The sequence below is a fragment of the Mesocricetus auratus genome, unplaced genomic scaffold, assembly GCF_017639785.1.
Source record: "Mesocricetus auratus isolate SY011 unplaced genomic scaffold, BCM_Maur_2.0 Super-Scaffold_100010, whole genome shotgun sequence".
Lineage (NCBI taxonomy): Eukaryota > Metazoa > Chordata > Mammalia > Rodentia > Cricetidae > Mesocricetus > Mesocricetus auratus.
This window is the reverse complement of record NW_024429194.1, coordinates 21016202-21159654: the sequence shown is the minus strand read 5'-3', so window position 1 is coordinate 21159654 and position 143453 is coordinate 21016202. Positions and strand designations below refer to the sequence as shown.

Sequence of the window (143453 nt, the reverse complement as noted above, 5' to 3'; positions counted from 1 at the left end):
ATTAAAGGTGTGCAACACCGCCACCCCCTCACCAAAGGGGCTTTTGATTGTCAGATTTTAATACTTCGATAGCTGAACCTTGGTAGTCAGCCTCAGGAGGAGGAAGTGGCCAGATAAGGGAATAGACCCTGGGGGCAGCTTTAGGAATTGACGGTTTTAGCAAGAGAGAGGAAAACAGAAGGACAAGGCCTGCCAGAGCTCTGCTCACATGCTCCAGCTGGCCAGAATCCCTTCCCACACAATAATAATAATATTAGCAATAAAAGTTAAAGACTCAAATGGATGAGAAGGGAATTAGCCTCCCAAGTCTCAAAACACAGTGTAATGGTATAGTTAAAATCCTAAGATAGTAGCATGAGGAAGCCTTTGTTAATAAAGCAAAGGTACAAATTTGGGATAAAGAAAGCATTTTCAGTCTTTTTGCTGCATGATTTGGAATAAATTCCATTTTTAATTTGGAAAAAACTACATATTAGGGAGTAATTAGTTTTATATTATACTAGTTGCTTTTCTTTCTACTATTACCAAATGTCTGGTAAGGAAATGTTAAAGGAGAAAGGATTTATTTAGGCTCATGGCTTGAGGGTACAGCCCACCATGGTGGGTAAATCGAGGCAGCAGGCTAAATCATGGCAGTGCTGGCAGAAGCCTTAGGCTGCTTGCTCACCTCTACATGGATAAGAAAACAGAGATGGGACAGGAAACAGGGCTGTGCTCTAAACCTTAATGCCCACCCCCTAGAAATCCACTTCCTCCAACTAAGCCCTCCCTGTAGGCATTTCAGGTGGATTGGATGGGACAGGTATTTTGGCACTCTGGAGTCACAGAATACTAAGTGTTACACAGCTCAGATGGAAAGGTATCCTGGAGCTAGGAGCCAAGGACTACCACAGGCTGCAGCCCTGCCTCAGGGAAAGGCTTCCCAGTGTATGGGTTCTGCTTTGGCAGGAGAGGGTCTTCCAGCTGGGGATGTTTGCCCAGTGTAGCAGTTTTGCTCCTCCAGCATGAGAAGGTTTCCCCGGGGCGAAGTTGCTATAGTTCAGCTCTGCTCCCTAGAGAGTGGAGAGCGGAGTGTAACAACTCCCTGGCCCTAAAACTGGAGCCAAAAGGCTAAAAAGGACCAGGGAAAGAAACACACTTTGGCCCTGAAACCAGAGCCAAATCTGACCCTAACCCTGTGCAGAAAACTAACCAATCCTCGAGCAGAGCTCTAGCCAATCTGAGCTCAGCACTAAAATCTGACCAATCCCCACCCTGGAAGCCCTATACAAACCCTGTGTCTGTTCAGCTTGTGTCTGTTTGTGCTACCAGGCTGTCCTCTGCCACTCTGGCAAGGGCAGCCACTCTCTTGGATTCTTCCTTTCCAATAAACCCCTTCGATGAGCTTTGGATGAAGACCTTCTTTTGCAGAGGCGACAACAGAGCAGAGGCCATCCTGGGCAGAGCAGAGCAAGCAGACAGAGAGCATGCAGGGCTGTAACACTTTTGCTGGGGAAACCTTTCCCTTGGCAGAGCGGAATTGTTACACTCTCAGCTCTCTGCTCTCTGCTCTCCACTCTCAGGGAGCAGAGCTAAACTGTAGCAACTTTGCCCTAGAAACCTCCTGCCGAGCAAAACTGCTACACCGGGTGAACATCCCCAGCTGGAAGACCCTGTCCTGCCGGAGTGGAGCTGAAACACTGGGAAGCCTTTCCCTGAGGCAGGGCTGTAAGCTGCTAAACTTACTGCAACCTGAGCTCCAGGATACCTCTCCACCTGAGCAGTGTAACACTCAGTGTTCTGTGACTCCCGAATGCCAGAATACCTGTCCCATCCTGGTCCGCCCTAAATGCCTACATATATAACCTATAAGGACTGCTGAGAAACCCCCTTGGGCTAGATAAACCATCTAGAAGAAACCACCTGAGCCACCAGAAAAGAACACCCCTGCCCTGCCACAAACCAACATGTTACGCTACCTGTAGGTTGTAGTGTAGTCAGGAACCCAACTTTAGAGAATTGTCACCCATAAAGCTTTTAGTGATGCAGCTGTCTTCCAGTCATTTCTGCTCCTTGAAGTAACCTCTCACCCATATTCTGTAGATATCCCCAATAAAACTCAATGGTTCACCAACTTGGATTTTGATGGTATCTGTACGTTAGTCTGTTGTCGGTTCCCTATCTGGGGTGGGCAGGCATCCCAAGGAGAGCTGCTGTGTCCCCCACACATCTGTGTGCTAAGTCAGATAGCAAGAACCGTCCCAAGAGACTCTGCCAGAGCCACAGCCTTGCACAGCAGTTCTGTGAAGTTGTCTCTCTGGGAACTGCCTGTTCAGGCTTGGACCAAAGCCACCCTTGCTACTGATCCCTAAAGCTGACTATTATTGTTTCAAAACAATTTATGTAATCCTCCTCATTTCTCCCTCAGACACCACTTGTCTTTCTGAATACATCCATAATTTACCATGGTGCTCATATTCTGACAGCAGTGTGCATGCACAGTTATGTGTATTATCTTCATAGACACACTTGTGCATATATGTTCGGCTATATGAGGTTTCTTTGGAGACCACAAGAGGTGATGGGGAGGGTGAGGAACAGCCCCGAAGCAAGCCCTCACACTGTTGCTTCCCAGGGTGAGGACGATGGCTCAACCCAGGCAGAGCTACTGGGTCATCACTAAGGCCTCCAGGTGACTGTGGCTAAGAGGTGATGACCACAGAACGTGGTGGGAGGACAAGATCCTCAGTGGGAACAGGCTACCAGGAAATGGAACAAGAGGTGGCAGAGAGAAGCCACAAAGGCCAGACATGTAGAATGCATCCTTACAGGGGAGTCCACCAAGCTTGTTGAAGGGGACAGAAAGACATAGTCAAATAGGTATAAGAAGGACTCCTTTGTGGGCAGCTTGAAGAGACAAGCACCAGAGACAAGCAGACACATGGGGTGGGCAGCGCTGTGAACCTGGAAGTTCAGGTGACAGGCCCACCCTGCCAGCTGGAAGAGGAAGGAGGGGGAGCGTGCGTGTTGGGCAGGGCTCACATCCCTGCTTGCCCATGAATCACAGCCCCGTGCAAGTAAGCAAAGTGCCTGAGAGTTCGCACACTCTCCTCATTCTCCCATACAGCCAGAGGTGAGGACCCTGAGGTTTGGGCCACAGTGGCAGGGGGGTTCTGAATGGAGGCAAACACCCAGAAGGAAGTCCTCATCTGAAAAACCCTATTGGCTGGATATTTAATACCTGAAGCCTGAAGTCTCCCTCTGGAGCCTTATCAGGCAGGACAAGGTGACGCCACAGCATGTTACAAACCAGACAGCTTAGAGAGCCAAACAGTTGTTACCTTAAATTCCTGCAGGCTGGAAATCTGAAAGTAAAACTGGGCACTGGGCTGGTTCTTCTGCAAGCTGTGCCTGTGGCTTGAGGAGGCCAGCTTCCCATAACTCCTGTATGTTCCAATCTCTCCTCATCAGGGTATGCACCCCGTAAGTGCCCACCTTGATAACCCTCACTTGAACTTAAGCACTTGTCGTGTTTCTGCATGTGTGTATGCATGTTCACAGATGTGTACATGCATGTCTGTGTGGATACATGTGTAGGCCAGAGGATGAGCTTGGGTGCCTTTCCCCAGGTGTCATTCATCATTGATTGATTGACAAACATAGGATCTTTCACAGGCCCAGAGCTCATCACGTAGCCTAGGTTGGCCCCTGACTCCCAGGCATCCTCCCTTCACCCGCCCAGTTCTGTGGTTTCAAGCATGTACCACCCTACCCAATCTACTTAGTGTGAGTTCTGGGGATCACCACTGAGCACCATGCCTCTGTGTGCAATCAGATCCTGAGTAACTGGGGTTCAGTGCACAGATTTACAAAGACTCAGCTCACCCTGTGACATCTTCATGGATGTGGGCATATCACCCGGAAGTCGCTTCACCCTCCTGTCCTGAGTGAGCTGAGGAGCCACTGGCTCCTAGTCCTCTCAGATCTGGAGGCTTGTTGCGGGGGATCTGACACTCTCTTACAGGAGAGAGGAGAAGAGGCTTGCCTGCTGCCTCTCACTCTTCTCTCTGCTGTCCGCCTCTACAAGATCACCGGTGAGCAGGAGAAGACCCGCTGATGGCACATGCTTCCCTGATGCTGTATAACTGCACCTTCTCACTGGGAGCTCCACTGCATGGGGCGGGGCATAGGAGCCTGGCAAGGTGTCTCACGGCACCCTCTCATCGGCCAGAAGGCCGCAGGACGGTTAGGATTCTCTTTGTTCCTGAATGCAAAACCAGGCTAGGCAATGAGTGTGGCAGCCAGCAGCTATTCACCCTGTGTCTTAAGTTTCTGACGCTGTGGTAAAGACCATGACATAAACAGCTTGGGGGAAGAAAGGCTTTATCTCAGCTTACAACTCCCAGGTCACTCTCCCACTGAAGAGAATACAGGACAGGAACTGCAGCAGGAAGCTGGAGGCAGGAACTGAAGCAGAGATCATGAAGGAATGCGTCCTACCTTGCTTTCCATGGCTTCCTCGCCTGCTTTCTTAGACCATCCCAGGACCACCTGCCCGAGGCATGGTACCACCCACAGTGAGCTGAGCCTGCCCGTATCAATCATCAAATTCCCCACAAGCCAATCTTGTGGGGACATCTTCTCAGTCGAGGTTCCCTCTCCCCAAATGATGATTGCTTGTATCAAACTGATATAAAACTTGCCAGCACGCCCTGGCGGTGGTAGTGCCAGGCTTTGACCCCCACCCTGTTTATCTCCTGTCTAGTTTTATCTGTGTCAGTCCTGAGAAGACATGCTGAAAGGTGTCTATTCTCAACATGATGGGATTTGGAGTCACCAAGGAGACGTAGCTCTAGGCACGTCGGTGAAGATATTTCCTAAGACAACTTTTACTCTGAAAGTGGGCAGCACCATCTTATAAGCTTGGGTCCCAGACTGAATAAAAAGGCCAAGAGGAGAAAATGAACTCAATAGCAACATTCACCCCTCTGCTTCCTGAGTACACAGTATGACCAGTGCCTCGAACTCCTGCTGCCATACCTTCCCTGCCGTGATAGCTGTACCCTCAAATTGTGATCCCAAATAGTCCTTCCTTCCTCAAGCTGCCTTTGTAACTAATCCAGCCTACATGTCAACCTCAGGAGAATGTAATGACTATTTCTCATGTGAAGGCAACCTCCATACCCCTGAGCTTTTGGATCAGAAAGTTGCCCTATCCGGGACACATCAGGGACTGAAGGTGTCATGCTGGAGACATCAGGAGAGTCTGGTGCAGAAAAACCACTCCATACCCTGCCTGTGCAGCCCTTCAGTTGGTCATTCTTGACTTGGCTCGTTTAATCTTTGAGAACAGCACTAGTGCCCTGCTATCTCAGTCAGTAGGAAAATGAGATTCTTGAACTCAGGGTCATGGGTTTGTGTCCTATGTTGGGTACAGGACATCTGAGCGGGACAGTTCATTTTCTCCTCTTGGCCTTTTTATTCAGTCTGGGACCCAAGCTTATAAGATGGTGCTGCCCACTTTCAGAGTAAAAGTTTCCTCCTCAAGTAAGCGTCTTTTAGTTCCAGCACTCAGGACCTTTGCTTCTGTGTCTCAGACATGCTTCAGGAGAGCCATCAAGATGACTGAACTGGTCAAAGTACAAGCCTGCCTACCTGAATTCCATCCTCAGAACCCACAGTAGGAGGAAGGAACTCACTCTGGGAAGCTGTGCTCTGGACTACACACACACACACACACACACACACACACACACACTAGTAATATTACTGTTGTTATTAAAATAATTTTTAGAGAGGAAATATCATAGGAAGCAGAGGGACACTGAGAAGCAATGCTTCTTTAACAATTTCTTTCCCTCACTTCTCACCCTTCATGTCTCTGCTTCCTCAAATATTGTTCCCTCCTCCATGAGCCTCTGGAAGAGCTTCCTCTGACCCCAACCAGAAGGACCCTTGGTCTCCTCTTTTCCTCCAGGACACTCTACTAGAACTTGTAAATTCTCCTCTGGAGTTAGAAGCCTGACTACTCTTGCAGAGGACCAGGTTCAGTTCCTGCACTAACACAGTGGCTCACAACTGTCGGTAACTCCAGTTCCAAAGAGTATGAAGCCCTCTTCTTACCTCCATGGACACTGCACATATATGATACACATATATACACAGGCATACATTTTGTACATATAAAATAAAGATAAATAAACTTAAATTCCCCTCTAGTGAGTTAGACATCTCAGGGTAAATATTAACTGCTATATCAGTGCACCAGGCTATGAACACACACACACACACACACACCACACCACACAGAGTTAGCAGGTTGGATAGAGGAAGCTGATAGTGTTGGTGAGTTTTCCCAGATAGAACACAGGGAGACAGATTTGTACCTTGTATAATCGCGGACATGGTTATATGATTTTATTTCCAGCATATGATCTAAGAAAGAACAAGGACCAGACTCTGGGACCTGTCTGGGTAGGACTGTTAGGTGACTGGTAAGGAACTCTCCTTCTGTCTCCTGAGAAACCAGCTTGTGCCCTGGAGACCGGTGACTGCTACCAGAGGCCCTGGCCTGACCCTCTGGTTCACTCCCTGAGTGCTAGCCTGGAGCTCTGCTATTATACATGATACCAGTTATTTTGTTCTTGTCTTGGTTTCCAGAAACTTGATTTTTTTGTTCTGTTTTGTTTTCTTCTTGTAAAAGATTCCTGTTTAAAATTCTAATGTTGGGCAGACAAGATGGTTCTATGGGTAGAGGTACTTGCCACCAAAGATGATCTCATTTGGTATCCAGAGGTATGGAAAGAAAGAGAACCTTCTTCTACAAGTTGTCCTCAGACCACCACATGTGAGTTACACATACCACATTCACATACATCACAAGTATGCACACACACACACACACACATACACACACACCACTAGTGCTAAAAGGCATCTATATTTTTGAAATATGAATATACTTTGTACTTTACCTGGATGCTGTTTATTGCTGTAGGTTGAATTGTGTTCCCTCCAACCCAAAAGTTCTAAGCTCTGGTGCTTCAGAGTGGGAGCTGGTTTGGAGATAGTTGGTACCCACATAATTCACTAAGAGAAGTCGAGTGCTGGAGCAGGGTGGGCTCCCTAATCGGTATGACTAGCATCTGTATGAAAAGTGGGAACTTTTGACACAGAGAGGTTTGGGCTGCGGAACATTCCTCTACACCGTGTGAAGACACATCACTATGATTGGTGCGATAAAGAGCTGACTGGTCAGTGGCTGGGCAGGAAGAGGTTAGGCAGGACTGCTGCAGACAGAGAAGACTTAGAGAAGAAAGGAGGGTGGTCGGCTAGACTCAGGGAACACAGCATGAGCAGTGTGGAGAGAGGAGGTAACAAGCCACACGACAGACGTAGACTGAAATAAATGGGTTAATTTAAGTTATAAGAGCTAGTGGGACAAGCCTAAGCTAAGGCCAAGCTTTCATAATTAATAATAAGTCTTCACACCATTATCTGGGAGCTGGTGTTACAGAAAAATACTCACTATAGGCATGAGGGGAGAAGTTATATGGATGGGAAGACAAAGATGGAGGTGATGAGTCTGTGAGCTAAGGACTCCCAAGCCAACAAAGCTTGAGTGAGGCCTGGAACAGGGGCCCTCATAGACCTAACCACACCTCAATCCCAGTCTTCAGGCTCCAGAACTGGAAGCACTTCTGCTTCTTCAGTCTCTGCCAAGTGGTGTTTATTTCATGGAGTCCTGGAAAATTAAAACGTTTTACAGTGCTATCCTTCCTCTCTTTACTTTATTTGACCCAAATACACAGCCTGCCATACCCTCTCACTTACATTTTGGTTACTTGTCATCAGTTTTGTTCCTTTGAGACAGGGTCTCTCACATGTATACCAGGCTGACCTTGAACTCACTATGTTGCCCATGCCTGGTTCAATGCTGCAGATGGAACCCCAGGGCTTCGTGTATATGTAACCACTCTACCAACTGAGCTGCGTCCGGCCCTCACTTCTGCTACTTAAAGTGTGATGTCATCTACTTGGTTCTCTGAATCTTTCCTTCTCTATCTCAACTCCACCTCTCCTGCTGCCTTTCTTCAGCTGATCTTGCCTTTCTGTCATTTGCCATCAACTTTGGCCTCAAGTATTCTGTCTCAGTTAGGTCTTCTGCTGCTGTGAAGAGTCACCATGACCATGGCAGTTCTTATATATAAAGGAAAAGCATTTAATTGCCGTGGCTTGTATCTTCAGAGGTTCGGTCCATTATCATCATGGTGGGACATAGCAGCATGCAGGCAGATATGGTGCTGGCTACATCTTGATCAAAAGGCAACAGTAAGTGGACTGTGACACTAGAAGTAGCTTGAGCATAGGAGACCTCAAAGTCAACCCCCACAGTGATAGGCTTCCTCCAACAAGGCCATACCTACCCCAACAAAGCCACACCTCCTAATAACTACCACTTGCTTTGGAGGTCATTTTCTTTTAAACCACCACATTCCACCCTTTGACCCCCAAAGGCTATAGCATAATGCAAAAATGCATTCAGTTCAACTTCAAAAGTCCCCATAGTCTATCACAGTCTCAAACTTGTTTCAAAGTCTCCTCAGAGACTCATGGCAATCACTTAATTGCAATCCCCTGTAAAATTACAATAAAAAGGCAGATCACATATTTCCAACATATAATGTCACACGATATATATTACCATTCCAAAAGGTAGGAAAGACAGCACAGTGCAGAAATACTGGACCAAAGCAAGATGGAAAACCAGCTGGGCAAAATCCTGCATCTTCATGTCTATGTCTGATGTAATAACACTCTGCAGATCTCCAACTCCTTTCAGCTTTGTTGACTGCAACATACTTCCTTCTCTTGGGCTGGTCCTGTTCTCTATTAGAAGCTTTCCTGGGCAGGTATCCCATGACTCTGGCATCTCTAACATGTTGAGGTTCCCAAGGCAATACAGGCTTTAACTTCACAACTTCAGGCAATGGCCTCTCTAGGCCTCTCCATTCAGGAACACACTGACACATACCAGGCCTCAACAATCCTTAGTTTCAGGGGAAAATTCCATAACCCATTTCTTCTATCCTTAACTCTAAAGCCAGAATCACATGGCCAAAACTGCCAAGTTCTGCTGTTTGCTGGAACTGGAACATGGCCTCCTTGTTCAATTACATCTTCACCAGCTTTCTGTTTTCAATGATTTCCTTCACTGCCAAGGCTTGACTGTTGTGAAATTTGCTCTGTAGTCCAGGTTGGCCTCAAACTCAGAGATCTGCTGGTTTCTGCCTTCTGAGTGCTGGGATTAAAGGCATGCACCACCACACCTGGCTCCAAGCTTTTCTTTAATTCCTTTTTGCAAGTTGGAAACTTAGCTGGGTGGAATCCTGCCCTGAAGTCACCATTGCCTTTATTCCATTTCTTAATCCGTTTATCTCCTTGAACACAGGACTTAGTTCCATTCCACTTCCTGGTGCTCCTTTTCTCCTTAAGTTTTACATTCTGTAATTTACCCTGCTTGGCTTGCTCCTTTTCATCATAAATCTTCATTAGACTTACCACTAATAGCCACTCGACAGAGTCTATGCTAGGCTGTTTTGAGAGTTCCCTCTGCCAACAGAATTAATCCAAAACTCTTCACTTTAACCTCAGATAGACTCTTTGGACAGGGGCAGAAAGCAGCCACATTCTTCACCAAAATATCTCAAGCAGAGTCTCTAAGCCACACACTAACATTCTTCTCCTGTGAACCTTCTTGATCCTCACAGTTAAAAATCATTCTCAGCACCGTTTTTTCCATGCTCCTACTAGTACGGCCCATTATGCGGTGCTTAAAGCATCCCACTGCTTTCCTACCCCAAAGTACCAAAGTTCAAACTCCTCCAAACAAAAACATGGTCAGACCTATCACAGCAATACCCCAGTCCCTTGTGCCAACTTCTGTCTTAGTTAGGGTTTCTATTGCTGTGAAGAGACACCATGACCACAGCAACTCTTAGAAAGAAAAACATTTTTTCCATCCCCTGATTGGGGTGGCTTACATTTTCAGAAGTTCAGTTCATTATCATGGTGGGATATGTTGGCATGCAGACAGACATGGCACTGGCTACATCTTGATCAAAAGGCTACAAGAAGTGGACTGTGACACTGGGAGTAGCTTGAGCAGAGGAGACCTCAAAGCCCACCCCCACAGTGGCACACTTCCTCCAACAAGACCATACCTATTCCAACAAAGAAGCCATGGGCCTGATAGTGCCACTCCCTTTGGTGACCATTTTCTCTCAAACCACCACATCTTCTTAACAATGTAGCAGTTCTTGTTGGCATTAGCCACATTGTGTCTTGTTTTGTTACACTTTTGTTAAAGGCACATGGGCAGCATCATGATGAGCACCCCACTGTTGGGGGATATTCAGTCACACTGTGAAACCCAAGTCTGCATTTGTGTTAATTAAATAGAATTAACCTGTGGCAGGAGGCTGTGTTAACAACTAGTTGACAGGAAGTTATCACAGAACATCAGAGAACATCAGGGAGAGATAGAGAGACACCGGGAATAGTAGGGTGGGGGTTGGAGCATCATAGAAGTTTTTGGTTTGGTGGAGTGGAAGCACAGGTGAAAGGTTCAGGCATCACGCTGGCCTGCCCTGTTACCTGGCAGGATGCACTCAGGCAACACTCTGGCCAGCCCAGAGTTCTGTGAGAACCACGCAGGTGCAAAGGACCCCTTTAAAGGACTGACCCCTGCCTGCTTCCGCTCTCTTTCCCTCTTACACTCTTACTCTCATCTTACTCTGTCTCTCTCTGTCTCTCTCATATCTTATCTCTCTCTCTCTGCTCTGCACGGGTTGGTTACCTCTCACCCCCTTTCCCTCCCTGTCCACCAATAAAACTCCACGTGTCTCCTTACTGGGTAAACCTAAACATTTTAACAACAACAGGTCTTTCTCAGATACCAGGGAGGAGGGAAAGTTAGCTGATGTTGACCCAGCCTCTCTGAACTAGCAGGTTTTTACCCCAACCTTTGAATTTTGAGTCTTATTTATAAATAAAACTATATTAGTTTAAAGCTAGCCTTATCGATAATGACAGGGCTGGAGCCTGTGGGAACAGAATTCTCACCAGGCTGCAGTCTGAGCAGCCAGACCACTGCTAGAGAAACAGGCCAGTCACTGAGGCCTTGCAACTGTTGGCTGAAATAACAACAGATTAAGGCACAGCCACTGTGCTGAAGTTAATGGGAGGCACCTCCCCCTTTCTCTTCACCCTCACCTCCTGCCACGCTTACATCTGGGTTTTCTACTTAGTTTTCCTTGTACAGACAAAGCATTGACTTATTGTCAGGGGTCACTTTGATGTGTCATACACTATGCAGTCCCTTTCAAAGACAGAGTCACCTCATGAATTTGGGCTGGGCCAGTGCTCTATAGTCACCATCTTACCATTCCTCGGAGCTTCTGTGCTGGGCACTGCCAGTAACATGGGCTCCATCGGGAGAGTGGAACTTTCAAAGACCCACGCTTTCATGTCCTCACCCACCAAACATCAGGGACATTGCACACACTCTGCACTGTGTAACAGGTTTTCCATCCCCTGATAGTATGTTTCTCTGTCGATGCAGTAAGCCAGATCAAGTCAAACTGAAAGAGTAGGACAACAGGTTTATTTGAGCAAAGCAACTCCTCCCAGGCAGGTTCTCCAGTCCTAGAAACTGAGGCCGGAGAAGCCACACACCTGAACTAATGCAAGGAGATTACATAGGCTGTAGGTGAGGGGTGATGATGTGTCCATCAGGAGCTGGGGTTGAGCCCAAGTGTTGTCAAAAGCTGAGTGCTTTAGGAGGGGACTTTGGCAGCTGGCAACTTCAGGGGAGGAAGCTGCAGTAGCAGCCAAGAACACAGAACGGGCTTTTTGGTGCCTTCCCTTGGGTCACAGATTCTCTGAGTGGGTGGGGTTTGAAGAGAGAGGCAGGAATGGATCACGAAGGGGTGAGCTAGAGGTTCCAACCAAACACTGTGCACTACCATTTCTGCCCAGAAAAGACCAAGGACTCCGCCCGCACGACTCGGGTAGAAGCTTCGCTTTCTTCTTGGTGTCTGTTGGAGGAAGCCCTGCCAAGGCTCTGTGGAAGTGTTTCCGGGCAGTTTGCCTCAAACATGGTGCTGGCAGCGGGGCTGGGACTCATCAGTATGCAAAAAGATGTCTTCAACATCTCAGGTGCCTGATAAAGAAGCCTAGGGGGTGGGGGTAGGGGACTCTGCGATTAAGCAGTGGCGGCTGGCTAACACTTCTGCTCTTTCTGGTAGCTTCCTCTTTTGATTGTTAGAGACTTTATAGCTATTGTTGTTTTGCTTTGATTTATAATAATCCTTAGTGTATACACCAACTCACTGTCTCCCTTTTCAAACATTTATTACATAGCCACAGGAATCTTAGGACTCTCTCCCAGAGGTACTTTTAATTGTCAAGGTAAACACAGATGGTTCAAAACCAAAGTTTTCTTTCTTATGAAATTTGGGGCCAGGGGAGTGATTTGCTGCTCATCATTTTATTTTTCAAAAATCTTCCTTTCGGGCTTTGAAGACCATTAAAATGAAATGTGTGTGCTTATGAGTTCTGTTCTGCTCGCTTTTCTAGGAGAAACAGCTCAGGCAGGCTGGAATCCAGTGAGTCCATGGTAAAGAGAGATGCAGGGAAAAGCCCCATCTATGGAGGATAAGGCAGATGGCAGGGGAGGAAGGAGGACACTGGATGCCCTCCTTGGACTTCAGTGTGCATGCACAATGCACACAAATGTGTATACGTAGTATATCACGCATGTATGTGTGTGCACGCACACGTAACTTACGAAGGGAGAGCACACTATAGTGAACAATCAGATTTTGAGTAGATTGTAGGGCCTGAGTTGGCTGAGACCTGGGACACAGAGGCAAGTCTTTGCTTTTCTTCATGACTGGGAATAAGTTCCAGATGGGTCCAAAACCCCAATACATAGAACAAAGCCATAAAAATGATAGAAAAAAATATGAGTGAGAAGTAACATGACAGCAGGGAACAGGGCCTTCTACAGAGACACTATGTCAGTATGGTTTTGACTGGGACACTGTTAAGTCCAAGCACAAAGACCAAATGACCACTCACATGTACATAAATCTCTAACAGCCCCAAATAAAGCTAGAGGAATGTTAAATGATTCACCCTTCTGTATGTTATTATAAAGATAAAAACATGTAATGCTACTGATAGAAAAATATGACTGAATAGCAGCAAAATATCAAAGGCTCACTGGGCGGTGGTGGTGCACGCCTTTAATCCCAGCACTCGGGAGGCAGAGGCAGGTGGATCTCTGTGAGTTTGAGACCAGCCTGGTCTACAGAATGAATTCCAGGACAGCCTCCAAAGCCACAGAGAAACCTTGTCTAGGAAAAAAAAAATCAAAGTCTCAAGTTGAAAGCTTCAAGTACCACATCCCTGAGATACTGCGAGTCAACAATATTTGGGAAGGGCATACAACAAATATACACAGAAGAATTAAAATGTTTCACCCACAAGCCTTGTTTTCTTGCCTGCACTTCAGCACAAAATCAGATTACTTTAATTTTTCCATGTAAGTTTATTTCATGAACACATTGGATTTGTTTGTTTGTTTTTCAAGACAGGGTTTCTCTATGTAACAGAGCCCTAGCAGTCCTAGAACTCACTTTGTAGACCAGGCTGGCCTTGAACTCTGAATTCTACCTGCCTCTGACTCCCAAGTGCTGGGATTAAAGGCTTGTGCCACCATTCCCAGCACACTCATTGGATTTTTTCTTACATTTATTTATTTATTGAGAGAGAGAGTATGTGTTAGTGTGTGTGTGTATGTGTGTGTGCCCGTGTGTGTATGTGTGCGTGTGCACGTATGTGTGTGTATGTGTACACCAGACAAAAACTTACAAAAACCACTTCCTCTTCTTTCACCCTGTAGAATTCTACGTGTATAAATTTTGATTGTTTTAAAGAAATACAAATAGAATTAAACTTAAAAATATATGACCATTCATGTGTTTTCCAAACATATCTTTCTTCTGAGATAGCCAACATGACCCATCAAAATTAAAGACACAGCTTTAATGAGTGGCTATCAGAGTTTCAAATCACAGCATCCAGGAAGTTGGGGACAGATGGATTGCAAGGCTCAGTGCAGAGTGAGAGCTTGTCTCAGAAAATGAGGGGGGGAGGGAGGGAGGAGAGAAGGAAGGGGAGGAGTAAAGGAACTTAAAATTAAAACTTACTTATACTAAAGTGAAATTTTAAAGCTGTGTTCATTAAGAATTTTAATAAAAACAATAGTATTCCAAATCTAGCTTCCACTATCCCTGTTGCTGACATAAGGCAATGGAATTGTGTGTGTGTGTGTGTGCGCGCGCACGCGCGCGCGCGCGCGCATGCGCACTCATATGCACACACGTATTCAGAATGCTATATACAATATTCTAAAATGGTAGCATTCCTATAGAAAGTAATGTATATAAAATTCTATACATGTACAGAATCATTTTAATCTTACAAAGAGAATAGCATCTACACACATAAAATATTCTATATACAGAAGTTACTCTAATGCTTCTAGAGAGGGAGGCGTACACCTACATATGGAAAGAGAAAAACCATGCATTATCCATGGTGCAACACGTTTTTTTTGACTGTCAAGTGCAATCACGAATGTCACCAATCTGGAAAACTCTCCAGATTCAAGAATTTGAACACTAAAAGAAGCCAAAAAAAGTGGGGGAGGCACTTCACCCAACCAAGAAATCGTGCTTCCCCTGCCAAAACATACTGAATTCCTACTCTGAACTCTGAGGGCAGGCTTCCCATCAAAGCCCTTTCACTCATCAGACTCTGCAGCCAGCAGACAAGTCCTCCTCATCTTAAGTCCTCCTCAGCTTCAGCAGCAACAAGACACCACCCTGGTATTGGGACAAGGTCGCCTTTGGTTTCAAGGACTGGAGCCTAGAGGTGAGAGATGTTTGCCAGAATCCTTGTGGTGCCCCACGTATTTCTACTGGGCACCCCTAGTCTTGAAGAAGGCATTGAGTTTGACAGCATTTCAAGTCTAGTTATTTATTTCTTTTCCTTTTTTTTTTTTTTTTTGAAACAGGGTCTCACTGTGTAGCCCAGGCTAGCCTAAAACATACTACATAGCCAGAGTAGCCTCAAATTCATCACCCTTCTGCCTCAGACAGCAAAGTGCTGGCTGTATTATAGATATGTGTCACCATACCCAGCTCAAAATCCACTGGTTAATAAAAATAAATAACAAAAAATTCATAAATAAAATAAGAGCAGATGAAAAAATATATTTGCAACATGTATGACAAGAGGAGATACAAACCACAAAACCATTGCCATATTTATTATTTCTTCTTATTTTTGAAGACTTTAAAAAGTAGCTCCAGGGCTGGAGAGATGGCTCAGAGGTTAAGAGCACTGACTGCTCTGTCAGAGGTCCTGAGTTCAATTCCCAGCAACCACATGGTGGCTGACAACCATCTACAATTCAATCTGGTGTATATGTAATAAATAAATAAATCTTTAAAAAAAGTAGCTCCAATAGTTGCTGATGTTTGGGCTAAAATCAATTGTAAAAGTATCCCCAGAGGAATATGCCAAATGATCACACCAAATAGTAAACACACACACACACACACACACACACACACACACACAATTCAAACATATTCACATCCTGGCCTCGTGGCAGACATTCTGCATGCACTAATGGCCCAGCATTGTCCAGCTCAGAACACCTGACTTAAAGAGACAAGAAGGAAGTCCTCAGGGACAGTGCTCTGCGAAGAAAAGCTGAGAGAAGCAGGACCCCGAATCTGAGGATGAAGGGTTGGGGAGTCACTGTCTCTGTCCCCCACTAAGGGAGGGGACGTTCTCATACTCCTCTGAAGTCAGGAGAGGAGTCAACCACGATAACCGGGCGAGCCAACCGCGATCATCACGACTGCTCTGAGGAGGTGTGCAGGACATGCTGGCTCCTGGGCCCGGAGCCTGCGCCTGGTGCCTAGGAGGTTTCTGCACATTCTCAGGGGAAAAGCCAGCTCCTTGAAATAGCACCTTGACCAAACATGGCTCTTTTCATTGACCACACCCTTCCCCCAGCAAATAAAACCAAAGCCAATTAAGTTCACATCTAAGACATCATTTCTTCTTTTATGTAATATGCCGCTTAAAAGTTTTCTTTTACCATTATTAACTTAAAGCAGTGATAAATACAGAACTAACATTTCAGGACAAATAGCCAATGAGCCCTAAAATAATTTATTTTTATTCCCTATTAACTGTGCTAAGCACCTTTCTATTTAATGAAAGACTTTATAAATCACCATAATAAAGAAATATTTCTGGAGCCAACCTCAGAAAAGACCTCATCTGTCACCATACTGAAGATTTCCAGTCACTCCTCAGAATCCTCAAAGGACCGGATCCAGGGCTGTGGTGATGGTTCATCTTCACTGTCAGCCTAATTGAATTTAGAATCACCTAGGAGACAGTAGCACACAGCTCTGGGTATGTCTGTGAGGATGTTTCTAGAGAGGGAACAGTTCACTCTGAATGGGGGTGACACCTTGCCACAGGCTGAAGGCCTTGATGGAATAAAAGGGAACAAAAGGATAAAGGTCTCACTTCTACCTCCTGCCCAGCCAGAAAGTAGACAGCTTTCTTCCACCACACGCTGCTGTTGAAATGTCCTGCCCAAACACATGGGAGCAAAGGACCATAAATGGAGCCGTCTGAACTGTGAGCCAAAACAGATCACCCTTCAGCTGTATCAAGCATTTTACTCATAGCAATGAGATAGAAACAACTCTCTCTACCACACCAAAGTACGGAGTATCTCTTCCACCTTCAAGGTATGCTTTCCCCAAGTTCTGCAAGAGGAAAATTGATACTGATGTGGGTGAGTTCTGGAGGAAGAATGCAAATAGTCCTGTCTGGATGAATGCAGTTGGTTGCTGGTCCCTTTAAAAATTTGTCCCTCCATCCCAGGTCTGACTTTATGGACCACGGGACACCCTACTGATGTCCTTGTCAGTCGAGGGTTAATGTTCAGTTTTTGTCACCACGAGAATCATGATTCAGCTTTCTTCAAAGATTCCTTTAGCATCACAGGAGAACTATGAATGCTCAGCCAATCGGAAACTACAGAGCCGAGGTTCCATGTCCTAGAGCCTCATTAAACTTGCAAGAGGTGGCGTTCGTGACAGGGCTGTGAACTGCGCTACTGTCTGAGAGTTACCACTGGTTGTGAAGCTCCATGTCCTGCTCTCAGACTCACTTTACCCTCTCTGAAGCAACGACAGTGGTCCCTAACATCTCTGCTTTCTATGCTTCTACACCGTCAAACTCTTCTGGCTTCATCTTTGAACAAAAGGCTTATGATGAAGCACTGATGTAACTCTGTTCTATTATAAAGCATGAGGCAGATCCAAAGCATCCAAACTTGAGTTAAGACACATCTAACAAAAGGAAAAAAAACCCTCAGGGCTGGACAGACAGCTCAGAGGTTAAGAGCACTGGCTGCAGAGTTCAATTCCCAGCAACCACATAGAGACTCACAACCATCTATAATGAGCTCTGGCGGCCCCTTCTGGTGTGCAAGCACACGTGCAGGCAGAACACTATATACATAATAAATAAATAAATCTTAAAAAGAAAATCTCTGCTGACCCATCCCACCTGTGAATGCAGGATAGCAGGACATACCCAACAGCCAGATTCCAGACTCTGAGGAAGACCTACCATGCAGTTCAAGATTGGAGGGCATACCAAGACTTGAGCCTCTTTCAAGGACGATGGGGCAGTGAGGCAGATAGATTGTGTGAGCAATGCCTACACACCCAGGCTGGTTGCAGCTACTGTCAGATGCACTGGGGATCCCAAGGGGATTTGCAGGAAATTACCCTGCAGTGGAAACTACCATCCCAACCCCAAATTATCACTAATTAATCAAACACCGTAGCAAACAAATATGGCAGATCTTGTCTATTTGAATTTTTCAAAGGAAGAAGAAATAACTGAATTGACACACCGAAGTCCATGAGTTCTGCATAAATACATCCATATATATCCGGAATATACATACTCTTTCTTTTAACTGCCAAAAGCGAAAATCTCATGAACAGCAAGAAACTTGAGGATGCCGTTCGTTTGCAAGCTTCGCTGGCCTAGATTTGCCTGGCAGGGAGGGCAGTGGGTGGAAAGGCCCCCTCTGTGGCCACAGCTTAGGAAAAAGTTCACTCCTCATGTCCTGGGGTATCTTTAAGGAGGGTCTGCAAAGACGAGAAGAACTGATGCTCTAGGTTCCACCTTGAGACGGTTCATCTCAGCTGCCAACTTGGCTGGATTTCGAATCAGCCCGCAACGCCATGTCTGTGAGGATCTTTCCAGAGAGACGTGCCCAAAACGTGGGCAGCACCTTCCAATTGGCGCTTGAACCGTTAATCTTGACTGTCAACTTGATGGGATCTAGAATCACCAACGAAACAAGTCTCTGGGCACATCTGTGAGGGATTTTCTAGATTAGGCTCAGTGAGGTGGGTGACGCCATCCCTTGGTCTGGAGTCCTGGACAGAATAAAATGAAGAAAGGGAGCTGTGCACCTGTATTCATCTCTGCTTCCAGGCCGCAGGTACAATGTGACCAGCCGCCTCACACACCATGCCTTCCTTGCAATGGCAGATGAACTGTCAAACTATGGGGCAATTATCCAATTAGCTTAAGTTGCTCTTTACAAGTGTTTTCCACAGCAATGAGAAAGGCGACTGTTTTGGTCCAAAGAAAGCAGGGACCGCCTGCCTGCCTTAGTGAGTACAGCTGTCAGGGCTGCCACCGTTCTCCTCTGATGTCCACCTCGGGCTTCTTCAGCTTCCCCATGGGGATTAGATGACAGCAGTTCTCCAGCTTCTGGGCTTGCAGCACCGGATCGGGACTTCTGAGGCATCTCCAGCATGTTGGACTACCCAGCCCACATCAGGTAAACCAACCTGATAAGCCTCCTTTCATTAAATGCACACATTACATACATTCTGCCGGTTCTGCAGTGTGGGTGTGCCATGGGGTGCTGTTGAATCCTACTTTCAGGTGAGTCCCTCAGGTGACAAAGGAGGTGTCACTTGGGTCCTCCCATTGCAGGGGCCACACTGCCCTGAAAGCCAGCTAAGTACTCAGAAGTGGCTGCATGCAGGTGAGTCCCTAGCACACAACAGTCCCAGCGACCTTCATACACACTTTCATCCTGGCTTCACTCTGTCTTCCATTCCTGTTCCCCTAGAAGACAATGTCTAGTCATTTGCATAATCGTTATCCAAACTCTGTGTTTCTTTTTCTTCCACTTCATGCTATCAATCACCATGAACTGTGTTTTGAAACAACTCCTTTCCGGAAGCCACATTTTCTGCATCGCCCCTAACCAAAGAAAGATCACATTTTATCTAGGAAAGTTCAGACATCATTTAAGTTGTCCCTGGAGCCGTTAAACCCCTGGTCCTAGAAGCTGGATATATTTTATGACCCACTTCCTGCTAACAGGCCCTAAATCCTCTGTGAAGGAGTGGTCATTAACCAGAGGAATACTTTCCAGCTGCTGAGCTCAAGTCTCTCCTGGGATTGACACATTCAGCTCCCTGTTCCAGCTGAGGCCAGGAGTTTCCAGCTGAGGCCAGGAGAACGTGTCCTCAACTTCATTTCTTCCCTACTTCTTCAACGTGGGTTCATTCTGTAATTCAGATGCCACCTACAATAGCCCTTGTCTCCCACTCAAAACACATGTTGAAAGCCAAAGGACAGTGTGTTTATTTCTACCTGCATGAGATATGAACAGAGTTTTGTACACAGAAATCCTTCTGCTGGGAGAAGGTAGATAGATAGGTAATGATGGTGATGAGGATGATAGATAGATAGATAACGGTGATGATAGATGATAAATAATATGTAGATGGTAGGTACGTAGTAGACAGGTGATAGATAAGACAGATAACAGATAGATGATTAAATAATAGGTGATTGATAAAATGATAGAAAAATAGATGATAGAGTGCCTTCGTATCTGTGTAACGGAATATCATTCAATCTTTACAGAAGAGACCTTGCATCCAACATAGATGGAAACAAACAGCAGACAGTATGTTAAGCAAAATAAGCCAGAAAAAAGAAAAATAGCACATACTCTCACTTATGTGTAGAAGTAAGCAAAATCTAATACTTAAAGAGTAAGGCTATGGTTGTCAGGGCTCAGTGAAAAGGCATTTGTCACCAAGCCTGACAACTGAGTTTGATCCCTGGAAGGAGGGAGCCAACTCCTACAACGTAGCTTCTGGACTCCACCCACAAAAAATAAATAAATAAACAAACAATAAATTGTTTAAAATGTGACTACTAGGAGCAAGGAAAGGAAAGAATGAAAGAGGGAGATATGGTTTCCGGCAGAACTGCCTGTAGTAGCGGGAATTAGTGTGGACATCACAGGTTCAGTTCAAGGACCATCTTACAATCTTGTATGGATACTGGAAATCCACTGAGAGACCTGAACCTAAATGCTCTTACAACTTATGTGAGCAAGGTCCTTAAACATGGAGAAAGCATGTTAACCTGACTGGCAACAGTAACCATTTCTCTGAATATATCCAACACCGTGTTATTTGTTTTGTAGATATCTGACCCAAAACACCAATAACGAAGAGGAAAGCACTTTGCTTTTAAGAGCTATATGTGGCGAAGCTTGTAACATTTAAGATCTGTAGAGGGAATGGTTGGGATAGTGTTGCTCTGGAAATGAAACTATGAGCACAGCAGGCTTCACCTACCCCTTTGTTTTACAGCAACCACCATCTGCAAGAGAGCAACCTTCCTCCCACACTGCTTGTCCCCAGCCACAGCTGGGAATTCCCCTGGGAAGCCAGTGAGATCATGTACAGTTTCCAGTTTCCTGTGGTGATTTGGGACTCAGTGTCCAGACAGGATGGACAAAGCTCAGATCCCAGCTGAGACTCCATGCTTGTCCCCTTCCAAGTAAAACTGTGACATTTCCTGTACATCTTTCTGCTCTAGATCTCAGCTGTAGAAGCAAAGACCCTCCTCAATCTTGGAACGGGCTGTGTCAAACCCCGTGGCCAGTAGGTCTAAGACTCCCTGGAAGGGGACTAAGCCTCAGGAGGATTGGGAGCATTGGACCTCCATCCGCGTCTGCACACAGTGTGAGCCGCTCTTCCTGATTTGTCTATGGAGTGTTTGAGAACTAGCATACCGGTTACATTCCTGAATTGGGCACCCTGTCCGTGTGCTCCATGTCCTTTGTTCTCTGCCCCAGAGAACTTGAGTTGAGGGTGAGAGACGCCACTACCTCTTCTCCCAAAGACATCTGAGCATTCCAGGGAGGGAACATTTCCTTCCTAACACAGCCCCACTCCTCCATTCAGAAATCTGTGTGGAGCTGGTGTCATAGCTCAGTGACAGAGCATGCACACAGCATGCACAACCCTGAGTTCGACTCCCATCAACAAAACATGAAGGAAAATTTAAATCTGCATGGACATGACTACCACCACACTTCTTCGGACAGTGTTTTGGGAGTCTGCAGTAACCAAGCCATGCTACCCTTTGGTGGGCGAACTCGTCAAGTTGAGTATAGTCAATGGTCTATGCCCCCAAAGCCCACCTCCAAATCCAAGCCAATGGAACAAAGCAACATCTGTCCAAACACTATAAGTAAAATCAGATTTACTTCCTCATTCCTCCACCTGACTAGGCAATACCTCCCAACACACCCCTGTCCCCTGCAGCAGCTGTGCTCTGTCTGAAGTGGTTTCTCCCCCTTCAGGTGCTTACATTGTCCATGGCTACTGTACTTCATTCTTGTATTTCTGCACAGAAGGGGGGGCTCCCTAAAGAGAGCATCCTCCTCAATGGACGTGTTGAAAGGACACTTCTCCATTGCTCCCCATCCCCATTCTGCCTCACTTGGTGCAGCAGTTTTAGCCTTATTAATATGATCTCTACTTCATACGATGGGGAGGGAGGTGTCCTTTTAACCTGTTAGTAGGTGCTCCACAAAAGAGGGGACAGGAACAAAACGAATGTATAATATGTTGCTCACAGTCATGAGTCACCACTCTATATCTATTACAAAGACTGGAGATAGCAATGTTGGGGAGGAAATGGAACCTTGCCAGAATTGTGAGGCCACCTTACTTCCTTGGCAAGTTGTTCAGGAGTTTCTTTCTTAGTAGCTTAGGTCTACTCCTAGCTAAGTCTACCCACAGTAAACAGAAGTATCATATTCACAAAAGGACACATAGAAAAGTGTCCATTACACCTTCATCATAACAGCCCAAACAGGAAAATAGAAAACAACTCAGCTATCCATTATTGGGAGAATTGAGAGAAGAAAAAAGAGAATCAGCAGTGTCGCCATGCAGTGACTGAAGTGTTGAGGCAATTCCTACGGCGACCGCCTAAACCTCAGAGCTTGGGGCTGGAGAGGTGGCTCAAAGACTAAGAGCAATTGCGTTTGCAGAAGACCTAGGCCCCATTCCCAGCAGCCACGTAGCAGTTCCCAACTATCCCTAACTTCAGTTTCAGAGGATCCCAGGCCCTCTTCTGACCTCTGTGGGCCCCAGACACACATGTGGTGCTCAGACCACACCCATATGCACATAAACATAAAAATAGAACAAATACATTGAAAAATTTTTTTAAATCTCTGGGCATATCATAAGCCAAGCCAATTAGGGGTTCTACACTACATACTTTCTTCTGACCCAAGCAGGAAGATGATCATGTAATGCTGACATGCTGCTCTCCCACTTAGGGCATGGCTGCCCATCTCTAACTTCTGCTTCAGTAGCTGCTGGCATTAACTATCTGCTGGCCATTAACCCTGACCAGAATCTGATCTACAACCTTGCAAGTAAGTGTTGCTGGCTCAAACTCGCTCTAGTGGGTGTCTTCCTGGCGAGGCTCTCGGTGTGACCAGTCTGTAATCTCTATTGTGGGTCTGCCCCATTGCCACTTACAGGAAGATAACTCCTACTCAGCATCAGTCTGTAGTTGCCCTGTCTCCTCAGGTATCAGAAGAGTCTTTGCAAGATTAACCCACTGCAGTTAGACAATGGCAGACAATTCCATAGTTATGGAAGTCAGAGCCGTGCTAATGTCCATCTGGTGGAGACTGACCAAAGGAGGGCAAGAAGGAACATTCTGGATTGATTAAGATATTTCACATAGTCAAGGAGTGATAGATTTCCATTTGTCAAAACCCACCAAACTGAATGCTAATTATTTGAGCTTTATATACGCGAAAATGTTTCTAGGGCCAGTGAGATGCCTCAGCATGACCACCTGAGTTTCATAGTCAGGACAGTGTGCAAGGAGAGAAATGACTCCTGCGAGTACGCTGACCTGCACAAGTGCACTGTGGTTCACACTCCCACGTCGTAAATAAATAACATAATAAGGACCTGAGAGCGAGCTATGTGGTTAAGAGCACTTGCTGCTCTTACAGAGGACCTGGGCGTGGTTCCCAACACGCACATCAAATGGCTCACAGCACTGAAACTCCAGGTCTAAGGGGTCCAGCACCTTGTTCTGGCCCCCAGAGGTTCCAGCACACACATAGTGCCCACAGTCAAACTCACACAGACACACATAAAAGAAGATAAGAAATCTTTTTTAATTAAGTAATAAATTATTTAAAGAAAAAAAGAACCTTTCATTTAACAACTTTCTACAAGATTCTACACTATGGTTTTGATAAGCAAAAGTCAAAACAACCAGATTAACTTCTATAAAATAAGGACAATCCCATGTTACAAAGGGGGCAGATTTGTGACTGGAAAATGACACACGTGTGCTTCAGAGCCCAGAACACTCTCATGCTCAGCCTTAGCAAGACTATTGGTTCATAATTACTTCTTAAAACATGCATGAACTTCTATGTATGTTAGTTTCAACATGTAAAAATACATTTTAAGAGCCAGGTGATGGCAACACACACTTTTAATCTCAGCACTCAGGAGGCAGAGGCAGGTGGATCTCTGTGAGTTTGAGATCAACCTTGTCTAAAAAGCAAGTTTCAGGGCAGCCAGGGCTACACAGAGAAACCCTGTCTTGGAAGACCAAAAAAGTAATAATAATAGTAGTAACAATAAGTATTGTTATTATAAAATACAATAACAGCATTCCCACGCTGAGAAGTGCTTCTGCTTGGCTCCAGAACAGGGCTCCACGCCCCATCTCCCTCATCCTTTACACCTGTTTCCCCACGAATCTATTTGCAATGAAGCAGATAATCTAACTTTTGGGGTTTCTTTTTTGTATTGCCTTCCAATAGCCTTAAGGTTTCAGGTTTTATTCAATGACTTACTACAGTATTTTCAAATGTATACTTTCTTATTTATGTAGAAGATAAGCTGAGAGTAGATAATAGGTAGAAAGACAGATAGATGATTAGTAGACAGATGAGATGGGTGGGTGATTGACAGATGACTGATGGAGAGATGTGTCAGTTAGAGATGACAGATGATAGATAGACAGACAGACAGACAGGCAGGCAGGCAGGCAGACAGACAGACAGACAGACAGACAGACAGACAGACAGATAGATAGGCAGACTGTATTTTCAGGATTCTGGGATATGGGATAATAGGATCCTAATTATTTTACTTTCTGTGGTTCAGAAGTTTCCAGTTTCTATGGTAATGTACCACCTCCAGCCATACCTAATGTTCTGAGATCCCTCATAATTGGGCTGTGACATTTGATTTCAAATCCCCAGTATGAAGTCGAGCGAACGTCTCATCATTTTGACAGTGTGTTTCACGGTGAAGCGCAAACAGCTACGCACTCGGACTGCACATCAAGCATGTTTGGAGTATGCCAAGAATTCTGAAAGGAGTGGCAGTGCTATCATCTGGCAGAACTACTCACAGTGGAGCTGGATGTGAGTGGGTACAGGCAGCATCTATCTCCAAGTCCACACAGAGGGCAGAAACCTTGGGGTACCAGAGGGACTCGCATTTAAAACCTGCTTTTATGCATGATCTCTGATCACCATACAGAACAGCGAGACTCCAGTGAGCGTAGCTGTACACTCAGCCTGTTTGAGAATCAGGGAATGAGGAATCACAAGTGCTTCGTAATTTGCTCTTGATTTGCCTTCTGTGTCTCCAGGGAATGTGCTTATCTGTGGGATTTTTTTTTTTGTCACCAGAAGACTGAAAAGAAGAAAAAGAAATACAGATTGCCCCACCCATCTCAAGCACCACCAAGAAGCCTCTCCAGGTCTCAGGCTAGTCCTCCAGGGCCGAGCCAAAGACACAGAAGAATGCGATCAGGAGCTCCAGCGAGGCCAGGCAAGCCAATGGCACAGAAGACCTGCCCAGCATTCCCTGCTATTCTCTGCAGAATTACTCTCTGGCTGATTCCCATAGAAGCAGCCCCTCCTGAAGACTCACGGACTCACCATATGCACAAGAAACTTACAAGACCCACCAGACCCCCACCTGAGGTCTGTAGAGTGAACAATTACCAGGGGAGTGGGGGAAGGGCCTCTTCCTCAGTGGTATGCAAGGGCCTCCACCATGTGTGGTCTGCATGAGTTCTCACTCACACTGGGGTGAGCTTTCAGAGCTGCCTCAGTGAGCCAGGCTTCTGGAAGCAATCCCCCCACCCCCAAAGACTCTTTGCATCACCAAGCTAGCCTTGCGGGCGATCTCTCCTTAGCCCGGGTGAAGAGGAATTAACACGCAGTTTCCCAGGATAGGTAACACAGCAAGAATAAGAACCAGCTTTGGAGATGCCAGCCTTTCCATTGGCATCTGCCCTGTGTGCCTGGCTAGTCCGTTTCAAGTCCTAGATACACAGTGTATTAGTGTATTAGCTGCTTTTCTGTTGCCATAAAACACTATGACCAAGGCAACATATGGAAGGAGGAGTTTTACTCTGGCTTCTAGTCCCTGAGGGATAAGAGTCCATTGTAGCAGGCGTGACAGCAGGATCAGGGGATTAAAAGTTCCCGTCATCAAACACAAATACAAACAAGAGGAGAAAGCAAACATACAAACTGGAAGTAGACCCAGGGTTTAAGCTCTCAAGGCCTGATTCCAGGAACACACGCCCTCCTAAGCATCCCCCAAACAGTGCTCCCAACTGGAAGCTGAATGCTGGAATGCAGAAGCCTACAGAGAAACACTTCTCGTTCAAACAGCACACACAGCTATCATTTAGGTAACACAATTGACAGTGAAGACTCTACGTCTCCACATGTTCAGTGACGGCTCCACAGAGGAGACTATGCTACCTCACCTCACTCTTTGTGACAAGCCAATGAGGAGCCAAGCTTGAGGACAAAGCAAAGGAGGGCAAGCATGCTAGCGTCCAACCTTCCCCTATGGGTGAGACTCGGCCCACTAACACTAACGCGCTTCGCTTCTGTAACGGCACCAAGGACAATTACATCAACACATTCTCACCACCCAGGCACAGCCCTGCAGACATGATAAGGCCCACATAAGAGGTTTACCACAACCTTTTCCCCACGACCAAGTCTGACCTACATCAAGAGCAGTGACAACATTTAACGCTGACTGGAGGCCTCAGTGTGTCATGATACTGCATCGTGCTCTCCATTTGTTGTGACGACATTTGCAATGGATAAAATTTCTGTCCCCTGAAAATGCCTAACTTCCGGTTACTTAGAATAATATAATTGCATTTGGAGACGGGGCCTTTAAAATTGTCAATGAGTCAAATGAAGTCCTCTGACTCTAAACCAATAGAATCAAAGACCTTGCAAGATGAGATTAGAGGAAGAACACTGGGAAGGGAATGGGGAAGACCACGGCAGGGAAAAACACCTGAAAAGCCTTGCAGAAACACCTAAACATAAACCGGGCCTGCCAACATCTTGATTTCAGATTCCCAGCCCCAAAAATTGTGACAATACAAATCTCCGCTGTATAATCCACCTGCACTCTGGTCATTTATTAAGACATTCCAAACAAATACAAGATATAATTGTTGAACAAATTGACTTAGGTAATGGAAATGTCTGTGGAGCCAGGACTACCCTGTGATGCCATTTTCCAGAAAGGCAGCTGATAGCTGAGGTCACATAGGTGAAGAGCCAGGAGATGAGACATCTCAAAATTTGAGGAACTCCCAAATCCATCTTAAAGCAGAATGCCCACGCATGCACTATGCTGGGTATCATCAGGCAAATTCTTGGCCACCGCCAACAGAAGCTGTCTTCACCTGCTTTAAGCAGGACAGTCATTTGAGCTGTGGTGTCCACTGGGAGAGAGGCAGAAGCAAGGCTGGTGGCCACCCACCTGGCATGGATGGGAAGGCTGCCACCACCCCTTGTCCTACGTCCCTCCTACCTGCAACGATTTCTACTTCCACAGCTGGGAGAAGCACCCTGCTGGTCCTCAGGGAGATCTCAGCTCAGCACCCAGACTGGTTCGGCTGGAGAAGGAGCTGGCATCATGTGCCCAGGCACTGTTATAGGGTGGAGAGAAGGTGGAATAGAGAGTGAGCATCTGCTTAGATGGTTGGAAGCTGCCCCCACTGGCCTGGATACAACTTCTGGAGTGGGATATGGGCTTATTCTCCCAACACACTCAGAAGATGCAATAGTCCCTGAATACTAGGAAGTGATTCTAGTGCCAATTTTTTCATTTCCAGTTAATGGAAATAAAGAACTTTCCAGTTAATGGAAATAAAGAACTTTCCATTAACTAAGTCAATTGGCTAAATAATTGTACCTTGTATTTGTTTCTTTGCTTGGAATGTCCTAACAAAGAGGAAACCATCTTTGGAAATTCTCCTGTATGGTGCAGCCATAGAGCACATGGGCCTGGGATTGATGCAGGACTTTTGGGTGCTGTGGCATCTTTCACAGCCCAGTTATGCATGATCTGAGGACCCAGGGTGCCAGACACTCGCAGGCACTGTCCTAGTTCGATATCTATTTCTGTAATAAAGACCATGCCTGAAAGCAACTTAGGGAGAAAAGGTTTCTTTCATCTTATAACTTGTAGTCCTTCATAAGGAAAACTCGGGGCAGGAACTCAAGCTAGGAATGTGTAGGCAGAAATTGACGCAGAGGCCATGAAGAAGTGCTGCTTACTGGCTTGCTCTCCTATAGCTCACTTACCCCATTTTCTTTCTTTCTTTCTTTCTTTCTTTCTTTCTTTCTTTCTTTCTTTCTTTCTTTCTTCTTTTCTGGTTTTTCGAGACAGGGTTTCTCTGTATTGTTTTGGAGCCTGTCCTGGAACTCACTTGGTAGACCAGGCTTGGTCTCGAACTCACAGAGATCCACCTGCCTCTGCCTCCCGAGTGCTGGGATTAAAGGCTTGCGCCACCACTGCCCGGCTCCCCGTTTTCTTATAGAACCCAGAACTGATTACCTAGGGGTGGCAATGCCCACTGTGAACTGTTGTTAATCAAGAAAAAGTCCCACAGTCTTGCCTACAGGGAAATCGGATGGAGGCATTGTCTCAATTGAAGTTCTTTGTTCCCGGATGATGATACTAGCTTATGTTAAGTCGACAAACAAACAAACAGTCACCAAAGGTCGTGCCAGGACAGTGACCTGGAGTTTACACCTCATGCCAGTAGACTAAGAACACGAACTCTCAAGGGAGTGAGCAAAGCATAATCAGGCTTTCTTGGGGATAATTACAGAAAATGAGAAATCAGTAGAAAGCATGAGAAACTCTGGAGTGTGGGAGGGGTTTCCAAGCCATCACCACCCTTGCCTAGAGTTTGGTATGGCAGGACCTGGACAAAGGATGAGGTCATTGCTATGGTACTGGTTGGCTCTCTAGAGCTACCAAAGGAGAGAGAGTCACCAGCTAACAGAGGGACCACATAGTCTATATCCCCTCCCAACCCCTCCCAACTAAGGAAATGATCACAGACTGCTCGATGCTCCCCACCCAGTTAGGGGTGGTTGAAGCCCCACCCTGTCCACCTCCGACCTATGTTCTGCTAACTGCTGAAGTTGACTGTCTGCTACTGTTAAGGGATGGCAGGTGGTACCACATCCACCTTACAGGCGTCTTGGCATCTGTTAATTAGGCCGCATCCTCTTTATTCTCACATTTACATGATCAGCTTATAGTTTTATCATGGCAGAGGGTTAACTCTATCCCAGTCACCAAGACGTAACTGTAGTCTTTCTTGGTTATCTCACTTAGCTCTTTGTCTGGGAGGTGATGTGGGAGGTCTCCGAGGTTGAAGCTTCTTATGATTTGGTCCATTCCAATTAGTTGCATTAGAAGCAAGAATATAGGAAAGACAGTAGCACCTTGCATATGCCCCTCAAGAGCCTGGGGGTGCAGTGCACCTGGCAGGCCTTCACTGTCCAGAGCCCTGCCCCTCCTCTTCCTTATCCAGCTTGGTTGTCTCATGTCCAATTATAAGCTTCCATAGTCATATTCCTTAGTGCTCTAGATCTTGCCTGGTTAATCCTTCATGGTAGTTAGAATGAGAAAAGTTCCCCATAGGCTTGGCTATTTGAATACTTGGTACCAAGTTGATGGCACTGTTTGGGGAGGTTTAGGTGGTACAGCTATGGAGGAAGTACATCACCCAAGGCAAACTTGGGGCGCTTATAACCTCACCCCACTTTCAGTTCCCCCTCTCTCTGCTTTGTGCTGTGGTTGAGGGTGTGAGCCCTCAGCTTCCCGTTCCCGTTACCATGCTTCCCCACCATGACAGACTCTTATCCCTTCCTCCAGAACCCCAAGCCCAAATCAGTGCTTTCATCAGTAAGTTGCCCTGGTTGGGGTGTTTTGTCACAGCAACAGGAGAGTAACTCATACACCCAAGTCTACCTTTTTAACCCCAGCTTCTGTTCTCACTGCCATAAGTGAGCAACCTGTAGTTTTTGCCATGGCCCCCTTCTCTTGCTACCTACAGAGTGCTTGTATCAGGGCGATCTTAAACAGGGTGGGAAAGAAGACATGGTCTCTGGTGAGCCCAGTACACAGATGACTTGGAGGAGGAATGAGTGCTCCCTTTGAACCTAAAAAGTCCTCCCTTCAAGGCCACAGAGAACCAAAGCCTCCTCCACTCTGCCAAGGCCTTCCAAGGAGCCCATGCACCTTCAGGGAGCAAAAACCAGTGGGTCTAGAAGAAAGGAAAAGGGACTTTGTGCCAGGTGACATTGATCCTAGGATGACCTTGACATTTCTCTGAACATGTGACCCTAAAATCTATTTTGTGGCTCTTCTGGAAAGAAAAGCAGCGAATCGAACTGGCCTCTGTGTACGCCACTTTTGGCACACCAAAAAAAAAATTATAGTAGTGAAAGGGCCCATCCCTGTAATTGAAAATACATGTGCCAAAAAAAAAACAAAAAACGTGAATAATGAAACTTCTCAATAACCATTGAAAGGTGACAATTGGGTAGGTGGATACCAGATGGCCACTTAAGAATAATTGCTGGGTGAGTTTTAAAGGTGCAAATTGCTATTCAAAGAAGCCTGGATTTTAGACAAACTCCCACAGACATCTTGAGAACATAGCCTCCAGCTGGATGAGTAATGAGGACCAATTCGTCAGAGGTCAGTGTATGTGCTAGGGGAGCATCCCTCGCTATTAGTAGCTTAATGGCTTTTGTGTGCTAAGTGACTGTGTTGGTTCCTTGCTTTTCATTCTTGCCCAGCACTTAACAAAGGGCATGTAGATTATCCAAGTGATAGCTTTCAACAATAAATATCAAGCACCAGGTTTTCCTCTCAGGAATTTGGGAAGATGTTCAAAGATGGGCTGAGGCTTGCTAGCCATACACAAGGCATGTGTGCTAGCTGTAATTGCATATAGTAGCTAATACTGGGCAGGACAGGTGGTTGGGGACAGAGAGATACACTCTAAGCTTAAAGTAAAGGCCATCGGGTTTGGTCCATTAGCACAAATCATTCAGTTTTATGAAATACAATGAGAATATTAGGTATACAGGCATCATGTAAGAAAAGACTTTTCTTCATGTCTGCCAAGCTTGACACATGTTCAGGCCTTGCCCAGAACTGCCTTGCTAGTCTTACAAAGAATAAAAGAGCAGAATGCTTTTCTGGAAAACAAGTGATGTAAGGCAGGCAGAGCTGAGGTGGATTCCCTGGAGTCACTCGTGACCAGAGGGCATCCACAGGTGTGTCAGTCCCTGGGGGTGCACCAGGGCCTGGGAGCAAACTGCCTGCTGGGTGTCACTCCATCCCCAAATTGCTTTCTGTGCTATGTATTGCAACTGAGAATAATTGACCTATAGCATCTAAGAAAATAACCTCATGACTTTTAAATAATAGGCTTACCTAAAGTAATAATAAAATAACAAAAGGCATTTATTTTGCTCACCAACAGTATACCCAAACTTTAAGTCCTAACTCTCCAAAGAGATTTGTGCATAGCTCACTCCAGCAAATCCATTTTCCCCTGGCAAAGGAAGTGCTGGATGATGCCCAGTTATGTTGGATCACAGTTTTTCAGTCGATAACTGGTTCAAGTTAGCTATCTGAAGTCAAAAACTGCCTGCGTGTTTAAATTCTAGACGAACTGCCCGGTGGAAGCAAAAGGGTGTGGCTACACTTGTAGCGCACAGGTTGTATGTTCTTCAGCCAAAATGGGGACCAGAGTAGACAGTAGGAATAGACAAACCTCTCAAACACAGAAAGGCGCCCATGGGGTTGTCTGATGAAGCCTGAACGCGTGGCTGCATATCTGTTTGTGTGCATTGGACGTGTGGCTGTATATCCATTATGTGCGCGCTGGGTGTGCCCATTATCTCTCACTTGCTATGAACCAAGAAATAAGAAATCTCACTTCGCATCCTGGAGTCTCAAACTTCTGTCTTGGGCTCTTCTAGCTGGATCCCCTCTCGCAGATAATCTGTGTGGATCTATTCTTAGATACCTGTTGTACTCATCAGAGCCACACAAGACACGACAAAACCTAATCCATCATTTTGCAGCAAAGCCCAAACCCAAATAACCTTGCACCACTGCTGTTAAAATCGCTCCAGTCCTGTGAGGTCAGAGTAGCTCTCATTTTCTCTGAGCGGCTTTATAAACAAAACTTTATAAGAGGATGTCTATGAAGTAAATGTTTAAAGGCATATCTGGCTATAAAAATAGTCCATTAATAAATATTTAGGGAAAGTAATGAGTGAGGCCTGAAGTAAGGGAGAAAAGGAGGGTTCGGGTTGGGGCTCAGCTGTGGGGTGCTTGTTCGGCATGTGTGAGGACTGAGCCCATCCTCCAAACTCCAAAACAAACAAACAAAATCTCTCTAATTATAAGTGTTGAATAAACATTTATTATCAGGCATAGTAATATGCTATCAATGGCTGAATCTATTTTAATTTGTTGTTTCAACTTGATGACTGCTAATCAAGGTTGTCAACTTGACTACATCTGGAATCAACTTAAACTCAAAACTATTGGGCACCCCTGTGCGGGATTTTCTTGACCAGATTATGTGAAGCAGGAAGACCCACCCTAAATGTGTGTGGCGTCTTCTGGTGACAGACAGTTCACAGAAAGAACCTGGAAGAAGGAACTCTGTTTTCTGCCTGCTTGTCCTCACTCTTGCTCGCAAGTTCATCTACCCTGCTGCTGCCGCATCCCTTCAGACATCAGAATCAACTTCTTCAGGATTCCAGTGCAGACTGAAGATCAGCAGCTCCCCAGGAATCCTTCCAGCCTCCAGGGTCAGACTGGAACTGCTGAGACATCCAGCCTTGTGGACTGACAATTAGATTCCCAGCCTCTCCAGTGTGAGACAGTCATTGATGAACTGTGTAGACCACGTTCTGAGAGCCAATCTAACAAATCCCCTCTAAACATGTATTCATTCTATCAGTTCTGTTCCTTTAGAGAACTTTGCCTAGTATATTCAGGAATCTAAACTTATTCAAAGAAGGTGAGGGAATTCTAAAGTCTTAGCAAACTGAAATGTATTGCAACTAAAACAGATGAAAATAGGCAACTAGCCGGGCGTTGGTGGCACACGCCTTTAATCCCAGCACTTGGGAGGCAGAGGCAGGCGGATCACTGGAGTGAGTTCCAGGACAGGCTCCAAAACAATACAGAGAAACCCTGTCTCAAAAAACCAAAAAAAAAAGAAAAAAAAAAAAAAGAAAAGAAAAGAAAATAGGCAACTGAAAGACAATGGGCAGGGTGAGGAGGTGAAGGCATTTTTGAGTCAGGGTAGAAAGAGAAATTACTGGTACCTAGAGTCTACTTGAAGCCTCTTGCCGGCTGATGAGCAATCCCAACACTCTTAACATTTGTTGTGAAGGTTGCAAGCATAGAGTAATTACTCCTGTCATATAAGATACTTATGCTAAAAAAGCAAATAACAACAAAAAGGGGCCCAGGCTTATGACCTGGATACATATGGCCTTGGATGTTGCCTCATTCCTCCCCCAAGACATCTGGAAATCTCAAACACAAGTGTTACGGTGAAAATAGCCTTCCTTGCTGTGCCTCTGCCAGCTAACCCTGTCTGGTGCCCCTAGGTTCCATCCGGGACTTCATTTGCTCTCTTAGCAACTTCTTGATGACAGTAACTACAAACCCCACACTCGACTATTGCAAAAACAAAACAGCAACATGCTGTGAACTGTGACTTCCTGGAGAGTTTGCACCCACACTTGGGAATGACTCACTTTCTGGGACTCTTCTTTGAGAAGCCCACGGTCGGTCACCCGCTCAGGTGTGCCCTGGGTGCCTCCTCTCTAACCTCATGCTTAAGCCCATATTCAATTATCTTCCTCAGATCCCAACTCCACTTCATTCCACTTGGTCCTGAAAGTCCTTTCTGCATCCAAGTCACAAACAGGGGTTGACCTGAACTGAGGTCCCTAAAACTCTAAGGGCAGTTGAGGGTGACAGGGAGCTGTGCCTGTACCCGGATTAGCTGGCGTCCCATAACTACTGACTGCTATAGAAAGGATGACCTGATTGAAACGCGCCATGGCACCATGCACTTGGGAGCTGTTATTTTAAGTTGCTTTTGAAAAAATACATTTAAACGAATCAAATATTTGGAAGTTGCTTTACAGATACCGGGCCACGGGCAGGGGCGTGGTTATGACCTCATCATGCATTTTCACTCCACTTATTGTGTACCAGACACACCATGGAGGAAATGCAGAGGTTGAGGGTCCCCAAGACCCGGTTTGCTCTCCTTGTGCTCTGAGAGAGAGGTCACTGAAGTGGGGGTGAAATTCCAGTCTGTGCTGTGTGTCATGGATCAAAACAACAGGATGTTCTCTTGTCTCAGACACTGGAGCTCGTGTTAGATTACTGGTTTTCCTGGAACCGTCTCGATTATCCCTGGGATCCCCGGGATCCCCACTTACCTCAAAAGCCCTCAGTCTTGGGCTGATAGGAACAGCTTGATGACTGGGAGGAAGGAGTGGCCAGCCAGGGAGGGGTGACTAACAGATAGTGGTAACTAGGATCTAGTAAAGGCAGACCGCATCTGGCCAGATGTGCAAACAGGAACTCATTAGCATAGCGATGGTAGCTAGAAGCAGGGGGCTCCCCGCTGAGAAGGTGCTGATAGCCTCTGTGTCAATCAGAGTGGGCAGGATCTCCTTTCCAGGTCGCATTTCCCCTTAGTCCCTAAGGCTCAGGTAGCCTCCCTCACTTCAGGTGACCTTTCCCTTGCTGTGTCACCTGGGAGGTCTGACTCGTGGGCCGTCTGATTTTGATCTTGTTAACTCAACCTTTCTCCTTTGTCTTGGAGGATGGCGCCGTTTCCACCCCTTTGCTCATCTGCCGGCTGTTTCTCCCCTGTTCTATTTTCTATCCCAGCAGTATTCTTGCCCCCTTTTTTCTTGCCTTGTCTGGACTTCAGTCTCCTAATGCTAATAGTGGCTACAGGAAAGATTTAAAGGGCCATTCTTAAAGGAGATGCACCATCTTAGTCACAAGAAATACACTTGGTGATAAATCGCCTTCTGTAAAGAAAGGAGCGCATTTGGAGAGTCTTTCCTCTGCCCACACGTGCTCAAGCTAATCTAATCTATAGCCACCAGCATGTGTGTGTTGCCATGGGATTGCTCCTTCCAGCACTACTTTTTTCTTTTTATTTAATCCAGCACCTACAGGTCTTCCTACCTCAGTTAACCCAAGCCTGAAATTCCCTCACAGACATGCCCAGGGGCTTAAACAATCGACAGGCTGTACACTCCAAGCCTGAGACACAGCAAGACGGAGCTGACAGCCTGCAGCAGGGGATGTGAGCCTAAGAAGCCTCCCTCAGTGAGAAGAGGAGATGGTTTTCAGAATGTAGATGCCATAGGTTAGCCAAACCTGTGAGTACTGGGGAGTGAAACACATTCAGTGGGTCCCGAAGCACCAAGCAGGCGACTCTATTCAAGGGGCATTTTCAAGGTGGTGGGAGAGGACACACAGGGCAGGGTGAAAGCCAAGGTGCCCAGGGACAAATGGTGGCTTTCTTCTGTCCTGAATGACCCAAGCCTCCACGACTTTAGCACTGCTGAGTATGTCCTTTGCTTGATCCCATGGCCAAGAGGCTCGTCTTGCTTCTGCGTCATCAAGGAGCACCTCAGGGCAGATGTGTCCCCTGCCACATCTTGGCTCCTTCTGGTCTGTATTCCTTATTCTGGATCAAGGGACATTTGAATGACAGATCTAGCCATGTTTTGTTTTCTTTCTGTGCTTTAAGTCCAGAGAATCAAGGCCACACAGATGGGAACAAAGAGAAATTTCTAAGAACAAGAAGAGAATGGTATTATCTCCACAAGATGGACTCTGTCCTCTGGGTGAAGTGAATAAATTCACATTCCTACACAGGACACTTGTTCATAATTCACCATGTTTCTTTTTGTCTGGAATTGCCAGTGATCTCAGGGTAAAAAAAAAAAAAAAGAGTGGACATTCTTCTCAGTGAGGTTTGTTGGGATACAAATCCCACTTTGTTATTTCAAGGTTTTTAAACCTTTGAGCTTTTTAAAATGGCTTTATGATCTAGTGTTAATAATTGATAGCTAAACATATGCACCTAAAATGAGCTAAAGGGACAATTTTTTTTCTTCTTTTTGAAAAAGGCTTAGTGGCTAATAGAACCTGGTACCTTGTGTGATGACCAAGGTTCTATGTCTAGAAGGAGAGAATGGATTCCTGAAGTTTGTCCTCTGACCTTCACCCCAATGCTATATCTCTCTCTGTCTCTGTCTCTGTCTCTTTCTCACACACACACACACACACACACACACACACACGCACGCACGCACGCACGCACGCGCACACACGCACATAAACTAATGCAATGAAAGAATTTAACGAGCTGAAAGAGGAGTCTCCCTTCATTCTAACCCTCCCCTCCAGCACTGAGCCCTGTGCAGTGAGTGTCAAGGAGCAGGGCAGTCTCTGGAAAACTGAGGATGATTGGTCAATGCTTGTGCACGACCCCGGCTCATTAGAAGCCCCGTGGAGCCGTGAGTGAGACTGGCCATGGGGTTTGCAGAGAACACGCAGTTATGTGTTTACTAGTGGCCTCACGACACTTTCGGTTCCCGAGAGATTTGTTCTTGGTGAGAAAACACTTTTGCCCAAGATCACAATAGCTAGGAAGTGCTATTCTGGAAAGTCCTTAAGACAATGGGGTGGGGGCTGGAGAGTCGGCTCTGGAGTTAAGAGCTCATACTGCTCCTGCAGAGATTTGGAGTTTGATTCCCAGTTCCTCAGCAGGCAGCTCACCACCATCTGTAACTCCCAATTCCAGGGGATCTGAGACCTCCAGCCTCCCCAGGCATCAGCACCCAAGTGCACACACAGATACATTTAACAAAAACAATAAAATAAATCTTTTAAAAAGTAATTTTTAAAAAATGAGGACAGCCTGCACATAATGACTGTAATGACTCTGCCCACAGGGGCCCAAGAAACTAGATCCAGAGTGGACAAACAGCCAGGTAGCTCCAGGCTTAGTGGTCCAGCCTCAAGGTTCTGGGTATAGTGTCAGGAAGAGGTTTCTGTGGGAACCCACAATGAAGACTTGAAGGGTCTAATCAGAGTAACTGCCCATCAATGGGACCATGTAGCTCTCAGCTGAGAGATGCAGGATACCCAGGAGAAGATGCCCAGAAACTAGCTTCCTATGGTTCTACCCACTGCCTCTACCATGGTAGACTGCAAACCCATAGCAGACATTTTAACCTTTTGCTAGACATAGTGATGCATGCTTGTAATCTCATCTCTCAAATGCCAAGACAAGAAAATGGTGAATTTGAGGCTAGCCTGGACTTCGTAGCAAGTTCGATACCAGCTTTGTGCTACATTGAAACTGCCAAAAAGAAGGCAAGAAAGATTAATCTTTAAAAATACACAGTATGTAATTACATGCTTTTAATTCAGTTGTTGTTCATACTTTGGAAATACAGATTTCTATAGGTGTCGAAAGGATCCTCTCATATGTTAGCTGCACCCACCCCTACACTATGAGAATCTAAGTTCTGGAATGTCCCTCCCCTTGCCTAAAGTTGGGTGCTGTTAACCTCTCAGAAGCACACCCACCACAGTGCTTAATGGTATTGGGAGTAATAACATTAAAAAAAAGGCTTCTATCAAGGGTGAGACAGCCCCACACACCAGACCCTAGGAGTGCACAGCATCCTTAACTTTTTAGATGTGAATAAAAACAACATGAGGAGCCGTTTGTGTGATGACTATAATCCTAACACTTGGGAAATGGATGCAGGAGGATCATTAATTCAAGGTCATTTTGGATGTGTAGAGTTGGAGACCTGTCTCAAATACACAGATTTCTAAACATACACAAGCATGCACGCACTCACACACACACACACACACACACACACACACACACACACACACACACACACACACACCAAACCAAAGCAACAATAACAAAATCCACATGTGGTCCAGAATCACCAGCAAGAACCGGTCCATTTAACAATAATCTCAAATCTGTCTCCCTGGGGCTCCACCCAGAACGGGCAATGAAAATATAAATGTGGCTTAGGTGACTGAAAGGTAGAGAGAGCTCTTATCACATGAGAGCAAAAGAGGAAGGGAGGCAGGACTGAGGACAGTGGGGAGGAGAGAGGGAGCCAGGAATTATGAATATGCCCTTTACAGCATCTTGAGCAGCACTCACGCACAGAAGAGCTCCGCCCACCAGTAGGTGGAACAGCAAAACAGAAGAAAAACCTACAGATGGTGTTGTGTAGCTATTTCCTCTGAATTGAAACATTCTCTCCTGGGGGAGGAGGGAGGTTCTTAAGACAGGGAAGTGAAGGAAATGCAAGGCTTGGGAAGCAAGCCTACAAAGCCTCAGCGTTCCCAGGCTCCCCTGGGAAGGTGAGCAATAAACTGTGGCTGAGGGCACACACCTTCAGCACAGCTGTCTGAGGCTGGGCAAGGAGCTCTAGGGATTCAGCTTTTGGGAGTGGTCACTCATGCAGGGGGGGCTTCTCAGTGATGAGCTACCTTTGAGTCTCCCATGCTCTTGGATGTAATTCGTAAATTCGTTGGTTCACCAAGCTAGACTTCATTGAATCATTTCTTTGGCCTGTCATTATGCTCTATCTAGGGTGAACACACATTTGCTTCCCCCCAGGAAAAGTAATTCAACGAGTGAAGGCTAAAGAGATGGCTCAGTGATTATGAGTGCTCCTGCTGAAGACTCAAGTTCAATTCCCAGCACCCACATTGGAAAGTTCACAACCACATGTAACTCCAGCTCCAAGGGATCTAACGCCCTCCACTGGTCTCTGCAAGTACTGCATCCACATTAATATACCCACACACAGATACACACATACATACACCTTTTTTTTTTTTTTGTAATTTGCAGGGGAAAAATGCACCTAGTGAATTTTCTAAAGAAGTTACATCCATAGATAGTACTTAAAAGCACAAATTGGTTGTCTTCCAGTCACAGATAACTACCATTTTAATATAAATTTACAAATTAATTATATATATTGCTAGTGTGATATATGAATACATATGTAATTAAATCAAGCTAGTTATCATTTCCATCCCAAATACTCCTCTTTGTGTGTGTGTGTGTATGCAGAGAATATTTGAAATTTGAATATACTTAGTAATTTTGAAATGTATTATACAATGTCATTTACCATCTCTTAGTTACTTTTCCTGTTGCATTGATGGAATACCTGGAAAGCAACTCAAGGGAGAAAGGGTTTTTATTGGCTCACACTTTGAGGTACAGCCCAACATGGTGGGAAAATCCTGGAGGCAGGAGCTTGAGGAGACAGCCGGTCCACATCAAACGGACCTACACTAAGGAAGCAGAGAGAATCGAACACTTCCTGTTCAGCTAGTTTTCTCCTCTTTTCACAGAACAAGATCCCAGGCCAGGGAATGGAGCTGTCTACTTTTATAGTGAGTCTTTTCACTTCTAACTTAAGATAAATCCAACAAGGAATGGCCAAAGACTAACCTAATTAAGAGGCTAATTAATTAATTAATTAATTAATCATCTCCTGGGTGATCCAGGATCCTTCCAAGTTGACCACCACTGGGCTATATTTGCCACACTGTGTAACAGGGCTTGGAAAGAAAAACAGCTCAATGTATCCCTCCAGTCTGTGGTGAGGTTTTCTATCCTGGGATCCACATCTCCCCACCCCAATCCAATTCCCTAACTACCATTTTCATCTCTACGTCTGTCGTTTGAAATTCCACAGACGAGTGAGCACATGTGGCATTTGTCTTTCTGTGCCTGCTTTCTTTCACTTAGCATAATCGTTCTCCAGTCTCATCCAGATTGCCAGAAATGACAGAATTTCCTTCTCTGCTAGACCTGGGTAGCATTCAAACTGAATATGCCTCTCCTTTGCCTCATTTACCTGCCGATGAGAACTCAGGCTCTCAGCACACTGCTCGGCACAGAGTAAGCGCTCCAGACACAGTCGTTGCATTGGTAAGTGAATAAAGGAGAGATGTAATGAATATTTAAAGTCATTTCCAGAGTCTTCCTTATAGGCTTCATCCTTTCTGAATTCTGCATGAACCTTCTGGATTGTTTGTCAAGAGTCTGGTGTTTCCATGCCTGTGTGTGTGTGTGTGTGTGTGTGTGTGTGGTGTGGTGTGTGCTTGTATGTGTAATCTGTGTGTCATGTATGTGTGTAGTATGTGGGGTGTGTGTGTGTATGTGGTGTGGTGTGTGCTTGTATGTGTGATCTGTGTGTCATGTATATGTGTAGTATGTGGTGTGTGTGTGTGTGGTGTGGGTATGTGTGTATGTGTATGTGTGGGGGGCGTGTGTGTGTGTGTGGGGTGTGGTGTGTGCTTGTATGTGTGATCTGTGTGTCATGTATGTGTGTAGTATGTGGGGTGTGTGTGTGTGTGTGGTGTGGTGTGTGCTTGTATGTGTGATCTGTGTGTCATGTATATGTGTAGTATGTGGTGTGTGTGTGTGTGTGGTGTGGGTATGTGTGTGTATGTGTATGTGTGGGGTGTGTGTGTGGGGGGGTGGTGTGTGCTTGTATGTGTGATCTGTGTGTCATGTATGTGTGTAGTATGTGGGGTGTGTGTGTGTGTGTGGTGTGGTGTGTGCTTGTATGTGTGATCTGTGTGTCATGTATATGTGTAGTATGTGGTGTGTATGTGTGTGTGGTGTGGGTATGTGTGTGTATGTGTATGTGTGGGGGTGTGGTGTGTGCTTGTATGTGTGATCTGTATGTCATGTATGTGTGTAGTATGTGGTGTGTGTGGGTATGTGTGTGTGTATGTGTGTGTTTGTGTATGTGTGTGTGTGTGTTTAAGGACAGCCACCCCAATGGACGAACTCTACATTTTAGAGTTTGAGGAATAAACATTTCCCAGAATGGCAAACAGGTCACCTATTGTCTTCTGACTAAATTAGGTGTTCCTTCCTATAGGAGTGTCCCATTACATTCTTAGTGAAAAACAGTGTTCTCTGAGCTGGTAAGGAAGTGACAAAGAATAAAACAGTGTCTGGAGGCCCCACGACTCGTTTCCCTGCATGGCCCCCTTAGAACCTTTCCAGCTCCACCTCACCCACTCCCCCTGGCTGGTTTCTTGTTAGTTCTATAACCATGCACAGTTCTAGCTCTTTCCAGCTTCGGGGCTCTGCACTTGCTTGCCCGCTACCCCCTCCCCTTCCCCACTGTATCTGACCTCACTTCTCTGGGATCTGCTCCAGCCCCAATGCCCAGAGCAGTCTCCGTTCTTCACAGGTCCTTGGGTTTTCTTTAAGGCACCCCTTGTGGGTGTGTGGCTCTTTCCTTCTCCATCCTAAAACTCCAGTAGCACAAGCAGACCTGCCTGTCTCTCTGGGACTTGTCCTCTCTCAGGGCCATGCCCATGCATAGGAGGGGATGGATATGGTTCTGGATGTAGCTCAATGGTAGAGGGGTCTAGCATATTAGAGGTCCTGGGTTCGATCCCCAACACACACATAAAGTGAGAGCGAGAGATTTAAGAAATAAACATGTAGTCATCGCAGCTTACTGCAAACAGTATGTCTTTCTCTTTCATCACATAACAATAAAATGGGTAGCGTTTTAAGTTGAATTTCATATTAGATTCATGCTTAAACTATTTATAGAATCTGTTTTCAAAGCAAAAAACGCTAAGAAGTGTGGGGTAGTGCAGCCTCAGTTCTGAATTCTGAGACCTCAGCTGTGTCCTTTGGAATCACATGTACAGTTAACCTCTCTGTCAAGGCTATGCTTCTTCAGGGTCACAGCTGACTTTCATTGTTGTCTTTTTGGAAGTGAAGTCGGAGTTTATTAAAAAAAGGTTTAACACAGATTTCAGAGTGGGTGTTCAGAGAGAGAACTGCTTTTTAACAGTTTTGTTTTTGTTGTTGTTTTTTTCCTTTTGGTTCTTTGAGATAGGATTTCTCTGTAGCCCTGTCTATCCTGGATCATGTTCTGTAGACCAGGCTGGCCTCAAACTCAGAGATTCTCGTGCCTCTGCGTCATGAGTGCGGGGATTAAAAGCAGAAGCCACCATGCCCAGCTTAAAATATTAACATTTTAATTTTGTCATTTATTTATCCCTGCCTGAGATTGAAGGCGCCTAGGTTATGTGGTGCTAGGAATTGAACTTATGACTGGGCATGCCAGTACTTTACCAGCTGAGCTATGTCACCTAATGCGTTTACTTGATTATTTTGTTGTTGAATTTTTAACAGTAAGGACTTGCTATGTAGCCCAGGCTGGCCTCAAACTTGAGATTCTCCTGCCTCAGCCCCTGAGTGTTAGGATTACATATGAGCTCCAACACACCTGGGTCACAGCTGGTTCTTTTAACAGTAACTACAAAGGATAAACTATGACATTAGGCTGTTATAAATCTAACTTTCTAATTAAAATTTTAGCCTAAGAATCATGTAGGTGCATTTTCAGTTTAAAACACAGATCTGGCTAAATAGTCTCTTAATGTGAATTTTAGGCAGAGGGACATTTGTTACCGATGGACAGCCAGAGGGGTTTTTTTTTTTTTTTGTTTTTTGTTTTTTTTGGTTTTTCCAGACAGGGTTTCTCTGTGGCTTTGGAGGCTGTCCTGGAACTTGCTCTGTAGACCAGGCTGGCCTCGAACTCACAGAGATCTGCCTGCCTCTGCCTCCCGAGTGCTGGGAATAAAGGCATGTGCCACCAACGCCCGGCCAGCCAGAGTTTTTAAGAAGAAGACCTTTGCCTTCGGTCTTCCTTCCCCATGCTGACTGCAGAACAGATGTAGGGCTGTGCTTGGCATTCTGGGGGTCTGAGGGCAGGCAATCTCTCTTCACACGTGAAGCCAGAGACAACAGCTTTGGAGCTGGAGTTAGACGGGTCTGACCTCTAGTCCTCCGGGAGAGCAGTACATGCTTATAATTGTCGAACCGGCTCTCCAGCCCCAAATTTGCAGTTCTTTTCATTCATCGAGGTGAATCAATTTCTTCTACGTGATGGATAACAACTGTATTATTATTATTCTATGACTCGTATTTTCCACTGGAAAAGTATCAGGTCCTATATGCCTTCAGCCCTTCTTCAGCTAGGTGACACATTTTATTCTTTGAGAACCTAGTACATGCATACAAGGAAATGTGATCATACCATCTTCCACCCCCGTTAACTCCCCAGGTCTCCCTCCTTACTTCATACCCTCTGCTTTAGTGTTTTTCACTAAGTCACTAAACCAGTGAGCATTGCCTGCCTGTTCATGGGTGTGGGGCCATCCAGGGAGGAAGGAGCACCCCACCAGTGGTTAGGTAACACCCCCAAAGAAGATTGACTCTTCCTTCCCTAGCAGTCCCTAACTTACCCTGTTTTGCCCATCATAGCACTGTTTTGGTCCTTATTGATTTCATTCCTCTAAAGAAATATTATCCTTTTTATTTCATGGCTGAGCACATCTCCTAGTAGATGGAGAGATGCTTTATTGATGGGCTGCTTCTGGTTCCTGAGTAGTCATTCCCTTGTGGAGAGTGTGTTTTTCAGGGGGCCGGAGCCTGATGGCATAGCAGAGAGTGTCTGCAGAGCTGAGGACAGTTAACAGCCACTTGGCATTGCTCTTGTCTGAGCTGGCGTTGTTAGGAGTGCATTAGTTAGTGGCTTCGCTGATGGCTGAGCACTCATCATGGAGCACAGGCAGCAGTGTATGGAGCAGATGGGACACTGCTCCGTTAGTAATAGGCATTCTATGTGAGTGTCTTCTCTCCGCAGCTCACTTTCCTGGACCCAGAATTCAGAAGCCAGTTACTTCCGCATTCATGTAACAAAATACCTAATAGGGGAGCTGGAGAGATGGCTCAGTGGTTAAGAGCACTGGCTGTTCTTCCAGAGGTCCTGAGTTCAATTCCCGGCAACCACATGGCAGCTCGGAACCATCTATAGTGGGATCTGATGCCCTCTGGCATAAAGTCATACATGCATGCAGACAGAGCACTCATATACATAAAATAAACACATAAATCTCAGAAAAACAAAAACCAGAATACCTACTAGGGAGAATGAGTGGAAGGGGAGAGGTTAGTTTTGACTCACTGTTTCAGAGGGTTTCAGTTCAGAAAGGGGATGCCGCTTAGCTCCTGGTGCAGGGAATGTGGAAGAGGCTGGTTAACATCGTGGGTGGTCAGGAAGCAGAGCAGAAGCCAAGAACCTGGGATCAATGTTTACATTTACGCCACACTTCTCTCTATTGTCTCTTGTTTTTGTTTGTGGTTTAAGACAAGGTCTCATAGAGTCCAGGCTGGCATGGCACATACTGTTTAAGATAAGCTGACCTTGGTCTCCTGACCCTCCGGCCTCTGTCTCCCAGTTGATGAGACTACAGGTCTTTGACATTGCTCCCAGCTCTTGGAATTCTTTAGTCCATGAGACAAACCAGTGCCACTCTTGTACTGAGAAACCAAAGTTTTGTCTTTCGCTGTTATTTGCACCAGTAACACTCAAAGAATACTTGACCATGGTGACTGCTTGGGTAGTCCATTTTCTCCTTCCTTTTGTCTTAGAGAGAATACTCGAACATGGTGGCTGCTTGGGTAGTCCATTTTCTCCTTCTTTTGTCTTAGAGAGAATACTTGAACATGGTCACTGCTTGGGTAGTTCATTTTTTCCTTCCTTATGTCTTAGAGAGAATACTTGAACATGGTGACTGCTTGGGTAGTCCATTTTCTCTTTCCTTTTGTCTTAGAGATCTTTAAAATAAGGGCAAGTCAGAAAAACTGGCAGAATCACAAAGCATGAGCTCAGCAGCAAGCATATCTAGAGACCTCATTCCTTCCAGAACACTCGATGCTTCACAGATGACTTAACCTAAACACAGCGTTCTCTCTCCCAGGTTTAGTTCTCCCGAATTCAAATCTGACTTAAGGCAGGAAGACGCTGACTTCTCTTTCTCTTCCTTTTGCTTCAAGACCCTGAATTTGGACCATTCCTCACCCAGGAGGCCGGCAGGCTTGAAGTCTGTACCACACACTCTGTTTGGCCAGGTGGATACCGGAGCCCATGTGCTCTGCAGTGTTTAGTTCATTCATGTTGCCGTCTGAGCTTCTGCCCAGCTCCAGCCGCTGATTTGTGGTGTGACTCTGACCTTTGCTTCCTGTGGCCAGGGCATTGTCTAGGTCACACTTGGGCTATCTCACCTCACAGCTCCTTTGTGTCCCCTGAGCCTTTTGTGTGCTGGCCCGTTTGCAGTGTTTCAGGACTCCATCTTTTTATACCTTTGATCATTTACAAGTTGCCTGTGGTTTTCAATGTTTTATATGCATTTCTTCTTTCCAGACAGAGTCAGTCTTGCTATAGATACTAAGCTATCTTTGAATTCACAATCCCCTTGCCTTATCTTTTCAAACACTGAGATTATGGTATGTGACACCTAACTCAAAAGGTCTCTCCCCACCCTCAGGAAAGTATCTTTTTTTAGGTGGTGGTGGTGGTGGTGGTGGTGGTGCACGCCTTTAATCCCAGCACTTGGGAGGCAGAGGCAAGCAGATCTCTGTGAGTTCAAGGCCAGTCTGATCTACAGAGCTAGTTCCAGGACAGCCAGAGCTGTTACACAAAGAAATCCTGTCTCTTAAAAAAAAGTTTTATGCATTTTCATTTTATTTAAATGAGTGTTTTACCTGAATGTATGTCTGTGTACCATTCCTATGCCTGATGCCCATGTAACCCAGAAGAAGGCATCAGATCCCCTGGAACTCCAGTTAGAAATAAGGTTGTAAGCTGTAACAAGGGAGCTGGGAATTGAAGTTCAGTCCTCTGGAGGAACAACACATGCTCTTAACCTCTGATCCATCTTTCCAGTTCCCAAGCCAGGGTCTTAGGCATCCCAGGCTGACCTTGAGTTTAATAAGCTGTGGAGTTTGACCTCCAACTTTTGATCCTCCTGCCTCCACCTTCCTTGAACTTCAACCTTGAGTGCAGGCTTGGTCCATCACATTGTCCCCGTTTGTTTAGTGCTGAGGACGAACGCAGGGCTTTGTGAATGTTGGACAAGCACTGTAACTAAGCTTTTGACCAGTCCGTACTCATTCCTGTTTTCCCTCCCTCCCCTAGACGCTAGTTTTTTGAAGTTGCAATAATACAAATGGCTAATATTTAGTGACGGCTATTTTGTGCTAGGCGCTATGCTGAGACTTATGCTCTGTGTTTAATTTTCATACTCATATAGGTAAGCCAGTCACAGAGAGGCCAAGCCTTCCCAGGACAGCAGGCTGGTTCCTGACATGCCCTCCACAGTCTGGACGCTTTTGTCCCCTTCCCCTCCACTCAGGTTAAGCTAGGCTTTACCTGAACCTTCAGGAGACTCTTCCTTTCAGGTTTATGGCTACATTTTAGGAGTAGTTGTAATCATTTTCATGTTCTAAGAGAATACTAAACTCCCCCCCCCCAGCCCTAGATTGATCCCCTGTCTACCCGAATCCACCAGGATTGTACCTGGAGTGAAAAACATGTAATTCCTCTCAAGGGAGGCTCCCAGACCCGAGTTTGTCAAGAGGAACATACAGAACATGGATAAGACGCCAAACTCCTGGCTAGAATTACGACGCCAATGCACCCCAGTTGATCTTGACAGAACGACAATCTGCATTAACATCTGAAGTCACTTTGAAAATAAAAACGGTATCTGTCTCGATGGTGACAGTGAGGATGGACTCGATGGGTCTCTGGATTTGGATCTGTGATGACGTTAAAGATGTGCTTGCTCTGGCCTCCAAGCTGCAGCTTCCATTCCCTGCCACTCATCTCCGCGGCCAAAGGCTGATTCAATCCTACAAAACCTCTGTCCACTCCCGTGAGATGACTCATGAGAGCAGCCAAGCGTGGGCTTTGGCTCCATTGCCTCGCAGTGCATTCATTCATAGAGCTCGCACCGTGAGTCTACTTCTGTGCTAGTGGAGCCTGGGCCGAGGAAATGTAAATGTGCTGACACATATTGAGTTTGCAGTCTGCCTAGCGGGCAGCTCTGCTTCCTTTGTAGTTGTTCCCTAGCAGAGTTTTTTCTCTTTCTGCTTAACCACTGCCTTCAATAAGCATGATTCTGGGCGGGAGGACTGGAGGCTCCCCCAAAACCTAGCATAGAGGTCTCCATTAGACAGTCGTTTGGGCATCCCTCTGGGTCCAGGGGCAAAGTCCCGTAAAGACCCCAATCCTGCTTCCTCAGCCGGCGTTGTTAAGGAGGAAGACAAGGAAGAGCGTTGGCGGGAATCGCACCCGGGCATGGAGGCGCCAGTCTGCCAAGCCGCTTCTCTCAAAGATCAGCGGCTCGCTTGGCCAGGCCCCTCCAGGACGCCCCGCCCCCTGGAGCCAGGCCCCGCCTTTGCTAAGCACCTCCCTCCCCCAGCTCCAGGCTCAGCCCCCTACTCGCTCCAGCCTCTCATTGACCACGCCCCCGAGCACGCCCCGCCCACGTTCGCCCCAGCCTCACCTAGACCCCCGCCTCTCCGCCTGAGACTCTTCCCCTAGCGTGAAGTTCCGCCCCGGGTCTTCTACGCCCCAGCCTGTCGCTCCCGCTCCGCCCCCAGCCTTGGCCCCAACCCTCCCGCGGTCTCTGCTTGCGCTCCGCCCTCCTCGCGCCCGCTGTCTGCGCCCGGGACCCGCCCGCACTCGCGCCCCGCCCCGGCCCAGACCACCTCTGTGCCCGCGGGTGGGGGCCAAGCGCTCCGAGCTGTCGCGGCGTCTGGGCACCTCACCACCTCCGCCCCTTTAGCTCCGCCGCCGTGGTTCCCGGAGCTGCGCGCGCCCCCGGCCGGACGAGCCCCACACGACGAGGGAGCCGCAGGACCCGCCGGGCGCCATGCGAGCCAGGTAGGCGCGGCGAGAAGCCCGGGGCCGGACGGCGCACCCTACCCCCGCGCGCGGGGTGGCTTCGGGCTGCATCCCGGGCGCAGGGGCGCGGCCAGCTCGGAGCAGCTTCGAACCCCTAGAACTCCGTGTGCCCTGCCCTCTGTGGTCACGGTGCGACCGGCGCTGCCGATCGTGGTCTCTAGGGCCTGGGGCGCAGGGAAGGCTGAGAGGGGTCGCGCGGCGCCACCCGCTCAGTTCTGGGGAGGAGCAAAGGGCGCGCGGCTCGGTTAAACTTGGTGACAATGCACATTTCAACTTCTTCGGAGAGCCCTCCCGGAGGATGAAATTGAAAACTCCGGTTTCTGTCTTGGTGATCGAGTGACCAAGCATGCTCGAGGTGACAGCGCCAGGGTGCGCGGGTGGGAGCGGCTGGATAGAGGAGCGTTGTTCTCCAAGTACTGTTTACCAGGAAGCCGCCCTGCGCCCCCGAGTGTGTCTTGTTAGAGGGTCCCAGTTTTGGGAGCGGGAGGCTCCTAGCTAGGATCTGGAGGTGCAGTGTGCAGGTTTGGGGGGTCTTCGCGGTGCAGACTAGGAGCTGGCTGGCGCTGGTCCTTCCCGGGTATGGGACGCAGCCAGATGCCGCACGGGAGGAACAGTGGAGAGCTGACTGGCCGCTCTGCCTGAGCAGAAGGTTGGGGAGCCTGGTGGATCAATGAGATTTGAAAGGGAATACCGTGCTGGGTTTTATTCATGTTTATTCTTCCCTTGTTAGCTCGGCTAGCTGATTGGTGTTCTGTGATTTAGCAGCAGAAATAAAGTTCGCATAACTTTTGCTCTGATTATAAAAACAATGAGTGCCCAGAGCAGAAATAAACAACACAAGAGACCCACGCTGATCCCGCATGGGGGGGGGGAGGACAGTCACAGCCTTGTAGATTTAATCATTGAATTACACCTGGCTTTCTTGCATAATTCGGGAAAAAAAAAAAACCTTGCATGAGACCATCCGCTCTCCACCCTTCTGGTTGTCTCCAGTGTCCAAAGTTTGGGTTTTTTGGAGTGCCTCACCACAAAGGCTGTTTCTGATACTAACGAGTCCCCCTTTTGACGTGTTGGGGTTTTCCATGAGATGGTGGGTCCAGATGGAGAGGAGAGACCCGGTACCTCAGCCCTGTCCGTGGTTTTGATGCCCAGCCTTGTAAAAATGATAGTAATGATTCTCAATCTGCTTCCTAGGCCACCATAAAAAATAATGGGTGGTTTGCGGAGCGTTTAGGCATCCTTGGATGGACAGCGGCTGTATTTCAGTGTGCTGGGAAGCATTTAGCTGTTCTACGGTGTCATCCAGTAAAACAGGCTACCTGGAGCTCGACTTCCCTGCCCTGGAAGCAAGATCCAGACAGGCCTCAGGGATCCCAGAACACACTTCTATCTCCCTGTTGGTGCAGCCAAATCCCTCAAAGCTTGGGAGTAGCTGGGCTTCTCAAGGCTGCTTCCTTCCAGCACCTTCTGGACTGGGGGCGAGGGGGAGAAGAGGGAGGGGAGGTTGTCCTGCGGTCATGGGGCATTGGCGCCTGGTACATGCAAAGCTGTAGGATGTCCTGTGAAATGCTGCCCAGAGAGAACAGTTGGTTCTGGGGGAACGAATGAAGTGAACAGCCTGGTTTCCCAGAGATTTGTTTTATGTCTCACATGTTTACCAAGTGAACAATGACTGTCTCCGAGGCTGGCCGCAGCAACGCCAGCAAGGTCTCTGTGGACTTTCTTTTCTTTCCTGTTGTCCCCAGGTCCTGGCACCAGGCTTTAATGTTCTTAAAGAACAATTAATAGGGACCCAGACAGAGAGGTGAGGCACACAGGCTGCCTTTTGTCCTCACCCTGTCTCCCCGCCAAGAGCCGCTGGAAGATTCTCTTCATGTCACTGGTGACCCTCTGATGGTTTCGTTTTTAATTGTTGCTCCCACCAGCACTTTGATGTGGCCTGGGTCTGGTTGCACATGTGAGCTCAGGCGCAGGGGCTTGGAAAGGTCCAGAAACCTGGCTGGATAAATCGTTGATAAGGCATCCTTCATTCCTGCCATTGTTAATAGAAGTTGTGCTGTTAATTTTCTGGGTGGAGGTAGAGGTGTGTGTGTGGGGTTGTCTTCCTGGAATTCTTCCTTTGCTGTTTGCTAATCCAGCAGCAGGCTGGAATTATTCCCCTCTGGGCTGTTTGCATAGACTTTCTTTTTATTCTCGTGTTGGTTTCTAGTCTGATAATGAGATAGGAGAATGAATGATGAATGGGGTTTACGCCCTCGAATCCTGGGAGGCCTCCTGGGTTTGAGTCCTCTGTTCCCAGCCAATTAAGAGCCCTTGGCTCTCTGAAACCTTGTAGGAGGGGTGTGTGGGAGCACACACACACACACACACACACACACACACACACACACACACACACACACACACACACCCCTACCTCCTGGGGGAGAAGGCCGTTGGTGTTTCTCTGAGAGCCCTTGACCAGAAGGCGGCCAGGGCCATTGTGTTCCTAACTTGCAGTCCTGGCTCAGGGCACAGCATCGTAACTCACGGTTGGAATCAGCAAGTGGACAGCCTTCCCATTGCTTGGTTATTTTCAGGTTTGACACCTGTATGGGGTTGCATTACCATCTTTCTCCTGAGGTTTGGAATCAGATCCCTGGGACATTTCCCAGGGCCCTAGAGATAAGCACCAGATTTTCTTTGTCCCAAGGTTACAATCTGACAACCAGGGATGGGGATAACCAGCAGATAGCCATGCTCACCACAAGTGTGCTGGCTCCCACAGCCCGGGCTAACCCGTTGCCAACACAGCTTCTAGTGCCTTCAGTTAGGTCCTGGTCCACAGAAACTCGCATAACACAAGCTCTACAGCTGCCCCTCTTTGAGCAGTGGCAGGAAAATTATTGACCAAACCCCAAGACACCCAGGGAACAATGCATGTGCATTCAGTGTCCTCCAAGAAGCCTTGGCCAGCTACTCCGGTAGGCTCCAGGGCATGTGTGTTGCATAACTCACACCATCGTCGAGGCCAGCTCCGGGGAGGAGATGTGAGCCTCTTGAGGGCAGAGATTGTACAGTGTTTCAGAGACGGAGCATTTGGGCTTGAGTCTAAGGAGGGAGAGGTGACATCTATATCCACTGTCTAGTTTCTTGCCCACCTGCCAGGTACTCTGCACTTTCAACTGTCAGCAAGCTGTGGTGCCACTCACGGGAACTAGACATCTGTTGTGTAACAGTTTCACCTCCATTTCATCCTGCAGGGAAGCTTCTTAAACAGGAAGGTAAGAAACTCAAAGTAGCTCCAGGAAGTCCCTGAAACTGACCAGATTCACTAGGCCCCTTTCCAGAGTAAGCAATAAAAGCTGAGAGTCACTCTCAGACAAGCCCAGCTGCAAAGAAGACTCTGAAATCAGAACAGCTGCCTGGAAGAAGCAGAAATCATCCTTGCTGCCTGGGAGGTTTAGGCCAACTGATGTACTTAGAAAGGACTCCCTTCGCTGGGCGCACACCTTTAATCCCAGCACTCAGGAGGCAGGTGGATCTCTGTGAGTTCGAGGCCAGGCTGGTCTACAAAGTGAGTTCCAGGACAGCCTCCAAAAACAATACAGAGAAACCCTGTCTCGAAAAACCAAAAAAAAAAAAAAAAAAAAAAAAAAAAAGGACTCCGTTCAACATGCTGAGCACAGGCTGTGCTGTGTGCTCCAGGTCCCCAGCTTTTGTGAGCTGCCAAAGCTGTCTTTGAGTCATTTCTGTTCACCCACACTCCTGTAAGTAACCCCGGTGAGACTCATTGATTCACCAAGATGGGCTTTGGTGGTGTTTATACTTTGGTCTGTTGTGGGCTCCCTATCTGGGGTGAGAAGACACAGGTAGAGTCTCCCCAGGAAAAGCTTTGCCACACATCAGTGTCACACTGAGATCTCCAGTGATGCTCTCTGTGTCTTTTGGAGTCTTTGGAGAGTCCGCAATATAACTGTTGCTGACAGGAAGGCTGGAGGAATCTTGCTAACTCTAGCATGCCTGAGCTGGGATTTGAACCAGAATCCAGGTATTTCAGAGGCCTCCATCACTTCTCAGAGTGCTGAGATTAAAGAAGCGAAGCAGTCGGGGAGTGTTCGGGAACAGGCACGGAAATAGCTGGATGCTGTCTTTCTTACAGTTATAAACTAGCTCACACTCTGAAGGTGACGAAACCTCAGCCTCGTGAAGACAGCCAGTGCGCACCTTCACTCCTGCGGCGTCCTCATCCTGCCTGTCTGCAGGGCAGAGTGGAAGATCTGAGGTGCCGCCATAGGGAGAAGTCAGGCAGAATCCACCAGAAGCCTGCCCTTGTACCACTGAGAGAGGGGTTCTGGGCTGATGACATCACAAGAGTTAAGATTATAGGAAGGCTGTTAAGTAAACTTAAGATAAGGATTCCACCTTCCTTTTTACAGCCAAGTAAATGACACACTAATGAGATTACTCTTATCTACGCAATGGAGACTTGTCCCAGGAGAACTTTGTGGATGCCCAGCTCTTCTGAGCAGATTGAAAAAAAATTATTATATTCTTTTTTATAGCTCCAAATTCTTTCAGTCTTCTCCTGGCCACCATGAAGTTCTCAGATCTCAGGACCCTCCTGAAATCCGAGGGCCTGTTTACCCAGCCTCCGGTGTAGGAGGCTAGGAGCCAGGTGTGTGCTGGGAACCTGCTCCAGGGGAGAAAAAACAAAGAGGCTGGATGACACCATTTGCCAATTTCTGTGGTGTAAACACTCCCGCTGTGGCTGATTTTAAGCTCCCAGCGTGGGTTGGCAAAACTCCTGCCCGTTTAACCATATGTGGGAGTCAGTGGGGAAAAAAGAAAAGGAAAACTCTGATTCCAGCTTACCTCGCATGTGCTGAGCCCCTCCACCTGCCCTTCAGTGAGATGACATAGTTGCCTAACTTGGGCAGGGTCTGCCTGGAAGCAAACGCTGCAAAGGGTTTTGGGGACACTGTTCAACCGAATTTGACCAGCAAGGGGGCTTCAAACCCCAGACTTCTTTAAAGTCACTAGGGAGCTTAAAATGTGCTCTTCACTCCCACCGCTAAATCCAGTAGTAATCTCTCTGCCTATGTGTGTGTGTGTGTGTGCGCGCGCGCGCGCGCGCATGCATGTTTGTGACGTGCACATGTGAATGTTGCACAGCCAGAGGGCAACTTTGCTGTTACTCTAAGTAGTTATCCACTTAAAAAAATTAGATCTATTTATTTATTTTGCCTGCATGCATGTATGTATGTACACCACATGTGTGCCTGGTACCAAGGATGTCAGAAGAGGGCGTCCGGTCCTCTAAGATTGGAGCTACAGGTGGTAGCTGGGAAGTGAACCCAGGTCCTGTGCAAGAGCAGTGAGTGTTCTTAACCACTGAGCCATCCCTCCAGTTCCCCACCTTACCTTTTAAGACAAGGTCTGTCACTGGCCTCACACTCACCAAGTCGGCTGGGCTGGTTGACACTTAGCCTCCCTGACCCCGGGATTCCAAGTGTGCACCACCATGATGGGCTTTTTTAGTGGGCTGTGGAGATGGAATTCAGGTCCTCCTGTTTTCCCAGGCAAGCACTTTACCCACTGAGCCGTCTCCCCCAGCCCGTTTGGAACTTTCAAAAGTGCCGGGGGAATGCTCACATGAACCCAGGCTGTATACTACTGACATATACAGTAAGGAATTTGCATGAGAAGAGAATTGAGCGGGCAGCTTGGGGTGAGGCAAGACCAAAATCCTGAATTTGCATTGTTTATATGTGAGGGGGTGGCGTGGGGGGGGGAGCATTATTTTTTCCCCCTAATAGTAGATTGATTATTCAGGGAAGTGCTATGTTCTTTGGGGTTTTCCCAGCTGCCTCTTGGTGTCTTGTGTGACCCTGATCCTCCTGCCTCTGCCTCCCCAACACAGGGATTATAGCTAAGTACCACCATACCCGGCTGTAGTTAACCATGTTTCATCACAGGGTAATAGTTTGGTTTTGGTTGCTTCTTGTGGTTTGGAAGAAGCCTGGGTAGGGTGGATTTGGTCCTTGGGTGTGTGTGATGAGGGGATCTTTCATGATAAAGCAGAGGTAGGGAGGCCCAGCAGCCTTCCTGGGACCCATGTTGGTCAGCAAGACATCTTCAGCCCCAGACAGCTACGGTTAGCAGGTCTGGCTGGGAAGAGGCATTGGAGTCCCCTGGGTGTGGTAGTGAAGGAGACACCAGGTCACAGGTTGGGGAGAGAAGAACCACAGGAGAGGGGGCAGGCCTGGGTTCGCTGCTTAGTGAGAGGAAGGGCTCTTACTTACTGTAAGTCACCAGTGACATGGGTCACGGGTAAAGCTAAACAGGCAGACGAAGGGTGTGCCGATTTGAAGCAGGTGGGGGTCAGGTGCTGTGTGGGAAAAGGGGACTGAGTCCTAGAGTGAAGGCCTGGAAGCGTCTGGGTTATGCCTGAAGGAGCTGTGCTAGTGAGATAGAGGGGAAACTTCCAGGACAAAGGAGAACAAATACTGGTGATAAGATAAGCAGGGCTGGGTGTTGGTAGTGCACGTCTTTAATTCCAGTACTTGGGAGGCATGGGGATCTCTGTGAGTTCAAGGCCAACCTGGTCTACAAAGCAAGTTCCAGGACAGCTAAGACTGTTTGTTACACAGAGAAATCCTGTCTCAAAATATTGACAGAGAGAGAGAGAGAGAGAGAGAGAGAGAGAGAGAGAGAGAGAGAGAGAGAGGAGAAAGAGAGAGAGAGGACCATCACTTGAGGGTGGTGAGTGGACAGACAGAAAGGCAGGAGCCAGGTGTGGGCAAAGGGCTCTCAGAAGTTCAGGGGCTGGTATCACAGGGGCGATAGGATTGCGGGTCCCAGGGAAGGAGTGAGAGAGACTCTTCAGGACTAGTGGGCTAAGAACAACCTCCAGGCACCTGCCCAGGTATTACATCTGTAGCTTTTTGTGTAACTTTTGGGAAGGGCTGACGGGGACTCTTGCTCTAAGGACATCATTCATGGAATACCTTTGTCTCCAAGGTCTAATCAAGCCTCCCTGAACAGAGCTCCCCTGGCTTCCCAGGATCAAGAGCTGCCCTGTACCCTTTATCTGCCTCTGTCCAGTGTCCTTTGCCTCTCTCTGTGTGTAGTAACATACCTATGTGTGGTTGCACATATCTGTACAGGTGACCATGCATGTATGTGCATGTATATGTAGAAGCCAGAGGACAGCCTTGGGTATTATTCCTCAGACACCATCTCCTTTGTTTTAGTTTTCTCTCAGCAGTCTGGAACTCAGCAGAGAGCTCCAGGGCTCGCTCTGTCTCTGACTACCCAGTACTTCAATTATAAGTGTGTGTCGACATACTCGCTTTTAGCCTTATTAGGTTCCAGGAATTGAACTTAGGTCGTTTACTGACTGAGCTTCCTCCCTGCAGTCCTTATATCTTATAATCCATGAATTTATGTGTATAGTAGGCTTTCAGCCATAGTATGCCAGGTGTGTGTGTGTGTATGTGTGGTATGTGGGGGGTGTGTGTGTGTGGTATGTGGGGTGTGTGTGTGTGTGTGTGTGTGTGTGTGTGTGTGTGGTGCATACCAGTCAAGTGAAACACAGTGGTGATTTTGTCCCACCATACAGTGCCAAGCCTAATTTTCTCTTCTTAGGCATCTTGGCACTCTAACTAACATTTAGAATATATGACCAGAGTGATTTCTGGCTTATGAATAATAATCAGCTTACTTCTAAATGCTGTCAAGTAGCCATCTCAGAGTAGTATGCAATTTAATTTTTAATCTAGACAGACATACCCTGCCTTTGTTTACCCATGTTATGTTATTGCTCTTTGTAAAGTGGCTTGACTCTTCTGTAACCTTAGGATACCAAGTGGTCCATGGAATACCTTGAAAAAAATTCAGGTGCATTTGAGCATTTGAAATTCACTGAGAATTATGGCCGACAGGCAGCAGTGTGAAGAGTTTACATGTGGCCCACGCATAAATAGAGAGTCAAGGTACGATGTAACTATCTAGCAGAAGACAATTCATGGGTGCCGATGTGGAGCACATGAAAAATTCATGTGTTGTGATGTGTTGTGCTGGCCCACAGCGCCCCGGCGTGCGTGCGTAGAGGGTGAGCAGAGCCCTGTAGTCCTGGCTGCTACAGCTTGCCCTTAGCTTTATTTCTCTCAGGGCGTCTTCTCACAAAACTAGTGTCTTCTTGTTGTTGTGTTTCATTTCAGTGATCTGTCCATAAGGCATTTGCAAGAACAGTTCTATTCCTGGCAGGTACTGGGGAGCCATACCTTTATGGGGTGGTGCCACGAAATGGCATTTGAATTTGGTACCTCTTCTAGTCCATAGTGCAGGCGAGACTGTGGGCCACATCAGGACTCATCCCCGACAGCCACCAGCCACTGCAGATGGTTGATGTGCATACCTGCACACCTCGTTTCTCTCATGTCCTTATCAGAATTGTTCGGATAAAGACAGAGGATATGCCACTGTTTGACGACACCCATGACACCCACTTGAAATAACTGTGTGTATTAACATAAGAGTTTTTATGTGGTTTCAGATTCTTCTGAATTTATTGGGTTTTTCCCTCTAGCGGGCATTGCGACATACCAGTCACCAGCGGTTTCCCTGTGGTCAGTCAAATCTGAAACAGGCCAGTTTGCACAACCCGAAGTCATCCAGGAAGATCCCGACTGGGAGTTAAGTAACTGGCTACCTATCAGGTTCCCTGTGCACACTGCGCTTGCTCCAGGCCATTGTGGCAGACAGTAGCTGAAAGGAGACATTGGTGAGCTAGAATTTGAGAAGTTCCCTTTCCCAAGGGGCCTCTCCGGTGGCCTTTTGCTGGGCCTGTTTCATTTTGAAGAGAGGAGTGTTATGATGCCTAAGAACCTGGGCTTCGCCAGTCACAAACCTGCGGGCTTCCTTTTGGACGTTGGGTCTGTAAGTGGTGACCTCAGTGCTGACCTCCTGCTGTTGGGATTTTCAAATGAGATAATGAGAAATGTCATACCCTGTCAGAGGTGGCTTTGGGGTTCCTTCTGGCTTGGGGGGAGGCAGTCTCTCATGAGTCTTGTGTGCATACTGGAATTTGTTAATAAATATTGAGTGAATAGAGCGTTTTATGGCCAGCGAAGTGACCTGGTCCATGGGTGACTTGGTTGGAGATGGCTCAACATCAGAACAGAGTGCTGGGTTTCGATTCTTTGGACACTCCATCTGACCTTTAAAGAGCAAGCATTGCCCTTTGTTCAGTGCTCTGGGAGGAGGGGGAGGGGGAGGGGGAGCATGGTAGAGGTAGAGGAGGTGGCTGGAAAGAGGAAGAAGAGAGATGAGACATGCAGTTGGCTCTGCAGGCCCCAGACATAGGTTGCTCAGCTCTTATAGAAACACCCTGGGAAGGTGGAAGCATGTCGCTAGAGCCTTCTGTGCCTTGCTTGGTTGGGGGGTTGGAAAGCCTCCCTTGGCCACTGTGAATATCGATGCATGAGTTGTTGACAAAACAGATGCTTTTCTTAAAATTATCACAAAAAACCAAAACCTGTTTCTGCATTGAATTCACATTATTACTCAATCATTACATGCTCCTTTTAGACTAAAGGAAAAGTGTTAAAGGGGAGGAAGTTCAGGCCAGCAGTGGTCCACACCCGATGAGGGAGCCGGTCACATTCTTATGTGAGTGCTGGTGCTCCTGGCACACTGGGATTTTTTTTAAAACTAATACATTTAAAAAAAGAACTAATTGTTTGAAGTTGCTGTTTTCAGGTTGATAAACAGGATTTGTATTTCCCCTTTTGACATCGGGTTTATTTTATTTTATTGAGACAGGGCTAGCCTAAAATTTGCTGAATAGACCAAGTTGGTCTTGAACTTATGGGAGATCCTCTTGCCACTGTCTCCAGAGTGCTGAGTGCTGGTATTAAACGCATGCTTCTCATATGACCACACAGTTCATAGTTGGCCTGATTTGTAAGCTGCATTTCAGGCAACATCTCATAAACTCAAGCATGTGTCTTTCAGTATAAACTTCTCTTAGGATGAGTTTTCCTTTCATGTTGTTCAAAATCTATAAAGCACTTCTCAATCATATTGACTATTTTTTTTTGGTTTTTCGAGGCAGGGTTTCTCTGTATTGTTTTGGAGGCTTTCCTGGAACTCGCTTTGTAGACCAGGATGGCCTTGAACTCACAGAGATCCGCCTGCCTCTGCCTCCCGAGTGCTGGGATTAAAGGCGTGTGCCACCAATGCCCGGCTCATATTGACTATTAATGACTGTCACTCCTATACAGTTAAGCTGCTCAGCAGGCAAGACCACTGGAAGCAGTTTCTTGTTGCTCTAAAAGCAGCCTCCCTTCCTCACCCCTCTTAGGGGCTAATTCCCCAGGGTGCATTGCTCTTGGAAGTTGTGCTTCTGGTGGGACCCTTGAGATGGACTGCACCTAGGAAGGGACAGGTAGTGACACACGTGCTCACCTTCAAGAGCTGAGGCCCTGAGTTCTTCAGGTCATGCCATGGTGAATGGGATTGACATGACTTTGGGAACCTCTGAGTTCATTGAGACAAGTTCCTGGTCCAGGCCGCTCACGGCTAGACCACAGTTCTGCCTCCAGACTGCAGTCTGGTGTCACAGGAATGCTCCGTTCTGGCAAGAGAGGAGAACCAATTTATAGGTGGAATATTTTCTTGGCCTGTCTCCGGAGAGTGGTTTTGGCACTGCCTGTCTGTGTGACTCATCTACCAATTGGTAACATGAAGCAGCATTTTGGGGGGCCTTGTAAAACCCTAAGGAGGGTCACGGACTGACTTGCCTGGCAGTCCGGAATGTTCAGGACTCATTAGCTTTCTTACTTGGTTCTGAGTGCCAGGTGCCCCCACCGCTGCTGGATTTGACCTTCACTCACTCACTCACTCACTCACTCACTCACTGGTGTCGGGATCCCAGAGACAGCTCTTACTGGGTGTCTACCCATCACTGGAGAGATGCTAAAAAGTATACAGGGGAGGAGGATGGGGGTCACAGGTTAAAGTTGGGACAGGAGAAGATTTCCAAAGAACATTTATGACATGAAGGAATAGATAGGCCAGGAGGGTATAGTAGGAGTTGGGAGGCAGTAGATATTCTGTTTCCAGGCTTGGGGAATCCAAAGAACCAAAAAGGATACAGTGGGGACAGAATTTCCAGAATACCTTGATGGGGAATGTCCCCATCTACAGTACCTAGGGAGGATGCCAGAGGAAAGTACCTGGACCTACAGGCCCTTTTGGGCTTCCATCCACTTTGAACTTTGAGGACATTGGGGAAATTTGATTAGATGTGTGAGCGTGATTTGAAAGGCCAGAGAGCAAACTGCCCAGGGGGTGAGCAGTCCAGGGGGTGACATAGCTCGGGAGGTGACCTGGCAGAGGACTGAGCCCTGGGTCCCTTCATCACAGGCTCAGTGTACAGAGGATTTTGGCTCTCTGCCTGGGGTCTCACACGGACGCCACACAAGTGGTACATGTCCCCTCAGTCCTGTTGTTCAGTTTTCATAAAATTACCCTCTGTTGAAGGGCCTTTCCCTACAGTTCTTCTACATTTTATAGCCTGATTGCCTCTGCTGATGGGAATAACTGTGTTGAGTCTGTGTGTGTACTGGCTTATCTGAAGTTGATCAGGTGGGTGCTCCATCCCCTACAAAGCCATCCTTTCTGTACCCAGTATTACTGGTAACTTGTAGTTCACTGACCACCGGAGCATTGTCTGTTTAACATACATACATACACTTAGATGCTCTTGAGTGTTGTTTGGGAACCTTGAATACACTTGCTCCAAGAAGAAAGCCATGGTCCTAAGCATCCCTGGGGTAAGATTGTAATGTCCCTAGGGTTCTGAGGATGTGGTCATCAAACAGAAGAAAGATGTCATAAATGCCTTTTGAAGAACTTATCTGGAAATTGCTTGCTAGGTGTGAGTTTGATTCTTACAAGGGAGAGAAGAAATGATTTCCTCTGAGCCTGAAGATAGAGAATGGCAGCGATTATTTCTACAGTCAATGCTATGCTTGGAGGCTGAATAACAGGTGGCTAACACCGTCAGAGCAAAATACCTATTGACTGCTTAGCAGATGATGGGAAGCTAGGCATCATGGGAGAATCTTGGGTGCCTGAGACTTTGAGATTGTTCATTTGTTTGTGGTTGTCTTTTGCCTTCAGTTGGTGCTGCTGGGAATCATTCCACTGATCTTGCAAACATGGCCTGGAAAGGAACGTGCAAAAAATTGGTTTGGTGTGAGCTTTGATATGGAGACATTGGGCCATTCCTGCTATTTAAGGAAACAAAGCCAAGTGTGCCTTTGAAATGGGAGCAAAGAGGGTCAGAGAAGTGGTCAGAGGAGCGGTGGCTGGTATTTGCAAGGTCTTCCCAGGCAGTTACTACAGCAGGATCTTTTGATTTATTCAGTCTCCAGGGACACTCACAGGGCTAACTGGTCCTGACCCTGGTTTATTGAGGAAGAACTGAAGCCAGATGATGATGCAGGAACCTAGAGCGCTGTGCCTGAAAACACCAGGCAAACATAGCTAACCTAGGCGCCTGCATCTTGTCCCCTACCGGCTGCTACTGTTTGAATTTCTTGTCTTCCTTTGACTTTCAAGGCCAGCAGAAACCTCAGAACTTAAGTCATTCTCATGCATGGCAGGTGTGAACCCCGCTCGTCCAGCAGAGATTATATATAGCTTTGCTTCATTGCTTTATTCTTGAGAGTGGAGCCATTGGAAACTGTGGTCACAATGTGCCGAGAGTCCAAGTTTGTATATTTCCTCCTCCCAAGTCTTGGAAGTCAATGCCCTGCCCATCTCTATTGTGTCAGGACAACTGTAGTGATAGACAGAGCCTCTAACATTTCTGACAGCCTAATGTCTTCAGTGTTTTGCATGGAAACTATTTTTTCTGACCCAGTTGAGGGAGTGGGGACTCAGTGCGTTTGTGTAACAGAGAAAGTAAGTCATGGGGTTGAGGGCTGCAGAAGCCAGCCATGAAGTCCATGCTGTCTTCATCTTGTTGTCCTGCCCAGTCTGGGCACCAGCCCTCCATGTTCCAGGGTGAACAGGCCAACGTTGGAATCAATCTAGGAGCACTGTTTTAGTTAGGGTTAACTATAGCTGTGAAGAGACACCATGGCCACAGAAACTCTTTATAAAGGAAACATTTAATTGTGGTAGCTCACATATAGTTCAGAGGTTCCGTCCATTATCATCATGGAGGAGAGTTTGGCTGCATGCAAGAAGGCATGTTGTTGGAGAAACAGCCAAGTGTCCTTCGTCTTGTAGGCAACAGGAAGTCAACTGACTGTCACACTGAGTGAAGCTTGAGAAAAGAGACCTGAAAGCCAGCCCCCAAAGTGACACACTTCCTCCAACAAGACCACACCTCCTAATAGTGCTTGCTACTCCTTTTGGGGGTCATTTTCTTTCAAGCCACTACAAGCATAGAGGAAGGCAGGAACCTGGGGAGATGTGAGTGGCCAGAAAATGTCCTCCTGGGTGATCTGAGGAGCATAGTCCAAAGGCAGGAGGAAAGGCTTGGCTGGGTGAGAGATCCTGATGCTGAGAGGGTGTGGAGGTACTAGAGGGGCCTCCATCTTCACCGTGGTGCTTGGCTTTGCCATTCCCACCACCCTGCTGTCCCCCAGGCTACCCGTGCTCTTGACCTTTGGGCGGTCTGTGTATAGCAGTTAGCACCCTCCACCCTGCTCTGTGAATATCTCTGCATCGGAAGATTAGGGCAGTGGCATTGACCTTGTATAGATAATCTTCCAGCTCTGTTCAGAGAGGGTACTCTGGTTTGGCAATGTTTATGGTTATTCTTGGGCACATGCAAAGCAGTTGTGTTTTTTCTGTGATGGGGAACTTGGCACAGAGCAGTTGAATTGGTGTCGGGCTTCATGTTGTATGCTGGGCATCCTTGTCAGCCCCCCCTCCCCCCAGCCCTCCAGTATTTACGGAGGGGTGTCTGTGTGGCTGGTGGCTTTATTTCACACCTTGGTGATAGCTTCCTCCCTCTGTTCTTTTGAAAGGTACACCAGCTGCCCTGCATCGAGTCTGTGTAGTCCAGGGATACTGTTCTAGATTCCTTTGTGTTGCTGTGATAAACACTGTGACCAAATGCAATGCTGGGGAAGAAAGAGCTGCTTCTTTTTCTATTTTCAGATCACAGCCCATCTTTGAGGGAAGCTAGGACCGGAGCTGAAAGCAGAGACTGTGGAAGATGATGCTTGTTGGCTTGCTCTCTGGCTTATGCTCAGCCAGTCTTCTTATATACCCCAGACTTCCTCCTCTTCATAGGGATTGTGATGCCCACAGTGGGCAGGGCCCTCCCACATCAATCAATCATCAAGACAGTCTCTCCCAGACAAGGCCGCAGTCCTATCTGATCTGGGTAGTTAATTGAGGTTCCATCTTCCCAGGTGACTCTAGGTAGTATCAGATTGACAATAAAAACTAATCAAGACAGGCCATGAAGATTACTTGCAGGCCAGGGTTACACCCGGGACCCTTTCTCCTCTTCCCAGTGACCCCTGAGGGTAGTTTTCCTTTGATACTGTTGTGTCTGCTATTGTTGTGAGGTGTTTTCTTGTTTCTAATACCTCGTTTGTTGGTGTTTGCGGTGTTTTGTGTGTGGTTTTCATCTTGTGTGTCTCATCTTGATCTGTGAGTGGCTTTGGAGTATGACAAGTCTCTCTACCCTGATGTGCACCTCTGTCTTCACTGAAGCTTGGAGCTGGTGTGTTAGCCCGAATGCTGATGTGTTTTCCTGAGGCCTTGCAGCCCTGCCACAGCCTGTGAGCCACAGTGTGGCCAGTGAGTTAGTGGGGTGTCTTTGAGCCCCACCAGCAGCTGTTCTTCCTGCTTTTACTTTCTGGATTCACCAGCAGACACACTCGGTACCCTGCACATGTAGACACTCCATTGTAGTCTTGACCCTTTCCAAGAACCCAGAATATGGATCTGATACTTCCTCCTCCTGGCCTGCGAGTAGCTGAAGGCTTCTTAGTGGGCCCAGACTTCTAGGATGGCATGCAGAGTCTACAGCTGGCTTTTCAGCATTTCACCTCTGACCTGCCTTTCCTGCAGCCTCCATATGGACACAGCCTTTCTCGGAAGGTTTGAACAAACTTCCTTTCACCGTTGCTGCCTGAAGCCACCTGCAACCCTTGCAGTTTGGGCTTTTGTTGTTTGTTTTCATTTGTTTGTTGATACAGGATCTCATGTAGCCCAACTCACCATGTAGCCGAGGATGTCTTTGAACTCTTGGTCCTTCTGCATCTACTTCACAAGTGCTGGCATTTCAGGCCCGAGTCATTGTTTAGGGCCAACGTGAATGACGTGTTGGTGGACATCATGTAGAACATGTAGACATGAAGACTCAGGCCTGAGATGGGAACATAAGGCTTTCAGTGACGTGAAGTACAGCGAGACTGCTGTGTTTGAGTGATCTACAGAAGATTTAGAAAACATAAGTTGGCAGAAGAAATTGAAAATCTATAACTGTTGCCCGAGATAAATCACACAGGCATTATTTTCAAATGGAGTCCTTTGTAGTCAGTTTTACAACCTGCTACTTTTTCTAGCCAGGGTAGAAGGATAGCATCCACTATGGACACTCAGGTCCCCTGCAGGCCATCCAGCTGTGCAGCTATTCTGGGGGACTCATTTTCTGGGCGTCGCCAAGACTCTTCATTGACTTAGAACACAGGTTGCCTGCCCTGTGTACTCTGTGTAGTGACAGTTTCAGCCCATCCTTCCTCTTCAAGTTTGGAATAGCCACAGAGCTGCACTATCCACTCTGCCTGGCTGCTTTCACAGAGACAGAACCAAGACCTAAGCCACCGCATTTCTAGGGAAGATGGACACCACCTGCCCTTGACTGGAGAGCGAGGCTCTTCACCCCTTCTGGATGCCCTGCCCTCCTTTCTCCAGCCTGGGGGCTGGGGACTGTATTGTAGACAGGGACTGCATCCCTGAGTGGTTTCCCAGGTCAGCTGGGGCTTCAGATTTCAGCGGCTTCTCATCAGCCCCAGAGCATAGCCAGCCATAGGATGTAGAAGAACGTTCAAGGTCCCGGTTGTGTGGGACCCTTGTGGAAGCCCAGGGAACTATGTGGGAGTTTTAGCTTCTTCCTTAGAGATGGGCTAGTGTGGCCACACCGGGACTTACTGTATGATTTGGAGATCTGGGGTGACGGTATTCCTCGCTGTATTTTACAGTGTCGCTTAGCTGCTGCCCACAGCCCAGTCAGGTGGCAAGCTTCATAACACGGGGAAAATGTGGGGTCATTCCTTTCTTAGACTGTTCCCTGGCTGGTACTGAGGAGAGGGAGGAATCTGAACCTGTCTGCATCTCACACTGACGCTGAGTTTTAGGACTACAGGCCCTGCCTGCTCATGACATAGGGCAATTTGTCATGGGGATGGTGATTTGCAATGGGGATCGTAAGAAAACACCCTGATTAGAAGCGGTGTGGGGTGTGCCTGGCACGAGCCTTGGTCCTGCCCCATGGAGCCGGCTGTGCCCAGACTGTAATCAGCTGCCTCTTTTTCAGGGGGCTCAGGAAACTGGCACGAGATGGTGGTGGGCAGTGGGCCTTAGGAGTCATTCGTGTGTGGGAATGGAGTATTCCTGAGGGTGAGTGTGTGCACGCGAGAGCTCCTTGGAAGGCAGGCATTACCGTGGGTTAGATTGTTATCATGAAATGGAATTGGTTCCTAGCCTCTAAAATTGCACTGGCAGCTGCCAGGCGACTCTGGACTCTGCCTCATTGCTGCTGTCCTCCTTCTGCAAGTCCCAGGCCTTTCAGCCCCACCGAGGTCACAGCCGTAGGACATGAGCTCATTGCACCTGAGTGTGGTGTCCTTGACCTCCCCACCTGGAACCCACTGTCACTGGTCTTTCCTTGACTGCCTGGGGACTCTCCTAATTCTAGCAAATGACCTGCAAGTCGCTCAGCATACGGAGAAACTGAGACACTGGGCAGTTTGCCCAAGCCTTGAAAGTCAGCTGCTGGGCACAGGTAGTGTACCCTGGAACTGGGAGATCCTGCTACCTCAGTTTTCCTAGCTTCTGTGTGTGAAGAGTGTGCGATTGTTCTGCTTCCTCATCTCGTCACCGTGATCTCCAGCACAGTCTGTCCCCAGCGAAGCTGGTCTCTGAACCCTGAGCCTTGTTCCTGCAGTCCAGGAGCCTACAGTAGAGTCCAGGACCTGAGATGATCTGTGGTTGGCTGTGTCTTCTAGTGGTTAGGGTCCCAGTTTACCCCTGTAAAGGATACCCACAGACTTAAAGCACCACTAGGGATGCGTGTCCCAGGCTGAGTATACATACATCAGGGAATGACTGGTTTTCATTGTCAGTGCTACACACTCATCAGAGAAGAGAATCTCAGTGAGGACTCATAGATCTGTTGGCCTCTGGGCATGTCTGTGGGTGATGTCTCCATTGCCTTAACTGGTATGGGAAGACCAGCCTGGTTTTGGACTCTAGACCATAATACAGTAGAGGAAGCTAGGTCATCACAAAGCATGCATGCCTTGATTGCCCTCTGCTCTTGGTGGTGGCTATGATGTGACTCGCAGCTTCAGGTTCCTGCTGCTTTGACCTCACTGCTAGGATGGACCGTAACCTGGAACTGAGAGTTAAAATAAACCCCTTCGACCATAGGCTGCTTGTTCTCAGGGCATTGTTATCACAGCAACAGAAGGACATGAGAACACCCCGTGTTACGCACTAGGTTAGGCTGGTGTAAAGGGTCTGTGGAAGGCGGTCTTCCAGGAGTTGTCTTGTGATAAGCGCAGGTCAGATCGCCACCTTTAGCCATTTTTTTCTCCCATTCCCACTGAGGCGGCAGTGAGCTTACAGCGCACTCCGCTACTCCTGAGTAGCTACCGCAAGTGCATCCAGATGTCAGGGCAGGTGCTAGGGAACCGAAGGTCTCACATATGTTACTGCCTGCAGCTAAGCCAGGGAGGCCTTCCATCCCCTGAATCTGTTTCCTGACGCATAATCCATGTGGGCCTGGGTCTCGGACCGCTCTGGCTGGCAGTGACATAGGAACATCTGTGAGTAAAAAAGGAGTAGGAGCCAGAGAGGGGACAGGAGCTTTTGGAGAAGGAAAGGGCTTGAGAGACGCTGGACAGGTGCCCACAGTCCACCTAGCAGTGCTAAATCCTGTCGACAGTCTGCTGTGATGACAATGGATGTGTGTGTCTCCTCTGCCTGTCCCCCGTCCCCTGTGTGATCATCCTGCCAATGACACTTAACTCCATAGGACTAGTGAAGGAAACACGGGTCCCCAGCGGTAAAGCGACTTCTAAAGCACCCACCGGGCTGGTCCTCAGACCTGTCAAGTTCACCTCACAGCAATCTGTGGGGGTTACAGTCAAGAGGAACCTAAAAGGACATGACAGTAAGATGATGGATGTGTGGTGCCCCAGATGAGACCCTGGAGCAGTCAGAGGGACAGTGGGCCTCAGCATCCTGGGCCTCTCCGTGCTGGGCCTCGGTCCTCTTCACATTGGTGGCAGCTTCTTTGTTCTGCCCTGGCCTGGACATTCAGAGGTGAGCACTCCTCTCCGCAGTGATGGAGCTTCTAAAGCAATGCACGGTGTCTCTCTTTGCAGAGTGAACTTGAGAAAGAGAGAGGAGTGGTGAAGACAGTGGGCCATTAATAAACTGCCCAGGGCACCAGACCTTGGAGTGAATTGGCGAGTGTTTTGGGAATCTGTTAAAGGTTCTCACTAATCCGGCTACTGATTTAGGGGTGGGATTAGCTCTCCTGCAAAGTCGGACTGACTAAACTTTACCCAGATACTGAGTCACATCAAAACACCTGTTGAGTTAAATGGGGTTAGTCAGTGTTTAGAGCGAGCCCAGGTCTTGGGAGTATTTGCATGTGTGCGTGCGCTTGAGTGTGTGTGTGTGTGTGTGTGTGTGTGTGTGTGTGTGTGTGTGTGTGTGTGTGTCACAGAGGACCTTGCACTTAGGGTCCTAGGAAAACTGTTTTCTTACCAGGACCCAGCTCATACATGCTGGAATCCTCCAGCCCAGTACTTGTCAAATCTTTCTTGCTTGCCCAGAAATGACCTAGTGATACTGTAAAAATGCAGCTTGTAGCCCAGCAGGTCTGGGATGGGGCCAGCAGAAGCACTCAGATGCACTGACTGTGATGTGCCCTTCAGCCCCTCTCAAGTGTTCCCTTCCATAGTAACTTTCTGAGGTGGGACGGTGTCCGCGCTTTTAGGAGCTGAGGAATTGTTAATGATGGGCAGGCCTGTGGCTTGTTTTCCTGTGGTTGGTTTCCTCGGGAGGGAGAGGTGGTACTGGGTTCCGATCCAGGACATGTCTGTCTGTTCTGACCTCCACAGCTGAAGCTTCTCTGGTGGGTCACGTGGCACATATCCCATAGCTTCCACGTTCACGTTGCTGGGTGAGGAAAAGTCAGGGTGGTTAGCCCCCTGTCTAGGGCCTCTGAGATGTTGCAATTGGGGGTGGGATCGGTGGGTAGACACCCCAGTAGTCTCCCTGTGACACCTCCATGTGCACTGGATATTGGCCTTGTTAGGGGAGAGCCACAGAATGGAGCGCCACACAAAGGGGAGCTGACTACAGCTCTGTCCTGGTGTTCCTCAGAGGCACTGGGACAGATGTGCAGCCAGGCTTATCAATCCCTGGTCCCCCTTCTTTTACAGACTGGAGCCCCAGGCAGTGTCGTCCTGGGACCACCCTGTTTTGCTGGCTGCATCCTAACTTCACATTCACTCCCTGCCCCACCCACACCCCAGGCTTCCTTCAGAGCCCTGGCATCCGCTTCTCATTCCTCATGCTGACACACTGCTCCCTGAGCTTACCTTTACATTTGAGGTCCCATCAGTTAGATGCCTGGTATACCCTCCAGGGAGAGCCTGGAGGTTTGTGGAACACCTAGAGAAGCTTGAGTGTTGGGATGGGGTCCTGAAGGGTTTTTCACTCCCTGAGCTGCCATGCACCATGGTCACACAAGTTTGGTGTTCCAGCTACCCGGAGCAGTCCCTCCTCTGGTCTGTGAATACACATCCATCTTCAGTCACGGCAGAGAAGGACCGCATCTCTTTGTTAGCTCAGCGATATCTGATGGCGCTGAGGTGTGAGGGGCAGGCACAAACACCCTCACTACAGAGACCTCGGTCTGTTCACTGTGGAGTCCAGCCCGGCGTCACCTGGTTCATAGGGCACTGGCTGGTGAAGCTTCCTGTTCTCCATCCTGGTTGCAGACTGGCGACTCTCCTCAAGCCTGTTTTGTTCTTCCAAATGGAGTGCAGCTTTGTGTGACCCCAACTTCCTACAGTCAACTGGTGTTTTTAGTTGCCAGGGAGGTACAGACACCCCAGCAGGGTGCTTCAGGGGAGCCCTGGCCTAATGAAAAGCTGAGTGTTACAGCCATGGCACCTGCACCGAGTAGAAGGTCGAAAGCTGGGGTGCTCTTTGAGTACCCTAATCCTGCCTGGGAGAAGCAACCTCACCTCAAATCTGAGGCCACTGTTGAGCTTTGGTAAAGAAGGCAAAGGATTCCCATGCAAAACGTTAGCATGGTCAATGAATCACAGCAAAGAACGCGTATGCAGCCACTGCCAGGCCAGGCAGGGAGCTTCAGCCCTAACTTTGATGGGCCTCATTGTCCTCCCTGTTTTACTAATTTTTAAAAAGATTTAAAATTAAAAAAAAAAAACACCTATGAGTGCTTTTGCCTGCATGTACGTACGCCATGTGTGTGCCTGGTGTCCATGGAAACCGAAAGAGGGCGTCATACCTGGAGTGAGAATTACAGATGGTAGTGGGCCACCATGTAGGTCCTGGTAGTTGAACCCTGGTCCTTTGGAGCAGAGGCAAGTGCTCTTAACTGCTGAGCCATCTCCACAGTCAGTCTTTAACCTGAGAATCCTAAGTAAGCATGCAGAGCTATGCCTGTCCTGGGCTGTGTTAACCCTCTGTGTGTTTGCCGTTGTACCACACCGAGTCCAGTCCTGTCTCTGACTGGCCTACACTCTGCCTCTAATAAAACTCATCAGAATGATAATGATCCAGACTGCAGCAAGGCTGGAGGGCTTGCCCAGCACGGATAAGACCTGGGTTCCATTAGGTCAAGCTTGGTGGTGCATGCCTGTAATCCCAGCACTCTGGGTAGCAGTCAGAAGAGTAGAAGTTCAAGGCCATCCTAGGCTGCAGAGGGAATTTTTGAGGCCAGCCTGGGCTGTATGAATCTCTGTCTCAAATCAAAACAAAGTACAATAAAAGGTCGATGTCCCTTCTGCCATTATGTGAGTTAAGAATGCTTGATAACTTGTAGGCTTTGTTCAACTGCCCAGCGATTGGGATGAGGGTGGCTTCCCTCACACTATCAGCCAGCAGGGAAGCCACAAGCCACTGTCTGTCTGCTCCAGCCAGGTGAGCTGGGAAGTTAATTCCTCCCTGTTGGGCCTTGATGAAACCTTGCTTTGATTGAGAGGCCGAAACTCCAAAAGAAAAGGGTCTCTTCACTCAGCTAAACCAACCCTGATTCCTGAACCATTGAAATAGATGATCAGCCTCTGTTGTCTCTGGCCATTTGCTGGGTTGGGTTTCTTCTGGCCCACCAGCTTGTCTTGGGTTCACCTGTGAGGTGCATAGCTGGATTTCCCCCACCTTCACTGTGGGGTGGGGTGCTCTGTGGCTTGCCTGTTCCCTGATTGACCTCTCCCTTCAACTGGAGGAGGATAGATCACTACAGGGGAGGGCTTTGTCCTGTCTCCTGCTGCAGCACACAAACTACTTCTGATTAGACCCTCTGCACCCCACCCCCAGCCCCCAGGCGGTCCTCTGCCCCAGTTCCACACTGACCCTCCTTGTGTTAGATCCTAGAGCAGTTCTGCCCAGGGCCATGTGTAGCTGGTAGGCTTTCAAAGCAGGTATACCCGCCACCCCTCCCTCAAACTCATGTTATCCTTAGGGTTTGTTCCAACCAGAAGATTCCTTGCATGTTTTCTGGTTCACTTTTTTCATTGAACCCTACAAGGTCTTCGAGTTTTCTAGAAGGTGGCAAATCCTGGCTCTCCATCCGTCTTTCACTGCAGCCCCCACCCCCCCATGGAAGGTGGTAAGCAGACAGAGGCTCATTGGAATCCTTCTGTCCTAGGCAGTGGATGGCAGGGTTGCTTTCCCAGTTGTGACCTGAATGCTCAGCCCCTGGGCGCTGCTCCCTGAGCGTAGCTCCGTCCAGCTGGGTGAGTGGGTTTGTGGCCCACTCCCCCTCCCCCCAGAAAGCCGGCCCGAGCTCTGCTTTTCCTCTGGGTTCCCTGGAGGTGGCTGCAAAGGAATGTGGGCCCCTGGCTGAGTGTTCAGAACACACACATTCCTGGAGCGAGTTAAAATTAGAAAAAAACTGCCACATTTCCTGCCATTCAGGCACAGTCGCTGCTGTTTGTTTGCACAAAGGTTCTTCGGTAACAATCTGGAGTGGGTTTGGGAGGGATGAGAGGTGAAGTCATGATTTTCAGGAGGGAGGTGAACCGTTTCCATGGGGACCTTTGTTGTGGGCGTCACCCGATTTGAGTCTTCACAGAGTGATGCTGGAATGGGAAAAATGCTGTCAAACAACTCCTTTTGATAGGTCACAAGAAAAATTTAATTTAATTTTTTTTCCTAGAAGGCTGTAAAGGGAAATGTAGCAGAACACCTCTCTTTTAAAATGACCCTTTTAAGTTCAACTGCTGACCTCGACCTTCTGCTCAGCAAGGATTCTCAGGCACCAGGTGGAGTGGAGGACTTTTCAGTCTGTGTCTCTACATGTGCAATGGGAATACTCTAAAGTCATCCATGTAACACAGAGTTACCGAGTGCCTGCCAGGACCCAGGGGCTTCCCAGGGCTCAATTGAACAGGACAAAGGTCTTCGTAGAGCCTTCTGGAGAAGGGGGGTGGTGAGGACAAGCAGAGATGTGTTTACCAGGAGAGGCAGGTGGAGCTGAGTGGGGGTTGGGCAAGTAAAATATACGGTGTTTGACTGAGTTTGTGCGTTGAAAGATACCCAAACCCTGGTGTACATGATTGTTACCTGATGCGGCAAAGGGCCCTTTGGGGATTGAAGGAGCCTGAGGTGTCAGGATTTCTTGGCGTTTTACTTGGTAAAGAAGAGACTCAAGAGCCTCCTGCCAGCATCTCCCACACAGTTTGGGGCATGGCACGGTGGTAAGGACCTTGCGGGGTGGTGAGATCACTGGGAGAGACAGGAAATGTAGCATAGGACAGGTTCATTCTTTTTATAATTCATTCCGAGGGAGGGCTATGTGAATTCTTTTTAGGGGTCCCACTAAAGACGACCTTCTGCCGCCCCCTCCCCCAAGTTTTCACCATTCCTCAGTATCTCCAGTCTGGGAGCCACGCCATAGCATGTGGGGCTCCTACCTCTCTTCTAAATGTAGACACACGTGTGCATGTCTTTCCTTGTAAGAGATGGTGCAGATAGACATGACTGGCTGGGACCAGGGCACCTGCATTAGTACCCTGAGAGCCCCAATCTCATGACTTCTAGTGATCCTCAGCCTGGAAGTGATCCATTGGGATTTTATGTATTATTGATCGAAAACCCATCTGTCAGAGTATAAATGCCCCCTGCTCTAGAGTTAGCCGGGTAGAAATGGGTCATAATAATGGAACAAAATATTTGCTTGGCTTTCTTTTTTTTTTTTTTTTTTTTTTTTTTGATTTTTGAGGCAGGGTTTCTCTGAGGCTTTTGAGGCTGTCCTGGAACTAGCTCTTGTAGACCAGGCTGGCCTCGAACTCACAGAGATCCGCCTGCCTCTGCCTCCCGAGTGCTGGGATTAAAGGCGTGCGCCACCAACACCCGGCCCTTGCGTGGCTTTCTAAATTGGGATTTTTCTGTACCAGCAATACAAAGTGTCACCCTCCAGCTTTGACTAGAACCAACCAGGAGTGTCGCTTTCTGTCATTCAGCCTCGTGTTTGTGTCTTGGCACAAAGCCAACCCAGTGACCTAGAGCCAGCTGTGCATTTCCCATCTGTCTGGACTGTGACCCCCCCCTCAAAGGCAGAGCCTTTATTTAGATGGTGACTGCTCTTAGGAGCAGGATTTGGGGTACCAGGAGGTGAGATGAGATAGAATAGCAGCAATGGATGAACTGTCGAAAGAATGGCATTATGGACTTCTCAGACTGCACGGTGCTGGGGCTTCTTGAAGAGCTATGAGGGTGTGCCTTGGAATTGTTCGCGCGGGCAGGAAGCATGGATCCTGGGGCTGCCTTGAGGTATCTACCAAGACCTGGTGTGCCGCAATGGGGAGTACCCTCTACAGGGAGCTCCCATCATCTGGAATTATCCTGGTAGCCCCCTGAAAGGGGTCTGTCTGCTGTGGTGTGATATCCATTATGGTATGGTGTGTCTTGTGGTGTGGACTTCTTTAAGGCTTTCTTTGTGACCCCTGAGAGTTACAAGAAAGGGAAGTGTAATAGGGTTCTCTAGAGAAACAGAACTGATAGAATGAATATATATGGGATTTATTAGAGGGCCTTACAGGTTATAGTCTGACTCTTCCAACAATGGTTGCCGCCTCCCGATGGAAAGCCCAATAATGCAGTAAGTGTTCATTCCATGAGGCTGGATGTCTCCGCTGGTCTTCTGTCTACTCTGGAATCCCAAAGTAGGCTCTAATGCCAGTGAAGGAGTGGACTTGCTGTCGGGAGAGTAGGGCAAGCAAGAAAAGAGAGCCTTCCTTCTTCCATGTCCTTTCTGTAGGCTGCCAGCGGAAGGTGTGGCCCAGATTAAAGGTGGCTCTTCCCACCTCCAAGGACCCGGCTTTGGGGTGAGTCTTCCCACTTCAACCAATTCAGTCCAGAAGGATCCCTCACGGGTGTGGCCAGGGGCTGGGGGTTCACAGGAAATATATCTGCTCCATCCAGTAGGCTTGAAGACAGATGACTCCAAACTGCAACAATGTTAAGAAGAAGAACGTGGGGAGACTTAAAGTATGCCAAGGCTCACGGGAGTCTCTTCTCCCTGACAGTCGTCACACAGAACGGGCGCCGTTCTGTCTTGTGCTAAAGCATGTGGGCACTTTCCTCTTCCGTGCGCAACCTCATCCCCTTCTGGTTTCTAGCTCGCTTGTTAACCTTGTCAAATTGCTGCTTCTCAGAGGCAAGAAGGAAAGGGAGCTATGAGGACCGCGAGGTGACACAGCGAGCTGATGACATCCTGTAACTTCACATCCCTAGGAGCCAAATGAGCCTTAGCCATGTAGGGCGGTAACTGGCTTTATAGCTTGCTAACCTTTCATGCCTAATTAATGCAGCGTGTGAGGAAGGAAGGCGGGAATAAACAGATGTGGAGAACAGTCATAGGATAGAGAGACTAAGGCAGAGCCCACCTTCATGTCTACACTGCCTCTCTGGGCAGGTGTGTACTGGATCTCGCCCTGTCTGTGCTTGCTTCAGCTTGACCAAAGCCAGGAGGCTGTGGGATCGAGGCAGAAGGAGCTAGCCGGCTGGGTGGTCACTCAGCCCGTGTGGAAGATGGAAAGGCCTCCCAAAATGCTTTGCAGTCTGACAGAGTGACAAACATATTGCCTGTTTTTCAAGTTTGCATTAATTTAAAAATTAATTTAATTTAAAAATGTGTGCCTAAAGATAAGATGTTGCCTAGGATGGTGGCACACACCTTTAATCAGCCCAGCACTCCAGAGACTGAGGTAAGGAAGATTTCAAATATAAGGTTAAAAAAAATGCAAATGAAAACAAGGCATTTCCTGTATACTGGAGAGATAGTTTAATCTGTAAAATGCTTACACTATAAGCCTAAGAACCTGAGTTTAGCCCACAGCACCCATGTTTAAAAGGTGTGTGGTGTGTGGTTGTAATCCCAGTGCTGGGGAGGTGGAGATAGGCAGGTCTCTGGGGTGGTCACTGGCCAGTTGGCCTGGCCTCATTAGTGGGTCTCAGGTTCCAGTGAGAAACCCTATCTAAAGCCAAGGCAGCTGCTGAGGGTAATACCTGAGGTTGACCTCTGGCCTCCACACACACAGGCACATGTACATGGGTGTGTGTACAAGCACCCACATACACATGCATGCACACACACACACACACACACACACACTAAATAAAGCAAATAAATGAAAGGTATTTTCTTTGCGTTGGAGACGTTGCTTCTTGTTCTGGATAATGCTATGGTCATCTCTGAGGGATTTAGACACTGAAGCGTCATTCTGGTGAAATGTTTAAAACACAGACTGGTGCTGTAACCTGATGCAGGTTTGGAGCTGCAGCAAACAGCCCCCCCACCACCACCACACACACACTGGTTTTTCTCTCTCAGTTTCCATATCTGCTCTGGGGCATGGTATGTTTGAAAGCAAAGGTCTGAGATAACCTATCACATCAGTGAAACACAAGTCCTTATAAAGTAAGCCCTCCCCCTTCCCACATTGCTCTGCTGTCTGGCTGGGCTTTCTCAACTGTGACTGTCACCCCTGCCCTCTCCTACCCCTCCAGCCCCCCTTGCAGTGATGAAGGGGAAGAGGGCTCTTGATCGACAATGAGTCGAGCATGGAAAGAATTTGGGTCATTGAAAGACTCGGGCCTCTGGCTGCATTTCTCTCTCCTTTCCCTCTTACACTGTTGCCAAGGTGAGAGGTTGCCAAGGAGTAGATTTGACCTGTAGGAAGGAGCACTTGAGAGGTCAGCTGGCAGCCCCGTTGTGGTGGTCCTTGGTCAGCCGGGGACAGCTCTTCTGGCTGCCCTGCTATGCTGCTGGAGGGAAAGTTGGCTGGTAAGAGTTGTGGAAGGTGGGGTCGGAGCTCTGTGAAAACTGACCACAAGTGATGTTGTTATCTTATTTCCTCGCCCAGCATCTGGGAGGGAGGATTTCCCTGTATTCCATGGCAGGGCTGGGATTTGAGTCCCTGCTCGTGGAAAACCCGATTCTGTAGTGCCTTCACCTTTTCCTGGCCTCTGCAGCCCCCTCCATGTTTCGTGGAGGCCGAACTCTCTCAGGACTCAGCCATGGCTGCCTTCATCTGCCTTAGGCAGGATATTTAACTTTATCCAACTTTTAGGCTTGGGAGGTTTTGTCACCTGTGAGGGACAAAGAAGGAAGGAAGTACAACATGAGGCTGCATTATGTCCCTGCTTGCAGACATCCGGTCTCTGTGGCCTGCTTTGTCTAAGGCTGTTGCCTTACCTTTGGCTGCTCTAATTGTGGAGGTTGCAGATGCTTGCTGTGTACTGCCTTGGGTCGCCATCCCGGCTCTGCTCTCTCCCATCCTCCACAAGAGGATGGGGTCGTTAAAGCCCTCCCTGGTCTGCCTCCCGTCCTTTTCTGCTCAGTATGCTGGGGACACCTGTCAAGCCAGCTCCCAGGTTTGCAGAGGACAGTAACTGAGATGACAGATGGGAAAACACATTTCGAGTTCACTACACCAGTGTCTTTCAAAGTGTTGGCTGGGACCCTGTGAGTAGCGTTCATTCTCAGGCCGCCCTAGTCTTCAGAGTCAGGGACCTGGGCGGGAAGGGGACAGGCACTGGTCTGTGATAACCAGTTCTCTGATACAGGCCAGCATTTGGGAACCCCAGCCTTACCCAGATCTAAACAATTGGGCGAGTTTCTGCTGTGTACTTGGTGCTAAGTGTTGGGTCTCTTCTGTTTAAAAGACATAAAAGACAAGGTCCATTCTCCCAAGTGGTTGGAAAGACAGAAGGAAGCAAACTCAGGTTGGAGTTCTTCGAATGCTCTGGAGAGCCTTGTTTTATCAGGCAGGGAAATGGAGGTTCAGAGAGCAAGGTGATGGCAGACCCATTGGGTTTATCTGATTGCACACACACATGTGACTGGCTGTCTCCAGTCTCTGTTCCAGGTTGTTTAAGCATGCGTGCGCTCACACACACACACACACACACACACGTCCTGCAGATAGATGAACTGCTCATTCTCATGGTCCCCATGGGTGATCATTCTTCACTGGTTCCCCAGGAAGGTTCCTGGGTCATCATCAGAGCACAGGCTGCACCCTGCCCAAGGAAGTGGCTTCCTCAGTATGGCTTTTAGGTGGTGGTCACAGATATAGCAGGTTAAGACTACGGTAAGGCTTCAGGGCTACAGGAGACCTGTCTCAAGAAACCAAAAATTAATAAGAACTCTTCTGCTGGGAGTATCCATAAGTATGAAGTGGGACGGACTGTGAGGGCTCTGAGGAACTGGCCAGTGAGGGGAAGAAGGTAGTCAAAGCCTGGACGAACAGCTTTTCAAGAACCGATGAAAATCAAGTACTAGTAGTTCACCCCTCCTAGTGCAGGCCTGCCCGAGAGTGGGCCAGGGGTTAGGTGCACAGCCAGGCTGGAATGTCAGGTCACTCATTGTTGGAGCTGACTTGCCCCTGGAAGGCTTTGGGAGGCACCATGCCACTGAAGGGACAGGATTGCCCCTCCCCTTTGTGAAGGAACCCTGGAGTGCTTTTGCCCTTTCCAGGTTGGAACCTGGTCAAGAAAATAGTTTTGAAGTTGGGTAGGGACGGTTCTTGTTTCCCTGTGTGGCCACGTCTTTGCGTGCCCTCCCCGTGCTGGCTGCCCTTGGCACCATTCCTGGCCTCCAGCCCCCACCTGTGGGTGGGGCCCCACTTGCCTCTGGCTTGAGCCCGCAGCCGCCTGGCCCTGTGCCCGTTGTGTAAGTAGCCTGGCATGGAACAGGGGCTTGTAAACATCTCTGGAAAGCCAGGAAACAGGTCTTTCAGCTTTGTGGGCCAAAAGGTCTCTGAAGCTGCCTCCTGGCTTAGCACAAAAGCTCTACAAGAGACATTAGCGGACACGTTGGCTTATTCAGTAAGACATTAGTGTAAGGACACCAAGATTTAAATTTCATGTAATAGCCACCCATCTAACTACTTAAAAGACACATAAGCACCTGTGTTTGTGGGCCTTATAGAGGCAGATGACGACATTGGGTTCAGACCACAGGCCATCGCTGGCCTCTGGTGGAGGGCAAGGATTCCCCTGTTTCTGTCTTGTGGATTCGTTCTGGAATCTCAGCACTTGCCCAGGGGAGGGCTGACATGAGACTTGCTTGGATCTTAGATGTCTTCTGGAGCACTGTCTCAGGCTATTGAGACAGAGTGCAGACCTTGAGGTGTTGGCTGGGATAGAGAGCCATGTGAGGCCTGTCCTGAAGACTTGTGACGGGGAGGTGGGTGAGGACGTTAGCTGTCTCAAGTTGGTGACCTTCAGCAGCATGCAGGATGGCAGGGCCCTGAGACCCTCTCTCCTTGTTTATCACATGACTGTGTAGGGTGTGGTGGGTTATTTGATGGGTGGTCTTAACACAGAGCCACAGTTACGTTTCTTGCAGTTCTGATACATGGGTGTTGAGACTTGCTTGGATCTTAGATATCTGCTGGGGCACCATCAGGGATCACTTTAAGGGGCTGCCCCCTGGCCCAGCCCCTGCTCTGGTGGCAACTGGAGACCTCTGGCCATTGCCAAGCGCCATGTCCATCTGTTGCGCTCATCTCCACATTTTCCATTTTAGCAAATCACCTGGTTTTACTTGATTAGAGCCTTAATCTCATTTTAGCCCCTTAGAGACTCTCTCTCCAGATGAAATCATATTTTGAGGTACTGCGGCCTATGGAATGAATTTGTTGGGAAGTCATCTGAGAATGTGGGAACAGAGGGACTTGCTAACTAACCGTCCTGGAATGGGGTGTGGACAGCCTCTGTCTCTCTAGTTTGCTGTTTGAATTTGGTGGGATGGTGGCCATGAACTTTTACCCAGCCTTTTAGCACTCAGCTAGGGTCAACCTCTGAAATTTCATGTCCTCCATGACCATGAGAGTTGACCAAGGTAGCCTGGGCATCCTCTTATTGGGCATTGTAAAAAGATACTGGTATTTTGAGACTCCTGAAAACAAGGCAATGTTGTCCTCTCAGCACTGGGCTTCTAGGGAATTCCCTAAATCCTTCCCTGTGGTGACAATAGTGTTTCTTGGTGCTGGAGATGTGGGCATCCTGTAGACTTTATGATGACTCATCATTCACCAGCCTTATGTTTATCCTCGGAGTCCTGACTACTGAGGGGCCCTGGCTCCCTAGTCATGCCTTTCATTATGCAGGGACCTTGGTTTTCTAGAGAGTTAGAACAGGAAGAAGACAGGTGGACAGGGGTCAGATGGGCAGTCCAACACAGCAACCCCCAGATACCTCTCCCTCCCATTTGTCAGCACTGCAAGGGCAGGTGGTTAGTGGGGTACCTCAGCTGGCCTGGTTTTGCTGTGCTCCAGATTTTTCCCCTTTAGACATGAGTTTCCTGATTGTGGGGTCTTGTAAGTATTCTGACAGGGATTCCCCAGTACTGTTTGACCCAAGAATGGCATGACTGGCTATTCTCCAGCAAACCTGATGGCTGGACTCTGGTGCCTACTTGGTGTCTTTTGGGATTGAGGTCTCTCTTGATTATGAATACTTCTTACATCGCCCAAGCCTTTTGAGTGATGTTTTTCTGGTGCCCATGATGTCAAAGACCACCTGTGTGTTTACAAGACCCATCTGTTTTCCCACGTGGTATTTTTTCTGGGGCCCTCTGTTTCCCACCTTTTGGTACATCTGAGGTTTGTGTTTCCATTGACGCTCTAATGGGTGAGGCCTGTGCTCTGAAATCTCAGCTTGTGTCCTGGCGATAGATAGAGGGGTTGTATGTTACACGGATGTGGGTCAGTGACACAGATGCTGGTCTGTGAAGGTACGGGACATGGACACGTGTCTGTGCATGAGGGCATTGCAGATTGGAGTGGCTTCCCACCCTGCCCAGGACTGCTTTCTATGAATGCCCACAGCGGTACAACCACCCCAGGTCTCGAAAGTTGGCCTGGGGTGGATGGCACCAGGGGCTTAAACCTTGAGCCCCACCACACCGTGCATGGTAGTCGAGTCTACCCTTGCTGGTGTTCTTCTGTGGCTGTCTCACTATGTCACCAAGATACCCCTCCTCCCCGTATGTCAGGAGGGGACCACACTGCTCTGTTGGGTTGGAATCTGCCTAGGTTGGGCTGCTGCTCTGATAATAAATAGCCAGCGGCTAGAGCAGAAGCAAGAGCAGGCTAGCCCAGGACAGGCTAGCCCAGAGGGGGCTGCTGTGATCCTTCTAGCAGGGCAGCTCTGGGGGGCCCACAGTGAAGGATCTGCCGTCCGTCTAAGTGACTATCCCCCCATCTCACCCCTGAAAAGACCGTACAACAGAGCCCACTCTCAGAATCTTCCCTCTTCTCCTGGCTGGAAGGCTGGGTCTTGGAGTTCTCCCTCTGACAGCAGGAGGCCAACATCCCCCAGCAGGTAAGGGGGGGGGGGCTTTATCCACACTGCCCAGCCGCAGCATCTGATTCTTGAGTTACACAGACCGGTGAGTATATCCGGGTAGAGAGGAGGGAAGGCTCCCAGCACACAAAGCCCCACCAGAGCAGGGAGCAATAACTTCTAGAAGTTACCGTCAGCATCCCCCATTTACCACACCCCATTTATGTCCTCCATCTCAGGGTGCCCAGCTGGGGACGGTCAGTTGTCTGAAGCTGGCCTCTGTATTTCCAGGATGGCCACATTCCCACTTACTTTCTGTGAATTCCCATTCATGTCCTGTGGACAAACCAGTGGAACTGCTTATTCTCTGGTGACAGCATGGGGCATGGCCAGTCTCCTGCCCTGCGTTCGCACAAAGAGACTGTTATTGTAACATGGTTTCCCAAGTCCAGTGTTGAACAGTTGGTTCCATTGGCCCTGAGGTTATAGATCACCCCCCACCCTCCTTGGGGAGGAGGGTGTCAGGAGGAAGAGGATTAGTGGGTGCTCCGATTAGTTCCTGTTGTCCTGACCTTTCCCTTCTGGCTGTCAGTAGAGCCACTGTTCCCAGTAGAATCAGTGGGGGAGGAATTCCCACATGGTATGGAGGCACCTGTGTCATTCCCTGCCCAGTGGAGACCATGGGCTACTCCTGCTCTGGAGGGTGAAAAGGGAGTTTGAGGAACAGCTGCTGGATCATGCCGTCTTCACTCTGGAGCACGGATGAGTTTAAAGCCTGCCGCTGGCCACACGGGCTGCTTAGGGGTTTTCTTTAATCCCACGGAGCCTTCTGTGAAGCCAAGTGAGCTGCTTGTTTGATTCTGTGTCTCTGCCCATCCTCTATCTGTGTTGGAGTGCACACGTGCACTAGGGTAGGGAGAAAGCCTGGGTGTTCTGGGATACCTCGAAGTATGCAGGCGCTGTCAGTCCTGGGGTCAGCGTTCAGTCTCCTGAGGTCTGAGGTTTTAATGCCCAGGAAGTGGCCAGCAGCAAGGCTTTTCCTTATAAGTGCAGTTCCTTGCCCTGTAGGCGTTGATCTGTTTGGGTTGTAGAAACAAGCCGAGAGCCATCCACATTCCTCACATTCTTTTGGCTTGGCATTGGCCAGAGGGGGGCCAGAGCTTGAAATTACTATCAGGCGCTCTGGTGTGGTGATTCTTTCTGGATGAATGCTGGGGATTCCAGAGGGTTGTGCAGCCGGAGATGGGGAGGGGGCTGCTTCTCCCCTCCCCCGCCTCTGTCTGACTGGTCTTATCTATAGGGCAGAGCTTGGTTGAGCAGGCCCCATCCTGATCTATGTTAGAGGAAGCTAAAGAGACTGTTCTGTGGCCCCTGTGTTAGAGGCTGACACCCTAACACCCAGCACTTCCCTGGGTGGCATTTGTGTGGTTTGCTTTCTCTGGCACTCTGCCAGATTCATGGGGCCAGCAAAATGTCAGTCAGGGAAGAGGAAATAGGTGGAGAGGTGCCCCAGGGTGGCTTTGCCATCTCAGATGAGCCAGCGGGACTTGATGTCTCCCACCTGGGAACTCAGTGAGGTGAGGCAGGCTCACCCTGAGGTCACAGACCTTTGGGTGAAGTTTGGAGACTAGATGCCAGTGCTCACAGCACTCAAAGAGCCTGTGATACCTTGGGGTCTGTTCCTGTGATTGTTATTCCAGGAAAACAAATGTTCTTGGTCTTTAAGTTCACAGCTTGACCGTCCTGGAGGTCACAGTGATGGAGAGCTTCTCAGGGTTTCTATGCCCAGGGCTCTGCTGGTGGCTGTTTCTGTGGTTTGAGTGGAGCACCTGCAATATAGGTTCTCCTGGAAATATTTTTCTCTATGCCCATGCATGCTGGTATTCGAAGTGATAGGCCATATGAGGGTGTGGTCTGGTTATCTTGGAGGTCAGTGTGACCAGTCTGTGTTGTAAAGACTCAGGCATTATGCTGGTCTGCCACTGTCACCTGGCAGAGTGTACTCAGGCAGTATCCTGGTCAGCCCAGGGTTCTTTGATTGCACTGTTTGCAGGCAGGTGCAAAGGACCCCTTTAAAAGACAGACCCTGCCCACTTAGACTCTCTTTGCTGGCTCTCTCTTTTTCCGCTGTTCCCCTGGGGCAGACAGGGCTTGTCTGTCTCCATCTTCTCTTCTGTCCTCTCTGTCTCTGTGTCTCTTTCCTTCTTTTCTCTTTCCTTCCCCCTCCTCCCCTTTCTAATAAAACTTCTCGCTTAAGCTCTGTCTGCCTGGCGGTTTGTCCCTCCACCTCAGGCACCCTGGACTACCATGGAATCCGCCGAGGTTCCTACACATTATTCGTAACACATGTACCTGTGGTTCAGTCTAGGGGTCTGGCTTGATAGGTTCTCTTCCATTTAAAGAATTAAAAGGCAGGAAAAATCTTGAGCACCATAGGCTGCGCGGGTGAAACCTCAAACACTGAAGACAGGAGCGACAGAACGAACCAGCAGTTGAAGAAAGGCTTGGGTGTTTGAACACGGGCACGCTGCAGACACACAGAGAAAAGGGCCCTCTGCAAAGCTGAGGCAGAGTCCAGTCTCTTCAGGGCTGTGCTTTTTGTTGCTGTTGTTTTCCTTTAAGTCTCTGAGGTTTTTCCTCCCCTAATTTCCGGTTAGTCAGTTTGAAGAAAGACAGCCTGGTTGACAGACCCACAACTGTTGTGTAAGCGTCCTGATCCAGCCTTGAACTTGTTAAGTCAGTCCAGCAGCAGGGGACCCGCTGGTGGGAGACAAAAGCCCACAAGGCAAGGTGTTTGTTTTAAGCTGCTGTTGTCTCAAGCCCGGAGGGTGAGGAAGAAGCAGGAGACACCCACCTTTATTACCTAGCTGGTCCCTCTCCCTGTCTGTCTACCATGGAGTCTAACTGCTAGTCTCTCACCTGAGACAGTTAAGAGTACAGCCCAGCAGGTAAGCAGGGAGCCTGAGGCCATGGAGCACCTGAGGCCTTCCCCACATGCTCCAAGCCTGAGTGCGAGCTCCAGAGCCAGCAGCTGCCACCATCACCAGCCGTTCCCACAGTGTCTTAGGCCCAGGAGCACTCTTTATGTGCTCCCATTTTACAGAGAGAAGACGCCTCTGAGAGGGCCTCATTCAGGGTTAGCCCAGAGGCTTATTATGGGACAGCAAAGCTCAGGCCTAGAATTCCACCCGGTGTGTGTGCCCTCCAAGCTGACTCACTCCTTAGCTGGTAGCTGGGAGGCCACATGAGCCATTGGGCATGTGCCATAGCCCTGATCCCTTCTCTGACCTGTAGGGAGAACCGCAGACATGAGCCACAAAGTAGAAATTAGGATGGTAAGTGTCTTTAAAAGTCAAATATACCACTAAGGAATTAAATGATCTGAAAGGAGGGTTCCATGAATCCATGGTCCTCAACTTTTTCTTTAGGGGGCCAGGTGAAGCCACTCTGTGCAGCTACCTCCTGCCTGGGCATGTGGAGAGAAACTAACACATTTGACTGTGTTTACCTTACATCTCGAATGCCCCTCAGAGGCCCATATGTTGGAGGCTCGACCATCAGCCTGCGGTGCCACCGGAAGGCCACAGAACCGTTTTATGGGAGGAAGTCCTGGGCTCACTACTGAGCTGTGAATTAGGATCAGGTCACACACAGGACAGGAGACACTGGCTTTCGGACTGAGTCACAGTAACCGATGCCCGCTGCCTGACTAGCCTGGGTGCCTGGGGCCTGTCTAGGGTCAAGTGTGATCTCATAGTTTCTGACAGGTGATTAAGTAGGCTCATGGCCTGCAGTGACTACAGGACGCTGTTCTTCGTATCTTCCAAAACCTCTTCCTTGAAATAGCCACGAAGTCTGTGCATTTTCATTCCAGAAAGGGTTTCAGCTGAGGGTGGGCAAGATCAGCAGTGAAGGGGCCGGGGGAGCCAGGCCAGAGGAAGGAACCTAAGCCTGCTCACGGGTTTTAGGTGGCTCTGATAGTCTCTTCCACTTCCTTTAAGCAGGCGTGGCCCGGGGACAGGTAAGACATTCTCCTCATACTTGGGGGTGGTGGTGAAGGAAGACAAATTCCAGTGTTGTTTATGTTGAGGGCTTTGGAATGTCTTGATGAAATACTCTTGGATTTGGAAGACCCTTTCAGTCCAATCAGAGAAGCTCACCTACTCCCCAGCCCCATGCCTAGAGTGTCAGAGCAGAATGACATTTAGGAAAAGCACATAGACAGTATGCACAGCTCCCCTGGTAGTGAGTGACAGGGGCAGGGAATGAGACCCAGGACCCCCTCAGGCTATCCAGTCCTGTACCTCAGTGCCACATTTACTGTAACTTACCTACATCTTCCTACGGACTCCACTGCAGCTGTGCGTGGCTCTTAGTGCCTGATACGGGGTGAGTGCTGTCTAGTTTACATGGTGTATTCTTTTTTTTTTTTTTTTTGGTTTTTTACAAGACAGGGTTTCTCTGTATTGTTTTGGAGGCTGTTGGTCCAGCCTGGCCTCGAACTCACAGAGATCCACCTGCCTTTGCCTCCCAAGTGCTGGGATTAAAGGCGTGCACCACCACCGCCCAGCTTACACGGTATATTCTTGAGGGAGTAACAGTGAAGAAAAAATCTGTACATGTTTGTACAGACATAATTTTAAAAAAAAGATTTATTTTAGTTTTAATTATGTATATGTATATATACAAATGTGAGTACGGTGCCTTTAGAATGCAGAAGAGGGTGCTGGGTCATTCCCATGTGTGGTCCCGTGTCATTGTCTGTGTCCCGCCCCCCCCCCATCCTGTCCCCCGAGCTGCAGCTATAAGAGGTTATGAGCCATCTGACTTGTGTGCTGGGAACTGAACTCAGGTCTTATGGGCTCCTAACCACTCTCTAGCCCCTGACACACTTTTAAAATATTTGATTTGCTCTTTGAGAACTGCATGCATGTATATAGTATATTTTGATCATATCTACTCCTTCCAGGTCCCCTTGGACCACCACTATGACATCCTCTTTCCAACTTCATGTCTTCTTTTATAACCTACTGAGTCCAGTTAGTGCTGCCTATATGCACATGAGTGTGAGACCAGCCTCTGGGGCATGTCCAACCTTCCAGTAGAGGTACCACAACTTCTGTGCATCCATGAGTGCACTAAGTGATGTTCCAAAGACATTCTCCTGCTCACCATTCTTTCTGCCCCTCTCTCCTGTGCTGTTCCCTGGACCTTGGGGAAGATTGATATGGATGGCTGAGTTCTCACAGCCAGTTATTCTCAGCACATTGACCAGTCATGAGTCTCTGAATTAACCTCTGTCTAAACATTTTTACCTGTGGCTGTTTGGATTCATAGATGCAGGGGCTCTGGTAAGAAAGACAAACTGTATGTATTTATTTAGATAGGGTCTTACATAGTCCAGGTTAGCTCTGAACTGGCTTTGTAGCCAAGGATGACTTTGGATTCTCAATTCTCCTGCCTCCACCTCCAGAGTGCTGTGTTTGTAGTCATGCATACCACCATGACTGGTTTATGCAGAACTTGCGATCAGTGATTGAACCCAAGGCTTTGTACATGCTAGGCAAACACCCTTATCACCTGAGCTACATACTCTATTTCATTGTTGAGTATTTCATTGTTGAATTCTTAAAGTTATCGATTTAAAGAGTTTGTAACTGATCTTCTCAAAGCTGGGTGTGATGGCACATCCCTATAATCTCAGCACTTATTAGACAGAGGCAGGGGGATCTCTGTAAGTTCAGGCCAGGTAGGGTTACAGTGTAAGACTCTGTCTCCAGAACAAAACAAACAGTTGTCCTCTAAGCACAGACAGACATTTTTTCTTGGTTCTAGCCACAATAGCATTTGCATAAATTAGTGTGGATTTACATAGAGTAGTTTGGTATTTGCATAGACTAGTTTCGTTGGACAGTTGTTTCCCCATCAGTAAACATGAATGAAGCCAGGGTCTCAGAAGATTCTCAAGGACTACTGGGGAACTGAATGTGTGCTCGGACTCGATGGAGAAGAAAGGGACTAGGCAACTGGTAAGAGCCAGAGTGTTAACACAGTAGGGCCTGGGAGCCAGACCTTGAGGAGTGAGGTCGTCCTTCAGGAATCGCAGTCACACGTTCACCCTTGCCTGTGCGTCCTGCCCTGTCTCCAGGAGCACCTGACCCAGGGATGGCTGCCAGCCCTTGCACAGCAATTCTTTGTGGGACGTGGCCCTGGCCTCTGGGGACTTCTCAGTTCCCTCGGGAGGCTGCTGGGGCTTATAAGGGGCAAACTTGGACCTTCTGTGCCCGCAGTGTGGTCTGCTGTCTTGGTGTGTGGCACCTAGCTGTGACTGTCACTTTCCCTTGGGCACAGACCGGTCCTGGAGCCTGGCATGGGATGTGCTGAGAAGGCCACAGAGCCACCCTGCACTTGGCAGTGGAAGGATCTGAAGACTGGTGACTTGTTCAAGGTCTCCTGTTCCTGTCCAATGTCCCGCAAGTGTTGCCAGCAGCCCCGAATTGTACACTCAGTGAATACATCTTGGGTCTGTTCCCCCTCCCTTGACATTGCCCGCGCTGTCCATATGGAGAACATGTGGTGTATCCTAAGCTCAGGACCCCCTAAAGGGGGTTCACAGAGGTTTCAAAACTCCTGCTGTTCCTGCAAATCTTCACAGGTACAGTGATTTCCTACACACCATTACCAGACTCTTTTAAAAACAATAGTTAAAATTTGTATTTTATGTATTTTTGTGTGCATGGCTGTTTTGCCTTCACAAGTGTTGGTGCAGCATGTAAGTGCGGTGCCCCCATGGTCAAAAGAGGATGTCAGACATATCTCCTTGGACTGGAGTTACAGGTGGTTGTGAGCTGCCATGTGGCAGTGCAAGCTAAACATGGGTGTCCCGCTTTACAGAATTCTGGAAGGATTAGCTGTAAAAGTAGCTGAAAGCCTGGTCTTGGAAGAAGGCTCCCCAGGCAGGCCTGTGGAACTTGGCTGAGCATGGTCCAGTCCCAGCGAAGGGATTGACCGTCTCCCAGAAGCCACTGAGAGAATCATCAAGATTGTGTCCTCGATAGATTTTGTTTCTTTGGCATTTTAAAGCCCATATGTTAATTTGCTCGCTTTGGGAGCTACCTGCCTTGTGAATCCTTGTGGATAGTTGTTGAACTTGGTTGTGCTAGAATGTGGAGGTGATTTCTAGTGGTTAATACAAGCTCAGGAAGCAGGTCTGGGCTGTGTACTAGAAGGTGGCTCCTGGACAGGTGATAGGTTCCCCCAAGCTGACTGAAATCTTGGTGCTGAGGAATTGTGAGGGGACTTGCCAAGGAGGTGGGTTTTAAGTGATGCTCTCTTCAGACTTGACTCGGGGAACACGGAAAGACAGCCCCGGTTTTGTTCAGGGTTGGGAAGCTCCTCTGCCGCAGGTTTATGATTAAGCTTGCCACTTGCTTTCCAGTAGGTTTGTCTCCCTTGATCTTCTCAAAGCCAGGTGGCTTGGGCCAAGCATTTATTCAAGCTGCATATTACATAGGAGGAACTTGTGCCTTCAGGTGGATCAGCAGTTAAACCAAGGTCAGCAGCTGGGAGAGATCCATCCAGACTGAGTCATCAGAGCTCGGCACCATTACCCAGGATCCCCAGCTCAGATGTTGCAAAGCCAGAGAAGGTTCTAGAATGGCCCAGCACAAGAAGAAATTGTCTGGCAGTAGCAGAATGCAGAAAGGGTGTGCATGAGGCTCTGGCTCTGGGGGGATGCTGAACACCTCACTCCTTTGTGGCTGTGATCTCTTTTTTTTTTTTTTTTTTTAGTTTTTCGAGACAAGGTTTCTCTGTGGCTTTGGAGGCTGTCCTGGAACTCACTCTGTAGACCAGGCTGGCCTCGAACTCACAGAGATCCGCCTGCCTCTGCATCCCCAGTGCTGGGATTAAAGGCGTGCGCCACCAACGCCCGGCTGTGGCTGTGATCTCTTGGCCTCAGGGGAGTTTGGTGTCGTCTGGAGGTAGTCTGCCTGCAAGTCACTGCAGAATCCTTGACCCAGCCTGGACACTAAGTTTCAGTGGATTGTTGAACTTGGCCTTACTCCAGGTAACACCTGGGAATTCTTCAGGTGCTACATATGCGTAGGCTTCACATCTAGTACCTCAAGGGTCTTTTGAATACCCACCTCCCTCTGAACAGCCCATGGCTGCCCTGTGGGCTTGCTCTATCTTCAGTAGTGGCCAGGAAGCACCCAAGGGCCAAGGGCCAAGGACAGCTAACTACCGGAACTGTGCTCTGGCTGGGGCCTTTGGGATTCTACAGGCTGGGCTCAGATGTCAGAGTACTACTTGATGGATGGGGTAGCATCCCCACTGAGCAGCAGTGTGGGCTGCTCACTGTGCGTCTTCTGAGAAAAACCCCTCCCCGACAATCCCACCTGCCACAGTTAGTTATTTTATGGGAACCTTTCTCCCACTTCCCAGGTGGCTCTGGGGATAAAGCCTAGGTCTGAACTGGGATCTTGGCCTCTGGTGCTGAGTGGCCCACTGACTTGCCATTGCTTTAGTTTGCAGCTCTAAGGAGTGAGAAGCTCAGCTGTGAGTGGACCCACACTGGGGTGACAAGATGCCAGAGGCTGCCCTTCTTAAATGTCAAGATCCAGGGTGCCCTGGGCCAGACTCCTGTCCTTCTCTCAGCTGGGGTCAGGGTTCACATTACCTTTGAGGTGGTTTTATAGGATCCTGGAAAGCATGTGCACAAACTGCCCCTGTTCGTAGTGTGTTGCTCCAGAGACACGATAGCTTCCCATCAGTACCTCTAAGCAGCTGCTGGTGACACCATAGGGGGGCATTTTCTCCTTGTAGCTCACCTCTGTGTCTGGTCACAGGTGTTCTGCCAGCCCATCTGCGCCTCGATCCTGAGAACAGAATCTTTCTGTCACTGCACACATTTCTCGGTCCAGGCGACTTTTCAGACCGTTCTTCGTGTGTGCACATCCATGGACTGACAAGTCACTAACCCGTCACGGTCCTGGCGGCACTGCACCTCCTGAAAGTCACTCCGTTAACCATCTAAAAGTGACGGTCAGTGTAGCCACAAAGCAACCCCTGCCTCAGTTTTCCTGCAACACATTTTAGGTACACTCCAGAAGGTGATGCCCCAGCCACTCCCACTCTGCTCAGGACACTGTTTGGTCTGCTTACCTCGTCTCTCGTTTGCCCGGGGATTTCTCCGCTCCAGGATATGTTTATCGGGTGTACTCCATTGTAAGCTGCTCAAGGCGTGTAGAGTTAGAAGGTTCACTCGTGTTCTCAGTTTACACCGGGTGTCTCAGGACGGCCTAAGTCAGAGAACATTGGAGACTTACGTTCTGCAACAGTCTGCAGCTTTCAGCGAGTGGATCCTTCCACTTGGCATGACTTCTCACAGTTCGGTTATATTGTGGTGTGCAGGAGCATTCCATTGCTTCCTATGGCTGTATGACTGAGTTCTGTTGCTCTGTTCATTCTTCCGTGGTCATCGATTGTCGTTTTACCTCTCGGCAGTTGTGAATGATGTGGAATACGTTCTCTTCATTTTATTTTTGAAGAGCTGACTTCTCACGTCCAAGTTCTCTAAGATCCTTAGCCACTGACCCTTGTAAGCCCCCCCCCAGGTCTCACCCTAGTCTCTCATGCATCCCCAAGCCCTAAGGCTTGGCCTGCTGTTGAACTCTAGCTGTGCTGTGGCCCATGTGGGTCAGTCACATATCCTTTGCTGCTGTCCCTAGTGTTCTGTGTGCGTCACAGTAGCGCCCAGCAGCTATCTCCCAGTGAGCCTCAGGGGTGTCACCAGAGACCTGGTATGCAGTTAAGGTGAATCACACAGGCAGCTGTGAGGAACAACTTCCTGGACATCCTCTGAGCTGTGACATCTGAGTCTACCCTGGTATCCTCACAGCTCGTGCTGTGGGTCCTTTCGACAAGACTTCCCAGGCTGCTGGGCCTCTGCTCAGAGGATAGAGGCAGGAAATGGGGAAGGAAGGGATCATGGTGGCCTCCCTTCAGCCACACCTGGGGCTAACCCAGTTTCTTTCCTGGGGACCTCTGTCTTCTGTGGCTAATTTCCCTTCTCCCTGCCCCTCCAGGAACCCCCCCTTCCGTGGTGCCTTCCACCCCACCTACAGCTTGTAAATCATTCCTTCCCTGCTGGGCCTTGATGGGTTCTTGTCCTTGCTGGGAGAAGTCCTCCAAGGTGGGGCTGAGGGCTGCATTCTGAGTCTGTCACCCTGTCTCCTCAGCAGGCTAGGCCAGCCTTCCACCTAAGTGTTGAGGCTTCAAAGGTTGACACCCAGCTTCTTGCAGGGATGAGGAAAAGAGGACGGGTGTGTTACGAGGGGAAAAATGAGACCATCTTTGACACTAGTCAGCATAGGACAGCTAGGACCCCCTGACAGGGTCCTCTCATGCCAGGCACCCCACTTCTTTGTAGCTGCCATTGTTGGGGTCCCACTGTCTGCCTACTCTGTGCTCCTGGTCACAGAGGCGCTTCCAGTGGGTGAGAAGCAGGCTTTAGCCTTCGCTGCTGTTTAGTTCCAGCCCTCCTGGCTCCAGTGCTAATCCTGACTGTAGCCACCTGTCCTGGCCCTGGCACTAGGCAGGCTGGTGCAAAGGAAATCTGAATGCGTTGCTGTTTTTGTGCCCAGAGCATGTGCTGGCCTCAGCCTATCCTGTTTATGGTGCAAAATAGAAAAAGGACACCTAGGGCAGACAGGTGTGGAGCCAACTGGTGTCCCGCCTAACCTCCCGCAGGGTAAGTGTCTGCGTTCGAGAAATCTTAGGGTTGATTCCTCCTAGCTGTGATCCATCCCCCAGTGAGGAGACAGACTGGGTCAGGATGGGACTTGGAACTCTTGAAGGCAAGCAGGAGAGGGAAGTCACCAAAGGAAGATGAGGTGTCCCCAGCCGGGGTGCTGGGGGACACTTGTGAGATGAACTCTCAAACAACAGCAAGAGGGAGTGGAGGGCAGCCACTGTGTGGCTTGAGGTCATGTGGTTCCCAGGAAGATGTTCTTGGACCTCCAAATGTCCCCGACCCTCCTCTCCAGTCTCATGAGGCCTGGTGTGGACACTTGGTTCAGAAAGGCAGGAAAGAGGATGTTTGTGAACCTGGAGGAAGGAGATATCCAGTCAATCAGCTAGACTGCAGCCTTGGGCCGGCCAGCCTGTGAGGAGGCCCTGCTGCTGCAGGAACTGTAGGAGCCGAGGGGCTCCTAGCTACCCGGAGGGCCCAGGGGAAGAGTCCGGAAGAGCCAGCCGGAAGTCTGAGAGGACCGCGTGGTCCTAAAGCAGAGGACCAGGGAGCAGCTGGCTGAGGTGGAGCCGCTTTTAAGTGTTGCTCCTTTGGTGGCTGCATCTCTGCTGAACCCATTGCCACACTGTTGTGTGTAGCCCTGTTCCCTAGGCGCTTTAAAGCTATAGGCAGAGAAGCTTCGAGAAACTGCCCCGTGCCCTCTGGCTCTAGATTGTCCTGGCTCTAGTCCTGGGAACCTCTCCCCTTGTTCCTTGTAAGAAAACAAGTCAGGATTCCCGGAAGGCCTCAGGCCTGGCTGGGCCCATTGTCCCAGGCAAACCTGTCTGATAGGTTTCCCCTTCACTTACCTCTGCTGGGTTCCTGTGGCAGAGGTTCCCCTGGAAAAAGCAGGCAGGTTCCCACAGGGATCACTTTGTGCCTTGACTCCGAGGAGAGAAGATAAAGCACGAAGGTGCTCGGGCCCTTACCAAGTGTCCTGTTAGAGCCACCGTACCAACCCAGCCCCAGCCCAGGGGCCCAGTCCTGGTCCCCACAAGCCCTTCACCCAGTGAGGTAGGGTCAAGGGATCAGGGACCTCTGGAGGGACCAGCTTGAATTTATCTTCCAGGACTGGAAGCCAGCTGATTTGCATGAGATTAGAGTTTCCATACCTGAGAGCTCAAGTCTTTACAACTGACCTTTTGCTGCATTTGTTTAAATAGAATGGGTTCCTTTAGAACCACCAATCTCCAGAGCATTTTAAGACCTGAGCACTTTAAGGCCTGTTGCTTGGGAGGAGGGGGGAGGGGAGGGGGCGGGGCAGACGGAACCCTAAAGGGTTGTCTGGCCCTTCAGCCACACAATGGTGAAATGCTTCTGCAGGCTGCCCTTCCTGTGTAGGCAGCCACTGGGCCCGGCTCCCTGCCCCCTGTTGCTCAGCCCAGCCTGCTTCTGTGTGTTTGGGATGGGGGAGCAGTCCCAATAGTGTGGGTCCTGCAGTGGCTCATCCCTGCCTCTCGGAGGCTGGCAGATCTCGGCCAGGTGACCTGGTCTTCAGCACCTCCGCTTACTTACACGTGAATGTATGCAACTGTAGCATAGGGAGGCCATGGTGTTTATGCAGGCTAGCACATGGGAGCACGTGTGGTAGAGTCCAGTGCACACCCACCCCGCAGGTGGTTGCTCTAGCATTTGGTTGTAGTTGGGGTGCGGATCAGTTGTAGGGTGACTGAGCTTTGTATGTGCAAGGTGCTAGGTTCCATCTCTATTCTGGAAAAGAAATAAGTCTCCAGTTTTATTCTGGTGTGTTGGCCTCAGAGTAGATATTCTGGAGGGGAAAATTACTGTGCTGAGTTTTATCCTGGTCATTATTCCCCAAATAATACAACATAACAACATTTAAAGGGTACCAGAAGGCATGTGTAGGTTGTACGTAAACCTTACACCCCTTTATACAGGGACCTTGAGTATCTGCCAGGTCTTGGAACCAGTATGCTAAGATGCCAAGGGAAGACTAAACCACAGCAGAAATGCATTCTCTCATAACCTGGTGCCCAGATGTTTACTGGAGATGTCAACATGGTCCCTCTCCCTCTCATGAATCCTGGGGAGCCTTTGCCTCTTGACTTCTGGTGGTGGCAGGCGATGGCCCCCAGTGGTCTCCAGGTCTTGTGGCTGCATGCCTGCGACTCCTGTCTTCATCCTCACATTGTGAGTCCCTTTCTCTCTCTGCATCTAAACCTCTTTTTCCCAAAGGGATGCCCATGAGTGGTCGGAGGGCCCACTGGTCTGAGCTTGCCTGAATTTGACCAAGACGTGTTTCCTAGTAGGCTCACATGCACAGCCCACAGAGTGAGGGCTTGGATCTGTTGGTGAGGGGCCACAGTACAACTCACAAGCCTGCCTCTGTGCCTTGGTTTCATCGTATTGTGGCTTCTGCCAAGTGGGGAGAAGCCATGTTCTTTTGTCTCTGTTTGGTAGAGGCCCAGTCCAACTGCTGTGACTTCAGTGAGCCTTCACTCCCCAACAGCCTTTGCGTCTGTAGAGCAGGAACTTGTACCACACAGGAGCCAGTCAGCTGGGTACACAAGCACTCCTGATGTGGGGAGGTATTACGATCACCCACAACCCATAGACTTGCATGTTCTGTTTGCTGGGTGCTTGGTGCTGAGTCCTAGGTGCTACGGTGGGTGCTGGAGATCGAAGAGCGGACATGGCTCCCACTGTGGCCAGAGAGACAAGGAGTGAAACCAGCAGTTCCAATGAGGTCCTTTACAGTCAAGCACGGGGCACTGGGGCAGGCGACGGCAACCTCCGTGTCAACCCAGAGCAGCTCGAAAGATCTTCCACGAACCCTGGCAGTTTCCTCTCTGCTGCAGTGAGAGTGTCTTGGGATGCTGACTGCTACTCAGAGCACCCTAGGGACTGCTGCCGAGAGGAGCTATGAGTGGCCCTGAACCTTCTTGGACAGGGTCCCAGGGTTCCTCCTCGATTCAGTGTTGGTCAGTGGTAGACCGTGATGCTGAGCAGCTCTGCATGCACCATGGAGAAGGCAGGGATGACTAGCTGTTCCACAAAGGGCTTTGAGCAGGAGCAGAGCCACCCCCTACTTCCCTCCTCATGCTCGTTTACTCACGCACTCAGGTCCACCAAAAGAAAGCCTGGGAGAGTACATGCCTCAGTGTGCGAGAGACCACATCCCTGGGCATGGTGTGGGAGGACCCGAGTCCACGGCCCTTGCTCTTGACGGCCTCCTCCATCCACATGGCTCATGCGAGTGTGTTCACGCTCAAGGCGACTCTAGACCCATGTTTCTTTTTCTCGCCATGCCACCTCCCCAGCTTAGTCCCCACTATAGTCTCAGGAAGACCCCAGTGGTAGTTTAATATTTCACTGAAGACGCCAAGGACCATGCATGAAGACCGTGCTAGCTTTGGAACAGAATGGACCTGTTGGGTCTAGGCCATGATCCTGGGGGCCAGGCTGAGTGTGTAGGGTCTTGCCTTTTTCTTAGAGCGGCGATGACACTCAGCGCATCACACGGGCTTCAGAGACAAGCAGCCTATTACAAGACAAGAGGTGTATATTTGTAGGCAGCTCTCCAGTTCTCTGCTCTCCCAGAATTTCTGTCTCTTGAATAGTGTTGAGATTCAGTTTGTACCAGAAGACATATGTTAAAACCCTGATTGTCCACTGCAGAACACAACCAGCCAGTAGGGGAAAAGATAAGTTTTTCATGGCTCTTTGTCCATGTGGCTTCTTCTCCGACCTTTGCCGTTGGTTCCTTTTGTGGGTCTGTCTGTGCATGCTCTAGTACAATAATTATGTGGGTGTCCCTTTGTATTGCTTAGTTGGTCAGTGTCTGTCCTACTACAGCTGGCTGGGCCCAACAGGACTTCTGGTACAAGAACACCCTCTAGCTATGCCTGCAGGACTTTGGGGGCCTTATTCTCTGGTCCTGTTAATCCACCCCATTCTAATTGCCAGTAGAGTAGTGTGTCCAACATCTTCCCATAGCCATCCTCAGAGGCCCAGTTACTTGCTTACCATCAAATGCCTCTCTCTGACTCTTAAGGTAACATAGCAAGATATTTTAAATCCCACTCCAGGTCTAGAAGTGCAATTACTGGATCCCTTCCAGTATCTGACTCATCCCTCAAGAATGTGCCAAGCAGAACCAGGCAGTGACTGGTGGTTTTGGAAAATACACTCAGAAAGTATGGGCAAGAAGTTTTATCCTCCATGTGGGGTTATGTGTCTTGTAGACACTGTTGAATTAATTGTGACAGATGGAGAGAGGCTTGCTGGGGAGCTGGGCCACCCAGGATCCCAGAAATGGAATGTAGTTCTGCAGACAAATTATAGTTTTAGCCTCTGATCAGGCTGTGTTGGCTCCCTGGGCTGCACATGGTTGCTTAACAAGGATGTTGGTTATATGAAGTGTGACTTGTCATGTGCATGTTGTAGATAGAGTGTATGTTCATAAGTTAGGCCATCTATGTATGGGTTATTGTGTTTTTTCGTTCTTAGGGTTTCTCTGTATTGTTTTGGAGGCTGTCCTGGAACTCACTCTGTAGACCAGGCTGGCCTCGAACTCACAGAGATCCGCCAGCCTCTGCCTCCCGAGTGCTGGGATTAAAGGCGTGCGCCACCAACGCCCAGCATTTTTTCATTCTTTAAAAAAAATTTTTATGTGTAAGCACTCTGTATGCGCACCTGCATACCGGAAGAGTGTATCAGATCCCATTGTAGATTGGGATAATTATATATATGGTTGTGAGCCACCATGTGTTTACTGGGAATTGAACTCAGGACCTCTGGAAGGGCAGTCAGTGCTCTAAACCTCTGAGCCATCTCACCAGCCCTTATGAGATCAATATCATACGGGCAGTTCTTCATTGACCCCAAAATGTTGCATGATGTGTGACCACAGGACATGATGGCTTTTAACCAGGACAAGATGTTCTCTGAATTCCAGAGACCTGAAAAGTTCAAAGCCTAGGGCCAACCAAGTCGGTTGCCTGGCAGCTGTGGAGGGAGCCTTCCCACCCCTCCAGCTCAGGTGTCTTGGCATCACTGGCAAATGGAGGAAAGTTTCCTGATTCAACTGGATTTTTTTTCTCTTCCTCCATGGCTGTGTCCACAGCTGTCTCTTTTTTTGTAAACAAGGATTGCCCATCGTACTGGGTTAGGGCCACCTTAATGACATAGTCACTTGGTCATCCACAAGGAAGGCTGTAGTATTCCTCAGAACAATGTGCAGTTGCTAGCCTCTCCACTCTTTCCCTGGAGTTTAGGTTTTGGCCGTCATGCTGCATGCCTCTTGAATCGGAGCCCTTCGGCCAGTTCCTAAACTTCTCAAATAACTGAGAAGAGGACAGGCGTACTGTATATCTTTAAACCGTCAGTGCACACGGCCCGCCCTGGCAGAAAGGCCAAAGGAGGTCACACTTAGAAAGTGACTAATGCTTGATGAAGTCAGTCTGCCTGTTTAATGAAGCACTAGTCAGTTTACATCCTTTGTGTTCAAACCACGGTGGGGTGGGGCCGTTGGGAGGTAGCAGGACCCTGCAAAAGCGGGCTACAGCATCTGGGGGTACCATGTAAAGTAGTCCACAGAACCTGGGGGTACCCTGTAAGCAGTCTACAGCATCTGGGGGGGGGGTACCCTGTAAAGCAGTCCACAGCACCTGAATGTGGGGAAAAGCAGAAGGCCATTAGTGAGCTTTGTCGCACTGAACAGCACAGCCCCTGCCTGGCCGCTCACTGTCCTGGCCCGAGCTTAACACTGGGCTTCATTTTCAGGTGTTGTACTCTGTCTTCTCTTGATCTACCCATGGCTCGTGTGAGACCATGGGGCACGGGGGTCTGCCTGCCTCTCAGGCCACATGCTAAGAGTTAATGAGCATGAACTTGGCCAGAGTGCATGGTAAACATGATGCGTCCTGGGGTTCCTTTCAAGATACTGATGGGGGGAGGGGCAAGGGTGGTTTGAAGCCCATCTCAAACTGCAGAACTTTCCGAGAGCCTCTCTGAGTCCCTGGGCCCAGGCAGCGCTCCTGAATGGTGCTGTAAGGAGAGGCCATTCCCAGGGTGTCATTTTGGCACAGCTCAGGGCTGTGGGAGCTTCGTGGGCTTCTCACACTGGCAGGCCTCAGTCATTGTCATATTAAGGACACTTGTTGGTCTTGGAGTTTACTTTTGCAGCACGGGTGCCCTCACGCCAAGAGGTGAGGACAGAAGGTTGCTGGAATCTAGAGGGTGGGGAGGAAAGGTGTGGTGGCATCTCTATAGATGCTGGGCATAGCCCCTGGCACAGAATCCGCAAATGTGTGGGTAGGGTTAAGGTGGGGCAGCCTGGACCCTAGAGGTTGCAGGGCTAGGAGGAATGCATATGCCTCAGCCCCTCCGTCAGCCATTCCCACTTCAGCAAGACAGCAAAAAGCCCTTGTGAAGCCAGGCGGTGGTGGCGCACGCCTTTAATCCCAGCACTCGGGAGGCAGAGGCAGGCGGATCTCTGTGAGTTCGAGGCTGGGCTGGACCGATAGCCTCCAAAACAATACAGAGAAACCCTGTCTCGAAAAACCAAAAAAAAAAAAAAAAAAAAAACCCTTGTGATTCTGGGGAGGGGCACATGTGGCCTCTTCCTAGAGTAGAGCACAGGGATATGGATTTGGGGGACACAACGAAAATGACAAATACCTGAATCACCCTGAGCCCGTTTCTGTCTTCCTTTGGATAAAATGATGTTTTTGGTTTTTTTCCATCCCATGCACAAGAAAGAAATACAGACCATCTTAGAATATTGAGACACCTGACATCTAAGTTCTTAGTATGTCTCATGTGGGAAGAGGGGAGAGAGAACTCAGGATCATGGCCCAGGGGCCACCTGCATCAAGCTTTCTAGGTGCATAAAGGATCATGGTGTAGTGAGTGTGTTCTACAAGAAGCCATGGGGACTTTCATGACCAAGGCATGCATCTAGGGGCGAGGGCGGGGAATGCAGAATTGACACACGCAGTCCCATGTCCTCCTGATGTTATCAGAGAACAAGCTGTAACCTCCCAGGTTCCTCCTCAGGGCTGGCGGGAACACTTCCAGAGCCTGTTGCTCGACCTGAACCGTCACGTGACCGAAATTTCCTCCTTCAACCCCTCATGATCTTGGCTAGGAAAAGCTTTGCTCTTAATGGGAGTGGCTCGGGTACCTTTTCAGTTTCTACCACAGAGGCCCTGGAGTCCCCAGGCTGGGGACAGGGTGCTGTCTTCAGGTGGAAGAACCTGGGAGGTTATAGCTTGTACTCTACTAAGTTAGGGAAAGCAAAGGACACCATGTTGTCAATTCTCCGCTCCCCACCCCCATTCACCTTCTTTGACTTGTTCTCTTGCTTGGCAGAGTTTGCTCCAAGCACTCTGAGGGGACAAGGAAGGGAACAAGCCAGACCTGAAGAAAGCGATAGACAGGAAGTAGAAAGAAGACCCCAAAGTAGAGTGAATGCAACCACCCTGGTGAGAGGTTGAGGGGTCTTCTAGATGTACACTGAATTGAGGTTCAGACACAGAAACAGAGGCAAGCTAGGTTGTATGGGACAGATCTTGCCTGCCAGAGGGAACCTCCGGTGCATAGTTCCCAGGGCAGAAATGCAGAAATAAGTTAAGCAAATAATCACGGGGTATTGTGGCGGGGTGGGGGAGAGGTAGCAGCCTCCTTTATAGAGGCAAGCATTCATTAAAAGCACTTCTAGGTGCCCCTGTTCTCACAGGAGAATGGTTCGTCTGAGGGCAGGGGATTGGCTGAGAGAGAGAGCAGATGAGAGGGGCCTACTGTGAGCCCAGGTGGTGTCGGTACTTTGTCAGGATCGGAGACCAATAGAAACAAGGCTAGGTGGAGGTTCCAGCCTGACCAGGACTGTCTCTGAGGCCCAGGACAAGGAGGAAAGCCGGAATTGCTGGAGCGCGTGGCACTGCTGGCAGATGGGGCAGAACTTATTGTCCCCGTCCTACCGTTGCCACCTCTGCAGGAAGAGGCTGGTCCCCAAAGTGTGCCAAGACTCACATCCTCCAGGCTTGTGTTTCAGGTGCACTGTCTGAGGCCAGAGTTCCCGGACTGCATTTCTTCTCTTCAGGGGGCTGCTCTGATTCTAAAGATGTATTGTTTAGAAGAGAAAAACCCTGCCCGCACCTCCACTCATATGGTGCTCATCAGCACAGTGCTCCTGTGGGGGTCAGAGGACAAGGTGCAGGAGTTGGTTCTGTCCTTCACCATATGAACCCAGGATCAATCTCAGGTTGTCCACGGAGACATCTCACTGGCCTAAGAGGAGAGTTACAAAGTTTTGAGTTTTGCTCTTGTTTTAATATGTAAGTATGGGCCTGTGTGTGTATATGTGCACCGTGTGTGTGCAGTGTCCATGGAGGCCAGACAGGGCAACATATCCTTTGAAACTAGAGTCACAGTGATTGTGAGCTGCCCTGTGGGTGCTGGCAACCAAGCTACACCCAAACCCATGTCCTCTGGAAGAGCAGAGAGGAGTAAGCACTCTGCAACTCTAAGTGGTTTCTGTAGCTCGAGTAGAATTTTAGAAGAATGGAAGATTGAAGTTCTGTTTGGAACTGTGCAGCACATTATACGTACACGCATATATTTTGTTTGGTTGGTTTGGGTTTTGAGAAGGGGTAACTAGAACCCACTGTGTAGTCCAAGCTGAGATCAGACTTGCCCAGCCTCACCTCCCAAGTGCTAGTGTGACACTCTATAGAGTCACCATACCCAGCTTCAAGTGTGGTATTTTAAATCAGTTATTGACTAGACCATAAGAAAGAGAGCTAGGGTGAGTCGGTGGGCCGGTGTGGAGGCTGATTTGTGCTGGATGAGGAAATAAAGGATGGCCACGTGGGATAGGCTCGCAGGCCAGGGCACCAAGCCTGGGTCGGCACAACTTGTCACTTAATGTTCATCAGGTTCTCTAAAGCCCGGTCTCAGCTAATGAGTTTAAAGTGGGCAGGTATAAAAGTCAGTGATGCCCCTTCTCCAGAGACCCTGCCTTGAAAATGCAAGAGAAAAACTCAGCAGCGGCAAACACATCAAAATCCAGTTCAAACTGTTCATAAATGGTTTCTGGACAGGAAGTGAGTTGGCTGTTGGAGACAGGTCTCATGTAGCCTAGGCTGGCCCCACACTTGCTATTTAGTCCAGGCTGGCCTTGAGTTCTGGATCCTTTAACACACCCAGCTGGGGACTGATGTTTGGTGAGTACCAGGCTCTTAAGCTTGACTTTGAGAGACAGCAAACCGTGGTCCGCCACTTATGTTTTACTAACAAGTCTTTATTGGAACATTATCATAGACCTTTGCTTTGTATTGTTTGTGATTCTTTTTGGATCCAAAGAACAAAATTGCATCTTTGTTACAATATTTGGTCCCCAAAGTTCAACTTATTCTCTGCCCCTTCACAGGGAAATTAAATAAATGGAGACCCACCACACCTTGACATGAAAAAGCATGAAGATGTCAGTTCTCATCAATGTAATATCAAGAAAATCCTAGTGGGGTTACTCTTTTTGGAGGGAATTAGTGGTCAGGGAACATTTTATTAAATTATTTTAAAGTTCATGAGAGAAAAAAAATAGATTAAAAAAATGAATGTAGGATTTTGCAGGAGGGTGACCCATGGAAGTACTGTCAGAATTACACAAGAGAGTATTATCACAGAAATTGGCAGGCTGCTGACACAGAATAGCTCCAGTGCAGACCCTCATGTCTGTATGCATTAAAGTGTGTGTCAGTGACATTGAATTAGTCAGTAGGGGACATGTTGTTCAGGAACACCATGTAGAATTAATTACTCAGTTCTTTGCTAATTAATTTTGTGACACTCCTCACGAAGAAGCAAAATAAATTCTTTGTACATTAATGTCAGTACACAAACCAATTTTTTAAGTAAAAGGAAATAGATGGAGATGCTCATCAAATTTTTCATTAAGAGGAGCTGTGCTGTGCATCCAGGGAAAGCCAGACGGGAAAGATTGATATGTTTGCATAATTCAGACGCCAAGCCAGCCAGTGGCTGAAGCTCAAACAGTAGGGTGGGAACGACATTGGCAACTGACCGAGCAAAGGGCTCAATGAGAGAGCCCTTGGTGGGAAATAGAGCCAGAGAGATGGCTCGCAGGCTAAGAGCATTGGCCGCTCCTATAGAGGACCTGGGTTTAGTTCCCAGCACCAATGTGGCAGCTCAAGATCTTCTGTCATTCCAGTTCTGGGGATCTGACGCTCTCTTCTGGACTCCTCAGGTTCTGCATGCATGGGATGCACATACATGCATACATACATGCATACATGCATGCATGCAAATACAATACAAATAAATCTAAAGGAAGGAAGGAAGGAAGGAAGGAAGGAAGGAAGGAAGGAAGGAAGGAAGGAAGGGGGCCTGCCATGTGACAAGATGTGTTCTGAGACACATAATACAAGACCATCTTGTCACTGTTCAAACAGAAACCTATGCCACAGTATCACCAAATACCACTGTCACAGGTCATGACACTGAGTTCTGGGTAGTGGTGAAGGGTGTGACTCAAACTTGAATATTTTGTTCCTATGTGGTAAGTTGAAGCTTTTCTGCAACTGCTACAGAAGGGTGGGAAATGAATCCCACTGCCCTTAAGAGGTTGAATCTCTTGAATCTTCAAGCAAATCATGTGGCAAGTTTTCATTGTTCTCATCTAGAAAATTGTCCTAAGAAAGTAATTTAAAAACCAGCCCATGACTGTCATCCTGGCAATTGGGAAGTGGAGGCAGGAGGACTGCCCTGTCTTCAAGCCTGGCTACAGAATGAGGTCCTGCCCCCCCCCCCATACACACACACAAAGGGAAGAAAATAATTCAGAATGCAAAAACGATTAGGTGTCAGGGTCACTGTAAGAACTGGATGTGGCTGGAAGCCGCCAGGCCATGACTGTCAGGCCTCTGCAGATCTGAAAATAAGGTTGTTGGCTTGGTCAGCCTGGCTCATTTTCAATGCTTTTTTCAGGGTTGGCTTTAACGTTGCCGCCTTCACTCAGGGAGCCCCATCTTCTAAGCAGTGGGATCGCAAGGAAAGGGAGTGCAAATAAATCGTCATACTGACTCACCCCCGGTCACAGTGCCAGAGTTGCGTACCTCAGGTTTCACCCACTGAGGTCAGTTCCCTCCACAGGTGTCGTGGGAGAGTTTGAAACGCTGGGAGCCCACTCACTGGTCAGACAGCCTGCCTCCATGCAGGGAAGTGACTTCGCCAGTTACAGAGAACCTGTAGAAGTCAGGGCTTGATACAGGGGGCTGGGAATGGGACTTAATAAAGAGCATCTTTAAGTGATCAAAAGTAAGAAAACAAGGAGATTTAACATTGTAAAAGGAAAGCATCCATCTTGCCAAAGGTCAACATTTTCCTTTTCTGTCAAATGCGCACCTCTGAAAACGAAGATTAGGACCTTATCATTAAAATGTGCTGATGTAGTTTATTTCCGTGTTACATTGTATGGGTCTTCTGGTTTTGTTTTGTTTTTTTGGGGGGGTGGGGTGGGGTTCTGCGGCTTTGGAGGCTGTCCTGGAACTAACTCTTGTAGACCAGGCTTGTCTCAAACTCACTGCCTCTGCCTCCTGAGTGCTGGGACTAAAGACATGTCCACTACCACCCGGCTGGATCTTCTATTCTTTACACACACATACATACACACACACATGCGTGCCCACGTGTACGCACACATGCTGGGCACTTAGGGGATTCCGTTTCCACGACATCATGGACGGACATTTTCTCTCCATCGTTAATTTTCTGCGGACAAACAGACAGGAGGACAGTAGAATGGCTGGAGGGACAAGAGCTCTGTGTTCCTCATCTCCCCACATAAGCCTTGGCAAAGCTCGGGTTTCTAATTGGTGCATTGCTCTAGATATCTGGTCAGTGATTCATAGGCACTTGTTCTCCGGGAAAGAAATATGCTTTCATCCTGGGAACTTTATCAGTTGCTCGCCGTGCTAAACGGTCCTTCTTTTTCTTTCTTTCTTTCTGAGACAGGGTCTTACTCTGTATCCCAGGCTGACCTCTGCACTTGAGGTAATTCTCCTGCCTCAGCCTCCCTGTGAATACAGGCATACACCATGTATGCCACATAGACCTAGCTCTGTGTTAGCTGCTTAATATGGCTGGTAGGTGACATGTTGGCTGGAGGCCTTCTGGCCGGGAGGCAGACACTTGAGTAAGAGGTGAGGCTAAGGAGGGAGCCCTCGGGCATACTGTCTCACCTGGCCGGAGTAGCCCTTAGTGTGCACAATGTTGAGCACTGGCCAGTGTGGTGCATGTTGGTCTGTCTCATGTTCCATTTGGTGGGCACAACTCTGCCCTCTGCCCTGGCTTTTTTTAGGGACTGTAATGGGCTGCCGTGGATCTGCTTGGGTTGTGGTGACTCCTGCTTTGTGCCCCTGGAATTAAATTTCTGTCCTGAACTGGAGTCTCAAACATGGCACTTTGGGGACCGCTCTTGAGGACGTGCAGGAGACTCAGGCCTGCATAACGTAGCTGTCTCACTGTTAGCAGCAGGGGCACCCCTTCCAATGTGGCCAAGCCTGGGCTCCCTCACTTGTGAGGTGAGCAGACTGGCCATCGCTGAGCTTCCCAGGGGGAATACCTAAGGCCATCCTAAGAATCCCATGAGTGGCAGCCGGTAGAAGAGATGCTTTCAGTCTGCCTGGTAGACTCAGTGCCCTAAAACAATGCCAGCTGTCCTGTGGACTGCTTTGTTTTGTTTTTTGTCTTGTTTTGTTTTGTTAAGTTTTCATTGATGTGTATGTGTATGGTCTGTGAGAGAATACCACACGTGTGCAGTTGCCTGTGGAGGCCTGAAGAAGGTGCTATGGGCTGAAACTGGCATTACAGGTGTTTATAGGCCATCCAGCTCAGATGATATGAACTGACCTGGGTTCTCTGCAGGAGCAGCAAGCCCTCTTAAGCACTGAGCCTCTTCTCTAGCCCAAGTGGGTTGATGTATTTAAAGAGTGCTATTAAATTATGCATATTTGGTGGGGTATCTGGGTTTTGTTTTGAGACAGGGTCTCACTACATAGCTGAGGTTAACCTTGAACTTGGAATCCTGCCTCAGCCTCCCAATTTCTTCGGTTGTAAGCATGTGTTGCCATGTCTAGCTATTTTACTTATTAGGTTGGTTGATTGGTTGGCTTCTTGTTTATTTTCAATATGGAAATCAGTGACTAGTGTTGGAAATCATACATCCTGCTGGCGTGTGGTCTTCAGTAATGTGTCAGATGGAGTCTGGACTCCAAGTTAGATGAATGAACCTCTCTTTTTCTTGATGCTGTAACCACACTTCAGAGATAATTGTGCCCTTTCTTCCTGGTCACTGAAGGGAGAACAGAGCTTGGAAATCTATGCAGTCTGGGCCAGTCACAAGACCTTCCTCATCCTGTCTGCCGTCAGCCACACCACACACTGGCTTGGTCTCCCACATGGAACAGTGGAGCAGACCACAGGCTTGGCTACGATGAGTGGCCCTGAGGTTCTAGGAGACAAGCAGTGTCGTGCTCTCACTGGCTGGCCTCCAAACTCGTTGAGGTTTTCAGCAGTGTGGGGCACAGAGAGCTTTGTCCACAATGGCACGATCAATGTGACTAGAAAGCCCTCTTGATCCCCACCACAGCCCTGTGCTCTCTCTCCCCACTCAATTTTCTGCATTTTTGTCACTGGCCCAGCTCACTCTCCCCCTGCTTGGTACCCATCACTGCCAGTGAGCCAGGCTTCCCAGCTGTCACTGGCCCCTGGGCTCCCCTTCAAGTGTCTGGTGAATTCTGCAGCTTTGCAGGGAGGGTCCTTTGTTGTGGAATAATATTTTAAGGTGTGTTACATTTGTTTATGCTATGGGATGTTGGTTTTAATGATGCAAAGATGTGTTATATTCTTTTACATTGCATTTGTTTAACTCTGAAGCCGGGTTTCTTTGCCTGCTTAAAACACCTGATGGTCTAATAAAGAGCTGAACAGCCAATAGCGTGGCAGGAGAAAGGATGGGGGGGGGGGGGGACTGGCAAGCAGAGAGAATAAATAAGAGGAGAAACCCGGGAAGAAAGGGAGCAAGAAAAGGAGGAGGAGAGGAGGACTCCAGGGCCAGCCACCCCGTTACCCAACCAGCAAGGGAGTAGAAAGAAATACAGAAAGGTAACAGCCCAGAGGCAAAGGGTAGATGGAGTAAGTTAAAAGAAAAGCTGACACAAAGCAAGCCAAGTTAGACTGGGCATTTATAAGTAAGAATTAAGTCTCCATAAGTGAATATTTGGGACCTGGGTGGCAGCCTCCCAGTCCTCGAGTGTGGGCGAGTTACTACCTCATCCCCAAGGGACACAGTTCTTCTTCTCTGAGTCTGGGAACCCTTTTTTCTCTAACTGATGCTGAGTGGTGCCTACTGTGGGGACTTGATGCCATGGTTGAGGTGGATACGAGAGGGACATCTCTTCTTTAGATCTTGAGACAGGGTCGGTTCCGCATATGTGCCTCGCTCTTTTGTCCTATTCCCCGCTCCCTCGGTGGCAGCGCACAGGCTTCCTGTAGCTGCAAACCACTACTGTCTGCCACACTGACTCACATGTTCCTGAAACACGGCACACAGGCGCTCCTCGAGAGTCTAGTTCTCAGATCCCACAGGGCAGCACTCCGCTTATCTATAGGTGGGAACAGAAGTCTGTCTGCCGAGATGTGGCCAGGGTTTCCGTCCTCCTGGACAGAGGAGGCGTGAGCATGGTCTCCTCACTGGCTTCTCTGGGAAGCACTGCCTTGGAGCCATGCTGTCTCTGCTTGGGACAGTGCCTAGGCCAGTCTGGTCGAGGCTTGGGGGCAAACCCCATAGCTTTACCTTCCTTGTGAGAACAGGTCCTAGGGTACTAAGGCCATGGTAGTCTTCTAGTCTCAGAGTGACTCATGGGAAACCAAGCGGCCTCCCAGTACAAGTGTTTCTTGGGGAGCCAGAAAGGGACCAGTAATGAGACTTTTGTATAGAGACTAGGGATGGGAGCCACAGGAACAGGTAAAAAAACGAAAAACAAAAAACTCATACTTTTGTTGGTGTTTAAACCTTAACAAAATCAGATGGAATCAGCCCAGGACTCCACAGACTGCAGGTGGGTCACCTTAATACAACCGGAATCAGTGAGGGAGGTGCCGCCAGCGTCGTGCCCTGGTCTCCTCCCGCCTTGGCTCTCTCTCCGACTCCTGGTCTCTGCCCAAGTCACACACAGTCCTGTGAGCCCAGGACACTCCCCATCTCGGTGCCTTTCTGGATTGGGTTGTTTCATTGTTCCTGGAGTCAGGGTGTTGGCAGAAAAAGCACCACATGCAAATCCCGTGACTGGGAGGTGCAGGCAAGCAAGCTGGCAGCAGCAGGGAGGGCACGGAGCGCCTGAGGCTGCCAGCAGGATCTGTCAGCAGTCTGTCTGTGGAGAGTGCTTGCCAACCTCCTAGCTCCCGGGGTCTTGTCTCTAAACAAGTCAGCCCTGACACACAGAAAAGGAAAACTCAGTAGTTAGGAGTGAGACTCCCAGAGGGTTGCCTCCATACCCAGGCACCACCTGGAAGGCTGGAGTAGAGCCATCGTCTTCCCCCTGCCCCCTTCCCACCAGGGTGCTGAGACTGACCTAGAGGGTAGGCAGCCATAGACTGCCCTGGAGAAGAATGGCTGGAGCCTGAGAAATGGAGGCCTCATTCTTTGGAGAAATGCGGGCGTCATCTTCTGCTCAGCCTGTTTGAGGTGCCCACCCAGGCAGGCTGCCAGTGTTTAAGGGGAAAGTCAACAGGGTGGGTTCCCCAAGTCCAACATGCCGTGTGTCATCAAGTCACTGCAGCCTCTTGACTCTATAAAGATCATTCAGAATACCTACAAAATACCTCTGCCCCATTGTCTCGGAAATTCCTCACTTCCTGCCTTTGGGCTTGCATGGCAGGAACAGAAAGAGACTGAGTGTAATCTTACATTTCACCGGTATCTTGCTGTGGAAAAGAAGGATTTTAGTGGCGATGAGAAAAGTTCAGGAAGAGTGCTACATGGACAGACAGATGGATGAGGGATAGAGTCTAGTGAATGCCTGGAGAGAACCTTCCAGGCCTCCAAAACAGCACACGCTGGCATGCTGGGCCCTGCTGTGGGGAGGGAACTTTGGCAAGACTGTGGAGGCAGGCAGTGGGAGGAGGGTAAGACATATAGGAAATTGACCCGAGAGACAGCAGGGCAGGTAGTGCAGAGCCTGAAGGTGGTGTAAGCACTCGTGAGAATGCAGAAGGGTGGGTGGAGAGGCCTGGCAGCCTCCCACTGCTGACTGAGGTGTGGACCACAGGATGCAGGCAGCCTGGCGGGAAGGAGCCGATTTCTGTAATTGAGCCGAGCTAAGGTGCCTGTGCTGAGAAAGGTCAGGTGGAGGTTACTCCCTGACAGTGGAGGGGTGTGTGTGTGTGTGTGTGTGTGTGTGTGTGTGTGTGTGTGCGTGCGCGCGCGCGTGCACCCACGCGCACTCTCCATGCAAAACTAAGGGATTAAAGGGGGTCCTCCGACTGTTTGGCTGATGGAATGGAGCTGCCAGTTAAGAGCTGGGGAAGGTTTGAGGCCAGCTTTGGGTTGGATGTAGACCCAGGAAACCCTAAACACCTTTGTGGTCCCATATCCAAGATAGGTGGGTGTTGAATGGGAGCCTAGCCATGTACACTTGAGCCTTGAGCCTTGACAGTAACTGAGAGGCCTGGGGACATGGATTAACAGTTGATCTGGTGAAAAGCTAGTGCCCATGAGTCACCTAGAACTTCAGAACCCTGGGGAAGTGGGTGGAGCCGAGAGGGAGGGGATGCAGAGAATCCTGGCTTCTCGGAAGCCCAGGTAAGTCATCATGGTTTTCACTTGGGCCTGGAATGAAGAATACAAGTGCAGCTAGCTACCAGGCAGGCCTGAGAAACAGCAGTCTAGAGCAGTCCGGGTGGGTGTGCAGGAGAGGGGGGAGGGCTCAGCATGCTGGGCTGGGAAAGCTGACTTGGCCTCCTTAGAGACCAGAAATAACCCCCGGAGGCTTTGGGGAATAAGATGGCATGACCTTGAAAAAAATGAGGCACCCACAGAACGGATAGTAGAAGAACGGGGAAGCCCACAGCACTGACTGTGGGGCTAAAGGAGAAGTGTCTAGCCAGGCCATAGCTTCTAAGTAACTTCTTGTCTGGAGGGCTGCTCGGCCCGCTTACCAGCCTCGAGGCTGTCACAAGGCCTCCTGACATCAGTTACTTCCACAAGATAAGTGAGAGATGGAGGGTTGGTACCCATGCCTTGTCAGCACAGTTGGAGGGTCAGGTCAGTCAGTACAGTGAGAGGCTCAGGTAGAGGAAATCAACATGTACACCAGGTAGGGATGGGAGCAAGGACCCATTTTCTGAGCGATGGTGCCGAGTACAGGGGAACTGGGTGCCGGTAGCTGCCGTTCTCTCTGTGTGCCTGGCCCAGAGCGATGGTGTTGGTAGCAAATGGCTTCACAGTCTACCTGCCTGGACTGCACCTCGAGGAGGCAGCTGGGAACCCTCCAGGCAGGTCCAGAGGGACCAACTGCCCTCTCTTAGCGGGAAGGAAATGCCCTCAAAGGATGGCGTGGTCAGTGTCCCTGCTTGTACTCAGTGTGGTATTGACAGTGCCGGGATCCAATTCAAGGATGGGCTGTCACTGGAGGGGAAAAAACTGCCATCCTTGGGATTTTTTACCACAGGACAAAAGTCCCCTACTCCATGACAGGTGGGGGCTGTGTGTGAGTAAGCGCATTGGTGCCCAATTTGAATAAAGACACGTCAGGCACACCGGAGCTTGTCCACGCCATCTGATGGGGCATCCATAAGTGGTGACTTATCTAGCTCTTGAATGTCACCTCTGAGGGTGTCACTCTTTTTCTGTGCCCTGCTGGTCTCTGTGTAGCTGCTGCCACCCCTTTTGTCTCTCCCCTGACTCAGGGCACTAGCTGTGTCCCCTCCACAAAAGACAATTCATCTTCTTGGAATACCGTGCCCACTCCTGAGACCTAGATCTGACCCCAGGTCTCATGGTCATGAGAGGGTCTGGGACCTCTTTTCTATATTGATCACTTGTGCTTTCCCCTGACCTCGGAGTCCTCCATGGTGATTGTGGGGAAACTGCAGAGCCTCAGCCTTGCAGATGCAACACACTGGTGTCCGGCTCCCAGCCCACCCCGATAAAGCTGCCCACTCAGAAATATTCCGGTACCTCTCTAAGCTGGCCCTCTGTTCAAGATTTTGGGGTTTGGTGAGGTCATCCAACGGATCCCTCAATATTGTCATCTGCCCCTACACCTGGCCAGCAGCATTCAGCCACCATTCTCAAAGGAAAGTGTTTTCTCGACTATGTAACATGATGGTTACTTTCCTGTGGCTGTGATGAAACGCCACAGCCACAAGCAACGCATGGAAGAAATGATGTACTCTGACTTAAGGTTCCAGAGGGGTAAGAGTTCCACATGGAAGAAATGATGTACTCTGACTTAAGGTTCCAGAGGGATAAGAGTTCCACATGGAAGAAATGATGTACTCTGACTTAAGGTTCCAGAGGGGTAAGAGTTCCACATGGAAGAAATGATGTACTCTGACTTAAGGTTCCAGAGGGATAAGAGTTCCACATGGAAGAAATGATGTACTCTGACTTAAGGTTCCAGAGGGATAAGAGTTCCACATGTCAGGGAAGCAGGACAGCAGGCAAGCATCAGACCTAGCCCTGTTCCAGTACTAGGCTCAGGTACCTTTGAGCAGGGCTACATTGAACTCTAGCTCCTATGGCCCATCACATCCCAGACCATTTACATGAGAGCCCAGACAAGGTTCTGCCCAGAGCTTCCCAAAACCAAGAGTTTGCCTCAGAGCTCAGCACTAACACCCCCTTCTCGTGCTGTCTGGAGTTTGGTTCTTTAATCCTCTATAAAATCGGTTCTCGTGGCTAAGAATGGGACAGTCCATAAGACCCCTTCCTTATAGGAGTAAGGGAGGAGGGAAAGTAAAGTCATTTCCGGGAGACTTGTCAGACACAAGAGGAAAGCAGGCACCTGTGTCCCTAGAGCAGTTAAGAGCCAGAGCATACCCTCTTTTGCATGGAGTCTTCAGAGCTGCTCTGGGCCGCACCAGCATCTATAGGTCAAACCAAGTCTGCCATCAGCTGTCACAGCCAGTAGACATTCCCTGACATCACTTTCCACATTGGCTGCTGCACAGTCTGCTGCTTCTCCTTAGGCACCCAGCCTTAGGGTCTCAGGGACACTTGGCATTGTGCAATTGGAAAGCCCCCCCGCCCTCCTGCACAAGCTCCATGCCTGAGTGACGTTCCCCCTCCCACTCTCCAGCCTCAGATTTTCCCAGTGTCCATAAATGATGCCGAGTCTTTGGCATAGAGATCCGGTGGGCAGGAAGCTGGAGGCCTTTCTTGGACCTCTGCCCACTGGTCACTGGAGCCAGGACTGACCTCTGATGCTTGGTGGGGGTAACTGGTGTTCATTGAGATCTTGCCTCGTGTTACACGTCATTCCATGTGAGCATTGTGCATACATATTCCTTTAGAAGAGAAACCAAGTCTGGTTAATGGGGCTTTAACCCCAGGTGATAGACTCCAACACTGGGGCTATAAAGGATTCAGGCTGTGTGTAGGTCACCCTGTTAGCAGGAGATGGGTGTGGAGCCTGCTCATTTGCTGCCTGTGGCCTTTGAGTTGGGGGGTGCAGAGCCTGGGGCTGATGAGCATGAAGTATCACCTTGTCATAGAGAGCGGTGTGAGGACCTCACACCTGTGTCAGATGCCCCATTTCCAGCCATGTTCTAGGCGGAGTATTAAGCTATAAGGAATTCAGGTTGTGTCTTAAGAGCCCAGTTGTTTGAGGATGAAATTCCAGTGCGGTGGGTCAGCTGTGGCTGATGCTGGCCAGCTAAGGCTGTATCTGTTGGTCTCTGCTAGAGAAGCTGCAAAATGGACACATTGAAATCAGCTCTTCTCTGTTGCTTTTTTTGCCCATCAGTCCTGAGTTAGGGTCCGCTCCAAACCTATGAAACACACACCCATCTCGTCACAGGTGCCTAAGCCCCGTCTTCGTCTCTTCTCCACTCAGAGCAAACCTCACTCATAGCAATGTTCTCCCCACCTACGCAGTAATAGCAGTTCAACGGTGGGCCCAATTTCACATGTGTTAGCTGTACACCAAATACCTGGTGGCCCCCAAGGACTGGTTTTATGATGTGTGTTTGGAGTCCAGTGGAGACTGTGGGTACGCATGGGCAGGCAGCAGCCCCCTAAACCACCGTGGCAGGGTCCCAAGAGAAAATGGTGCCACTGCAACCTCCCATAGTTGTGCCTGCGCCAGACAGAGGCTGTTTCCTTCCGGAGTCCTGGAAGTGACAGTGCATACAGAGACCCAGGCTGTCCTCTCTGACTGCATTGGATAGCCATCCAGGTGCTGGGACACATTTCACAGACCCCATTGTGCCCTAGGAAGAGTGTCTGTGAGTGCTTCCTGGGCACCGAGTCTGGGCAGCATGCCACCTCTGCTCCCAGGCCAGAGCAATGAATTGCTCCTCTCTTCCCTGGAATGATGTGGAAGGAAGAGGATTCCTTCCTCCTGTACGATGACCCTCAAAGCCATGCTCCACTTGCTAGAGGAAATTATTTCTTCTTTCCCTTCAGGAAGAAGCTCACTGCCAAGTTGACCCTGCCGGGCAGCGTGACTGCTATATGAGACAGCAGCTGCTGTCCCAGCTGGAACTGGGGGAGAAGACATGAGACCATAGCGCCTCATTCACCCAAGAGTTTTAACATGGCGGCCCAGCGCATCCGGGCGGCCAACTCCAATGGCCTCCCTCGGTGCAAGTCAGAGGGGACTCTGATTGACCTGAGCGAGGGCTTCTCAGAGACAAGCTTTAATGATGTCAAAGGTAAGATCCTAGCCAACCCCTGGCTAAGGGGACACTGGGTATTGATGGCTCCCTAACCCTGGAGCTTCTTGGGCGTATAGGCAGCCAGTTTTGTTTTCGCCCTCTAAGCCTTACCATGCTCCCAGTTACTCCCTGAAACATCAGTGTGTAGGGAGAAGGTTCTGTGCACACAAATGCACTTACTATTATGTGGGCAGGGATGCACACAGGTGGGGGTACACATGGACACAAGTTTTCTTGTCACTCAGATGCCCCCCACTTTGGTTTTTGAGACAGAGTATCTTACTGAACCTGCAACTTACCAAGTGCACGAGTCTAGCTGGCTAGCTTAAGCATCAGTCTGTTGAGCAAACCTATCTTTCAGATACACATATGGATCCCAGGATGTCATTTGATTCCTGAAAGTCTGTTCTTGCCTTGCTGGACCACGTCTAGTCACTTGTGCCTTGGGGTGCACTGGTAACATCATGATTACCTGTGTCACTGTGGTCAGCCTTCTTACAGCATTGGCAGTTCATTACTGATGACACACACCACACACACCCTCACTCTCCTTGGAGACAGACAGTAACAATGGCAGCTTGCTCTGAAGTCACTCACTCCTTGTCCTCCCTCTCACACTGGGCACTCAGAACTGTATCTCTGTTCCTTCTCCCTTAGCAAACTCAGAACTAAGTGATGCTGGACTGAAGCCACAGCCCTCGTGTCTTAAGCTTTGTATCAGTTACCTACTCCCCGGCCCTGGTTTTTGCATGCAGTCCCAAGCACTGCTACATGTGTTCTTTGAAAGAAAGGGAACGAACTGGAAGGTGTTATAGCAACAGAATTAGTGGGTGTTGCTATAAATAACAGGACATTTGTTTTTTGCAGTAATGGGCAACATATTCTTATTTCTAGCTTTGGGGTCTTGAAAAGATGAGCAGAACCTGCATGGTTTGTGCTTAAACCACAGACAAGAGGCCTGAGTACTTAAGAATAACAGTAATGACCCAAAAGCAAACAACCTTGAGCAAGTGTGCACAGCCAGTATGGTTCAGAGAGGGCATCTGAGAATCTGAGGTCACTCAGGACTGAGAGCCTTAGTCTGGTCTGCGCAGATGATCCCTGAGCCTCCTCCATGCTGGCCCACCCCAGCCAGCGGCATCATGATTGTCTTATATATATTATACAGCATTGTACCTGCGTGCATGTCTGCACACCAGAAGAGGGCACCGAATTTCATTACAGATGGCTGTGAGCCACCATGCAGTTGCTGGGAATTGAACTCAGGACTTCTGAAAGAGCAGTCAGTGCTCTCAACCTCTGAGCCACCTCTCCAGCCCCACGTTTGTTTTCTTATATGTCTTATGTGACAAGCAGATCCTTATCACAGTACCCACTGCAGATTCTTCTACCCTGATTTACGATTTGCATGCATAAAAACTTGGGCCATGGGATAGAAAATTCAGGACCCTGAAGTTGCAAACACCAAGGGAATGTTTTTGTTTGTATTACAACCGAGGTGGTTGTTGGTCTGGGCAGTACTTCCCATATCTCATTAGGATGACATCCAATGGAGATTGGTGAGGTAGACCCTCTGTCCCATACCCTCTTGTTCCCGATGCTTGGTGTCAGCACTTGATGGAGGTGATGTAGACTTGTCCTCCAGAAGGGAATTAATGACACAGCCCACCACGATGGGTCCCAAGGGATGGAAGACTGTTGTCCCTTGGGGGAGCCAGGTCTTCAAGTGAAATATACTTTTGTGTCTCCTAGAAGGAGAGTGCTCAGAATTTTAAATAAAACAGTTCTTATTTGGTCTGGTAAACCTAAAATGATAATTGGTCCTGATGTGTTTCCGACTGTGTGCAAAGCATGCTTAGCGCTTTGCTCTTTTTTTTTTAATTTTGAAAATATTGCTGTAAGGAAATTAATTATTCGGAGGGAGCAGAACAGGAAATAACTTTGGAGGGATTCTGACAAGGTTTTTATGGTTGGCACGCGCTGTTTAATTATCACTTGTGGGCTTTTTTTTTTTTTTTGGTTTTTGTCTTCTAGTTCTAGTATATGCATTAGGGAAGAGACTGAGTATTCTGTGGCCAGAGGACATGGCTGTGGGAGAGAAGGGCTTCTGTGACCTCTAACCTTGTCCAGCCCACTTCCCTTCTCCCACTTTTCCTCCAGAGCTTCTTGGGGTTCAGAATGAGGCCTCAGAAGCACATTGTGACCTGCCCTCCTATTTCTACCCCTTCTTGACATACCAAGGAAAGAATTCCTCCCTGATGGTCAGGGAAAGTGCTGAGCCAGCCAGACAGCCAACAGTCCCACCTAACCATCCCTCGCCTCCAGTCATAGTGAGTGAAGAAACAGAGACGCCTGTTCCAGAGGAGCCTTGCCCCACACCTCAGGGAGAGGTGAAACCGCCAGACGTTAATAGGAGTAGACAGGCCTTGCTAGGGCCCTATCCTCTCAGCCTTTCCCATGGCGCACACCCTTCTCACCCAGAGGCATCTCTCTGCGTGGCCACCCAGGGTTGTGCGGTTCTTGTTTGCCTGGGGTGGGGGCTCTCCAGCCTGAAGGCTGTGTGTGATCGCGCATCTTCGCATAGCCTGGCTGCGCCCTCGTCCTGTCCGCCTGCAGCAGTCACGCAGCACCCTTCCAGAGAGGAAGCTGGCCTGCCCCTGCAGGGTCTGTATCTATTCCCATCCTTTCAGAGGCAGGATTCGTGTGATGGGTGACATTTTCAGCTTGACAGAAGTGACGCTTAACCCAGGAGACAGATGTGGCCCGTGAGGCAGCTCCCAGACTGGGTTAACTGAAGTGTGAAGGCCCAGCTTCAATGTGAGCAGCACCATCCCCGCCTGCTTCCTGATTGTAGACCAGATATGTCATAGTCTGCTAACCAGGCCTTCTCTGCCTTGATACCCTCAAACCGTGAGCCAAAACCAGCCCTTCCTTTGTTTAGGTGCCTTTGCCGGGTGTTTTGTCCTGGCAACAGGAAAAAGGAATTAATCCAGTTTGTCACTGTTTTGATCTGGTGGCAGAAGGGCACAGGCCAGGGGAATTGTGGCTTGTTTGTCAGCCAGCACCGGGTTTCAGTGGTTCTGGTTCTAATGTGTGACTGCCAGCTCATGAATAGTCCCTGCCCGCCTACTGTGTGCCAGGCTCCTGTGTCACCCTTTCAGACATGGCCTCCTTAACAGATGAACAGACATGAAACACACAGACTGATTGCATGGATGCTAGCCCGACACGGGAGCCTTTTGAAGGAAGTCAGGACTCTGAATTCGAGGCTAAGCTCATGCTTCTAAGCAGTTTGATGACGTGGAGGAGGGGTAGGGAAAGGCGACAGGACAGAAGGTATGAGCTAAGCCAGCTGCGTGAGTCCCCGCGTCTCAGGCACAAGGAGGATGTTGCCCCTTGCATTCCCATAGCAGAAATTACCCGGATGCTGCTCTGAGGTGTTGGTTCCTAAATACCATCAAGTCTGCAGTGAAGGGACTGGGGGCTTGGGAGTGTGGGGTTTGGGATATACAGGGAGAGGTTACCTTCTGCTAGAGGTCCACGAAGATGGCCTCTTCTCCCTTCCCCGGTTTCCATTGCTAAGTTCACACTGTGGGAGGGATGTGTGTCCACACACTTGGACAGGCTTTATCATTCCTCCTTGACCTCTGCTGTCATCTTAAAGAGAGTCATTTATGAGCTCTTGTCCCAGTCATGGAATGTTCTCCAGGTACACTGGTTTCCCCTAAAAGTCACACACTACTTTCCTCAAAACTTTCTGGCTTCCCTTTGCCCCTCTGCCCTTTAGGAAGGCGGGAATTCCTTGACTCCCTTTTTGCACACTAATGACTTTTTATACCTTTGCTTCAATTTAGTATCGACCCATTTGTTTTGCTGAACTTCGAGAGTAAAGGAGAAATCTCCCCTTGCCCATTAGAAGGGAGTGAGTGGGTTTCTGGCGGGTTATGGATGACCCCGACTTCAGGCTGTACACCGTCAGGCCTCAGCACAACCTGAGAAAGTTGTTTTTTCTCCAGTGGAGGACAAAGCAGGGGCCCATGGTTACATGGCTCCGTAAGGTGACTCAGGGTAGGTCTGGTGAGTCGCAGCAGCAGGGCATCGAAGCAGGGCTTTGTGTCCTTTTAAGTGAGTCACCTCTGCCAGCTATAGATGTAAGTGAAGTGACACCTTGTCTGCTTCCCAAGCTTGGCCGAGGAGACAGACTTTGATTTGTTGTGTCCCCTTTCAAAGAGAAGGGAACCTGGCAGGAAGTGGTGTCTGGGCGGCCTGTGTGATAGATGACCCAGGGACCATGGACTTCATCCTGTATCGAGCAGCTGTCAGCTTGGTTTAGCTGGGACGTTTTCAGTCCTGTTGCTTGTTTCTGCACACAGTGGGCTCTAGAGAAAGTTTTGTTTGAACTGGTGAGATGGTTCCGTGGATAAGAGAGCTTGTTGCTTAAGCCTGGGGGCACAAGATCAATTTCTGGGTCTCACAATGGAAAGAGAGAACCTAGTCCTAAAAGTTACCGTCTGTTCTCAACACCCATGCCGTGCGCACCAGTGTGTGTGTGTGTGTGTGTGTGTGTGTGTGTGTGTGTGTGTGTGTGTGTGTGTGTGTGTGTGTGTGTGTGCGCCCATACACAATTTACTTTTAAAAGGAAGGAATGTTTCTTTCTCTTTGCTATGGAGACCAGATGTCTCTAGACTGAATCAGGCCACGATGGAGGGCTTGCCCTGGGGATGCTCCAGCTAAGTAAGGGCATGATGGAGGGCTTTCCCCGGGGGGTGTTTCAAGTCTGCTTCCATCAGAAAGAACTTCCTCTGTTCCCTGAAAATCATCTCTCCTGGGGCTGGCACTTGCGGAGTTGAACACATCAGTTATTTTTCCAGGCCCACACTCTGCTTAGGTGACTTGCTTTGTCTGTTCCAGGTGTCTGCGGCACTCAAAGAAGTGGTGTGATGTCAGGGGAGGACCATGCATTACCCCGAGTTGTTTTTAAAGTGATGGCTTCTCAGGCTGTGCTCAAATAGTTATTGGATAGTAACACAGTGCACGGCTAGACAAACCTCCAGTTATCAGGGTGTGGTTCAATGCTCCAGTCATTTAAAATGGTTAAAAAAAAACTGCAAAAATCATTGTCACCTGAAGGAGCACTCAGGAATGAGTTGGACTGGTCCTGGTTGTCAGGGACCTGCCGCTCCTTTTCTGTCTTCCATACCAAAAGAGAACAAGGACTCAGTGACCTGTGGCTGGAAGCTGAGGGCTCCTCATTCCAAGTCCACACATGCAGGATGCCACTGCCTAGCCCATAGTGTCACTGGGACACTGCCTAGCCCATAGCGTCACTGGGACGCTGCCTAGTCTAGAATGTCTGTACTCTCCAGCATTTCACACTAGTCCTCCCTTTCATAATAGTGACAGTCCTGGTCAGAAGTTAGATAAAAGTTTTATCAAAATGAGGTGTTCAGAGCACACGGACATGTCCATCGCCTATCACGTACCTGGTCTGCCTTTCTAGGGTAGTTGAGGGACATTTGTCTGTGTCCTCTGCCTCAATTAGGTTGAATTGGAAAGTGGCTGAGTGGCAGAGCATGCCTGGGTCACATTACATGGGCCACGTGGACTTTATATGAATCTTTACCCCGGATGGTTCTATTGTTTCCTGGCAGGGCTGTGGACAACATCACGGCACCATCCATTTCTAGCCGGCCCTACCCCTATCCACCCACCCTGCCCCCAGTTTGGAAGTGTCTCTGGTGCCTGTAGGCCTGGCCTCACTCTCTTTCTCTTTCTGTTTTGTGCAGTGCCTTCCCCCAGTGCCTTGCTAGTAGACAACCCCACGCCTTTTGGAAATGCAAAAGAAGTGATTGCGATCAAAGACTATCGCCCAAACAACTTCACCACCCTGAAGTTCTCCAAGGGCGACCACCTCTACGTCTTGGACACGTCTGGTGGGGAGTGGTGGTATGCCCACAATACCACCGAGATGGGCTACATCCCTTCCTCCTATGTGCAGCCACTGAACTACCGGAATTCCACCCTGAGTGACAGCGGCATGATTGACAACCTCCCGGATAGCCCTGAAGAAGTCGCCAAGGAGCTAGATCTGCTAGGGGGCTGGACAGATGACCAGAAAGAATCTGGCAGACCCTATAGTAACAACCCTTTCTGGAACGGAGTCCGAACGAACCCTTTTCTGAATGGGAATGCGCAGCCCAGCGTGGGTGAGCTAAACCCCAAGAGTGCCGTGGATTTGCTCCTCTTTGACACGGGCACATCTTCCTTCACCGAATCTAGCTCAGCGACCACCAACAGCACCGGCAACATCTTTGATGAACTCCCAGCCACCGGTGGGCTCCACATGGAGCAGCCGGTCAAGCGGGACAATCCCTTCTTTAGAAGTAAGCGCTCCTACAGCCTCTCGGAACTCTCCGTCCTACAAGCCAAATCGGATGCTCCCGCGACATCCAGTTTCTTCACAGGCTTGAAGTCACCTGCCCCCGAACAGTTTCAAAGCCGAGAAGATTTCCGAACGGCCTGGCTGAATCACCGGAAGCTGGCCCGATCTTGCCACGACTTGGACCTGCTCGGTCAAAGCCCGGGTTGGGGACAGACTCAAGCAGTGGAAACAAATATCGTGTGCAAGCTGGATAGCTCTGGGGGCTCCGTGCAGCTTCCTGACACCAACATCAGCATCCACGTGCCCGAGGGCCATGTAGCCCCTGGGGAGACACAGCAGATCTCCATGAAAGCCCTGCTGGACCCTCCATTGGAGCTCAACAGCGACAGATCCAGCACCGTCAGCCCCGTGGTGGAGGTGAAGCTGAGCAACCTGGAGGTGAGCACTTTCATCACCTTGGAGATGAAGACCTCTGCAGAGGTGAAGGGCGACATCTCCAGCAGAAGTACCGTGGTCCTGCAGTGCCTGAGAAGCGACTCCAAGGAGGGGCCTTACGTGCCCATCCCCCTCACCTACAGCTATGGGGACACGGTACAGGTGCAACTGGACAACCTGGAACCCTGCATGTACCTAGCTATTGTTGCCCAGGGCCCCAACATCCTCTACCCTTCCACCGTGTGGGATTTCATCAATAAGAGAGTCACTGTGGGTCTTTATGGTCCCAAACACATCCATCCGTCCTTCAAGACAGTGGTGACCATTTTTGGACATGATTGTGCCCCCAAGACCCTCCTGGTCAGTGAGGTGACTCGGCAGGCTCCTGGTCCTGCCCCGGTGGCCCTACAGCTTTGGGGCAAGCACCAGTTCCTCTTGTCCAGACCCCAGGATCTCAAAGTGTTCATGTTCTCCAACATGACCAACTATGAGGTCAAGGCCATCGAGCAAGCCAAAGTGGTGCGAGGGTTCCAGATGAAACTGGGTAAGGTTAGCCGTCTGATCTACTCCATCATCTCCCAGAACCCCAACGAGCTGTCGGACTTCACCCTGAGGGTCCAGGTCAAGGACGATCAGGACGCCATCCTCACCCAATTCTGTGTCCAGACTCCACAGCCACCCCCCAAAAGTGCCATTAAACCATCCGGGCAGAGGAGGTTCCTTAAGAAGAACGAGGTTGGGAAAATCATCTTGTCCCCGTTCGTTGTCACCACCAAGTACCCAACGTTTCAGGACCGCCCTGTGTCCAGTCTCAAGTTCGGCAAGCTACTGAAGACAGTGGTGCGACAGAACAAAAGCCACTACCTGCTGGAGTACAAGAAGGGCGACGCGGTGGCCCTGCTCAGCGAGGAGCGCATCCGCCTCAAGGGGCAGCTGTGGACCAAGGAGTGGTACATTGGCTACTATCAGGGCAAGGTGGGCTTGGTGCACACCAAGAACGTGCTGGTGGTCGGCAAGGCCCGGCCCAGCCTGTTCTCGGGGCCCGAGCTGAGCACTTCAGTGCTGCTGGAGCAGATCCTCCGGCCCTGCAAGTTCCTCACCTACATCTATGCTTCCGTGCGGACCTTGCTCATGGAGAACATCAGCAGCTGGCGGGCCTTTGCTGACGCCCTGGGTTACAGGAACCTGCCGCTCACCTTCTTCTGCCGGGCGGAGCTGGACAGCGAGGCAGAGCGGGTGGCGTCTGTTCTGGAAAAGTTGAAGGAAGACTGTAACAACCCTGACAACAAGGACCGGAAGTCCTTCCAGAAGGAGCTGGTGATGGTGAGTGAGCTTCCTGAGGCAGGCAAGCATGGGCCGTATTGGGCCAGCTCACAGGGGACAGTATTGGAAGTTTAGCTACAGGATCCTTAAGAGCCCTCCCTTCCCCCCCAAGGAAGGTATCTCTCCCCTCTTCTGCTGCATTTATCAACCTCTCTGTGGTCTTGGGTGGACTTGTGTTCACTGATTAGTTTTTTCAACTTCACACAAAACTAGAGTTCCCCTGGAAGAGGGAGCCTCAATTGAGACATTGCCTCCATCAGATTGGTTTAAGGGCAAGTCTGTGGGGGCATTTCCTTGATTCATGATTGATGTGGGAGGACCCAACCCGCTGTGGGGAGTTTGTCGTGGGTTGTCTGAGAAAACCTACTGAACAAGCCATGGGACACAAGCCAATAGCAGCACCCATGGTTGCCCCCTCTGCTCCTGCTTGAGCTCCTGCAGACTTCTTCAGTGATTGACTGTGGTCAGGGTGTGTGAGCCAATAAGCCCCTTCCTCTCGGTTGCTTTTGTTGTGATGCTTATCACAGTGATAGAAAGCTAACGAGGACACCAGGAAGAAGGCATCAGGGCTGTGATCCAGGAGCCTCTGTTGGGGTCTTTGGAGGGTATCTGTGTGTCACTAGGTCCGCAGCAGGCTCTGTGACTTAGTGGCAAAAGCCTTTGCCCCAAAGTCTGGCCTTGCCTTGATGTGTATTCTCGCTTTGCTTTGTATTACCTTGCCTCCAACATCTGTCTGTACTGTGGTACCTTCTCCCTGCCTGGGGTTCATTTGAGTCCATAGGAAACTGGCTCTTGGCCAATGTAAAACCAATAGGTGCTCTAAGAAATTCTTGGGAAAGAGAAGTTCCATGTTTGGTTCTGAGGCGTGCTGACATCAGGTCAGGTAGGAACATTTTCTGCAGCCTCCCAGGTCTTCCAGCAGCCTGGACTTTGGAGTGTAAGGCTGTGGAATAGCCCCATGGTTTCACACGGGGCAGCACACCTCAGTTGTGGCCATTGTTGTCAGACCTCCTTGGTGACCTCCTGACCCCTCCTGCTTCTGCTGTCCCCAGCTTCTTGGCTGCTCACCTACTCCACATCCCCTCCCCACTGACCACCATATGACATCATCAGACATCTCTCTGAGGAATAGCAAGGCATGAGACCCTTTGAATGTGACCCCATGGTAACATTCTGTGCCATAGCATGGGACAAACAGGCTGGAGACTCCCCAGAAAGGGAGATGGCAGTGTGAATTGCAGCCATGAGTGCCCTTGACAGGCCCAAGTAGACCTTAATGGTTATTTCACTGGGGAAGAAGCCAGAAGTGAATGGGGACAACGTGGGCTCCGTATGTAGGTCACCCACCGGAATCAAACAGGTCTTTCCTTCCCTTTAGCTGTTGCCATGGGAAACAAATCCCCTGAAGGTCATGGAGAGTCCCCTTGCCTTGGCCTTCCAGGTTGACTGGAGTTCCCCAGGGCAGGAGTGTGTCCCCTGGAAGTCCTCTGGAACATAAACAGCATCGATTGTCCCTCCTACAGCTGAAGGACACTTACCTGGAATAGGCCCAGCTCCTTCCTCTGTGAGCAAACATCACTTGGGAATGGGGCTTTATGGCCATTTCCTATTTTCTTTTCATAAGTTTATAGAGAAGGATCCTGTGTGCTTCTGAGTCCCCTCTGCCTTCCTGCCTGGAGGAGATGCAACTAGGCCTTGACTGAGACTTGGCCTCGGGCAAGGGCAGTTTGGTAATAAAAAAGAAAACAAGTTCCTCCATGTTCTGTTCTCTCCAGCTATCTTGGGCATTGCCTCCTGAATAGCTGAATCTTAATGGTTGGCCAAACTTCAGAAACCCACAGCTGGCTAACACCAACATCTGCAGCCTGCAACCCAGGGTCAGTTGAGTTTCCGGTAGCCTTGGTCCCAGCTTTCCTAGCAGATCAGCCCCACAGCTAGACCAGTGCCCCCTTCTGTTTGTAAGCTGCCTTTTCACCATCCGCATCTCTGCTCTGACAACTGTAACTAGAGGAAGTGGGAAGTTCGGGGAAGTAGAAAGTAGGAAGGTTTGAGGTGGTCACTGTGCAGATTGGAAGGGCAAGTTCTCACTAAGGTCTGGAGGCTCCTCTCCATGCCATCAGGCTCCTCCCCTGCACCTCAGGCCTGTGGCAGCCCATGCCTCTGCCTGTGGGCTTTTCTCTGTGTCCTGCATGCACCAGCTGTCCCCCTTGCTGAGTCCCACAGCTGATGTCCCTCCTGCCTGGAGCTCCTGGTGATGAATACTCTCAGATGGCCACTCCAGTGTCACTCCAGTCCCTGTAGAAGCAAGCTCATGAGTCAGGATTGGTGTGTACTTGTTTCTTGTTACTGCTCTACACTCCACGGAGGAAGGAGGAAGAGAGAGGGAGAGAGGGTGAATGAATGAGTGGGTGTGTGAACAATGGCCTGAGCTCAAAAGTGTCTGAGCCTTCTGTGCCCTTGTGGATCACACTACACTTTCTTTCTCTTCTGCCATCCTCTCCCTGTGTGTAGCAAGGGCTGGCTAGCAGCCTACACCACTCAGGGCCTCTTGTAGGCTGTTATGGTAGATGTTTCACAGTTGGCTTTTCTGGGGCAGCCTGCACTTGAGTACCTTTGCATATTTGATTGGAGGCCTTGATGGTTTTGATGATGGTTTGAGATCCTCTATAAAACCCGTCTGTCATTCTAAGTCACAGACTCTTTCCAGAGAGCAAAAAGCACCCTTGGATACATAGATAGCCAGTGCCACTTGGTGATCAGCTGACTGCAGAGTGACAGGAGACATGTACCACGATATCCCTCAAGTCATTGGCCCAGTACCTGCCAGGGCACTTGATTTTGTAGTCTGAGGTTTGGTGTATGTATATGATGGGGGGAGGAGTCCTGAAGGTGAGAAAATGCAGAATGTGTTCTGTTTTTAGGGCATTGGCATCATGGTGTATCTTCTGTTATACTGTGTGGGCCTTGGGAAGGAGAATTTTCTGAGCGTGTTTGAAAACTCAGGTGGAAACACACGTTCCTTTATATTATGTGAATTACAGAAACACTGAGTGAGGGGAGCGATTTGGCTCAGGCCCGTATGCACCCTCTAGGAGGGAGCGAGTTAATAGGGTGCAGTTGTCTCCAGGAGGGGAATGGACTGAGGTGGGCAGCTAGCAAGACAACAGAAAAGTCTAGACTGGAAGGGCACTAAGGGACTTCCGAATGGATCAGGAGACAACCCACCCTATCCTGCAGACCAGGAGACCACAGAGGTGCAACTGTGTGATTAACTGGGTGAAGAGGGTAGCCCCATCAGCCATGCCCCTTGTGTTGCATAGGCAAGCTTTTCTATCCAGACCAGGGCCTCTCAGGAACAAGCACAACAGCAAAAAAACAAATACCAGCTTACCGTATTTTCCTAAGGGCTTGTAGAAACAGGTTAGTAGCCTGTTGGTCTGTGGCCAACTGTTACCGTAAACAACATCTTACAGTGACACAGCCATGTCCCTTCACCTCCAGGTTGTCTACGGTTGCCTTGATGGATAATTTTAAAGTCAGCTTACCACAACTTAAAAGTGCCTATAAAGAAAAACTGTGGTCCTGTCTGCAGGGGACCGTCTTGACTGATAATTGATGTAGAAGGAACCAGTCCACTGTGGGCCGTGCCATTCCCTAGGCTTGGGACCCCGAGCTGTATAAAACAGTAGGAAGCACTAAACAGACAGGATGGGCACGATTGTTTCTCTCGGCTCCTGACTGTGAGTGTGATGTGGCAGGCCAGTTGAGTTCCTCCCTTGACAACCCAATTCAGTAATAACCTGGAACTGTCAGCCAGATAAACCTTTCTTCCCATCTTACTTTTGATCAGGTGTTTATCACAGCAACAGAAATAAAACCAGAAGAGCTGCTGTAGGCAATGTCTTCCTGCCCCCTGTGAAGTTGGGACAGAGACTATGTGACCTACACGCCACAATTTAAATCTGTCCCTTCCCTTGTATTAGCAAAATTCTATCTGAAACCCATATTGTATTTTAATGCCTTCGGCATTTTCCAGTACACCTGTGCATACCTGAGTAAGCTATATGAGGGTTGGGAACCCTTGAGCTGGAATCCTGAGGTGCACTTCCCGTTGCTGGAACTAACGTGTTTCCAAGTTCACCCTTATGGAGAAGGCGCTCAAACACACTGTGTGGTATGAGCGGCTGGGTCACAGCCAGTGCTGGGCTCAGTAGAAGTGGTGTGAGAAAGGCTGAATGGTGTGCAGGAGAGATGAGACACCTTCATCCCTGACATTATCACTAGCCTAGTCAGCCATCAGCTACTCCAGAAATGAAGGCTCAGCGGCCTGGACCTGGCCATGTGCTCTCTTGGTCAGCAGTGACCCCTCAGAGACCAGAGAGTGGCCTGAATTTCCCAGGACCTTTGTGTTCTATGCCTGGAGCCCCTGGGGAGAGAGCCGGTTTGCTGACTCGTGCCAAGAGTGACTTGAATCCAAAGCAGGTGATTTTGACGCACTCTGTTACCTAGAACATGAGGCCACCTCCGGAGCCGGGCAGCCAGGTGTGCAGCCGCTCGGGTTTGTTGGATATGATTGAATGACTTGCTGCCCTGTGTTCATTTGCATTTTCTTCCAGGGCAACACAGAGAGCTGAGGGGACCCTTCCTGCCATAGTTTAACCCTCCACTCACAGCCTGTCAGACGTAACTTAAACTTGACACCCGACCACCACGTCCACTCCCACACACGTGACTATGTACATGAGCATGCCTTTTCCTTCTGGAACAGAAACACATTTAGTTTTCTTAGAAACAATTTATTTCCAGGTATCAAAATCTAAATTTTTAGTCAGCCACTGTGTGAAAAACCTAAGTGGTTAAAATGGGGTAAAACCCTTCCGCTCTGACACCATACTTGGTTCAACTCCTGGTGTCATGTGCCCAGCAACATGGAAAGAGCCTCCAGAAACTGGGACCTGCCTTGCCTGTGTCATCCCTGGCTGAGGGACTCTGCACTCAGCTGCTTAGTGTCTGCCAGCATGTCTTGCTGTCTGCCCAACAGATGTGCTTGGCCAACTTGAACCAGGTCTTCTGGTGACTGGGAGCACCACTCACTTTCTGATCGCTGGAAGCACCACTCACTTTCCCTGGAAAAAGAGTGTCAGCCCAGCCCTACTTTGTTAGTGGGGGGCTCTTGTAAGGACATTAGCCATGATGGCCTGCCATGTGTGGTCTTATTTGTCCTGTTATATCTGAAAAGGCCATTTTTCCCAAGCTAGGTCACTGTCAGGGGTCCTGGACTGTGGGACGCTGTCTTTGCGGGGCTGCAGTCAGAGCCAGCCGGGCAGCCCACAGTTCTTACCTGAGAGGGGGAGGGTGGACTAAAGAAAGGCTAAAGAGAAAGATAGAGACGTAGGCATCAAGCATATGGAGCAAACAGTCTTTTCTTCTTTATTTCTCCAAGGATTCAGTAACCACACCTTAGATTCAGCTTCTCGTTACCTGGCCTTGAAGGTCAGGAGTAACCACACCTCAGACCAGGTCTGTTGTTGTTTAGATAAGACAGCCAAGGCCAAGATCATGCATCCTACTGTAGCCACGCCTTTGATCTTTACGTCTTATGACTTGCTAAGGACAGTTTTGAACTCTCTGCCCTTGAGCCAAGATGGAGTAGAGCCATCTTTATGGGCACCAACACTGGACATGAGTTTTGGGGACAGTGCCAACCCATACACCCCGTAAGCCTTCTCTTTCCTCTTGCGTATGGATGGTACTAGGGTGCCAAGCCTTGAACTCTTGGGGTAAAGAGCATCATCAACAGGTTGACCTTCCCCCAAAGCCAAGCCTACCCCAGCCTCACACTGTACTTAATCTTCCCAGGCTTTGCTGAAAATGGACTGTCAGGGCCTGGTGGTCAGACTCATCCAGGACTTTGTGCTCCTGACCACAGCCGTCGAGGTGGCACAGCGCTGGAGGGAACTGGCTGAGAAGCTGGCCAAGGTCTCCAAGCAACAGATGGATGCCTATGAGTCTCCCCACCGAGACAGGAATGGGGTGGTGGACAGTGAGGTGAGCGGGGCTCCAACCCTTTGATTACTTAATTACTTTGCCCTGAAGTTCCTGGGACTCGTGGGGTACAATAATAAACGATACGTTTCCCAGCACTCTGGGAGCGTAAGATGAGGTGAAGTGACTGTGCCCTGGGTGGGTGGGAGCCACCAACCTGTAGGATCCTGTCCTGAGAACCTGGTGTAGAAGACATCAGGGCTGCTGTGCCACAAACCAGGAAGGGTGGACTGCCCTCCCTTGCTGAGTGAAGTGGGGGGGGGCGTGGTGTCCCACTATAGTGGCTGAACATCTGCTGTGTTACCTAACTCAGGCAAAGGTGGGTATGGTGAAGTCCTGCCGCTTATTTGTGGAGGGTGACTCTGGTGTGTTCCTGGAAGCCGATTCAGACTCACAAAACAGGGAAGCAGGAAGTTCCAGCCCCAAGGGCTTTCTCTGCATGATCAATTTCTAATACTCGGTGACTCAGATACGCATGGACACTGCCGTTTCCCCACTGTAAGCTGACCAGCACGGCTGGGTCCACCTGCTGCTGTGACTGTGACACCCAGCGAGTGTCATAGGAGTGACTGACTAAATGTAGCTCACTGTCCTCTGACCTTGCTTTCTCTCCTTTTCACCCAGGCCATGTGGAAACCTGCCTATGACTTCTTACTCACCTGGAGCCACCAGATTGGGGACAGCTACAGGGATGTCATCCAGGAGCTGCACATAGGCCTGGACAAGATGAAAAACCCCATCACCAGGCGCTGGAAGCACCTCACGGGGACCCTGATCCTGGTGAACTCGCTGGACATCCTGAGGGCAGCAGCCTTCAGCCCCGCAGACCACGATGACTTTGTGATCTGAGTGGGACCCTTCCCTACTGCTCACCAGAGCTGGGACCCTCCGACCATCATCTGTCCACAAGGGGGCCGTGCCATCACCAGGTGGTGCAGGGGGCCGATGGCTGCTCAGGCAGAGCCCCATCTGCCAGCCACGCCCAGGAGGGACTGAGGACCTTTGACTCTGCCCCTCCCCTCTCTCCAGGGGCAGGTCCCGGGGGCTTTCTACTTCCCGTTGTTTGCCAATGGTGTTGCTTTCTATTTGTTGAAATGTATGTTTAAATTTAAAAATCCTTTTTTAACAAGAGACTAGAGAGGACATAAGAAAGGTGGTATCTAATTTTGTAATGGACTGTAAAAGTTATTTAAAAAAAATCACCTTAGTAAAGGCGAACGCTGTTGAGGTTTTTATGTTCTTCAAAGGCCTTTATAAATTATGTTCCAGGTGTATATAGATATTTAAAGGCCACGGGTGTTTCTGAGTCCCAGGCATACTTTGCATTTCGACATTCAGAGAGGAAAGGAGTTTGCTCTGTGCGAACGTTTTCCACTCATCACCTATGAGAAGGCAAGTCCAGGGGCCTGGTGGCTTTCAGTAGGTGGGCCCTGAGGATGCCCACAGTTCCACCCTTCCTTTCTTCTCCTACCTTGCTGTCCTCAGTGGCCATCCACAGGACATGATGATCTGTGTGCTTTGGTGAACAGCAAAGCCCCCGTGTGGCAGCTCCGTGCCATTAAGATTCTGCCAACAAATAAGAAACCAGCTGGAACTGGGGTCCCTGTGAGCCCTGTGTCTATGCAGTTTGCATTCAGAGGAACAACGCCACGCCCCCTGAGAACATTGAACGCTGTCTCCCTCGTGGTGGCTCTGCCTCTGTAGGTGAGAGGAAAGTCCCAGCACCCAGCTACAGCCTGGTGGCCCATGACTCCTCCTGAGTCCATCACAGTCACCTTCCAGGCGATGTCACGTGCTGAGGTGTCATCTGCCGTTGCCAAACTCCACACTTCATCTCCCACACTTAATCTTGTCCTTCCTGGTGCGTCTGTATCTCCTTAGGAATGATAGTACAAGGGGAGTATCCAGCAGTGTACGTGTCGGCACAGGGAGCATTTTCCGTCCCTAAGTGATGCTCTGTGGAGAGTTGGAAGCATGCAGGGGATTGTCTTCAACTTCAGGCTGGCAGGTCACACAGTAGCTGTGGCATTTGGGGAGGAAACAGGAAGCAGAACTCATACCAGAAAGATCAGCAGTTAAGTGATCCTGGCAATGGGCCGGACTCCAGCTGTCTGTCTCCAGGGGCTGCCCTCCGTCTGCTTTCCTGGCACAGTTAATGACTTCATTTGACCAGCGTGCAACCCCGACTTGAGCTGAAATGTTCTGTAGCTTCTGATTCAGACACATCATACCAACAGGCTTAACAGTAAACCGGAGGTATTAATGCTGCATGAACCAAATCACACAAATTCCCCATCGCCATAGACATGTGCGTCATTCTGCAGCTCCGTTTATCCATAAACATCTCTTTTTCCCCAAAGAAGAAAGAAAACCAGTTGCACCTTAAACAACTGATATTTTTCCTCAGGGGCTTTGAATAGTTTCCTATGCAAGAAGTCTTGTAGCACACAAATTAAATTCTACAAAAGTTGCAGTAAATTTTATTTGGATATTTTAACTGGGGTACGTGTGCGTGAGTGTGTGTGTCTTTCTGTGCCTAGCGAGACTTTAAATAAAACCCAGCATAAAGATCAGTCACCCTGAGTGTGGCAGCTGGTGTAGGGGACTTTTTCTCTTGCTGTTAATTTAATTGCTCCTGAGTGAGTAGATCATTCATTACAACCAAATGGGAGTCATTGTCACCCATGGCACCCAAACGAAGCAGGCAGGTGCCTATATCTCTCCTTGTGCCTGGTCTCTACTACCTGGAACTAGTACCTACCATCCTTACCACCGAGTTCAAGACCCAGGAGTTTTCTGAGTGTGCTAGTCATCTTTGTGGGCCTGTTGGTGGCAGCCAGCAGTGGAGGCCTCTTCTGGGTGTCCCCTTCCTATTGTCAGGAAAAATGAAGCCATAAGTTTCAGCTCTGGGACCAACCCCAGCTGAAGGTGATGAGGAGCCGGGCTCGTGGTGAGCCCCCTTGAGAGAGTATAATCAATAGACAGGTTGAATAGGAGCCAGCTGGACCAAAGACTGGGCACCCCTGGAAACGGCGTCTATAGCATGGACACATGTTCAGCATAGATAGGATGGGAGGCCGAGTCTGCATAGTCTGGGATTGTCAAATGGGCCAGAGCCTCCTGTGAGCTCAGCCTCCTCCACCTGCTACACCTATGTTAATTCTAAATACACTATGTGGGATCTTAAGTGTCCCCCACAGGCCCTGGAGTAAAAGGCTTGTCCCCAGCCGGGCGCTGTTGAGGGTAGAAGCGGAGCGTTTTAAGAGGTAGGGCCTGGTGGGAGGAGGCTAGGCTCTTCACTCTTGTTTTGTACCTGGCCCTGAGATAAATGGCCTCCTTTGCCAATCCTTCCCCTACTGTATATGTGTGCTTCAGCAGGCTCCATAGCAATCAGTCCTGGACATCAGCACCTAATTCGTGAGCTCAGATAAGCCTGTTCCTGTTTTAGGGTGAGTGAGACTGCTCACTCACTTTGTAGTTAAGACATAGTCCCATACGGCCTCATAATTTACCAGTTACACTTGGCTAATAGGAAAATGGATTTTTTTTCCTAGTGCTAAGCATGGAAATTCCCAGGGCCTTCATAATGCCAGGCAAGTGCTGTGCCACCTAACCATCCGCTCCCCCCAGCCCAGAGGCAAAGATTTTACTCCCAGAGCAGCCCTAACACTCAGCAGAACGTGAGAAGTACATCCTCTCGCCTTTGTGGAGACCAGAAAGTCTAAAATGAAGGTATGGAATGACCTAATTAGTTCATTCGCTCATTATTAGGACACTGATCTCTGGATTTAGATTCCATCATAATCTAATGTAAAGTTTCATCTGTACTGACTCGAATTCAAATAACTCACAGGTAGCAGGACTTCAACTCAGTTTAGCTTTTGGACACCACACAAGTCTGCATGCCCTCTCCCTCCTTCCAACCTGCTTTGAGAAAAGCCGTGTTTTGGTTCAGCTGTTGAGATGCAGTTTGGGAATCAGTCCCCTTTGGGACCAAATACTAAACAGAGAAGATGTAAAATCTAGGCACCAGGCATGATGGCACAGGCCTTTAATTACAGCACTTGGGAGGCAGAGACAGGTGGAACTCTTTTTTTTTTTTTTTTTTTTTTTTTTGTGGTTTTTCAAGACAGTGTTTCTCTGTATTGCTTTGGAGGCTGTCCTGGAACTTGCTTTGTAGACCAGACTGGCCTCGAACTGACAGAGATCCACCTGCCTCTGCCTCCCACCAATGCCCAGCAAAGCTAGCTTGGTCTACCTGGTAAAGAGTCTCAAAAAACTAACAACAAAAAAGGCGGGGAGGTGTTGCTGGAGAGATGACTCAGTGCTTAAAAGTGCATACTGTTCTTACACAAGAGCAGAGTTTACTTCCCAGCACCCAAATTGGGCAGCTCACGACAACCTGCACCTACAGCTGTGGGGGAGCTAACACCCGTGGCCTCTACAGGCTCTCGTTCTCACACACACACACACACACACACACACACACACACACACACACACACACACACACACACACGCACGCACGTGCACAATTACAAATAAAATAATAAAGCTTCCATTTATTCCAAGTGGGGGATGAGTTCTTTTTTGGGTGGCGTGTGGGAGTGTTTCAAGACAGGGTAACAGCTCTGGCTGTCCTAGAACTCTGTAGACGAAGCTGGCCTGGAAATCACAGAAGTCTACCTGCCTCTGCCTCCTGAGTGCTGGAAATTCTGGGATTAAATGCAGATGCCACCATGGACTCCTGGTAAAATCTTGCTTTGACCGCCACCTGACTGCCACTGTCACCCCCAGTGGGATGTTCACTGAGTAATTTCTTTTGTAATTCTTTTTTCAACACCCAACTCAAACTTGATCACAGAACCTTCCTGGTTAGTTCTAACCAGGTCTTACCAGCCAGCAACGTGGCTAGAAGTGAGGTCTTTGCTCTCACCACTGTCCCGTTTCCCCTCTCCTCCAAATGCTTGAAACCCTGCTTCCTGTGCAGTTCCTACTCCCTCTGTTCTCCCCGGATGGAACACAGGAGTCTTCCTTGCTTGGGGGGAGTTACTGGAGATCAAACCTAGACCCTCACCCATTCGAGGCAAGCACTCTGCCACTGACCTAACATCTAAGCTGTCTTTTCACTTTTTAAGACAGATTCTAACCTGCCCAGGTCATCCTGGAATTCCCGGTGGAGCCAAGGCGGTGCACTTCCTGCATTCCTCTGCCTCAGCCTCCCAAGCAGCTGGGATTCCAGGCTCCAGGAGTTCTTGCTGCACAGTCTTTACCTTCCCTTCCATCTGGCCAGGTTACACACTCAACTCCTGACGGCAGCAGACCTGTCTGTCTCTAAACCCCAAGATGTTTCCTGCATGGCGGAGTCATTCTTATCTACAATAGAAAATGCATTTTAAGCTGTGAGATGGATGCGGCTATTGGAGTGGGTAATAGGGTCTTCATGGTATGTTTACCGCCAGCATAAAAGCAAGTGGAAACTTGAATCATGAATGCATCAAAACTGGCTCAAATCCGAAGAGGTCAAAGAACCTTGCAAAGTACATCCCGAGAACAGTTGCACAAAGGAAACATTTCAATTGGTACCCGATGGTGTCACAAAATGTGATGTTTTGTAAACTAGCTTGAAAGGAACTCAATTAGCTTTTTGTGCCATGGAACCCTTGACAATTTGATGAAGCTAAGAGACACCTCGGAATTATATAAATTCATAAAATAAAGCCTGGGAGAACAAAGAAAGGCATTCTTTACATATAAGTACCAAAGATTATGACACGATTGAAGAGTTTACACATTCATCTTTATCCACCTAGCGAGAGCATGCATCTGCACCAGACACTAACCACAGAGGTTCAAAATCTCAGCACCGCACACAATGGTCGGTCTTACCCAACCAGACAATGATGGAAGTCTCGCTAGCATTAGACACTCAACACGCTGATGAAGGTCTCACCTAACCAGACATAAAATAGTAATGGAAGGTCTCCTCCACGTTAGAGAACACACTGATGGAGGCTTTATCCAATCATACAAAATAATGGAGGTCTCATCCCATCAGATTCTCAATGTTTTGAGCATTTAGACATCTACAAAAACACTCACAGACATAAAAGTCTGAGAAGTCCCTGGAATGTCTAAAACAATAGTCCCTTACCTATATAAACTCTTGATAGAAATGAAAAAGATAAAAATAAAAATACAATTTCCCCTCATTAAAACAAAAACAAAAAAAAAAAACCACCATTCATTCTAAAGAAACCTGTCTTCACACACATTAGCTATCCAGCTATCCACATTATTTTAAAATCTCTTATATTTTTTTTTTTTGCTCCAGGCTAGAAAGGGTGGTTTCTTTAACTTTTTAATTCTCTAATTTAATATTCTGCCTAATGGGAGAGAAGGAACTTAAAGAAATTAATTGGTATATGAGGTGACATTTTAAGTGTCTAAAGTCATTTTTCTTAATTTTCCATTTTAATTGGTTTGCTTAAAATATCTGTACATTCTTATGTGTGTGTATGTGTGTGTGTGTACATATATGTGTGTGAGAGTAGTGTTGAGTGTGTTTTTCATCTCAGAAGGCAACCACAGACTTCTGAGAGTGCATCCTATGGTCCTGTGTGCTGAGGGTAGATGGAGCCAGTGTGTGTTGAACAGTGCCTGTCACCAACACGGGGATTCAAGGGTATCCCAGCAGGGGACGGTCAGTTCTTTTAGGGAAGGTCTTACACAGGAGCCAAGTTCAAGGGGATTGGCATGCTGTCAGCAGAGTTAAGTGCCTACCTCAAACATTTGTCTTTTGAGACAAGCTCTCATGTACCCCCAGGCTGGCTCAAACTCACTATGTATTCAAGCAATACCTGGGCTCACCTGATCCTCTTGCCTCCACCATCCAGGTGTTGGGATTTGCACCACCACACCCAGTTTTCACGCAAACTATGTTATGGAGAAAATTCTCCAAGTCCTTCCAGCATGTGTGTGTGTGTGTGTGTGTGTGTGTGTGTGTGTATGTGTGTGTGTGACTATTAGGAGGTGTGGCCTTGTTGAAGGAAGTGTGTCACTGTGGGAGCAGGCATTGAGGTCTCTTTTGCTCAAGCTTCTCTCAGTGTGACTGTCAGTTGACTTCCTGTTGCCTGCAAAGATGTAGTACTCTTAGCTCCAGCACAAAGTCTGCCTGCACACTTCCATGTTTCCTGTCATGATGACAATGGACTGAACCTCTGAAACTGTGAGTCACCCCAATTAAATGTTTTCTTTATAAGAGTTGTTGTGGTCATGGTGTCTCTTCACAGCAATAGAAACCCTAACCAACACTCTGTGTGTGTGTGTGTGTGTGTGTGTGTGTGTGTGTGTGTGTGTGTGTGTGTGTGTGTTTCCTTGTCAGTGGATATATGTGCTATGGCTCAGTTGTGGCCATCAGAAGACAACTTGCAGGGATATGGGCCTTTCCACCATGTGAGTCCAGGGAATCTAACTTAGGGCAGACATCAGGCTTGACAGCAAATGCCATTGCCCACTGAGGCAATTCAGTGGCTTCTCCTTAGGCCTTTAAATTTTTTGTGTTGTGACAGGGTCTCACTAAATTACCCAGGCTGGCCTTGTGTTTATGATCCTCCTAGCCGGTTTCCTGAGCAACTAGGATTACTGGCCCATTCTGCAGAAGAGACCTGGATCTGAGTGTCAGTCATCAGATCCTGGAGCGAGCCCCCTGCAGATACTGAGAGGTAACTACACAAAAGTCACCTGACAAAAACTCCAAATACTTGGAAATGACAATATACCTTTGGGTCAAAAAAGAAGTTTCAAGATGGGGCTGGAGAGATGATAACTCAGTGGCTTAGTGCTCTTCCAGAGGACCAAGGTTCAGTTCCCAGCACCCACACTGCTGCTCACAAATGCCTGTAACTCTAGTTCCAGGGGATCCAACACCCTGTTCTGCCCTTCGCAGGCACCTGCACATAGGTGGTGTACACACGCTCACACACACACACACAATAAAAAATGTTTTAAACAGTTCGGAGGGAATTAAAAGCAAGGGTGCCATCTAGATGGCTCACTAGGCACTTGCCACCAAGCCTGATGACCTGAGTTCATGCATGTAAGCACAAAATAAAACACATGTAAAATTTTTAGTAGGATGGAAATTGAAGATCAACACGTCAAGCCTCATGGGTGCCATGAAGGCGGTGCCTATGTTGATGACTAAAAGTGTGGAACCCCACACACACACACACATTCCCACACACACACATTCACACACACACACACACACACACACACACACACACACACACACACACACTCCCACGTCCAAGAGCTTTGACCCAACCTTTGTGGAGTAACTGTGGCTCAGGGAAGGAAGCAAGCATCGATGTTGGTTTTCAGAGGTTGAGAGAAAAGGATGGGGAGACGGCTCGGTGGGTAAAGTGCTCGCTACATACGTGTGGGGACTGGAGTTAGAATCCCCAGAGCCAGCTGGGCATGGTGGCCCATGCCTTTAATCCCAGAACGCAGGATGCAGAGGCAGGCGGATCTCTGTGAGTTCGAGACCAGTCTAGTCTACAAAATTAAGTTCCAGGACAGCCAACGTTTCTACATAGAAAAATCCTGTCTCCCAAGAGCCCTGGCTGGAGAGATGGCTCAGCCTTTAAAGGCTAGGCTCACAACCAAAAATGTAAGACTCCCTAGAGCCCATGTAAATCTGTGTGCAGTAACATGTCTGTAACAGACATTCCTGCAGTGAGATGAGAGTATAGAATCCACAGATGCCCACGGGCCAGCTAGCCTGGCATACTCAGCAGCGCACAGCAAAGGGACTCCCATCTCAAATGAAAGGCAAAGCCACCTTCCACCCGGGAGCAGTCACATGCCCGAGCTCACACACAAACACATACGTGAATGCATATTAAACATATGCAAAAAGCAAATAAGTAAATGGCAAATGAAAGCAGGGTATGATGTGCTGTGGCTTCAGCATTGCTCAAATTTTCAAATGCTAGGCCAAGTGCTGCAGTCTGTGCCTGTGATCTTGTTCAGAAAGCTGAGCAGGAGAATTACAGATCTGAGGCTGATGTGGGCTACATAATGAGACCCCCGTCTCAAAAAAATCATTCTAACTCAGGTGTGGGCTGAAGAGATGGACTTCTAGTTAAGAGCGCATGTTGCTTTTGCAAAGGACGCAAGTTCAGTTCCCAGCATCCACATCAGGCAGCTCACCACCACCTGCAGCTTCAGTTCCAGGGGATCTGATATCCTCTTCTGCACTCCATGGGCTCCTCTCTCTCTCTCTCTCTCTCTCTCTCTCTCTCTCTCTCTCTCTCTCTCTCTCTCTCTCTCTCTCTGACACACACACAATGATTAAAAATAGTAAATTTAAAAAATTAGATGCGAACTATAATGGCAAACAGAATAGTACTCATCGTCTTTAAGGAGTGATTGGATCATGGGAGCTCCTCACATAGAATTCAACTCACTCATTCCTCTGTTCTCATCCTGTGGGGACATCCAGGACCAATGCAGGAAGCAGAGACCAGACCTTCCCCTTAACCAGCAACTTCCAGTCTCCAGCACTGTGAGGAAGATTTCAGTATTTTGTCATAGTCGTTCCCCAAAGAATGAGCCAGACGAACACCTGGGAGGGGGGACGGCCTCCCACCTCAGACACAGCTCTGCTCACAGGGAGAGGCAGCCATGGTGAGAGGAGGACCGGGTTTGGGCAGAGAGGCTCAGGAATAGGAGAGCCACAGAGGACTCGGAGGAGAATCCACTCCACCACAGCTCCGCTAGACAGGCGGCTGTGGGTCTCTGAAAGAGTAGCAAGGTCCCAGGACTGGGGGACCCAGCATCAATACAGCATTTCCTGGGAAGCTAGGGCAGTAAGGCCAGAGGCTGAGGCTGGGGAGGAAATCCGACTAAGACATTAATATGAGGGGCGTCATATATCTGGGACTCCAGCTCGCTTTGAAAGACTGAAGACAAAGCTGAAAGACCTTAGACGGGAAAGAGAGCCCGAGTAGCAAGTGGGATGCAGGACTCTGCTGTCACATCTATCAATCACAGGGCTTTCAGGCTTCAACGTCAACGACTGTCGTTTCCGTTCCCTCTCAGTTACCACACCGTCCCCTCAGCTCATTCTCTAACAGAATGGCCCTTCTGAAAATTAGCCTGTGTTCCTCTGCTTAACCTGCCACTTTTGCTCCCTTGTCTCCAGCGGAGGAGCTGGTGGCACAGAGTGCCACCATGCAGGTTACTGAGGACACTGTGTGACTTCCGCCTGCACACATAAAATGAGAGTTCTGACATCACACTGCAACTCTCACTGAAACACATTTTGGCAAATTGGTCTTAATCCCAAGATCCTTTTTGGCGATGGCACGCGTTTTATCTGGGGGCTGACACTGGTTGACAGGAGGGATGTGGAGCACAGCTGGTTCTTCATGGCCCCCTGAGCCATGCGTGGCTCTCTGTGGCCTGGATCATGCCTACTGGGTGCCTTGCATCTTGCCAACACTTGTTATATCTGGACCCCTCAAAACAGACTCTCAGCTTCCCTTGCAGCTAAATGCACGCTCCTGACCAGCTTCCACTGTGTGGAGCTCTGGTTTAGAAGCCGGCAGCTGCAGGAGCAGGTAAGTGACTTGGCAGAAGTGTCCCAACTGGGATAAGGTGACGGTGTCGCACAAGACTGGCAGTTTACAGTTTTCCTCAGTGCTTGGCAGGCTGGCTGCAGAAGTACCTTCCTCACAAGGACAGTTATAGATATTTCCTGGTTATTTAACATTGGGGGGGGTATCCTTTCAGGAGCTCCAGTGTGAGTCAGCCCTTGCCCTTGGGTGGCCTGTGGATCGTTGGCTTTTGGTTCAACCCTGCTGGTCAGTCTCCTCTGAGGGCATCTTCCCTGGTGCCCTTTCCAAGCTAAAGTCCCTTCCTCTGTTTCCCCAGCCTTCTGCCTCTGTTTCAGAGAGACTTGGTGTGACCCACATTGTGAACAGGACAGCCAGAACATGGTCAGTTCTTGGATGATTGACAGCCATGACAGGCAACTGCTCTGAAGAAAGTGAGGCTAGATATTCATGGCCCGAGACCTTTGGGTGCACCTGGTGGTGCTTTTTGTTTTGTTGAACAGGTGTAAGTTTTGTGTGGTGGGGGATAACGAGACAGTTTCTAGAAAGTTCTGTGTCTGCTGGTCTTGGTTCTCTGGTCTTTCTGCTGTAATATTGCATATGCTCGGTGCAGCTGAGGTTCGCACATTGGGATAGCAAGGGCTTGCTTTAGTTTTCACACACCCACATATTTTTCTGCACTCCTGGTGCAAAAGCAGCTTGCACCCAGGGTGTGAACAGCAGATGTAGTTACAGTGGGGAGCCCCGAGACTCAGGTCAGCTCTGAGTGGCCAAACTCTCTCTGAGTGTTGGCCCCTCACATCCAAACAATCAGGAGATGGGGTGGGGTGGGGTGGGGATGCGGGTAGTTGCCAGGCAACCCTAGCCCGGTTGCCTGCCTTCTTGTTTATGAGAAAAAGAGAATTTAGTCTCTTTCCTGTTTGATTCCCAGCCTAGTGGGAAGAAAACAGGTTCAGGATAAATTTGTGGTAAAGTCCACACTGAGAAGTCAGCATAGCGATTTGTGACATTGACATCTACACACAAACCCATGTTCAGAATTAAGCGTTTTTGTGAAGTCAGGTTCTTTGAGCAGCCAATGAATTCTTAAGAATGTAAGTATGCATTAAAAACTTAAGATCGGACCGCCCTTCACTAAGGCATTTCCACGGCACCCGTATATAACCCTAATTATCACATTCTCCATGTGACAGATGAGTTGAGAAATTGAAAACAGAAGAGGTGAGGAATGTGTGCCAGAGACTCCGGAGTGCTTGACCTAGTTAAAAATAATTCACACAGACCAGGGGATTTGTGTACCATTCCCAGGACGTGGGAGACACTGTCATTTTTCAAGTATTAGATTTGTACAAAATACATAGAGATGGTCTGATGGCTAGCGTCGCTATGGTACATGCAAGCTATACGCTACCAAAACCAGAGGAAATGTGTTTTGCCTCTAGCTTCTTTTGCAGAACTGAGTCGGCTTTCTGTTACTTCTTCCCTTGTTAGTTGTTTTAGATACGGTGCTGTGATGATGAGGCAACTTGGGGAGGAAAGGGTTGATTCTGTTTACACATCCAGGGAACAGTTCCCCACTGAGGGAAATCAGGGCAGGAACAATGGAGATTAAAGACCACATGTGGGCAGGCAGCTGCCCTTCCGGGTTCATTGTTTTTCAAGAAAATCAAGAGTATGAATAGTTTATGAAAGAGGGAGGGTCTCCAGCACACGTGTCCCCTTAGCACTTAGAGGAGTCTTTTGATGGAGAATGACTATTTCATATTTTAAAAAAGGTCTCCAATTCCAAAGTCAAAAAAGGAACTCAAGCAGTGGAGGAACCCAGAGGCGGGAGCTGATGCATAGGCCATGGAGGAGTACAGCATGCTAGACTGCTCCTCATGGCTTGCTCAACCTGTTTCTTAAGACACCGCCCACAGTGGGCTGGACCCTCCCACAACAATCACCCATCAAATAAACTCCCCACAAGCCCATCTGGTAGAAGCATTTTCTCACTTCAGTTTCCTTCTTCCAAAAACCACTCTAGCTTGTGTTAGGCTGACATAAAACTTAGCCAGTACATTAATCATAGCTGCATTTGTCCGGTGCCAAATGAGGCATGATGGTGACCATGACTATGGAGCCTTAGGGACAGTGAAGACCCAGGCCATGCGTGTGCAGGAAGTTGTTCTTCGAGTTTCATTGTGCTTCAAGAAAATCTAGAGGATGCATAGGTTACTGAGAAACCAAGGCTTAAGAGAGGGAGGGTTTCCAGTGGAGATGTCTCCTTAGCACTTAGAGGAGCCTGCTGATGGAGAATGAATACTTCAGATATAAAAGGTCTCAAAATCAAAGCCAGAAATTGACACTAATCAAAGGGACTTGGTTTTGTCACGCATGTAGTATATTCCAGAATTCTGCTGGAAATATTACTGGTGAACTTTGAGGAGGTCATAGTTCTCCCTCCCTCAGTGGTGGTACTTCAAGCAGGCAGACTTTTCCCATAGTTATTGATAGGATTGTTTTCAAGATGTATTCAGCATACACTACCTCTCTTTGCATTATGTAAATGTTTACCAAAGGCCAGACACGGCAGCACTAGTGTTTAATACCAGCACTCTGGAAGGCAGAAACAGGGGGATATCTGTGGGAACACCAGACCTTGAGCAGAGACCCACTTCCCCTTCTGCCTGGGAGTTGGCAGCTGTAAGACAATCTAAAGACATGTTTGCTAAAAACAATACAATGCCTGGGGGCATTAAGTTCCTGGAAAAGGCCTGCCTACAGAAACCACCCTGACCTCGACCTTGTCCAAAGACTAACCGCCCCTTCTGCCACGCCCAGATCAGTTTCTGGGGAGAGAGCAGAACCAGCCAGGGTAGAGGAGAGAGCAGAAGCTTCTCTGGTGGGAGCCTTTCTTAGGAAGTTTTCTTGAACCTTTTTGGAGCCTGCTTAAAGTTTTCTTTACATCGTTGAACGAGTCTCTGTGTTGTCAATCCCCGACACCCTCCGCACGTTCTCGGACACAGGCCGCGCAGCAGACGCGACAATTGGAGGTCCCACCGAGATCGTGAAAGCGAGGTAAGTGGACGGGGTCATCCCTTTTGCCAGCTAGGGACAGATGGAGGAAAATAGAAAAAGAAACAATGGGAAATAGTCCCTGGAAGTTTAAATTACAGTATCACGTAAAAAAGTTGCTTGAAGAACAGGGGACTACAACCATGGCAGGCTTTTTAAAATGGATTGAACGAGGGAGCCCATGGTTCATTACTGGGGAAGGCTTAAATGTCCCAGATTGGGAGGATGTTTGCTATGATATTCAGAGAGCCGGGTGTTGGTGGCATACGCCTTTAATCCCAACACTCGGGAGGCAGAGATAGGAAGGAATGAGGCCATCCTGGTCTATAGAGCAAGTTCCAGGACGGCCTCCAAAAGGATAGAGAGAAACCCAGTCTCAAAAAAAAAAAAAAAGAAAGAAAGAAAAAAAAAAGAAATGAAAAAAAAAAAAGGGTAAAATAAGAAATAAAATAAAAAATCTCCAGTCTTTTACCTGATCCACTGAGGTCAGGAAAGTAAAGGGGAACTGAGAGATCTAAAAGGCTAGCCAGTAAGGCTATGTGGATGTGTTAAAAAGGGGTACCAAGCTAGGGGTACCGGATGAAATCTCCAGGCCTTCGCCTGACAAAGGTCAGGAAAGTAAGGGGACCCTGAGAGATTGCCCTCAGTTGGGGGGTGGATTGGATTAAATCTCCAGGCCTTCGCCTGACAAAGGTCAGGAAAGTAAGGGGACCCTGAGAGATTGCCCTCAGTTGGAGGGGGTATTGGATTAAATCTCTAGGCCTTAGCCTGACACTAAGGTTGGGAAAAAGGGGAACCCAGAGATTGCCCTCAATTGGAGGGTGGATTGTGTAAATCTTAAGGCTTTTTGCATGAGGGAACATCCTGGGTTGAAAGTTGGATTGAAAATGGGTGAATAGCCGGGCGTTGGCGGCACACGCCTTTAATCCCAGTACTCGGGAGACACAGGCAGGCAGATCTCTTGAGTTCAAGGCCAACCTGGTTTATAGAGCAAGTTCCAAGACAGCCTCCAAATAATACAGAGAAAAAAAAAATTGGTAACAAGCTGGGCGGTGGTGGCACACGCCTTTAATCCCAGCACTTGGGAGGCAGAGGCAGGCAGATCTCTGTGAGTTCGAGGCCAGGCTGGACTGACAGCCTCAAACAATACAGAGAAACCCTGAAAAAAAAATGGGTGAAAAAAAATTTTGTAATAGTAAAGAGGTACTGGTATTAAGTAAAGAAAAAGACAAAGGTATATGGAATGAAAAATTGTTGTTTACATTTAAGTTCTATTTTGTGAGTCATCTCTAAAAACTTTTGGCCAAAAGCTTGGCCTCTCTACCTTGCATCTACAGTTACAAGGAGTAGGTACGGCTGTACCCCATGACTGTAGCTCAAATGGAGGAATGATGAAGAACATACAGGACTTTTTAACCCTTTTAGTTCAAGGATTGGCTGGAGTTGTTCTTTTACATAGATTTCAATTAAGGAAGCTTCATTGCAACAGACTAATCATGACCTAGGAGAAAAGGATGACTGAAAGATGCATGTATGTTCTGAATGTATGGTGTGGCCACACCGGTATGTATGAAATGTGATTGTGAATGCATGAGTGTGAACTGCTTATATGATTAAAAGGATACTTAAATCCCTTCAAAAATAGTTAAGAAGCTACCTAGATTGCTTTAAATATAGACAAAAGGAACATCCAGCCAGTCTGTTAATGTTTTTACAGAAAAATTTAAGATGCAAATGAGGCCTTGTCAGCTAGTGAGAGCTCTACAGGTTAGATTGGGAAAGACTGCTCACAGACTTCAAATAATTTTCAAAAGTTATTTGGACACAGTATAGTTTACAATCTTTGAGTGATTTTCAGAAGTTTTTGGGAAATATTTAATGGATATGTCCTTTTTAATGGGCATCTACAAAAAATCTAAGTAGTAATCCCAATTTACCTAGATAGTCAACCAAGGAGGGTAGACAAATCCTTCTACTGTTATGGTCCAGCTTCAACAGTTCAAAAAAGAAATTTTTTTTTTAGAAAATAAAAAAGGGGGAATAATGTCCCCAGTCCCCACATGACTCATCAAATAATACACTCCTCATTTAAAAATTTTATAATGTGAATGCCAGTGAGCTTCAGACAGATTCTGGCATGATGGAACTTGAGCAACTATTGCTCAGGTCAAATGGAGACATCCATGCACTAAACAGTGGAGAAGACCCTAATTTGGGGTCGAGGGCATGTTTGTGTTTTCTTGTAGGAAAAGAATAAAAGCTTCGGCATGGAGCAGAGAAAAACTGGACCTGAGACCATGGGAGTCTACCTAAGCCAGTTTGAGTGAGATCTCCTAAATCAGTGTTTCTGACCCTTGCTGTCATCGAATCTAGAGCCCAAGAAAGAAAGAAAACAGTCGGTTCCAGATTTCCAGCTTCTCAACAGACCTGCTGCATCAACCTTCCGGACCCATGAGTTTTCATCGTGAAGCCAATAGAGAAAAAAGGACCCATTTAAAACATTTGGACATGGTATGGACTGTGATGAGGGGCAAAAGCCTCTTTTCAGTAATTGAACAGGACATGGTCACTTGAAATATCAGACTTGATGGTTCCTGTTTCTGGAATCACGACTAGGCCAGTGTATTTTTCTAGAGAGATGCAACTTGTCCTAATGCGACAAAAAGGAGACTTTGACTCAAGTCGCATAATCAGCTGACGTTAAATCAACAAACTGCATCACCACAGGAACAAATTGGTGCTCTGTGGATAGTGCAACAAGCCTATTGTTCATATTTTTCATGATGCTACATGTGTAACATCAATGATTGTACCTAATGTATCTGTGCAAGTGCACTTTCTAAATGCTTTCCTGAGCAGATCTTGGAACTATTGTAAACTTTATCAAATTGTAAATGTAAATCACATGCGGGTTACCCTTGTAACAGAATGTAAATCACGTGTGGGTTACCCTTGTAACAGACGAAGGCTGGTAGAATGTTATGGCCCAGATCTGGTGATGGGTACGGTGATGGAGAGGCGCTATGTCAATGGGGGTCCTGGAAATGGTGGCAGTGGCGGTAGGCATTCTGGCTTTATGCCGGGCTCAAACGTGCCTTGTCCCAGAGGCAAGAGATCCGTAACCAAGTATTGCTTAGCCTAGCCCATGGCAATCCCGATAGCCATGAAGGTTGGTTACAGATGATTTAAAGTTGGGGTGCTCTGATGACGGGCCACCTGTGGGGAAGACCCCTCCCGCCTAAGACAGGGGTTCAAGGTCCCCCAATGACGGGAAAGGGAGGGTGACCCTACTTGACCTAAGCCAGGAGTGCCTCATTTAAAAATAAAAAGGGGTGAATTGTGGGAACACCAGACCTTGAGCAGAGACCCACTTCCCCTTCTGCCTGGGAGTTGGCAGCTGTAAGACAATCTAAAGACATGTTTGCTAAAAACAATACAATGCCTGGGGCCATTAAGTTCCTGGAAAAGGCCTGCCTACAGAAACCACCCTGACCTCGACCTTGTCCAAAGACTAACCGCCCCTTCTGCCACGCCCAGATCAGTTTCTGGGGAGAGAGCAGAACCAGCCAGGGTAGAGGAGAGAGCAGAAGCTTCTCTGGTGGGAGCCTTTCTTAGGAAGTTTTCTTGAACCTTTTTGGAGCCTGCTTAAAGTTTTCTTTACATCGTTGAACGAGTCTCTGTGTTGTCAATCCCCAACACCCTCCGCACGTTCTCGGACACAGGCCGCGCAGCAGACGCGACAGATATCTGTGAGTTCAAGGCTAGTGTGGTAAGAGTATTAGGACAGCCAAGGCTACATCCAGAGACCCTGTCTCAAAAACAAACAAACCGCTTACAATATCTGGTCTTATTTTGCAAGACATTCAGATGACAAGAGATCTCTGATTAAACATAAAATGTACTTATGTTTTCTCGAAGCTGTAGGAGGAGTCACGAGTCTGGTAACCTGGAGAAGACAAAGGGACTTCAACAAAGACCATTATCTTTCTTTTTAATGGAGCAATGTATATCATGGATCCCCAGTAGACCCACTGGGAGGTACATAGAAAAAGCAATGATGATGGATTTGGGAATGGAGGCGGAGGGTGGGGAGCTTTCCAGCACATTCTTAGGAGCATTGAGGTGTGAGGACGGGTCTGGTTTTAACTCAGCACTAAGACACGAGGTGGAAACCAGGCTAGAGAGTGCATTATTAGGCAGGAGTGGGGAATGCATTCTGTGGTGATTCAACCATTCAGCCATTGCAGACTCCGCCTCCCCACCCCATCCAAGTCCCATGTCCCACTTATAGCCACTGCCCTCTGGGCTGTAACTGTACCCAGGACATTGTTTTCTGGGAGTTTTCTCTGATAAAAGCTACATAGCCGTGACTCAGGGCTGCCCCCGCACGAGGGAGAAATGGCCCCAATTCTTGGCAACAGGGCTTTTATCGCCTTTGTTGGTGACTCCCAGTAGCACAGGGAGCTCTCAGCCAGGCCGGGGAGGAGAGAGGCCACCTCGGGGTGTGAACACAGGACTGGCAGACAAGCTGTTTTCGGGAACAGTGGCCTCTCAGTAGACTCCCAGTGTGAGCAGCTGTGCAGGTCTGGACTTTCGATTGGGGCCAGTCTGCAGCTGGGTCTTTGTGCAAGGAACCCCCACAGCAGGGCAGCCTCAGCAGGCCTTCAGTTTCAGGAAGGAAGTAGTCTGTGCATCTCTACAGGGTGTATCGAGGCA

At 48.7% G+C, this 143453-nt stretch overlaps 1 protein-coding gene across 2 annotated transcripts; it reads left to right on the top strand.

The window, feature by feature from the left end:
- The first annotated feature begins 47507 nt into the window (after window positions 1-47507).
- Window positions 47508-127536, top strand: Sh3bp4 (SH3 domain binding protein 4). Of its 2 annotated transcripts, none has more exons than XM_005082224.4 (5): window positions 47508-47827; window positions 110623-110870; window positions 116660-119013; window positions 124873-125061; window positions 125683-127536. In XM_005082224.4, the coding sequence occupies exons 2-5, from the start codon at window positions 110753-110755 to the stop codon at window positions 125905-125907; spliced, it is 2886 nt and encodes a 961-aa protein (XP_005082281.1). In that variant the 5' UTR covers window positions 47508-47827; window positions 110623-110752; the 3' UTR covers window positions 125908-127536. The 2 variants fall into 2 exon arrangements, with proteins under 2 accessions (XP_005082281.1, XP_040608996.1); XM_040753062.1 differs by lacking the exon at window positions 47508-47827 and adding an exon at window positions 48022-48203.
- The last annotated feature ends 15917 nt before the right edge of the window (window positions 127537-143453 follow it).

Bases quoted from the DNA above. Each gene is read 5' to 3' on its own strand.
- Sh3bp4 (XM_005082224.4), top strand. From the start codon at position 110,753: ATGGCGGCCCAGCGCATCCGGGCGGCCAACTCCAATGGCCTCCCTCGG. The intron at 110,871-116,659 runs GTAAGATCCTAG...TGTTTTGTGCAG, and splicing joins AAGCTTTAATGATGTCAAAG to TGCCTTCCCCCAGTGCCTTG. The intron at 125,062-125,682 runs GTGAGCGGGGCT...CTTTTCACCCAG, and splicing joins ATGGGGTGGTGGACAGTGAG to GCCATGTGGAAACCTGCCTA.